Consider the following 144,179-nt stretch of genomic DNA (forward strand, 5'->3'; position numbering starts at 1 on the left):
AAAAATCCAAACATCTACATCACACACACGCAGGAAAATATTCCTCTAACTGCACTTTTCTCACTTTCCACAAGGGGTCATAATTACATTGAAAAGATTCTTCAGCGGGTTTTAACTGTGACCTGCCACCATGTGTGTTTGGTTTACAAGGTGGGCCTACCATTCAGGCAGAGAAGAGGGCAAATTATTTATACACGTTTTACCTGTTGAACTGGATTCAAACAGTCATCAGCAATGCAAAGACGTGACAAATACAGCTGTTAAAGTATAACCAAGAGTTAATGATCAAAATATGCTAGTAATAGCTGCTTCACAATTTATAAAAAAAATGAATAAATAAGTGAGTTATATAATTTTGTGATTTATGATCACTGTGATGACTATTTGGACTATCAGCATTGGTGGAAGACATACTAAGATCTTTTACTTGAGGAAAAGTAGCAACACCACAATGTAGAAAAAATCTGAATCTGAATTCACGACTTTTTAGCAAAAGTCGTGAATTTGGAATTTTACTTGAGTAAATGTACAGATGTAGAATGGCTCTTTGCAGAATAATATATATTTTAATTTTGGAATACAACTATTGATGCATTACTTTACATATCACTTTAATGTTGCAGCTGGTAAAGGTGGGGCTAATTTTAAGTACTTTATATACTGCTGGGTAATTGAATCTATATAATATATAATATAATATAATACATCATACTTTATTTATTGATCATATTTTGTATTAATAATGTGAATCCGAACTGTAACTAAAGCTTTAAAATAAATGTAACGGAGTAAAAAGTACAATATTTGCCTCTGAAATGTAGTGGTAGCATAAATGGCAGAAAATAGAATTACTCAAGTAAAGCACAAGTAGCTCGAAAATTCTACTTAAGTGAAGTACTTTAATTAATGAACTTATGTTACTGTTCATGTTACTTTCCACCACTGGCTACCATAACGGATTGACATCGTAAAGATGAATGTGAGGCTAAGGTAGCTGGTTAGATCTTTTTTCGCTAACTTTAAAAGGTGGCTAAGCTACTCATAGTTGTGTTTAGTTTAGTTTTATCACCTGGTGCTGTATTAAAATTGTTCACCCTGTGGGTAAGGAGGCAATAATAGTGGGTTGTGTGACACTTCAAACGAGTTATTAATCTAAAAAAAAGCAATAATTACTCCAATATCGAACTACGTTTCCCACAATCCACTACCGAGTGCACGTGTCAACACTGCCAGCAAACCGGACTGAACGTCACATTCCTCTTCCCTCAGTCTGGGACGTCGGAGTTACCACCAGATAGCTAATCCTCTTTCCCACTTCTCTTTTTGAGAAACACACCCATGACACGGCGGATTTGATCTCAGGAGGTGATCCCGGGTTCACCAGGAGTCAGAGTCTCACGTCGGGTAAGGATTTATTCCATTTTAAAACCGGGTGAAGGTGTGTGTCGGTTGGAGCGCTATAACCGTGGTAACCAGATAACAGTTTTATAAGATGCGCTGGATTTGCTGCGAGTGGTCGCTGTGAGTGACCTGGTTTTGCTTTGGCTTCAGCTGGCAGACCTGTTGATGTAGCACGGTTGACGGAGGTGGGTTTGAATCTGTAATATGTGCCCTGTTGTTGTTTACCGTTGTACTTAAGAGCTAGCTAACGTTAGCCGGCTGGTTAGCCGCAAAGCTTGCGTCACCATTGTTACCGGTGATACGCGGGCAGGGCACACACACCAGGGCGTGGAGACGCCTCCAGAAGAGGCTTTGTTATTTTGACAGGGACATTGTGCTGCAGTCATTTGGATAACGTTACCATAAACGTCCTGTCAGGATACACCGTTGGCTAACGGACAAATACAGCACCAGCGTCCTAGACAGCATGGGCGTGGTTATAGGAGTGCAAAATAAATATAAAACAACTATATCTAAGGTTATGAGGGAATCGTTATTATCAGCTTTGCATTTAGTTTAGTTTTAGTAACGTTACGTTACACTTTCAGGACAGGAATGGCAGGATTAGCTGTTAAAAATGTTAGATGTCAGTCTGCCCTGTAAAGGAGCTGAGATTGCTGCAGATCAGCAACCTTGTCAGCTGTTGACCCTCACAACAAAGACCGGATCACAGCTGCTCCTAGTCAGGAAAGAGGGAAATCACTGATATACCTTCAGCTCCTACCTAAGGTAGGATCTGTCATCTCAACGAAGCTGTTGAAACGGATACAGCCAGTTTTGTCTTGGGAGTTAGTTTGCATGATGTTTACTGAATTAGCACAGGATGGCACAAATCTAAACCATGTGGAAATGCGTGCTGGAATGAACGTTTCCTTTCAACTTAAAAATCTGTATAATTATATATCATTACTCACACATTTTAAGTTAAGAGAGTCTCAAAACTGGCAGTGGTCTCTCCTATAGGATTCCTGACTGTTGTTTTTATAGGTTATATTTAAGTCCAGTTTGCTCATAACATTCCTGAGATTCCTGCTGTTAGGGAAAGATTGAATCAGAGTTACTTTAGAGAGGTAAAGGAATGTTTGCGTGCTACCACGAGTGACATAACAGAGACCCTCCTGACTTAAATAAAGGATGTCTTTACAGTGTGTGATCCTTGACCAAGTTGGCGGCATTGCTGTGGTGCCGCAACCAGAGGCACATGCAGATTCATTAGTCAGCCGAGTGGTAAGTCTGGTTCAGCCACTGTGTCGTCCTGTACCCAGTATTCATTGTAAAGAGACACTTTACTAAGTGCCTGTCGTCTAAAATCTAGCCAGCCTGATCGAGTCATTTGATAACTTTGTACCCTTCGTGAACATGACAAATTCAAATATATGTTTTTACAGAAATAAGAACATAAGAAACCACTAAACATGTTTCCATCAGGTGACAGAGGTCCATAGCCATCAACTAACTAATCTAGAAACCTAGATAATACATTTACACCTGTGAGATTTGACCATCAACTAACACAGAATAAAGCAAAGATCTGGCATGCTATATATACTATCTGTCACAAAAATAAAAAGCATACACATTAAGGTGTTTTGTGTCTCATGCAGATTAAAAAAATCGAAGATCTTCTGTTGAAATGTTACATTTTAATATATATAGGACTCATCCATGTGTAAATTAATCATTGATTTTTATCCAAATATTTTTATCCAAACACATTTCTGTGTGTTTGTTTACTGCACTGCTTAGTCACCTCATGACAGAAGTGGCACACAAAATTTCAGTTGCATTTTGTTCATGGCCCTGTCCAATGATCTAATCATTGATTTTACAGTGTGAAATGGTTTGGGACTGACCAATAGGCACACCCTTTTAGTCTTTCTTGTAATGTTTAGGGACTTTATATGACTACATTGCAGCAACAGTCCAATTTATTCTTGACAGTTAACTACTGAGCATTGAAATAGAAAAATAACAATGGCCTTGTCACAGTACTAGAAAGGTGAGTTACTGCTGATGTTTAAACTTGGCTTGAAATGCAGCTTTATTTAGACCATCTAAACAGAGTCAGTGCAGTGTCATCATCCCTGTGATCTCCACTCCCCTAACGTTTGAGCACTGCATTGATGTGATGAATGACTGCGGCTGTGAACTCTGCCCTCAGAGGTCAAACAGTGACAGGAAATGAGAGAACAATCCCAGAGTACCAGCAACAAATAGTGATGCCGGGGTTCGTGTGAGTAGCAGCATGTTACTCTTACCTCTGTGCCTCATGTTAAAGTGAATGCTAATAAATGGGGTAGTGTTTAGGGTTGTGACGCACACCCATTTATAAACATGCAGTGTTTTGAAGAATGCGGATGAGGAGCAAACACAGCTGCATGTTATGGAGAGAGGGGGAGTAGCCTGCAAAAAACTGGAACACCCTGAGTCAGGCTGCGTAGCAGGGATCTAGCCTCATTTCATTAGGAGCTGCTGCTCATTACGTTGCCTGTAGTATATGGATGAGTGAGTCGGAAAAGAGAAAAAAAGGGAGAGAGGGAGATCACATGGGTCATGATTGAGGGAAAACATACTGTCGGTTATCAGTTGGTGGTTTAAAGCTGAGAACATAAGGCCTTTAGCGTAGTACAGGAATGCAGAGTAGTTCTCTAGCATATTATAAACCCCGTATTTTTTTTGGAAACAAGCAATTCTAGTCTTTCTATGGTTGACCTTTTGTTCTCAGAGTTACTTGTTTTGTCATTATCCCATTTGTTCAACCCTAACCGTTAATGGACACTGCTCCGTTGCAGACTAACCTTTGTTGTCTCTCCTTTCACATTTTTTGCCATTCAGCTTTGAGGCCTCAGGACTTCTACCTCCACTCCATAGATTTTGGGAAGGCTGTGAGCTGTATTACACACCCTCAGTTGTTTGCCAGTACTCTGTGTTTGTGTGTGTTTGGATCTGGACAGAATGGCATTGTTGGGCTACAGTCCCAACAGTTCCACAGTACTGCACATGCCCAATCCTCTCCCATTAGGTCACTACAGGGGCACTGGGGGACAATGTGGCTATTGTTTTAGGTGTACACACACACATACACACACTCTTGGATCCTCTTGTGTGGCATGTGCAGTGCTATCTTCTGCTGGTCTGTTCCTCTAGATTCAGGTCATCCAGCTCTCACCCTGTATGAGTAAACACATTTACTCACAACAGCCTGTTACAATGAATGGGACGCAGGAATTACAACCTCCTTTGAAATTCGTTTGTAGTTTGAGCGCTACAAATATATTCCTGAAATTTAGTGTAGTGATCAACCTTGTACCTTTTACAACTTTCTGTGCATGTCTTTGTAAATGCCATTTTCTAGGTTATGGCACCTGTTGCTCTCCCAGCTGAGTAGGTTGTGTGTGTCTTGCATCTATTTCAGTGACATCCTGCAATTGTGCTGCCTGTATTTCTACATGCGTCTGAAGTGCACCATTTGGATAACAATTGCATTCTATGAATCCTGAGACATTACACAGGAGCAGTACTGGGGCCAAATAAGGTTTTTTTTTAAAAATTGATTGGTAATGCCAAATACACTCAAGTGTTGCTGAAAATTGCAGGTATTGTGATTATGCTAAAGAAGAAGAGAGGCTACACAAATCTTGTCCAAATTTCATACTGGCACTTTCTACTGATAGTATCAAAAGATAAATACTAAAGGATACCATACAAAACGAGATGCAGGAGTTTTATTTGTTACATGCTTATACAATATGTACAGTGAAATAAAGGGGCAGCATACTCTTGAGGCTTTGCTAAAAAGGCTAGTATTCTAACACCATAGAAAACCATTCACAACAACTAAGTTGTGCATCTGTTGTCACACAATAGCTGAAATTTGAAAAAACTTTGGATAGATTCTTTTCTTGCAGCGCCACTCTTTTGCTGTTTGCAAATTATCACCCTGGATTAGAAAAATCAAGATTTGTGGTTGCTCCATTTGACTTTACACACGTACTCCCATATAGTTACAAATATGTCATATGGATTATTAGACTCAAAGACACTATATTGCTATCTTGCTCTCAGAAATAGACTCCAAATTAGTGTGAGTTTGTTGAGACAGTCAGTCAGTAGTAGACGAGATTAGGTGTATTAGCAGCTCTCACTGCATGGGGTCAGAACATTGACTTGGACACCCACGGGGGAGATTGGGTCTCATGTTCAGCTCTGTTTGGGTTGTAAGGATTATTGTTCTTACTCTTTGGTTGTTGTGTAACCACATCACAGACTGTAAATCACTGATGGCTCAGGGCTTGTTTTACTTTGTTTATGATTTATGTTGTGTTGCTGTACTAAATCAAGATGCAGCCAGTATAAGTTTTTTAGGAGACAGTTTCTACCATAGTGGTATTGTATCTTTGGACCCCAAGGGATTGTGGTTTACATGGTTGTTAAGCTTTATGTTACAGTTTCATACAGAATTTTTTTTTTTTTGGGTATGTACTTGAGAACAGTAAATTCATTTTTTTCAATTTTTCAGACACACATTGTACTTATATTCGCTATAAAATGTCTGATCTTATATAAATCTGTACATTTTGACAATAGAGTTGAGCTGTCTTTAGCAAAACGAAATCCAAAAAGTAAAAAGTAGAGAGAGGTGGAAGCATACCCGCCTTAACAGAGGAAAAAGTAATTCATTAGTAAGTCCAAGAAAAGCACTGGACAATGCTATAACTTTCTCTCACACACATGTACTCAACACTTCTCATTCAGTGGTCCTGGGACTGTGTGAATTCACCACATTATCAGGCTCTCTGAACTACCTGCCAAACAGTATGCCATGTTCTTAGTTTAGTTTCTTCAACAGTTTAAGATACAGAGAGAGATTGCACAAGATTTCATCATCACAATTGTTTCTTTTTGAAAGTAATAAATCTACTCTCTGCTTTTTGGCAATGTATCCTATCATACAGTATACATGGCATTCATCTCTGCCTGTCAAACAAAGGCACAGTGTGCTGTCCAGTGCCATGCTGTGTCTGTCTGGCGAGTTTAGTATCTGTCTGGTTGGTGCTGGGCTTCGGGCAAAGCCTTCAGTTTGGTCATTCTGTAGTACACGCTGCTTTGCATTTTACAGTCTTGATCCATCTCTGTTGGCCTGCAGTGTCACCGTCTGTGTTACGTATCCCATCACCTTACTGTTCATTGGTGGCGCACAATTCAGGCAACTCAGGAACCTACTCTGTGTTTCCTCGGGTCATAGGAAAGGACTCAGTAATAATGAGTCCAGTGGTTGGTTAAAAACTGATTCGTGACCTCTGAGTCACTGCCCATATCTCTGATTTGTTCTTTCTGCGATAATGATATAACAGCCCCTCACTGCTACAGCACAACAGTGCTGCTGAAAGTTTGGCCCAGACAGTGTGGAAGGCAGCTCTTTGTTGGAACAGCTGGTAAACTTGAGGGAAGTAGTGCAAAAGGGTGGAGACAGGAAGGAGCAGGGGAAGAGTCGAATGAATGTGGGATGGGGGACTGAAACGTAATCTATCTCTAATTGATAAATTGTACAAGTAAGAATTCACTGGTTTCAGCTAGTTGTGAATATTTGCTGGTTTTCTCTGTCTTCTCTTATGCTAAACTAAATATTTTTGGGTTTTGGACTGATGGTTGGACAAAACAAGCAATAAGCATGTGTCATTTTGGGCTTTTGGAAATTGTGATGGGCATTTTTTTCTATTACCTTATATTTAATGGGCCAAATAATTAATTGAGTATGCCGCTGATTTAGCCTTGCACTTTTATAACATTGTCAGACACAAAATCGATGCAGCAGAACCAGAGATACCATCTTTTTTACTCCACACATTCTTCTGCCTTGTCAAAATCCGCCATTTACATAATCCACAATGCAACTCAGCCATTCGCAGTTTGGTTGGAGATTCAGGTGTGTTATGCTAGTAGCGGCAAATGTATTTTGAAACAGAGATGAAGAGGGGGCTCCAGAGGTCTGGTTAGCTCAGTCCTTTCTAACTCCATAACCCGAGACTTTGTTAATTTTCAAACTTGTAGTCTTCAGACCCAGCAGTTGCTGACTCACCCAAGATGTGTAAACAGACTTTGATGTGTAAAATTGCTGCACTTACCCTTGAGTCGAGAAACTAATCAACAGATTTATCGATAATGAATATAACCGTAGTTGCAGCTGTAACTAATTTTTCTTTTTGTGTAAGTGTGGAGGGACAAGCTGAGAGATCATTACTACTAAGTTAAAATACAAAAGTTTTTATGAATGCTTTCCCTCATCATTTGCATCAGTATCTTGTAATGTGAGATCCCATATTATTGCATCATCTTAAATTGTATGCACTGCCAAGACAAGACTTGTGTGGGGTAAATGTGAGATGCCTTGCAATGCTATTTGTGCTCCTGACCTTGTGGAGTCAGTGTCTTTGTTTAGCCAAAGATAAGACGGGCCACCAGTCTGCTGTCATTATTTGTGTTTGTTTTTCTCACGTATGCTTAAGACAGTAGCCTTTTCTTTGTTTGGGTCAGATGAATCCTTGCTTTAGTCTCCTCTCAGCCACCACCTCCTTATGTGAGGAAGGCAAGCTTGTTTCTCCTCCACCAAAAGAACATTGACATTATTGTTACTAAACTGAAAGATAAACCTTCTGTGAAATCAAAGTAAATGTAGACACCGGACAGCACATATCTGAACTTCACAGTCTGGATTACTGTGGGTTTGTGGTAATGTTTTATGAAACATAGCAGGATAGAAAGGACTTTGAGTCCCATTTCATACACAACAGACCAATTATATGATAATGCATAACCAGTATTTACTTTGGATACTGAGATTGATGACATTTTGGGTGACTGTAATGCATGCACAGGGCTGGTTATTTTTTCAGTCCTGCACAGTAAGCACATTAAATACTTTGAAAGTATCACACAATGTCTAATATAAATAAACTGATAGATTCCATGGCAAAAAGACAGAGAGCTAGAAAAGAGCTGTATTAATGGATGCATTGATAGCTATTGGCAACTTCCCCTCAGGCAGTAATTCTATACTAAATGTCAAGGACAACAGTAGGACATTAGACTGGAGTCTATCCACCACCAATACGCATCAATTAACCTAGTGTTGCAAACATCCAGACTATTATTACTGAATGCGTCTCTATTCATTTAAACTGTGTTGGAATTAATGCAAATCGGCCTTATTCACTTTGGCACATTTGAAAGGAATAGACTGGAATGGAAATTTAAGTCTTTCCAATGGTGTTTTCCCTTCCTTTTATGTAAATGGGAGTTGAAAAAATATTAACACTTCATTGTTCACTAAGCAGCCTCAAATCATTACTTTACAGATGAATCAAAACCTTACTGACACCATGACAACAAATATCTAATACTATAAGTTAAGGTCTGTTAAAATAATATTTAGTGCAGCGCTGTTGCGTTGAAGTGCAATACATTATATGGGAGCACTTCATAAACTGGTAACTTGGTGTTCATAAAATGTAGTTAAATAAAGTGAGACACTGCACAACAATACAGTGCATGGTCAACTGAAAATAGATACTTGACTTTATAAAGCTGTAAAGTTTCCACTTGTTAATGTTTGGGAATATTTGTTTGTCTGCCAAGCGTACACTGTTGTGTCAGGAGGCTGTTAGTGCTGGTGGAGTCTGGGTTGGCTGAGAAACTGGAGAGTGGCATGACTTGGACGACTGGTTGACATCCGTCTTATTTGAGCTGAGTTAACAGACTTTGGTGTTTCAACATAAATGGTTGTGTTTTGGGGCAACACATGATCTAGATAGAGGGGGGCAAGGAAATGGACACAAAAACGGGGCCAGTAGTTCAATTTTAACTTGTCTTATGCTCCCAAATTACCCTGAACATTCAAATGCAATTTTCCAAGTATTTTTGAGTCTTAATACAAGAGTAGGAAAAAGTAATCCATGAAAAAAGGAGATATATCTCAATTTGCAAACAAACATGAAGTTGGTGTCAGTGTGCACATGTACATATGGGTGTGCAATACATGTATGCATGTACTTGCCTGCTAGCTGCAAATCACCAGGCTAATCAAAGGTCTGGCATCAATGTATGGACGGATTACACTATTGACACCAGGTCAGATTAGGACATACTGACCGTGCTGCATAGTATGAAGGGATTAAAGCATTAGTCCTAAATGTACATAAAGGAAAACAGCAGGGTAGTCATGAGTAGAGAGATTCTGAAGTGCTAAAATGTCCTTTAGCAATAGACTGGTACATGTTCCAGTCTTGCTCAACAGGGGTACTGTCTTGGTGCATTTCCCTCTTGGCATTACTAGCGCAGTATAATAGTTGTAAACCTGGTTTTTCATATTACTGGTATAGAGTATGCTGATTATATTGTTCTTTTTGTTCTATTTAATTAGTGTGGTCCAGTTTCTTTCTTCACTTTGTTATGTTGTTGTTAATAATTTGATAAGTTATAGTGACGCCAGTGCAGCGGTTAGTAAGATCAGACTTGGTGTAAAAAATAGACTGAAGAAAGTCTTCAGGATATAGCACTATGAGTTACCATGGCATTAGATAGCCCTGTAGCCAAAACCAAAACAAAGACTTTAGTCCTTGTGTAGCTGACTTGTCGGCTGCAAATGAACAGGGCTCCCCAGCGAGTCCCCAGTGCTCAGCAGATACCATTCTGCGTGCTCCAGGGCCATAAATCCTCTTTGGATGGCTGGTGATCAAGCCATGATGTAAAGGAGCTTAGTAGCAATAGACAGGCAGGCAGGAAACTGCTTCCCTGTTGGCCAGGATTCAGGTGATCACACACAACACCGACAGCACAGAGAGAGTGATAGCAGGGAAGAGGTGGAAAAACAAAGAGAGAAACGGACTTGGAGAGGTGTGTAAATGGTGACACCAGAGGGAGTTTGGCCAGACAAATTAGCAGAAATTAGTCAGGGGGTTTTCAAAAGATGGATTTGATGTAATATGGGTGAAAACACAACATGGGCCTGCTATAGCACCACACCAGGACACTCTTGCTGTTGGATACTTTGGAAGCACACAGTGCAGATATGGAGGTTTATTGACAGCAGTGAGATTATGTGCCCTCTCTGAATGTTGGGAAGTTGAGAGGGACCAAGGTGAGAGAAATAACTGTTATTATTGCTGGTACTTAGGGTTACAACTAACAATTACTTTTATTATGGATTAATCTGCTGATTATTTTCTCGATTAACTGATTCATCGTTTTGTGTGTTTAAAAAAAACAGACAAAGTATCCCACAGCCCAAGTAGATATAGTATAGTAGAGATATATATAGTCAAGTATTTTGACAGTGACATAATTTTTATGGCCAGCTGTGGTCTGTTTCCTCGTTATTTCATGACAAATTAAGCAGATAAAACATTTGGAATGGATTCCAAGTGTTGAATTTGCATTTGGTAGCTGTTCATGGGAACTCTCACTATGCAGTCCAAAGAGGTGTAGATGTAAGTGAAGAGGGCCATTATTAGGCTGAAAAAACAAAACAAACCTATCAGACAGATGGCAGAAACTTTAGAAGTGGCTAAAATCAACAATTTGGTGCATTCTTAAAAAGACGGAATGCACTGGTGAGCTCAGCAACACCAAAAGGACTGAAAGACTGTTGAATACAACTTAAGTGAATGATTACAGAAATCTTTCCGTGAAGAAAAACCCCTGACAACATCTAGCCAGGTCAAGAACAGTCTTGAGGAGGTAGGCGTATAATTGTCAAAGTCTACAATAAAGAGACACCTTCCTGAATGTAAATACAGAGGGTTTACCACAAGGTGCAAACCACTGGTAAAACTCAAGAATTGAACGGCCAGGTTATTCTTTGCCAGAAACCATCTAAAAAATGCCTGTCCAGTTCTGGGACAAAATTATTTGGACAGATGAAACCAAGATTAAATTGTACTGGAATGATGGGAAGAGAAGAGTATGGAGAAGGAAAGGAACGGCTCATCATCCAAGGCACACCACGTCATTTGTCAAACATGGTGGAGCCAGTGTTAATAGAACAGGGTCACTGGTGTTTATTGATGATATAACTGCTGATAGAGGTACCAGGATGAATTCTGAAGTGTAGGACGGCTATACTATCAGCTTAGATTCAGCCAAATGCTGCAAAACTGACAGGACGCTGCTTCACAGTACAGATGGATAATGACAGAAAACATACTGCAGAAGCAACCCAAGAGCTTCTCAAGGCAAAGAAATGGAATATTCTTCAATGGCCAAGTCAGTCACCTGATCTCAACCCAATTGAGCATGCTTTTCATTTACTGAAGACAAAACTGAAGGCAGAAAGGCCCATGAACAAGCAGCAACTGAGGCTGCTGCAGTAAAAGCCTGACAAAGCATCTCAAGGGAGGAAACTCAGCATTTGGTGACATCAATGGGTTCCAGACTTCAGGCAGTCATTGACTGCAAAGGGTTTACATCTAAGTATTAAAATAATCCTGATATTTATAATTATGTTGGTTGGTTTGTTACTTTTGAGCATCTGAAAATGGAGGGCCTATGTATAAATATGGCTGTAATTCCTAAATGGTTAATGCAATATTTTTGTTAAACCCCTGAATTAAAGCTGAAAGTCTACACTTCAGTCACATTTTGATGGCTTTGTCTTAAATACATTGTGGTGATGTACAGGGGCAAAATTACAGAAAATGTATCACTGTCCAAATACTTATGCACCTAACGTTATATTTTTCGTTTTATTCAGCCAACAGTCCAAAAATCAAAAATATTTAGTTAAAAATCATTTATGACAAACGCATAAAATCATCACATTTGAGGAGCTAGAATTAGAGACTGTTTGGTATTTTTTATGATGAAAAATGATTAAAATAGCTGCTGATTAATTTTTTGTCACTTGACTAATGAAATGTAAACAACCTAATCTATCCAGTCCTCTGGGACTTTGGCTCACATTATACCTGTCTGACAATCACGTTGTTGTTGTCTTGATGTTGGAGGTCTTATTGTAAACAAAGGTCATCGTTGTAGTCAGAGGATATGGACATTCCTAGTCACGTTGAATTTTCAGCTTACTCCTCTCTCTGCACCTTTCCTTTCCTGTCTGCACAGGTCACTTTCCTCCTTCCCTTCCCCTCCTCCCCTTCCACCAAACCCAGCGCTGGTTGCCATGGAGAACTCTTCGGTGGCATCTGCATCATCTGAGGCTGGGAGCACACGCTCACAGGAGATAGAAGAGCTGGAGCGCTTCATTGACAGCTATGTGCTGGAGTACCAGGTGCAGGGGCTGCTGGGAGAAAAGGCAGATGGAGACTTGGATTTGGACAATGGTAGCAAGGTGCCACAGGTCAGAGCCTTATAACTTAAATAGATGACGTGCTTTCATTAGTCCCATATCTGCTAGCAGCAGTGGTTATGCTTAGGTAGAGCCTCTGGTGGTGTCTCTGGTTTGTATCTTCCAAAACACCCTGGAGGGGTACAGCCTACATCAAAACAGCTGCCCTTATTGTTGTAATGTATATGTAAACCTAGACAAAGGTGGATGTGCATCCACCTACACTGCCGCTGGATATGCAGTTGTCCCGTTTTCTGCATGAGAAAGTCAACACACACTCATGCTGCTGTGACGTAGTTTATACACTAAGCATCTATACATACTCAAAATAGCCCAAGATGATAACAAAGACAAAGATACCATTTTGAGTCAGTTATAAGAGAAAAAATATCTTAAAATATGCTGTATTTTTAAGAGTTTTCTGCTCTGTATCTGAGTTTTACTTTTACTTTACCTTTGAGTTTGTTTGCAGTCTTTATTTGTACATAAACAATCCAACTTTCAGAAATGATAGCATCTTCTGCCCCCATTTCTTTCCTCCAGTGGACGGATGACTGCAACGACAAGAAAGATGGCAGCTGGACGTCTTCACGGGGGAGAGGCTCATCCAAGCCAGTAAGTGTGTCTGTGTGTGTGTCAGGGTTCTGCTTATTTCACAGCATTGGATTTCGCCCTATTTAATGGATTGAATAACTGTTCATAGTCTATCTATAGATTTTACTCAGTGCTGTAGTGGCAAAAAAGAAAAACCGTAGCCTACCATCCATCAAACATTACTAATGTAAGCGACCCTTTAACAGCATTAGAAAACAAAGGTTTAAATATGGTTGCTTTGTAGTGGTAGGGCTTGTATTAAATTTTCTGCTAATCATTTTATAGCAGGTTCCAATTTTGGGTTGGATTTAGATTATGGCTTAAAAACAATAAGTCAAGTTTTCTGCCTTCTCAGAATTTGTTCTCTCCATCACCTGGTTCCTGGACCAGTTCTGAATCAGATTCTCTCTCTTTTCTTCCTTTATTTTTGTCTTTAAATCTTAAAACTTAAAAATGACCAGCATTTATGTGCATTTAGTTTCCACTACAGCTCCAATTCTACTGCTGCCTCCATGTAGCACTGTCTTCTTCTGTGCTCACTTAGATTAAAGCATAGGTTTGCTCTGCTCTCAGTTCTGTATGTTCATCTTAGTCTTTCCCTCTCCATAATCTGTTCAAGTATATGGTTAGAAGAGACTGTAACACCAGCTTAAAGCATTTCACAGCTCCTCAACATCCTTGGAGTTGCTGGAGACAGTGTGCTTTTAATGACTAACACGGGATACTGTGAAGCAGCCAGTAACTAAACAATCCTAGATGAATTATCAGTCAGTCAGCTAAATATCTGTGTGTGTCTGTGTGTGTGTGTCTCTGCATCTTTGTGTGTTTCTCTGCTCTGCTCTGACTGTCCAGTCTGTGTCGATGTAGGGTATTATTGTTCCCCAGAGATTCATGGGTATGACTCACCAGGAAGTGAGTAGAGGGAGAAATGGCATGGATGAGAAGTTCAAAGAGAGGAGAGTGCTCAAAAATGAGGGGGTTTAAAGGAGAGACTAGAATTGAAATGTCAGTATTGATACCAATATACCGAATTCCTGTCAATACATCTTCAGTGCAGCAAAAATTGAGTCCAAGAGATCACGAACCTTCCATTTTCAATTTGTTTTGACATTTAGGTTCGGGAAGTATAATATCTGAGACTTGGCAAAGAAACTAGACTTTTGCTCAAACCCTTGTGATGTGTCTTCTCTTGCAGTGTACCGTGAAACTCAGAAACTACTAACAACTGAATCAATTCAGCAATAGTGGAAACAAACATGGTAACAAAAATAGTAGCTGTTATATCGGCTTAACAACCACAGTGCTGCAACAGATTTTGAACACACTGTGTGCTGTACTTACAAGTGTGTTGACTTTAGAGCCTCGTGTTAAGCAATAGATTACAGCACAGGCTGTTGTAATGCTCCTATTATGCACACAAAATAAGTACAAAATCAGGAGAAATGGCACACTGGCCTCAACTAGCAAAAAGGGAAACCAACAAACTCCAACAGAAGGTCGGTTAGCGTACCTAAATTTGGGTTGAAGATAAATATACCATTATTAATATCAGCTAAACATTGTTTGAGACTTAGTTTGTTGTGTTTTTTATTTTGAAGAAGTAGTTGTGTTTCCCTTTGTGTGCCAAGTGCAATTTAACTGTGAAATAAAATTAAACGCATTGAATTTTGAATGAAACAGAATCCTCAGTCCTTTTCTTTGTTGTCCCCACTCAACTCTGCAGGACGAGTGGGAACACAGCAGTAATGGCAGTACAGGTTCCAGACCAAGTTCGGGGTCCAGACCAGGCTCTGGCTCACGCTCCGGCAGCAGAGGCAGAAACAATCAGTTCAAAGGCCCTTCCAAGGTACAGATACATATGTGTGTGTGTTTTATTGTCTCATGTGTCTCTTACTGCTACAACATTCCCTCGGTGTTCCTTCAGTGATCATTTCTGAAAGAAATGAATGGGAAAGACAGAATATCTGTTAGGGGAAACTTTGAGGGACCAATATTTTTGGCTACTTCTGTCACATGACTCTGCTATTCTCTTTGTATTATTCCCTTGGGAGTCTTTACCCATCTTTGATCATGAGCACCTAAACATGTCACCACAAGTCAACTATTCATCACATCAGCTTGTAAAGTATGAAAGACGAGAACATTTCCAAGGCTAATGACAGATGACATTGAGTTGCATTATGGGAAGTATTGGATCCACGGATTTTGGAGCTTGACCCATACTAGGAACTAAAAATCAGGGTATTGCTGCCTCTGCTACATCTGTTCTGACTGTTCTTTTTTTTTTTTTTAATTTGTCTTTTACAAGTCCCCCCACTTCCTGGAAATCCGATGTAAAGTTGGTGAAATACCCCTTTTAATAATCAAAATAAATATACTGAAGGAAAATTGTAGGTGTTGACATACTAGAGGTATGTGATGGTTTGGTAAGAAGCATCTTGTAGTCATACTGAAGATTATCCATCTTTCCTTTTCCTTGTGTGCTGTCTAGAATGGGAACAGAGATGGATCCTTTGACATCCTGGGCACAGACATATGGGCTGCCAACACAATGGACTCACATGGGTAGGTGCCTTGCTGTTTCACAAACCTAATATGTTGTACAGTCAACTGACTCTGAATTCCAACCATAGTTTCTGTGGGTCATATGACAGATTTAGACACACAGTGAATCTCTTAGCTTTCGCCTGCTGCTCTCATAGTTTGTAACAGTTCTTTATTTAATTTGGTTGCTCTTCTCTGTGTTTGACTTTCCCTTCGACTTGATTTTGGTTGTCTTATCAACAGTTCCATTTTTTTAATTTGAGGTCAGCTGTCCATGTTTTCCATTAGATTGGGCCTGGTTAGCTCAATGCAGTACTTCTCAGATTTTTTTCTTCTAGACCCAGATAAGTCCTGGTATTTATTGTGTGGAACCAAAGGAATAAATGTAAACATGAAATGCAACATACTGAAAAAATTAACCTTCAGCTAGTTGGCAAAGCAGGCTCCGTCTCTTCATCCCAAACCCACTTTAATTTAATCAAGATGCTACACTGCTTAACTGTGGTGTCTCTTCTGATGAAAAGTATTTTATTTCAATGTTTATGCCAAAAGCAACATTTATATTATACGTACTCCTGGAGGCCTGACTGCTTTCTCTGAAAACCTCAATGCTTGAAATCTTGCTAGTCTTACACAAGTGAGACCTGATTGTAAATCTTCAAGGAATTTTGTTCAGTGTGACTAAATGATTTTTCAAACAAGAGCTGGAACTGAAACTTAGAGGAGGAAAAAAGGGAAAGAGAGGAAATGAGTGAGACATAAATCAGTTGCACTGGAGGGAGGACTGGTTGCCGTGGTAACAGCTGCACAGCAGCTTCAGATACCTAAGTTCCGGCCACGTTGGCACATCTGAGCACACAGTGAAGGAGTCTGCACAGTACGATGATGTAAGAAACTCTCCCCTCACACAGACAGAGATGCATAGTAGTATAGATTGAACACTGAATGAAAACTGACATTAATAATTAATAAGGAGGCATTTCTACCCTGATAGTCAAAGCTGTATAAAAAACTGGCCTTGCAATTCAAAGTTGTGCTGTAGCTTAGTGTCTCAAAACAAAAAACTATGAAAGGCGTCCATTAAGTGGATGTAATGGTATCCTTTTGAGGAACAATTTATACATATGATAAGAATAATACTACCTTTTATTAAAATACCATAATAAAATGTAATCTACAGTAGTACAGATACATATTTCCAAGCTGTGAAGTTTGATGAATTCTGATTTGATTTCTTGAGTTCTGTTGTCAAAACATTTGTGCGTCTCTTATTTCTTACTTTTTGGAGGGGAAAAACATTTGACATACTAGGCAATGTTAGCTTATTGCAGATATACCCAGTGGTGGAAATTAAAGTACTGCTTACATGTCAATGCATTAATAACGATTCAGTAATGTAATAATACAATTCTGAGAGCAACCATTCTGCATTACGAACACTTTTACTTTTGATCACCTAAATTTGTTGCTAAATATTGAATGCAGAACTTTTACTTGTAATAAGGATCTGAATAGTTCTTCCACCACTGGATATACCAGTATTAGTATATATGGTGAAAATGCAGTACAGAAATAATTTAGAACAACCATTACATACTATTCCACCAGAGAGCCCCGACAAGTTGATTTTTCAACTCTAAAATGTCCCGTTTAGTATGTACCTTGTCACATATCTTAAAAACAAAATACTGTATATACATATATATTTATATAGTGTATATATACACCCTTCACGATCTGTGTATTTTTTTACGCATTTTTATGTAGTTTTTGTTTTATTGCAGTTAATTAAGTGAGTGTCTTGTCAGCCAGCCTCATCTAGTGGTGACACAAGTCTTTTGTAGCATCATGTGGTCAGTGGTTAATAGAGCCTTTTATTAAATGTAGATGCTCCAAACCTCACCTATTCACGCGCTTCTGTATTATTATTTTTTTGCATTATACAGTACTCCATCTCTCCTCCTGCCAGTCTGCTTCTGTGTTTATAAGGCCATCTGCAAAAACAGCATAGGAACTGGGGAACAGACTAAGTCAGGAGAGATCAAATGTCAGATTTTGTACAAATATGTCAAGCTGGAGAAAAGGAGGGTTAAAATAACCTGTTTCTGGAGTATTATTAATAGAAAAAGGCATGTGTTTGATGTAATTGAAGGCCAATGAGTAATGAGAACAAGCGCCATGATTGATAGTTATCTTGCACTACTCAGACATGCCGTTACCTGCACTCTCATGTAATACAAGATAACTGAGATGTTTGGACACTTTTTTTTTTTTAAAGTTTTCCTCTGCAGTGTTCAGATAAAGCCTAGTTTATCCAAACAAAGCAAGAGAAAAAAAAAAGAAACTATGTTTAAAATTAAGAAAGTTGTCTTTCCTCTTCCCTTGTGTGTATGCATGGATACTGGCTGTCTCTAACCTTTGATCTGTCTTTTTGTCTCTGTATTGAAGAGGTGCAGGTTGGGACGTACAGCCAGAGAAACTTGACTTTAGCCATTTCCACAGGAAACACTTCAGAGGAACGCCAAAGCTCCTGCCGCATATTGACAGAGAGGGGTAAGATCTGAGCTTTGGGTCTTTACCTGCAGTACTTTGCCCTGCTGGTGCTCCCCTGGTCTGTCTTGTAATTTGTTGTGATTACTCCATATTGTCTCAGTTATGTCTTTAGAGTTGTCCTCTGTCACTCTTTGATCCAATTTATGACTGATTCATCCCTGAGGGTTACAGTTAATTGATTCTCTCTGTGTCTCTAACTTCCCCTCTGTCAGGATGAACAAAAACAACTTTGAAGAGGACGACAGCATAGACATGAATGACATAGAGAGGTTCCTACCCCATCTGCGCTCAGTAAGTCACAAAATCTTTCTCTTTTTGTGAAGCTAAATGCTCTTATCTAGATTGCTTTCACATTCTAATATGTAAAATTTCTTTATATACATATTTTTACTGCACTAGTGGCATTGCCAATGCGCATTTTGTAAAACAGCTCTTATAGCAACTGCATTGATTTGAAACAGCGGACTATAACTTAGACGGAGACAGAAAGCCTCTGTTGGTTGTTAGAGAGCGACCTCTTGTGGCATATTGAATAAATATAACAGATGCACCGAACAGAGCGGTGGTGCCGTTGTCAGGTTCATATCAAAAACCGAATATGTGACAGAATTGCAATAAACAGACGCAGGGATCAACTTTTCTGCCTTAAATTAAAAACCATGTAGAGTCATGTTTTTCTGTTAAAGAACAATTAATACGCGTAAGATCAGTCTGTATAGAGTAGACTGCAATTAAAAATGAGACTGGTTGATCATAAATGAACCTTTGGTGACACCTACTGGGCAGATGCTGAAGTGAGCTGTCACTGATGTGAGAAGTGGGTAAAAAATGTTAGACTGACCTCTGGTGGTTATGTATATGAATAACAGTCAAAAAGAACAGCCCTGCAATAAATCCTGCATCATGAAGGGTTATAATGTTAGTTTTTATAGAAATAGTTTTAGAGCGGTGTTGATTCAACTTTATGATCATATTGGAGGATGTAGTTTGTGGTGCTGCAGAACTGTATTGCATTATAAAAAGAGGTGTTCATGTTATTTGGTCTATCCTCATTGATATAAATGAGGTAGACAAAATAGTCGAAACACCTATACAATAACGCATACAATTCAGCAGCACCACAAACTACAACCTCCAAAATGACCATAAATTTGAATCAACACCCCTCTAAAACTATTTCAACACAAACTGAACTTTATAGCTGTAATAAAGTTAGGGTTTATTGCAGGACTTTTGTATGAGACTGCATTAGTTTTAGCTAGGTGTACCTAATAAACTGCCAACTGTGGTTGTCTACAGAGAAGTGATGTAGGTTTCCGAGGCAGTGGTTGTTTTTCAGTTTCAAGCCTCAACAGCATTTGAGCTCAATTTAAACAATTAAACACTTCGTACTGTCTCCAAGCGGTATTCACATGTCCATATGTACACTGTAACAGTTATTAGTTGCTGCAATAATTCCTCCCCTCCATCCTTTGTATAGAAAGCTCTTCCTGACATGGCCCCCATCCACAAAATTAAAAATCCACAGTCCTCTTTTTGTGTATAAATGTATTCTTTAGTTCAGCTGAAGCTTATATGAGGCTACCTCAGTCTGAATTAGACAAATCAAGTGGGTGGTTTCCGTTATGGTATTTTCAGTCCTCTTTTTGTCTCCCCAGACAATGTGTCCTTGCTGAGCCTCAGCAGACGATTAGGAAAAGAAAGGGGGGGGGGGGGCAAAGACTGTAACTTTGAAAATACCTACTTCATTTTGTTAGATTTTTAGAGACTGGCAGAAGGATTGGAGGTACAGAATGCTTCTGTTGTGTGGATATATGTCCTTTCTGTACATATGTTTTACAGTGGAAAAGGCATATTACAACAACACCTTCCTAATTTCATTATAATGTATCTCTGAATATGATAACTGCCATCAACAAAGTGAAATTAATTTTGCAGCTGTGTGTGTTGTGTTTTCCAAGGTGATTTTGGATTCATTGGGGCTGCAGAGTTCACTCTAGGTCACCAATATCACCCTTCTCTCTTCCTACCTCGCTTTCTGAGCCAAGATGTCTTCCATCTTTCATAGTGTTTGAGCTACAGTGTCTTCCTCTTTCCTTCCCCTCTTGGCCTCTGAACTGAGCTGCGTTTTCGTCTCTCATAGAGTCTCAGCCAAGATGGGCCAAGTTGTGCTACCAAGATGGCTTCCGCATTAAATAAGTCCTGAGCCAACATTGCCTTTCCGTTCATTCAGTTAGGGCCAAAAGAAAGATGGGATCAACTGCGTCTGTCTGGTGTGCTTGGGATCGGATGTGTGTTGGCACTGGGACACAGTAAGGTCAGATACACAGAGCTGGGGAGTGAGTGCCACATTTTCTCTTTCTTTCTCTCCCTCACATTCCTGAGCTGTTTCTGACTTTTGCCATCCTCACACAGTCTCTCTTTCACATTCTGTCTGTACCGAGTATTATGCCCAGGGTCATGCAGCCATGGTGCAAGGCCACTGATGCCCAGTTGTTTCTCGTTCTAATGACAGGGCTTTCCTTGGTCTTGAATGTTCCCCTAAGACAACTGGGAGGGCACTAAAGTTTCCATTTTCCACTTTGCCAGTAGGTTTTAGAGACACTGTAAAATAAAAAAGTCACATCACAATCATTGTATAATTTAGCTGACCTGAAGTTACAGTGGTTTGCAGTCAAGAGTATGGACCATCTTCAGAAGTTATTTTTATTTTTTTCTTCAAATATCTAGAAATGTCAGAACTAATCATTAACAAATCAGCACCAAATGGATAAAAAAAAATTAATTGCATTTTAAATGATTAATCAGTGTTTCAGCCTTTAAAGGGAGTAGGGCTGAAACAGTTGGTTGATTAATTGATTAGTCGATCCACATAAACATAGTTGCCAACTGTTTTGATGATCTATGAATCGAATTACTAATTTTTCAAGCGAAAATACTAATTATTCATTGGCTCCAACATCTCAAATGTGAACATTTGCTGGTTTTCTTAGTCTTCTATGATATCAAACTTAGTGTCTTTTAGTTTTGGACTATTGGTCAGACAACAAGACGTATGAATATGTCAGCTTGAACTTCGGGAAACTCTGATGGGTATTTTTTATTATTTTCTCTCATTTTATTAAAGAGCAGTTAATTGCTGAATCAAGAAGTTAATTGAAAGCTTAATCAATAATGAAATAATCAATATAATCACAGCCGTAAAGGGGAGTGTATGGTAATGTCTACACAGTTGATTCTTCTTTATTATAGTATGTGCCCTTTGAAGCTGTGTTATATAGGAAAATATCAGTATTGGATTGGAAGATCCTCAATGGTAATTGACTCAGATCACATGCAAATCAAACTTCACACTAAAAAAAGAATATATCATGCTATTTATGATTTTACTAGTTGTCTGTGAGAGAGTGAGAGTATGTTTTGCATTAGAAAATGTTGGTATCATGGTTTTTCTGCTTAGAGTTGATACTGAATGCCCTGGCTGTGTGGCTGCGAAGATCCTTCCTTTCTGCTGGCACTTTCCACGTACACCTCCATCCTCACTACTGTAACAACAATAATATTATGTGGCAAGGGATTTTTATTGGTGGCTGTTAAAACACTTGACTGGCTGTCTAACCTCACTTGTTAGCTCATGACAGTGGTGTAATGTACAAAGTACATTTACACAAGTACTGTACCATTTTGAGGTATTTGTACTTTACTTGAATTTTTCCATTTTATACTACTTTATACTTCTACTCCACTACATTTCAGGGAGCAATATTTAAAATTGTAATAGTTTTCTGACTGTATCAGTTACTGATTACTTTAGGGAATAAGGTTTTATATAAAACACATGACATAAGTTTATAAAATACAGCACATTGTAAAAGATTAAACCGGTGGTTCCCAAACTTTTTGGCTTGTGAGCTCTTACGAAAAAAATGTTTCCCCTCTCAGCTTCTCATTATAATGTAAACCGTTTAAATAAAATTAACTAAAAGAAGATATTTGATGCCTAAAGAGGTCAACTTATCTTATATTTCACAAAAGCATTAGAGGATTAAAACCATTAGAGTAAGGAATATAAATGTGTTTATCAGAACTTTGTTTTTTATGCTTATGTCCCATTAATCACCTCACCACATATCTCAGATTTATCTTGTGACCCTTTGGAAGGGCCTGACCCCTATTTTCCGATCCACTGGACTAAACTACTAACTGTAGATAAAATAGTTAAAACTAGTTTGACCTCAAGTAACTACAACAGTAAAACATTTTTTACTTATTGATCCATTAATATTAACAATCAAATAATGTCATATAAACTAATATATCAGTCGCAGGGGACATTATACTGCAGAACCTGGACATTTTTTTAATACTTTAAGTACATTTTGCTGTTAATACTTCTGTTCTGTATTTGAGTTTGAATGCAGGAATTTGACTTGTAACAGAGGATTTTTAAAATGTTGCAACATACTAACTTTTACTTAAATAAAGGATCTGAATGTTTCTTCCACCAGTAACTCGTGGTCCACGCTTTACTTTTGCATTACGGATGTTTACTGTTTGTAAGAAGATAATATTTGTTTATTATAAAAATTGCTGTCCAGCATTTATATAATCATAATCCATGTAACAAAGCAACATGTCTCTTTTCCCCAGTCATCGACTAAAGCTACTGTATGGCAGGGCTACATCATTCAAGTTCCCATCTAAATCCCACACTTCCTACCCACACTCATTTCCCTTTTCCAGCAGCCAGGATAGATTTACAAATAGCCCTGGGATGTGGAAAACATCTCGTTCGTGTGTGGGGGTGTGAGAGCAACTCGGTGAGAATGGGCTTCTTCCTTTCGCCTTCAGATTCTGCTGCACCTCTACTGGCCCCTCTGGAATGTCAACCTATACATACAATAACCCCCACCCTCAGGTCGTAGCGACAGAAGCATTCAGGGGTCAGACAGCAAGTATTTGATCTGTGGATTCATACCAGGTATAACATGAATCCTGAATAATATGAAACATGAACACCAATAGTTTTACTGAATAATAATCATTTACACAAAATGAAGAATTAAAACAAAGATATGGAAATTAAATAAATTACAAAAAATAAATAAGCCAGAAAACCAATAAAACACATATAATTAAAAATCTACAATAGACATAATGAAATATCAAGGATAAAACAAAAATTAGAGAAGAATATTTGATCGACCAATCGATAAAGTGTTTTCAGAAGCACTTTAAAGTTGTGTTGCCACTGCATCAATAATTGCCAGCTGAAGTCTGATAAACCCACACACCATCAACAATAGGAGTGTTACCTTAATTTTTATTACAAAAAAAAACAGCGTTACAGATATTTAATGATGGCAAGAAAACTCATACACCATAATAAACAGATTTTTGATTAATTCTCTACTGTCCAGTGTAAAACTGCAATGATTATTTGAATAATCAAGAAGTAGATCGACAGAAAATGAATCAGCAACGTTTTTTTTTTTTTTTTTTAATGCCAAAATTTCTCGTTTAACTTTCTCAAATGTGAGTATTTGCTGGGTTCCTTATTCTTTTACAATTGTAAAGTGAGTACCATTGGGTGTCCGGCTGTTGGTCAGACAAAATTTGATATTTGAAAGAAATTTGAGGACATCACCTTGGGCTTTGGGAAGCTGTGATGGCCATGTTCACCATTTTCTGACATTTTATAGACCAAAGGCTTAATCAATTAATCAAGAAACAATCAACAGATTAATCGGTAATGAAAATAATCCTTGGTTGCAGGCCTAGTCTTCTGTTTTAAAGTCAAACTGAAACATATTACTTTTTACCAGTTAAGTGATATACTGTATTCCTGAAAAGTATGAAATAAAAGCCACAAGGTAAAATTCATCTCGAAGAGGGACTCCAGATGATTGTACAAGCTGCTGATTCGTTAATGTTGACTAGAGTTCTAGATTTCTTCAAGAATGGAGGGCACCAGAGAAGGAACAGCGGGGTAGGGTGAGACCAAGGAGAGAGGGAGAAAGCGCCTAGTCACTGAGGAGACATCCGGTCTGGTCTGTGGACAAAGCCGTCCCAACAGGGGAACAAAGCAGGAGTCTGGAGCTGAGATATTACAGACTGGTTGGCCCCTCTATCTGGAAGTGTACGTGCCGCAGAGCAGGACTCCAGTTGAGAAGGGACATTGGGGGTGGAGTGGGCTTTTTTGGTGGTCTGTCTATCAGCTGTCAGTTTGTCTGAGACCTGCAATTCACTCACAGTATTTACTCACACACATTTACTGTTCCTGTACGTCTCTGCTCTCCTCAAACACACTTGTCTGTCCCCTTCACGTCTTTTCTGACATCGTTTTACTTCGTCTCCCTTTGCTTCTTCCTATTTGCTGTTTCCTTTTTCCTATTCTCTTCTGACCACCATCATTATGCTCCGTCCTCCTCCTTCCTCTCCTCATGTCGTCCTTCACTCCTCCCCTCCATCCTTCAAATGTTGGTGGGCAGCAGAACAATATCCAGGGGGTCATGGTGACCGGCAGCCCCCTCCCTGTGGTCTCTTCCTGCTATTGTCCCTGGTCCTACTGCTGCTTGGCTCCTACACTCTATCAACCGCACACATACTGGCTTAATCACCACTGTACACTGTTGTGCTCTGGGCTCAATCACGGGAGAAACACTGGAGACTTGAGTGCATGCAGGAAAGCAGGATACCTTGGGAAATTTGTGACTAATCCCACAGAGGTATTCATTAATCGCTCATGAGTAATTTGACCTGTTAAATATATTGCATCTGAATGACAGCCAGAATATGTTAATATGTACAGAAAGACAAGATTTACCATATTTATTCTATTACAAATGCTTGTATATGCCTCGTAAAACAGGCCAAAAAGGAGGGACACTTACCTAACGCCCTCTTTTCTTTTTTCTCTACTTTAATTATTGAATTGGTGTATGTAATTGGCATATTACCGGTGTTCTAAATCCCAAGAAACAAGGTAACTGCCAACCTGTTCCATAATTAAATTAATTTTCTGTCCCTAGCCTCTGTTTTGTGATAGGTCAGTCACCTGTGACTGCTGCCCATACTGTCAACTTATGCCTGTAATATATTGGTAAAATCCACTTGTTTAACTTTAAGCAGCAGCTAAAAATGTCCTCTCAAGAGTAAAGGTCATTAAACAAATATAATGCAAATCAGATCATACATGCAAACACAAAGCACCACGCCTGATCCTGCAGAGAAGATGAGGTGACTGTCGATGTAACGTAGCATAGAGCACATATGATGGACGTCTTTTTTTTTTTTTTTTAATCGTTGAGAGAGATGGCTAGAACAGTGCTGTGAGCACAGGAAACCTGCTGCTGCAGCAGTGGTTGTTGCATGATTACATTTCTATTGGATACTAAAGTTTCTTTTTTTTTTTTTTTTTCCTCTTTATTTTCTCTGACACTTTGATCCCACAATGGCTCCATCTCCTCCTGTAGCTAGACCCCCGAGTTCTTTGATGTACCTGTCTATCTGTCTGTGCTTTGCTGTGGCCCTGGCTTCAGATCACTTATTAAATGAGACATGGATGTCAGGACCTCACATCTTTGCCTCTTATCACTGATCACCTGCTATACCTGACTGTGGCAGCTCTATATCACTTCTTTCTGTGCTGTTGGCAGGCATCAGCTGCAGCTACATGAAAGGTATGAAAGTATGAAACATGAAGCAAATCCTTTACTACAGGGATTTTACAGAAAAACAATTTGAGAAGTCCTAAATGTTAACTTGATTTCTAACACGAGTGACCTAGATGCATATCTGGGATCATCACAGCAGCATGCCAGTGCCAATTTTCTTAGTATTTCCTGTCACTTAATTCTCAATGCACTTTAAAAAAAACTTTTAAAATATTTTTTTTGATCAATTAATGTTAATTATTATGATCAAATAGTAAAAGATTTTAAAACATATACTGAGAGGTTTAATGACAGCCCCCAGTACTGCTCACAAATCATAAAATGTCACGTTTAGTGATATTACACTCTAGGGTTTCCTATTGGGCACAAAATCAGTGCAGTTTTAAGTTAAATTTCACTTAAGCACACCAAAGTGGAAGTAATTCAAACGGGCAATATTTGCTATTTGGTATTGACCCGTGCTCAAAATTGAAGCTCTGATATAACAAATCCAATTTTAGACAATTGCAACATGATCTGTACAGCTTACAGCGACTATAACCAATATTTTACACTAACAACGCATCAAATGACAATGTAAAAACAATATGTCAATGTGAAATGGGACACTTGTGGCGATGAATCTACAGAGAATTATCAATCAAATTATCACTTTGCAGCTCCAGTCACCTTTACAGAGCTTCGTACCGAGTGTCAACTAATTGTTTAGCTGTCGGTCTGAAAATTTACTGTGTTGGTTCACTCTCAGCACTCTCGTAGAATCATTTTCGGCCGCAGCAGACAGGTGTTTTCAGTGAAAAAGCTCAACAACCTGTTCAGCACCAGACAACAGACAGACACAGTTAGAGACTTGCTGGTGAACATAGTGGAGCAGCTAAATAGCCAGGTATTTCCCTCTTTCCCTCAGGAATTGGTGGAGACCAAATTGGCTAAAAGAGAGACAATATGGAACTTTGATTTGCCAGGTGGACAAACCACAATTCCAAATGAACGATAATGTCGCTTGTAACTGTTGGATGTTTAAATAAGCAACTGCTTGCTTACAAGTTCACCATATCACAGAATGTCAGTGCTGTGTTCACAGCTTGTTTCTGCTGCCACTATATGGCCAAAATGATCACTAATTGCAGTTTTAAGGACATTAAAATGTCTTCCCTTTGGCAGTTTTAAAAAGACAGCGGGTTTAACTTTTTCTCTTGATGCAGATTTAAATTATATATAACAGTTATAGTTAATTATATAGTTATATGTAGCTGTGTATAATAATACATGAAAGACATTTTATCACAGTTACAAACTTCCAACTCACCAACACATAAAACAGAATATCTTTATTTCCATATACACAGGGAGAGACAGTATTCATTCAGGCTTGGTATGTGGGCAAAACGTCTAAATTCTTTCAGTGAATCCATTTGTGCTTCCCTCTCTGTCTTTTACGTGCCTGCTATCTTGTATTTACAGTCTCTCTTGTTGTCACACTTGCTCTCTTTCACCTCTGCTCTCAACAACCTGTCCCGTAATGCCACCCCTGGGGCAGTTTTAAATTTATTGCTTTTGGCTGAAAGCCCTTGCAACATAAATAAGCTGAGAAAAACAATGGACTGACTGAATGAGCATCATACCAGAATTGTTTTACACTAGAGGGGACAGGAAGACATGCACTTCACTTTCCATGCTACTGCAGAGAAAGTTCTATAACCGTTATTCTCAGTTTCTATTCTTCACATTTCCATCCCTGTTCGCTTTTCTCATTTCCTTACTTTCCTTCCTTGTTACTTATACCCCTTTCACACTAAAGCAGTGTCACTGTTATGAATGGATCAACAATGGTATTTGACCCCGGTCCATGACCCTTTGGCAAAACCCGCGGAAAAATTAACACGCTTTTTAGATACTACCAAGGGTAAGTCGGGAAATTTGCTGTTTAGGAGTTTGGTCAACCTTTTCAAAGCAAAATTATTCGTCCCTTTCAGAGAAGGTATTGAAGGTATGGTTTCTTGGGAGCTACGTGGCTATGTGTTGATGCAGAAAGGACACATCCTCTCTGTTAGCCATCCCAGGTAGCCTCTCCCAGTGACCTGTGATTTTCCCTGGAATGCTGCAGGGTATGTCAACTTCCTCTCAAGGCAGATGCGCACACCCAAGCACATAATACAATGCACACACAAACACACACCTCAATCAAGGTTGTAAAATATAAACTTGACAGCAAACTAATTTGATTTTTGGCTGTTGGCACAGTGTGTGACAACTGAGACTCGCTGTGAGTTTGAGCCTGCAAAACTTGAGTTTGATGCTTGTGTTTTACAGTAACTTACTGCCTTGTTTTTTTTCAGTCTTATAAAAGGGACTAAAGCCTTTTACAGTAGGGATGAGAATTTTTAGCCTTTGAAATTCATGTGTAATGCTTGTCCATGTCAAAAAAGCTAGCTCCTTTAGGCTTCGGTTAAAACAAATGATTAATGCTTTAGATCAAAACCCTAACTCCAAATTAGCAAGAAGCGGCTAACAAGCTAGCCAGCATTCGCAACTGTCACTGCCTGATCCGCTATCACCAGTTGCCTCGAGGATATAAAAACCCAGATGAAATGCAATTTTTCTCAAATTAACTGTCATGACTGTGAAGTCATCATCATTGGCCTCAAATCCCTCAACATAACATGCAAAGCTTCTCCTTCTGTGTTGACAGTTCCTGTAATTTTTCTCTTGCATTTTGATTCTGTTCTTTCCTTCAAACCTCGCATCACTCATACTGTCAAACTATATTTTTTTCATTAAAAAAATCTACTGTATATTCCATCTTCTTCCCTTCCTGCTCCTACAGCTTTCATCCACTCAAATTGCTCTTTAAGACTCAAGACTACTGCAATAATCTCCTCTATGGTCTTACCTCCAGACTCCTCCAGGATCCTGCATGGCAGTGGCCAATCAAATATGTGCCAGCACACACAGATGGTAGATAACTTTGTAGTGTGAACGGGGTTATTCTAGTGTTTACCTTGTGATTGTGGCCGTGGGAAATTTCTAGCGTCATAGTATTATTAACCACTTTGCAGGTTTTTGCTGTCTGATGGATACTCCTGGATCTTTTACTCAGACTGGACCCCCTGGATAACACTTTATATTATATATATTTTGTCTGTACCTGTAGCAACACTTTCATGCAGTCACATGCAACCCCCCTTTCAATTTTTGAACACATCTTTCTTCTATGTAATTTATATTTCATTGATTTCGCCGTATAAAGGAACACAAAAATTCTCTTGTACAAAAATTATACAAAGATTAAACATATAGACAGACAAAAAAACAAAACAAAAACACATGCTCATAGATTTAAACATATACACAATGCACATGTACCCACAAAATTGCATACAAATATGTCCTACTTTTCAAAAACCTTTTTCATACATTTTCATACATCTTACATGTCCACATTAGCAAATCATTGCTGCATTTTTCTGACAAACATGCAAGTATAAACAAATACACACACAAAATCCCTTTCTGTTTCTGTCTTCTCAGTCTCTCTTCCACTTGCACAGACACCCACCCACCCCCCACCCACCCACCCACCCAAACCACCACCACCACCACCACCATCCTTGTCACGTCCACAGGGCTCACTCTGCCTGCCTCAAGTCGAGAGGTCTTCTGTCTGGGGACCAGGACAGCACATGCTTCTCTTTGATCTGCCCTGTACTGGCTGCTACCTGGAGATAGCATATTTGCACGCACGCACACACACACAGAAAAACACAAACGCAGCATTCCCCGTCAGCCATAGAGACGATTCTACATCTCTCGCTTCCTGCGTCTATGTTTCTGTCGGATGCATTATAAACTGTGCACAGACGAGTCTAGAGCCTTTCTCTAATGCATTGCTGTTGTCCAAAATAATGCTTTTGTTCTTTGGCTATAGATTTGCATGATTTAAGAGACCCATTTTTTTTAATTTACAGCAAAAATCTGAGATTCTTTTAAAACACAATCTGAACTAGCAATGGAAAAGTACTACTACTAAGTTAAAGGGTTTTGTTAAATATGTGTAGTGTACATCACTTCCTCTTTTGTGTGTGTGTGTGTGTGTGTGTGTGTGTGTGTGTGTGTGTGTGTGTGTGTGTGTGTGTGTGTGTGTATGCGTGCGCTCACTGTCATCTGGTTACCATTTGAAGGCAGAATTACAGCTAATGATATCCTAGAGGAAAACTACAGTAGCTAAACATGTAACAGTTCCTCTATTTCTTTCTCCTCCTACTTTTTCTCCCTGTCAGACTCTTGTAGTGGCAAGAAGTTGAAGTCTGGGGAAAAAAAGCAGAATTTCACAGATACTAATACTTTTGGGTTTTTTATGAAACCTTTTAAATCGCTATGGTCCGAGTAAAGCTTTGTGCTAACAGACAGTTTAAGTGTGTGTTTGTCTGCTTTTTTTTTTTTTGTGTGCCCCCGACACACACACACACACACACACACACACACACACACACACACACACACACACACACACACACACACACTTTCTGCCTCTCACATCTGGATTCAATCAGAATCTGACGATTCCCCAGAAGCCTCTCTAACAGGGAAGTAGGTTAGAGCTGCAGTATCAAATATCAAGCGCTCTTTTAAAACTCATTTGAATATCTACAGAATGTGTTTCTGGATGTCTGAATGTAAAGTATGTTTGTGTGACAGAGAAAATCGAAGAAATCTAAAGACACTTGCTGCAACCAAAAATATTAGAAGAATTTTTAGTTTTGGTGTGTATTTGTGCTCAAGCAAAACTGTGACTACGCAGTGCAGATATGGTGTATGGTCTATATGTGTGCATGAATGCTGTCCTTGTAGATTACTAAAAGATTGCCTTAAGCCATTACAGCACTACAGAACGGTTCAGAAACATTTTCTGTAACTCTCTTATTTTCTTTAAAAAGATTAGAATCATCCAAATATGCATGCTTGCTGCTTCTAGAATTAATATCACGAGAATTAGACATTAATGTCATTACATGGTGGACATTAATTGGTCATGGGACAAGATGTGCTGAGATAAACTCTTTGGTTCCCCTTTTTGTTATTCTTTTATCAAGAAATCACAAAAGGAACAATAACTGAATGATACTGTACGAAGAGCAAACAGAGCTCTATTTCCTTCTTACAGACTGTGGTCACCTTCTTGCACAATGCATTGTTTTGAGTGTTTGATGATATTCAGAGCTTATTGCATCAGCCTTCAGCTGTCTGCTGCACAGCACACACACATGCATCCCTGATCAATGACTGACATTGACACTCATTGATTGTGAATGTAGATGATGCAGGTGTAGGTGCTTTCCTCAGGGTCACAAAAAACTCCAGAGTCCGCCGCTCACATTATGCACAGTTATCTGCTTGTAGCATAATGTCTTGACCCCCTATGTACAACAGTACATTAATGAATGCAACCATCCTACCATTACATCGTCCAACATTGCATACTGTTTGTATTCACAACAGCGCTAGGCCTAGGCCACCTGTAACCATGGTAACAGCCCACACTGATGATGAGAGAAGGGGGAGTTTGCTGTTTGATTGACAGGGCTGATGTTTAATTTATGATGGATGCTTCACACGAAGTGAACTGTACAAGTAAAAGACAATGCCCGACAGGTTGTACATCCCATAGTCACTTCCCAACAAAATGCCATTTGAAATCAAATTAAAAATACCTCTTGTTCATTTACTTCAACTAATATTGATCCCACTTTTTTGTTTCAAAAATTAAATGTAGCTCCTGTACCTAACAATTGCTGTCACTTGAGCTTCTAGGCAATCACTAGATATACAGGAAAGAGTAGGTTTCTCAAGAATATGGCAGGAGTTTGTAAATCCCGTTTATTAAATGTTCATCAGGAGAGAGAGAATAGAGAAAGCGGTGCACCCTGCTACCAGATATTATTGAAACAGCGGTTCTAGCAGTTACAACGTTACGTATCGTCACAGATACAGACATTTTAACTCTCCATCGCTAACTCTCTTCCCCTCTGACATTGTTAAATGTAACTTCTCCACATCTCCTAATTTTCTGTGCAGTTTTGGTCATGTCTTCTCTCTCCTTTCCCCTGCAACTGTCCTTCAGACTCACAGGATACCAGCTACCTGGCTAATTTTAAGCGTCTTCTCTTTCCTTCTCCTACCATTAGTTAGTTTTGGACATCCACGTTCGTGTAAAAATCAAGAGCATTTGATATTAAATTTAAGCGGTTCTCACTAAGAAGCCAATCGTCAATTTTATTTTCCTTGTTACAGAAATAACCTTAGCTCAAAGATCTTTCACGGTATAGCTAAGCTTCATTGTTGCTGCTGCTTACCTACAGGTGCATTAATTTAGAGCAGTGAACCAAGCATGTGCCCGAAATCACTCTCTATTTGGTATATAGTGTATTATATCAACCTGCCGACATTTTATTTGAATGTTCAAATTTTGTGTCTAAATGTATGCACTTATATAGTGCCTTCAAAAATTCCCACAATGGAATGTAAACTACTTTTCTGCTAACAATCCCACAATGCAAAGTCCTGCATTTTTTATACATGTGAAAATTACCTTTGTGCATCTCCACAACTGTCAGTTATGATGCAAAATGAAGATGATTAAAAGGTTTCCAGACCTCAATTTACTGCTCACTATGGAGTAGGTTACTGATTGGGGAGTATATACGTATATACTGCATAGGGAGAGGTGAATGAGTAAATGAGGGAGTGATTGGACGCAGGCAAACACCTTCGTCATAGCTGTCCAGTTGTTCTGTCCTGATATTAAGAGTCAGCCCACAACTAAGGCCATCTCTAGCTGTAGACTATCTGGGTATGAAGCTCTCATCACTGCAGCCTGCCTGTTCAGCAGCATTAGGTTGTAGTAGTAGTGAGGTGGAAAAGCATTCATCCACATCAAGTACACAGCAGCTATCTTTCACTCAATGAAATCCATGGAGATATTCAGTAATTCTACTGCTGGTTTTAGGTTATTAGATGTAGTTTGATTTGCACAAATAATACATGTGAGAAATAAGACTAAATTTTGTATGAACATAAAAATCCTTCAATTTTTGTAAAAGGTCGGGCATTAAAAAATGTCACATGCAACACATTCACTTTTGATGATGATCCAAGATTTCTCAAGAAAATGTAGCTCTGCAGGGTATCCTAAACATCTTTCGAAAGAAAAAGGTTAGAATTTAGTTTCAGCGGTGAGTACAAGTATAGTTCTACTTGTACAGTACTGAAGAATTCTATAGATACTTTCCATAGTGATATGAATTGCTGGTCTTGACAGAAACCGTCTCTCACTCTATGATTTGTCTCTAACAGGTCTTCCCACCCCTTCCTAATGAGGCTGAGATCGCACACACCAAAAAGCTTTTCCGACGCAGGAGGAATGACCGACGGTAATGACGCATGCAAGCCTACACACACACATGCATACGACACACATACCCACCCACACACACACACGCACACACACACACACACCCAAGCCTCGGTGAGAGGTAATGTTTTTTCTGCATTGATGTCAGATGTCAGTGAACAGCCAGTCCCACAGCCTTAACATCTTTCTCCGGCCAAAGCAATGTCAAGACAGGAATGCAGGCTCCACACTTCACTGCTGACAGGAAAAAGAAAAAAACATTGAGAAGAAATTCAAGCTTTTTTTTTTTATTATTATTTTTTTTTACATTTAATAGGTCACTCACTAAAATTTAAGATGGTAATACAGTCACCTTTTTTTTGCCTACAATAGTCAGGCTTTCTTTCCTTTTGTGGATATGCTTTTACTTGTAATGCTTTGCAACATTTAACCTGTTCTCCTGCCCCAAAAGTCCAAACCCTGCCACTCTGGCACTACATTTTGAAGTGGCACATCTGCTCTATTTGTATACACTCTGAAATCTAATTTCACCCAAGTCTGACTTCATTGAAACCAGGTCTTTAAGAGAAAAAAAAATCTCTCTCACTCTTTCTCTCAGTCCCTACCCTGATGTCACTGGAAAACTGTTCTTCAGTTGCTAAGAGACAGGCAAAGAGAAAATATTTGGGTTGTATTTGTAGTTAAAAAGAGGAAATTTTAGCTATACCAAATGGACAAAAACACTTTCATGCTTGTTTTTAAGTACAGAGAATAATTGCTTCTGTCCAGAGCTATTGTGTTTATGTGTGATGGGTGCAGTGAAGGCCTGGCAAAAAGAAAAGAACAAAAATATAAACTTGGACCCACAGCAGTTTGCTTAGGTTTCAGTCTATTTGTTTTGTGAGCTGGAAATATTAACAAGAGACCATCCTGTTTTCATGTACACTCTGCTTCCAAGCACTTTTTGTCAGTACTTTACAGCTTGTATTTAAGGGCTACCTAAATGTCCAGTTTTACATATGTGTTAATGGGAATGTCTGTGGTACACCCAAGTGTCTGTGTGTAGAAATATGAAACTTAGAAACTACCTAGATCTTGAACATATACAGTGGAGCCCAGCAGTCTGAGTCCGCTACCTAGAAGTGTTTTTCATTTGTTACCAACTGAAACTGGGTGATGGAAATACTCATGTGGATCATTCACGTATGTCAGAAGTGGTAACTTGCACAGGGTCAACTACAACTGACCAATGGTTAGGACCACATTTTTCTCCCGAGGCATGGCTTGTATCAAAGCATACCAGGCTAATTTGAAGTCCAAGGAAAAGAAATTTTAAAATCAAGTACTGTCTTGCATGACTGTACTTCCACAATGACCCCAGCCCAACCCTTTTGCATCTCTGGGAACAATTGAAAAGGCAAAAAGTAAAATGTATTGTAGCATAACAATGCAGTGCCTAGAATGCAGTTTAGAGTTTACAGAAAAAATATAAATACTGTACAACCTGTTATTAAGGCATAGCAAGTACTGAGAAATGTTGGGTTTGAGGGGTAATTCTTTTACTTGGAAACAGCAGTTTCTTACCACAAGGTTGAATTACTCATTTAATCCAAAGCTGTCCGCCACAAGAAATGAGAAATACAATATAATTAAACTAAAAATGCATGTTAGTTTCTGCTCAATGACTTTTTAGTGACGGACTCATACATTTTGAAATTTAAAAACTTGAGCTGACAATGCCTCTACTTATCTTTTCCACATCTTAAACTTGTTTCGGCGGTGAGTACATGTAGTTAAAGGTTTTGCTAAAGATGTCCCACCAGGCTATAATGTGAACCCAACATTAGCTTTGTACAGTAGGCAATAATTACAAAGAGAGACAGGGGGATGACAGAAGTGAGGGGTAAAATAAAACTTTATAGTACTTTATTGTTCACAAAAGTGGAAAAATTGCCTTTGGTCTGTCTTGCAGATGATTAAAACATGTACATACACTGTACATACACTCACCAAGCACTTTATTAGGAACACCATACTAATACTGGGTAGGGCCTCCCTTTGCTCTCAAAATAGCCTCAGTTCTTCGTTGCTTGGATTCCACAAGATGTTGGAAACTTTCCTTTGAGATTCTGCTCCATGTTGACATGACTGCATCACATCATTTCTGCAGGTATGTCAGCTGCATATTTAATGCTGCAAATCTCCCATTCTACCACATCTCAAAGGTCCTCTATTGGATTCAGACCAGGTGAATGGGCAGGCCAATGAAGAACACTCAACTCACTGTCATGTTCACCAAACCAATTTGAGACGACTTTTGCTTTGCATTAGAAGATGGACTGTGGCCCCAAAGGGATGCACATTTCACAGCAACGATACTCAAACAGGCATTGGCATTTAGACGATGATTGATTGGTATTAAGAGGCTTAAAGTGTGCCAAGAAAGCATTCCCCACACCATTGCTCCACCACCACCAGCCTGAACTGTTGATACAAGACAGGTTTGGTCCATAGATTCAGGCTGTTCACACCAAATTCTGATGCTACCATCTGCATGCCTCAGCAGAACTCCAGATTAGTCATACCAGACCACGTTTTTCCAGTCATCAAGTGTCCAGTGATAGTGAGCATTTGCCCAGTGCAGCCTCAGATTTCTGTAACTGGCTGACAGGAGACGAACCCGACATGGTCTTCTGCTGTTGTAGCCAGTCCTCCTCGAGGTTGGACGTGTTGTGCTTTCTGAGAAAATGTTGTGCTCAGAGTGGTTATCTGAGTTACCATAGCCTGTTTGACAGCTCCAACCAGTCTCCAACTCCAGATTAGTCATACCAGACCACGTTTTTCCAGTCATCAACTGTCCAGTGATAGTGAGCATTTGCCCAGTGCAGCCTCAGATTTCTGTAACTGGCTGACAGGAGACGAACCCGACATGGTCTTCTGCTGTTGTAGCCAGTCCTCCTCAAGGTTGGACTTGTTGTGCTTTCTGAGAAAATGTTGTGCTCAGAGTGGTTATCTGAGTTACCAAAGCCTGTTTGACAGCTCCAACCATTCTGGCCATTCTCCTCTGACCTCTCTGAACTAGACAGCATTTCTGTCCACAGAACTGCCGCTCACTGGATGTTTTTTGTATTTCGCAAGATTCTGAGTAAACTCTGCAGACTGTTGGGTGTGAAAATCCCAGGAGATCAGCAGTTTCAGAAATATTCATACCAGCCCATCTGGCACCAACAGTCAAGCCACAGTCAAAGTCACTGAAACCCCTTTTTTTTTCCATTCTGATGTTTGATGTGAATATTGACTGAAGCTCCTGACCTGTACCTGCAGGATGTTATGCATTGTACTGCTGCCACATGAGTGGATAATTGCATGAATAAGCAGGTGCACAGGTGTTCCTAATAAAGGGCTTTGTGAATGTATAAACACATGAAAACAACGCTGACAGTATGAATACTCCAAGTAATAAAATGCAATATACACAATTTAAGAAAAACACCTGTAGTAAAAAAGATGAAAACTGAGTATCTAAGAATTGAGCTTCCATTTGCCTGAAGGATAAATTACTTTTTAGTATGTTCTTTGTAGCCAGAGCCATAGTGTAGCAACTCTCAGGGTTTAGCTTTAGAAACAAGCAATCTGGGCTTTAAGAGAGGTTTTATTCATATGTGGAGAGGTTGGAGTAAAGTAAGGCAGAATGTTATTATCGTTAGTAGTTAGGAAGGCTTTCATACAGTTTCAAGGACACAAGAAAAATACAAATGCAATGTGTATGGGTAAACATGACAGCCACCTTGGCCAAGTAACCCTGATCCAGAGCAGAGTATTATCGGTTTTGTATGACAGTGTGGAAACAGGTTATAGTATTAGAGAACTGACACACAAAACGAGCTATTATTACTCCATACTGTCTTTTATGAAGCTCAGCATGTTTGCTCTTCAAACACATTAACTGCATATACTTGTCTATAGGCATGTTAATCCTGTTATGTCGATATTTTCCTGCATTCAGGCTCCCTGAAAGAACACAACCAGTGGCCTGAGGCAATAAATATTCACTGCAATGACAAACCACAGAGATTGTGTTGGATTGTGTTTATGTAGTTTTGTGTTATATTTTGTGTTGGTGAAAAAAAGAAAAAGTTAAAAGTAAACTTGCTGGAAGCAGACGATGAAATATGGTGATAAATATTGATCCTTTGACTATATGTGCAAAGCATGAGGGTTGAGGGTTGTATTGAATAAAGCACAAGAAAGAGAAACACAGTGAGACTGTGAGATTGAGTAAAGGAAAAGTGTAGGCTGGCTGTGGCAGGAAGGAAAAGAAAGGGGAGGTAGTGCATGTGTTTCTACTTTAGCAGGCACGTCAAGCAGGGCTGAAATTAGTTGTGATTTACTGGAATGTGCTGCTTACTGTTTTCTGGTCCATAACAGAAAGGGGGCAAAGAAGGAGCTAATATGCTCTTTATTCACCCCTTTTTTTTCTCTTTCTAAAAAAATCTGTTAATTATTGAGGAGATTTGACACATTTAGGCTTTATTTTGTCTGTTTCACAAGAAGTGCAATTTTTACACAGGATCATTTTCATTGTACTGGTAGTTGAAAGAAGAGGATTTTAACACCAAACACTAAGCCTATCTGTCTGATTTGAACTTCCAGTTTCCAAATATTGTTGTTACAAAGGGATGAGCTGAACAAACAAGTATCATTTCAACTGGTGAGCCTTTCTATTCTATGATCGAGATGATGTCTGCTGTGTGTGCATGCATGCATTTATGCACTCGAGTAAAAGTAAACTGCAGGGGCCAGACGCATAAACTGTGTGTAGACTCATGACTAAGTCTGTGTGCACACACAAAGAAAGAAATATGCATACTCATGCTTTTGTCAGATTTATAAAGCTGTATGTATGCATGGTTCTGTTTTATAAACCTCAATCACTGTGGAACTGCGCACACACGCATAAGCCTTGTTTCCACTCCCACAACTAGCATGAAATGGATGTAAAAATGCACCTAATCACCCGCAAATTAAAACTGCTGTCTTTCCAATACTTATTAGACCTGTCAATGACAAGAACAGCAAAGAAGGGCAGTTTTGCCAGCTGTGTAACATCAGCGACATCCTCCAGCAGCACCAGAACAGCTGTTGCATTAGCATATTACATTTTCAAATTTTCAAAATACATTATCACATGTACCTGTGAACGATCATCAATGGTTATATCTCAGTCATCATTGTTAAACATCATGATCAATGTTTCATTTATAGTGTTCGAATTGAAAAATACTTTACAAAATGCTTCATAATTAAGGATAAAATGAATGGGTGCAATGTGGATAAAAGGAAAGATAAAATTCATCACTCATATATAGTGAGGTGACAATACCAGTAATTTGGGTCAGTACCAATAACACTGAAATTCAAGGTTTCTCAATACCATATTCAATACCACAGCAAAAAATTAATCGAACAAATGAATGTATTTCAACATAAACTCTTTTATTTAAAACTTATAACAATAAGTTAACCAAGAACAATGACATGTAGGCATCAAGTAATACACTTGAATGGCACTCAGTGGAGCGTAAACCCCCACCAACGCCAAGCAGTCCTACACCTTTGTCTACCACTTATAATAGAAAAATAAAAGGAAAAAGGAAGTAGTCTGATAACGTAACTGATTTGTTTGTCATAAAACATAGTAAGAACAAACTCTGTGTAATGCAGATTCAGCATTGTCTTACACCAGATCTGGATTATTATCTGGATCTGAGCCAAATTGTACGAACTCATAAATCTCTCATAGATCTCAACAGCACATTACATCAAGATCCATACATTGTTTCCTGCGAAATTGACAAAAATGTTGAAAAATGCTCTATCTAGCAATGTTAAGGAAAACAAATTCCTGGGTCTGCCCCTTTAACCAGATCAACACCAAAATTTTAATGTGTTCCTCCCTGTTCCAGGCCCCATCCCTCCACCAAGTTTGGTGTAAAACCGGTTCAGTACTTTTTGCGTAATCCTGCTTGACAAATAAACAAACAAACAAACCAACAAACCAACAGACACTAGTGAAAACATAACCTTTTTTGGGGAGGTAAAAAGTAGGCCAGCAACAAGATAACATTAGCCTTTGTGAATGTTTTGCGTGGCGCATTGCTACAACAGATGCCAGCGGTCGCAGTTCGCAAACAAATAATGGTAACATTTCAGGATGTTATTAATATAAAATTAACAACTGAAACTTACCCGTACAGCCCCGGATGTCTGTCTTTGAAATGCTTAGATAAGTTTGAGGTGTTTCCGCCTTTTGTAGGAAATGCTCTTTGTCACTGTTCGCATTCTGGCTTTTGGTGGTCTGTAACTTGTCCATGACATACCTACTCATAATGAATTATTTAAAATTGAAATTGATTAAAATGCACTGCTGTGAAAACTGCAAAACCAATAACACAGTGACTGAAACTGGCAAACAACGTAAACAAACAATGTTTTACTTTTAGATCACATCTCTCACTTTATATTTCATCATTTTCCTTATCATATCAAACGCAGCTGGCTCTAGAAATCTGTGTTTACACCTGAGCTAAAGGATGTGTGAGGTACATGTATTCTCACCGCACATTTTTTTTGTAATAAATACCACTGCATGTGTGAAAAATGGTGTGAGAATGGTTTTTGTGTATACACATTGTTTATACATCTGGCCCCAGAAGCCTGTACTACGAAGCAGAATTTGTGGTTAGCGAGGTAACTTCAGGTTTAACCTTGGGTTTTCAGCAGTAGAATGATGGTTCGCTTCTTACCAGGGTACATCGCCATGATAACTTACGCTGCACGCCTAACCTGCTCTGGGGCAGGTTATGTTTGAGATAACAGATCAATGTGTGTAAAAGCACTGCCTACTGACCAATCAATTCTCTTGGAAAATGGCATCACCATTTGTAGATCCTGTGGAGCTTGGTGCACAGACCGTGAGAGGGTCTCTTAGGAAGGGAAGAGTTTTCAGAGCCCGGCTTTCTCTGATGATTTTTTTATATGCGCGACCCTCATTATTGCACAGGGCCAGCTCCTCAGCAGGAGTGTACTCGTGTGTAGGAGGCCCTCTCTCCTCTCTTTTTCATCTCATTTTTTTTCCTGCTGGCTGCAAGCAATGTCAAAGCCATATCATTGTGCATGCATATACCGATATCATCCTACTACAGAAATGATTGAAGCACTAAAGCCTTGTACTTGTTGTACTCATAAGATATGAAAGTAAGCTTACTTACTGCTTTGAATTATGTTTTTATATTTATTTTTTTATTTGCTTCCAAGTCTGTTTGACACAGCTCGGTTTGCAGCTAAAATTGTCATACATATCATAAGAATACATCTAAGCAACACAATAATTTGATGGAATACACAAATGTAATTATAGTCAGATCTACTCTTGGCCTAATGATGGGGCAGTGACATTATAAGCCTATTAGCCTACACATTCGCACAGTCAGCGATTTTTGCCAGTTGTCCTTCCTGCATTTAGCAGCTGCGACTGTTGCTTTTAGGTGTTTTGGTGTTTAACTTCTTCGTATTTGTCTTATATTCTAGTTTGCTCTTCGTTTGTAGAATATGCAACTCTGCTGCCAGTAGATTTGTCCGTGTTTGCAATTGGTCATATGCTACAAACACCGCCCCTTTTATGTGAACGCACTTGGGAAAACCTGGGTTGACTTACTGAGTTGATAACCACTGTCGTGTGACCGTTTAGCTGACCGATTACGGTTGTTAGGCTTAGTGAAGCCAAGTAACAAAAAGATATCCTGGGTATGTTGAGCTTGCTTCATAGTACAGGCCCATGGTCTGCTTCTTTTTCTGCACCTACTATGAACGGTTTGCTTTTCTGCCTATATCTTCTGGCCATGATAACTCCAAGTTACTGACTGTAATCTCCAATTTTTTTAAGAATGCATGCACACACATTCAGTTTGGTATGTTTGTTCAGTATTATTCAAGTTCTGATCTGTAAATATTAAAACTTGTAAAAAAAAAAAAAAACTGTAAAGAGTGGTGCAAATATTCAGTCAGGCATTCAAAACCTGTCTCCCCACAGTCTGGTAAACCAGCGTGTTGTGGCCTGTATGAAGCTTTGGCTGTTTTATAGACTGCCTGGCCTGCAGGCTTCTCTTCTCCACGGGCTAATCGATTCTCTAGTCTGGGCCAACCAATGGTCGAATGGGTCCATGAATTGTTCATCCACATACACGTACTGCAACAGATACAGCCATGATTGAGCATCAATATCTTACCTCCTCCCATGATCATATCCCCCCATTCATTTCACTTTTTCAGTTCCCATAGCATTCTTCACTTTCTGTAGTACTATGCATGTTGTTTGAATGAAATAGTTTTGAACCTGTAGTTTTTTTTGTTTGCTTTCCTCTTTGCTTCCCTGCCCCCCTCCATCCCCCTCCATATTTTCTATAATCTCCTTTCTCCTGCAATCTACAAAAATCCCCTGCCGTTTTCTACAAATTTTTCTGCCACTTTTCCCCACTCTTCATCTATCCCTCGTCCTCCTCCATCCTTCCAATCACCTGCATTGTGGCATACCCTCTTCTCCTGCTTGTAGAGCGGTTGATCAGTTCACCCGAGACCAGTTAACCATACTTCTGCCTACTGGCCCTGGGGGAAAGCGGCAAGTCTCAGCCAGGTTAGTGAAAACTTAAGCCCAGACCCAGAGCACAAAATGGGACCTGAATACTTTTTCAACATTTGACACACTGTAAATTGCATTTGATTTATTCTCCTCAACAAAGCCACAGCATCTAACGGTCAGCTAATTATTGGTGAAAAAAGAATAAAGAGAACAAATAGCTCCTTTTGTGTTTTTTTTTTTTTTTTTTTCTCCATCGAATAGTTCAAAATAAGAAGTAGGCAGGACGAAAATAAAAAAGAGATCCAACCAGGCACCATCAAACACTAATTTAAATCTGAATAATAAATTCATTTTACCACTCATCATCTCAACCATAAAAAAATTATTTTCTCATTTGATTAGACAGTTGATCATGCCATAGATGATCTGTTTAAGTAAGAAGATATTGTGAGATGAAATTTCATCAGCGGCCCCATCATTTATCCTTAATGCAAACATCTCCCTGGCACTAATGTGACTGATAAATGGTCAATCCGAGCAACACTCAAGCTACTGCAGAGCTCACAGTCATTAAATATGATTAACATTTTATTGCTGTCTCACTTTCACCTCTCCACATCACCAGTAGATCAGGAGAATGTCTTATTAGAGCTGAGCCTAAACTAACAGCTACTGTAGAGATCAAATTAATCATCAGACGAGTGGATGTGTCTGTTTCAGAGAGGGAGAGATTGTATTCCTCAACTCTCAGGGTGTCTCTGAGCCGTCTGCGGCTTTGCAAAAGATTATGAAATTTGATGATTAGATAAAACCTTGATAAGCAGCCATCTAATAATTATGTTCGCTGTAGAAAAGAAAAACAAATACTGGAAGATGCTGATGGAAGTGCCTGACAAGAGGCTTTACTTTAACCATTGTGTGTGCTTCCATCCCCCTGTTTTTATGTACATATTCAACTTGTCCATAAAAAAGAATGGAGTGAAAATGCCAGAAATATCAGAAACAAAATCTCAAAATATGACAAAGTTTTTATGCTTGGCTGAGGTGAAAAAGTTGCTGTTTCAATAAAAGCAAAACTTGACAAAGTGCAACGGAAACAGACTTAACGAATTAATCATGACGTACATGAATCATGACTTAAACATCCATGGAAGAGATGTAAAATAGCGGCTGATGAAAACAGATCTGTGTGGAGCGATGAAGAAATTGGGCCGTTCCTCAAATTAATACATAAACAAACCCAAATGCCACAATTCTATAATTTTTTTCTACATTTTTTTCCCATCATTCGAAGTTTGACTGGTGCTCTTTTAATTATGCCATCTTCTTGCGCCCTTTTCTTCTGCAATGATTTAATAGCATCTGACTGGAAAGTTAGCGCCACCAGCTGTTTATCTCATCAAACAAACTCCTAATATTTGCAGAGTGTAGTGGATGGTAATGTGGATTAATTCACATTTTCTTTTGCCTAATTTCTTGAAATTCAGTTACAATTTGAGGTGCATACAATTGGATAGAAAACCACTTATTGTGTACTATAGTTGAGCTTAGTTTAGCCATGCGATTAAAAAGTTGTGTCAGGCCGATGCAGTTCTGACTTAGAAAGATGCTGAGTACATTCTGCTGGGTACAGGAAAGAGTCACAAGATGAACCGTCTGCCAGGCTCCCCAAGAGGGTGGAGCAGAAAGACCAGGTGGGACATAAACCAAATGAACACACACACAAAAGACTATAAATACACCCTGCTTCTGCCAGCACACACACACACACACACACACACACACACACACACACACACACACACACACGTGTATAGTACAGATGGTTGACAGTTTAAGGAAAAACCAAAAAGGGCTTCAACTCACAACCATTTTCATCACCAATTAATCTGCTGATTATTTTCTCAGTTAATTGATTAATTGTTTGGTCTAAGAAATGTCAAAAAAAATGTGAACTCTTCACAATGTCTCAGAGCCAAATGTGATGTTTTCAGATGTTTTCTTTTGCATGGCCAGCAGTCCAGAATTCAAAGATTTTCAGTTTATAATGATATAAAATAGAGAGAAATGACAAATCCTCACATTTGACCCATCAAATAATTTAAATCAAATCAAAATCGTTTAAGATTAATGTTCCGCTAACCAGCTAATCCTTGCAGCTCCAACATAAAGTCTGTGTAACTGTACTGGAGGGATGGAGCATAACTCTTGCTAAAGACAAGTTATTCCCTCATTTGGTGTTTTGATGATATAGGTGAAGAGTGCTCTTTCACTTCATTAATTCAGCCTGACATTGTCTTAATGTTAGTCAATTTTCTTGTTGGTAGGTGGGGTTATGTTGTTTTGTTTTACCTTAACCATTTCAATAGCAAGTGCCATATGTGACCTACCAACATCATTTTCAGTTGACATGGAGGCTGCAGTAGCATTTGCTACAAGTTGAGCTAAAACAATTAATCAATGTTGTTTGATAATCGATTAATCGTTCTAGCTAATATGACAAATTTCTCTGGTTCCAGTTGCTCAATAGTGAGAATTTGCTGCTTTTGTTTGTCTTGCAACAAAATAAATCAGATATTGGGTTTTTGAGCGGTAGTCGGACAAAAAAAGCAATTATGTGCTTTAAATTAATTATGTACTCGATTAATCAAAAAAATAGTCTGTAGATTAATCTAAAACTGAAATAATCGTAGCCTCTGCTTTAGCTAGAAGTAAAATGTACATTCTATCGACAAAGAAATGAGTAAGGTTTACAATTATTTTCATTATCAATTAATCTGCAGATTATTATATTTGCTATAATGTAAGACAAAAAAAGGCATCAAATTCTTATGTTTGCGAACTTGGAACCTTCAAGTGTTTGGCATTTCTGCTCGAAAAATAAGTTAAGACTAAAGGCCAGTTCATACTTCTGCATAGGATCCACGCAGAGCCTATGCCGTAACCTATGCAAGTGGTGATGCTACCAAGCAGACCAGTCTGGTTGTTGCATTCTGCTTTGCAGCGACATGTAGTTACATTTCTGGGGAGGTGCATGCCATGCTCAGCGCAGGCTACAGTGTAGGGTATGTGGCTCTGCCGTACCTACTGCGTCGATTCTATGCAGAAGTATAAACTGGCCTTAAGCAATTATCAAAATAGATCCCAATTAATTTTCTGTCGATTAACTAAATAGGGCAGTGATTCAGAGGTCTAGGAACAGGCTACTGTCTAACACAGTGGTCCACAGTCTCCCAAAGATGTTATATATAGGTTGCGATTTGATCTCTTATTTACAGTATTTTCACCAGACCTCACACTCAGTGACTGAAATGTTTGTCGAAAAATATTCGTTTTAATTTCTGCAAAAGTCAATTTCCCAAGTACAATAAAATCAATTTTGTAAGCCATGTATCAGTACTGTAGTCTGTCTAAATTTCTGCTTAATTCCTTCATTTGTTTGGCCTGTGCATATAAATATATTTGATTTCTTTTAAGCTCAAAGAAAATGTCCAAGGTAATTTCCAAGGTTTTTTCTGATATTAAACTATTTGGGGTAAAATGAATCAGTTTGCAAACTTAACTTTTGAGGTGGAAGTTCTTTCCACCGTGTGAAAGAGAACCATCACCTTGTTAAAGAATAGTTTATGTGCTTCTGTTCTGCAGCCTCAAAAATGTCCGGCTTGTTCATTAGTTTTTCATGTTTTGGTCTAAAAATCAAGCTATTGAATGTTTGATAAAATAAAAAGTGCAAGGAAAGAATTTTGTGAGGAACGATCTAACCCATATTGCAGTCTTGAAATTGATGAACTCTTGCAACTTGCCTTTCTTATCTTGTCAACCCAGTCTCCCACAAGGCTTACACAGCCCAATGGATGTGATGGATGCGTTTTGAACATTTTAATTAATTGATTTTTTTCTTTGTTCTATTTCTTTGTCAAAGAACCCTTGTCCCTAGTATACGAAGAGCTTGAGTTTGACTGCAAGGAGCTCTGGTGCATTTTGTACTGTTTTAACTTACAAAAGACACTCACTGAATTGTAACTGAAAACAGTACATATGCAAACAGGACAGCCTTTAATTGATTTTCAGGACTAAAAAGCATTGTGTTTTTTGCTGTCCCATCCAAAGTGTCCATTTAAAGACACACCTGATATGATTATGTTTGCTATATGTCATGCTAATATAAAAATGTTACGCTTTTATTGCTTAGTAATGTGCTTCTAGATGTTTTACTCAGTTGTCAAAGTTTGAACGTTTTCTATTAGTCTCATCGTCTGTAGACTTATTAGCGATGCGCAGAACATGTGGCTGGAAACCGTGTGTTTTCATACTGTATGTGTCTATGTGTACATGCGCTACTGTCATGTCTTGAGGTATTGCATATCCAGTTGGAGTGTTCAGGCCTGATTGTTGAAATTTCATCTCTTCAGTCTGGCAAACCATAAAATCAGTATTAAACATAAATATGGATTATAATTACTTGGAATCAGGCTCAAGTACTGTAGTTTTCTATCAATTTCAAACATAAGGGTTGGACTCATTGGCCAGATATTAAATGTTCGAAATTTGGATGGTTCAAATTTGTTGTGGCTTAACCACTTACTGGATCTGTTGGTCATAATGCCCTACTACTTCATGTCAGCATTTATGCTATGAGTTACAGTTGTTTTTAGTTGTTTTAGTTTTTATAAAAGTGGTTTGTCAGGCAATATGTACCAGATTTGGTGGCTAGCTGCTTTACATCTGTATTTGCTGAGCAGGTAAAATGAAGTTGTTTATTGTAAAATGAAGCATATGTAGGTGCTGAAGCCAAAACATTATAACCACTCAAAGATGAAGCAAATAACATTGATTATCTCAAAACAACGGCACATTTCCAGGTCTGGGATATATTAGACAGTAAGTGAACAGTCGGTTCTTGTAGTCAATGTGTTGGATGCAGAAGAAATGGGCAGGCGTAAAGACCTGACTGACTTTGACAAGGGCTAAAACACAATGGACAGACAACCAAGTTGGGGCATCTCAGAAAAAGCAAAGCTTGTAGGCTGTTCCCAGTCAGGAGTGTTGAGTACCTACTGACAGTGGTCCGAGGAGGGACAAACCATGAACGACATATCACTGACGTGCAAGGGAAACTAAGGCTATCCCGTCTGGTCCAAACTGACAAAAGGGTTACTGCAGCAAAAGTTGCACAAAATTTCAATGATGGTTATGGAAGGAATGTGTCACTAAACCCAGTGCATCACACTTGTTTGTTTATTGTTTAAATAGGCCTAGATTTCCTTAATTTTCAGATAATATCAGGCATTTATACACAGTCTGCAAAAATTCCAGGTGCAAAAAGCAGTTATGGGGTCAGTTCTATCTGAGCAAAGGTGTGCTGGCTGCTGCTGCTATTTGAGTTTGTGCTAGTTCACAGGCTGAAGCAGATAATAGGTTGCCTCCTCGGTGCCAGGGTGACTAATCCCCTGGACCATATGTCAGTGGCTTGTCAAGCACATAGCCAGTGCAGCAAAAGGACACAGCTATGCAGGACAGAAAAACACAGGCACACTGTGCATCCACATGTAAGGAGGCATTAGGCTTTTGAATTTTTAGCTACTAAACATTGTATCGGTGATGATAGGTTACTGTTTTTGTGTGGTTGTGAATTGTGCTAGTAATCTTTACAAAAGAGCATTGGTTAGTCATTGTGACTAGATAAACAGCTGAAGATAAACAGAAAATGGACCATTTTTACACAGGTACAACAAGTTATAGTGAGTTTTAGGTGGGACAGAAGAGCTGGGAAGATGTTTTAGGCCATCATGGTGCCAGTGTGACACAGAGACAGTTTAAGGTACAAGCCAGCTGCTGCTACATCACAATGAAGCTAACTGAAATCCACTCTGATTCCAGGAGACAGCAGCGGCCTCAGGGAGGAGGAGGAGGCGGCGGAGGAGGGAAGAACCAGCCTCAGCTGGTACAACAACAGTCACCCCAGCACCAGAGGGATCAAACCCAACAGCAGGCTCAAAACCAACAGCAGCAGAATTTAACAGAACTGGGAGATAATAGAAACAATAGTGCTGACCGGCCACCTCGTCAGTACCAGGGAGGACATGGGCAGCGCCAAGGGGGACCCCCACACCACGGATACAGCCAGAACCGGCGTTGGCACCACAATCAGAAAGGTCACGGGCACGGACAGTCAAACACTACAAGTGATAAAGGAGTACCCCCAAGAACAACCAAAGACAAAGAGACTGAGAATGTAAAACCAGGTGATGAGCAGATCAGACCGTCTCAAGACTGCAGCAGTAAGAGTCCTAATGAATCTCCCAAATCTGAGTCAACACTCATTAAAAATGCTTTCCCAGATCTGACAGTTAATAAGGAATCTCCCAACCCAGCAGGAAGTGGAAAGGCAAGTGAGGGCCAGTCGGAGCAGCCCAAAATCAGCTTGCTGCAGTCGTCAAAGGAGAGGCTGAGGAGGAGACTAAAGGACAAGGTACTGAAAAGCTGCTTAATGCCTGTCAGTCAGTATTAAGACAATCAGGACTAATGTGCATGTGCACACATGCACTACCATTTAGTCTTATAATTACTTTCATTATGTTCATGCACACGCATATGCTGTCAGTAATATACAGACGTGTAGACACACTTTTCCCGCATTGCTTTGCTTTAGTCATTTATCTACTTAGTGTTTTAGTATTCAGATGGACACACACACAGACTGGCAAGGCGGAGAGTACATGTTCTCACTAAGGAGGTGAAGAAACTAAAGCAGCATTAGCGGTTTAACAGTTTTTGATGTTTTCCACTGTTGGTACTAAACTGGCAAATCAGCCTACTGAGTTGCTGCTCTCAGCTTCCTCCTTCTACAGCTAGCTCATTACCACCAGGGGTGGTTTGATTTGGCAGCATGGGACTCCCTAGCACGCAGCAAGGCAGGAATTAATAAACATATCCTCAGTGATGCCAGTGAATCAATGAATCCAATCTAAGAGCAAGCTTTTGCTTGATTAGAAGTGTGCTGATCTCTTAGTATTAAGAACATTATTTGCTCTTTTTATTTTGCAACTTATTTAAAAGCATTTTTCATGGTTTAAAGTTGATGTGCTTTTTCTTTACCATAATTTTTTTTTAGTCTTTATAATGTGGTGAAATTCATAGATAACTAAACCAAAATAACATCTCATGTATTTGTTACATGTCACAAGCCACTTTTAGGGATTCTTGTCACGTTGACTATGCCATGTACTACTGACATGAAAGAAAAGTGAGTGTAATTTGTCATTGAGGGGAATACATTAGTACAGTTATTCACAACCAGGAGTATTTGGCTTGATTGTATAGTAGCTCAATTAATTTAAAAAAACCCATAGAAATAATGATTTAAAAAGAAAAATTGGTACATACAGAGTCAGCTGAAACACTTGGACAGGTGTTGCAATTGGGACTGCATGAAAAATACTTAACAAGTGAGCACAGATGTTGAAACAGATCAAAGAAATGGATAAACAGTTGACATAGTTATCTAAAATAAAAAACTAATCAATGAACAGTTGAAATATTTAGCTAAAGGTCATAATATGGTTTAAACATCCATCTTAATGCTACTTAAAGAGATAGTAGTACGAATACAAACATGACCAACTAAACCTAACTACTCAAAGTTTAATTGTGTAAAAAAAAATTGACGGTAACAATATACACTTTTATATTATTATATCACAATGTTAACTTCCCATTTAAACGGGTGGTGTTGATGAAGGGGTACTTGATAAGGGGTCATTTGTCTTTTTTATTGGGCCTAATTGACTTGTGCCTATTTGAATGTGAAACATTGGCTTACAGCATCCATTTTGTCCTTAGAAACTTCTAGGCGGTGGTCAAACCTATGTCGAAAGTGAATATTGTATCATCACTAGTCACATACCAATAATGTCCAATTTCATCTCTGGCCTCAGGAAGAGGCACGTGTGGAGGCGTCAGGCTCTGGGTCGCAGAACATGGATCGGCTGGTGGATCTTCTCAACAGCATGAGGAGCAACAGCAGCGGGGTGGAGCAGCAGCTTGCCTCTTTCATGAAGGAGGCACAGTGCTCGGCGCGGTCCGAGGAAACCCTGGCTCAGGTGGTCAGCACAATCTACTCCAAGGCTGTGTCAGACAGGAGCTTTGCCGCCACAGCCGCCAAGCTGTGTGACAAGATGGCGCTCTTCATGGTGGAGGGGACCAAGTTCAGATCGCTGCTCCTCAACATGCTGCAGGTGAGAGCACAGGGAGGGGAACTGGTTAGTTGTAGGTGCAGCAGTGGGGAGATCTCTACTGCTTCAAGCTTTAGTCATCTCTTCTTCAGTATTTTCTTCTGTATTCAGAGATTTCAATTTAACAGTCTCATTACTTTCATGTACCTGCTTTACATATTATAAAAATCAACACACAAGTTATTTATTGGCTAGATTTGGTGAATGCATAAGGCAGGTGCCAGGCTACGGTAGTTATCGCTTACAAAGATAGCTTAGATGCAGTACGATAAATATTAGAGCCCAACCTTGATATATCGGTCAATATTAGTTTATCAAAGATATGTCAGTACTGGTTTAATGTAATTAGTAAATAAGAAGACATTGGAGTACAGGAATGCCAAAAATATGTTTAAGGCCATTTACAGTAGAAACAATATCACCATTACATAGTTTTTAACTGTAAAATTTATAGGATTTTTATCAAAAATATTTCTTTTGTTATGTGTTTATGTTCAAAAAACACAATTTTGGTATTCACCTTAAAAATCCAGTATTGTGGGGTTCGATTAAATATATAATCGTTGCCCTGGTGGAAAGAAATTGTGTTCATAAAGCACGTGGACTCTGTCTCACTTTGGATACTTCCATTAGTACACGTCCATGTAGTACACTGTATGTACACTATTGACTTATTTGCGTAGTGCGTGAATTTCAAAACTGTGGTGGTGTTGTCTCAAATCAAGCCATCGTGTACATGTCGGAAATGTAGATTGCCGCTGTTAGCTAGCTAGCTAGCATTCACGTTATCGTTCACGGCACCAACTCATTACATAGTGCTAAGTTAAACCATTAAACATACTGATGGCTTCTATCCAACCACAGTATAGTGGTACTTAGTGAAAAAAACACTTTGTTTCTACATGTATAACTTACAACCGTGGCAACAGCTGCAGCTTCCTCAGCTGCCATTTTTACAAGTTTTAAAATAGGTTGGAGTTCCCTCCCTTTCAGCTAAGTAGCCAAGATGGCGACCATTGCGGGTGAGAAGCGTCCAGTGTTTCACACTCAACTTTTTGATCGTCATGTGTACATCCAGGTACTCAAAGTGCACTGCATGTTGCCATAAATGTCAGCGTGAACGCACTTTTGCACTCAAAATAGCAAGTGTAAGTATGGAAGAACGCAAAATGAGACATACTTGTAGAGTTGTGCAAATCTTCATAAGCTGTTAGGACCAGTCGTATTCCACTAAAGTCATAATTAATACTGAAACGCAAAGTCAACAGTTTTGATATGGATTCCTTTAAGTCATTTATCAAACATTCTCTGGTTTTCTTAAAAGTGAGGATTTGTTGCTTTCTTCTGTTTAATATAATTGAAAATTGAATATCTTTTGGTTTCAGAAAATAATCAATTTAAAGATGTCCCTTTGTGCCCTGGGAGATTGTGAGTGGTTTTTCTATCAGATTAAGTGATAATGACCTAGAATTATTTATTATTATATTCCTTTTTGTACAGTATTTTCCAGCAGCATATAATAATTCCTACTGATATAATTAATTTTATTACTGCAACTTGGACCTGGATAAATTGCAGAAAATGGACGAATGGATTAACCAATTAAAAAGGATTAATTCATTTAAATTCATGGAAGTTTTTGCTATAATCACTTGCCCATTATGAGTCAGTTAGCTTCCTCGCTACTGTAGCTAGCTGTAAGCCTCAATTATACTCCTTTGTAAACACGCACACTGACAGCTGTGGACACCATTGACACAAAGCTGTTCTTATTATACCCCTTTCTAGTCCGCTTGGAGTCCACTTCCTGCAGACCATGTTTAGTTATTGCCCTTGGTCACAAAAAATTGGAGGATACACAGACATCCGCACAGAGCCTCCTCTCCACCCTCTGATGACGAAATTTGTGTCATTCTGACCTTAGTGGGCGCTCGCGTACTCACAGATGCGGAAAGTATAGCACTAGCCATAGCACAGGTGCCGACTGAAATTCAAACAAAAAAGGATTAAACAGACTCCTGCAGCACAATCCATTGTTGTAACATTCTCACTATTTGGCAGGTGTGCAACTTCTTCCCTCCTGACAGCCCGCAAACTGATATACAAACATTTAAAACTAACATTTTTGCCTGCAGCAGTGAAGAGAAAATTGTAAATTATTATATTGTATTACTATTGCAAATTTTTAAGTTCATTATAAGGTAGTAGCGCTTGATAATACGGTAGATGTTTTTGGCAAACCATTAATTGTTTATACTGAAAATTTAAAAAAAATCCTCTCTGTAATTTAGTAGTTTCATTCCACCTTAGTTTTATGAGAAGCACTTTCAGGTGGAAGCCAACTGTGTGTGTCATGTTGTAAATGTCAGTGGTCAAAGTAGCCAATCTACACACCCACCCCCCTTCACCTTCTATTCCTTCACTTTATGGCACTGTTCCGGTCTTGCACCCATGATGAAAACATCCTCTCAGCCGTTATATATTTCACTGCTGCTCTCCCCTTCCCCCTCCGCATCCAGTGCCTCGCCACTTCTCCCGACACACTTCCCATCTCAGCCTCCCACCCCCTCTCTAGTCATGCTCCTCCCAACTGCCCCTCGCTCCATCCTGAGAGCCAAACAACCTCGCCAGAGCAGCAGACAGTCTGGAAGTAGGCAAACAAGACATGCACGCTGTCTTCAGATGACATTCAAACTCTAAATGTTAGCCCACCTGCTGCCTCGACATGTCTCCTCCTTTTCCCCTACTTCAATCGTACTCCTCTTTCCTTCTCCTGCAGATGCTCTTTTCAGCCACACTTTTCTTTTTTTTGGTCTCCTTTGTGCTTTAGTTTTTTTTTTGTTTTTTTTTTTTGTTTTGTTTTTTTTACTTTTAAACACCTCTTTCTTTAGATGTTGAGATTTTTATCCAAGACTCAGCAGTAGTGAATCCTGCTTTAATCCTCTTACCCCCCACTTCTCCACTTATTATTTATTCCCCCTTTATCACAGCTGTATGGTCCTTCCCTTTCTTGTATTTCTCACTTTAATTTCCACTTCCCAGCCAGCATGGACCCCCTCCTTGTCTTTGACATTTTGGCTTTTTTGCTTTAAAACATTTTAAATGTCATAAGTAGGCTCATGAAGGCCATCATTAATGATGTTGCTTCCAGACCCCTGGATCACAATATGGGGGTAATTAGTGTGCGACCGCTCTGCTTATTAAAAAGACAGACACTAGGGTTTGTTGTTGCTTTGATTAAACATAAGCAGACTGTTACCTATGAAAGATACTCTTTACTAGGCACGGCTGAGAAGGGTGGCCTTTTTTTCACTAATGCTGTCAGCTAATACTCCATCATCATCTTTTTTTTTTTTTTTTTTTTTCACCTAAGCTTGTCTTTGCTTGTGCTAATGCTTCAGCTAATGCTTTGCTGGCTTGTTGTTTAAGTGTCAAATACCATGGCAATGTCCTTGGAGATGTATGAGAGGTGTTTGTAGTTGTTTTTGAGTCTGTGTGATATGTTTGTTTTTGATGTTTTGAGTGATTTTTTTTTTTTGTTGGATCCATTCAAGGCTGCATATTATGTCTATGTCTATGTACATGCAGGCCTTCAGCATAGATGTACGAGTCTGTGAGAATATAAGCCGCTCGTGTTTCCAGTTCACTTCAGTCCACAATAACAGGCAGTACACTCTGGAAAAATATGCCAAGCAGAGTGAGTTGCTCTGACTGTTAAATATATAATAAAGCTTTCGTTTAACCTGCTGTATAACATCTTTACAAGTGTGCATTAAGCATTAACCCATATTAACCCCAACACTTTTACAGCACTGACACAGTTCACTACCCTTCACTTTCAAACCAAATTAACATATTCTCCTCTACTTTTGGCAGATAAAAAAAATTCATGAATTTGTTTAATGTGCTTTTCAACTGCTTTTTGGCTTCAAGTACTTTAAGCCAGGAGGTTAATACTGTGCCACCTACAAAAACTCCCCATCAGAGAGATAATAAAGATGTTAATGGTGATTACCTCCATTGCTGATGAATTTATGAAACACTTAAATATCCACCTACCTACCACCTACTTCAAACTTGTATTATGCACTTATAAAAGCTAGTGTTTCGGTGTATTTTCCAAACTAAATCTGCATCTCTCTGTTTATCTTTTCTTTCTACTCGATCTCCACCTCCCCACAGAGGGATTTCTCCCGTCGTGAGGAGCTCCAGCAGTCAGATGTGGAGAGGTGGTTGGGTTTCATCACCTTTTTGTGCGAGGTGTTTGGCACCATGAGGAGCAGCTCTGGGGAGCCTTTCAGGGTGCTGGTGTGTCCCATCTACACCTGTCTACGAGAGGTCTGTATCCAGATCTGCACCTTTTCAATCAACAAGTATGTCAATAACCAATTGATCACCCCCATCCACGTGTCCACTAGTAAGAGGAAAGTGTCCAGCTGTGTCTGTATATCTTGTCTGTTCAGATCGATGCGTGCAGCATGCCGGAGTTCCCTGTTTTTTGGGCAGACCTAGTCTAGACTCGAGACACCACATTGGGGTTTGGTTAGTGGTGAAAACAGTCAGGACACTATCAGTTCCAGGAAAATACGTGACCCCAGGATCAGTTCCCATCAGCTGGTCATGCTCTCTTACACACACCATGGAAACCATACGGGGTAGCTGCAGCAGACACACCACAATACAGAAGTAGTCAACGACAGATGGAATATTGAAAGGGGAAGCACGGGAGGAGGAGGGAGTAGCAGAGACTGTGGTCAGGTTGACAGTTAGTGCATAGGAAGTTTACCCATGGCATGACAGGTAGAATACAAAAGAAAAGGGAGAGATTTTGAATGAGTAGTTTAAGTGTTAGAGAAGAAATTATGGCAGGGTTGAGGCCCATGCCAGGTAGTTTTACCGGTCATGTCCACACCTCTGCTGGTCTGGCACTCGACACACATCCTGCGTCTCAGTAACAAACACAATCACACACGAGTAACGCCATCCACACCCTGTCTGAGCGTATGCCCCCGGGCATTATATCGGCTTGTTAAAAGTCTGGGCAACATGACCAAGGTTGTGAAGTAACCAGTCAGAAATACAAACAAACACACATCCGTAATTCCAGCAACAGCAGTTTCATGTTTAGCCTTATGATGTTTGAGGTCAGAACACACCTGTGAACAATGTCAAAATATTTTTATAATTGTGTGTGCGTGCGTGCGTGCGTGCGTGCGTGCGTGCGTGCGTGCGTGCGTGCGTGCGTGCGTGTGTGTGTGTGTGTGTGGTTGCGGGCCCATATGCTTGTTCAGCAATCTCTATTTCCCAGAGCCGTTGTTCCTGATTTTTATCCATCTGCTGTTTTGATCATCCTGCTGTAATATGTAGTTGTCAGACTCCAGCTACAAGCTATGTGCCTTAATGTGTGCTCACCTGTGTGTGTGTGTGTGTGTGTGTTTCATGTGCAAGCATATGTGCCTGCATGTGTGTGTATGGCAGTACATTTTGCAGAGCGGCTGTCTTCTGTAGCTGTAGGATTAGGTAACAACTGAGGTGTGCCAGGAAGTGTGTTTGAGTATACATGACAGCTGTATGTATAGACAGAGCAAGTTAGTGAGTAGTGATCTCTTCCATTCATGACTGACAGGCTCTTATATTCAGTCTTCTGATGGTGGAACCGTCTCAAACAACCCAATAGTGTTTTTTTAAATGCCACAATCCACATATAAATACAGTAAGTGAGATAATCCTTGACTAGGTCTGCATTGAAGGGCACCCTAAAATGAATTATTACTTATTCCCTTAAACGTCGTGGTCAGTGGCCAGAAATATTAAACTTTCTTTTATTGAATTTTGATTCATTTTTTTTCTATTATCATTATTTATTTATTTACAACAAGCTGTAAAGATGGCCTATTTTCAATTGATAGGGCGAACATGTTAACAAACCATTGCCTATTTACACATCCAGCAGACAGAGCAACATTAACATTCACTTGGAGTCCAGTTTCCGGCCACCTGTTGACCATAAGTCTAATATTCACTCTTGTTTAGCTGGGTTTGTGGTTTTACTCACTCCTGAGGAAAACATTTGGCTCTTTAGCTGTTACATGCTCCATATGTTCACCGGCTAGTTGCTAACTTTGCCACCTATTTTCTGCTGGGCTGGTAGTGTACAGTGGGTTTGTTAAAGTTGTTTCATTAAACACCCAGCTGTCTGCTGCATCTAGAAATGATGCTGATGAGAGTGGTGAGACTGAACCTTAACCACAGGCTGAAGGATTCAGAAATACTCAGCAAGGGGAACTGCAGAGTTGGATGATAATTTTGGGTAGATTCATCAAGCAACTCCTTTCACATTACACGCCATATTTTTATAAAAATATTGATTAGAGAATCTTTAAAGGGTATTTTTCTGCAAATCAAATTGGCAACTTATTTGTTGAGTGTAGTTTCGGTATGCAAAGTCTTTGAAGCAAAAGTTTTCTCTTCTGCCGTTTCAACATGTTGCTGTGGTTACATGGGTTGGTAAGAAAGTTTGTGGTGAGTGCATAAATTTAGAACAGTGATCGAGCCTAACAGCATGTGTCTTAAACAGTTGAACACCTACTCTAGCCAATCAGAAGTAATTTTTTACCCAGACTATGGTATACAAATACGTATAACATAGCCTGTGCTAAGCTGCACAGACATAATGAAAAAACTGGGTTCTTATTAAAATCTTATATTAATACTTACTTTAAAAAAAGACAAAATGAACTAAGACACATATCTTTCTTGAGGAGAAACAGTCCTGCAGAGCCTAATAGTCCTGAAAAATCGAGGAGCAGGTTCCAGAGCACTTATTAACCTTCTGTAACATAAAACCATCTTTTATTGATGCAAATGACCTGTGTGTAGCCCACAGAGGACTTCATCAGGATATTGGTTTGCAGTTGCACACTGCAGAAAGCGTGCAATTACACTGTCTGGTGGTGACATCAGAAGCTATTTATATTGTGCCTTGGTATCGCTCTTTAAAAGACAGCATGGGCCCTCGCAGTCCAAGACAGACGATGATATTCTGAGCATCAAGCAGCTGTAAATGTGTTATATTGTACTTTTTGTTTTGTTTATAGGCTTTTGTATTAAGCAGTTAGTAAAGTACAGCACTGAGCAACCGTAATTGAGTAGTCTTATGTAATGTAACTAAAGGAAGTGCTTGTCCTGATGCTAGACCTGCTGTTGCTATGCAACTATATGAAACCTGGTTAAAGCTGAAGTAGTCATAATCTTGATGAAACATGTTTTCCTCTCAGGGCTATTACATCCTTTCTTTTTTTAGTCAGCAGTCTCATGACAGGTTTTAACATATAAAAATGTAGATGCATTTGAGTAATGAAGTCAAAGTTAAAGACAGATAAAGCTTCAGCAGAAAATTTAAACAAACGAGGAGGTTTTCGAGTTGACTTCACTCTTTGTCATGTCGGGTGCATTTCTTCCATCAGTGCTACTTAGGGATCACAGGTGTCCTAGTTTTTGTTGCTTTTAACGTTCTTGATCAAAATGTCGTTTGAATGAAAATACTGTAAATGGAAATCAAACAGAATCCCAAGGTTTCCCAGTGCAACAAGCTTTGTTTCTTGATGATGTAACTAATCAGAGATCCGGCTGACTGTTTTCAGCTTCAGCAGACAGATTTAGTGTTCAGCAGTCTCGCAGAAACAGTTTTTGCTGCAGATGTTCCTTTACTGCTTACAAAATGAAGGTAATATGGAGCGATGGGATGTCTGTTATGGAGTAGGAACGACAGAGGACAGCTTTTACATTGGAGAACAGTCAGAGAAAACAGCTGTTGCAGTGAATAGGAGAACTGATGATAGATTAAGTATAGATCAGACCATTTTAAAAATACTGAGCAAAACTTCAGCCTCGGCTCCCCAGAGAACTCATTATGAGCTTGTCACACTTCTCTCCTACTCTGTGAACGACGAGACTTGTGTTCCAACATCAAACAGCCACACTGTCACCACACCCGCCTAAGCATACTGAGGAGCTGACGTCTGCGCAACTGCTGGGCCTGAATGATAGGTGGAATACCATTAAGCTTACACTGTGGAAATAAGAGGCCAGCTCGTATTGAATGAGGAGCCTAGCATTTGATGGTGGTGATTTCTGTTTCTTATTCAGTTACAAAGATTCTGACATCGTTTCCATGACAGTGTTTTTCTTAGAGCTCTTTCTTGAAGCATGCATTTAAGCATATTTTATTCTGTGTATGGATTTACACTAAAACTGTTAAAATTAAACCGATTTTGGCTGGGTTATTCGGCTTGTATGCAAATGCAGAGGGGGGCTGCAGAGTTAGGTGATAATTCTCTGTATGTTCATCACTACGAGTGACCCCTTTCACACTGTCTCCACATTATTGTCATTTGATTTATTGTTATTAAAAATAGATTAAAACGATAGAAATTATGGATGATTTAAGTCACATTACAATCACAGATCCTGCTCCTAAACACACTGGTCTCTTGTGTTTTCACTGCATGATCTCACTTACCATTGCCATAACTATGTTCCTGTACCCTGCATTTATACCTTATTTTGCTCATTGTGCAGCAAGGTTACTCTTCCAATGCTTAATCAGACATTACTCCATCTAAACAACCTCCCCCTACCTCCCTGTTATTTCCCTCCCTCCTTCAGGTTAATCCGAGTACCGCTTTGGAAACAGACTTGTGAGAATTGAAACTGGATTGAATTAAAACTAGAACTGGAAAAGGAGTGTTTTTAATCTTTAATCTGACAGCAAATGCCCCTATTTTAACATTGCATGCTCTGTCTCTATAGCTCTACCTCCAGTTGTTGACATCCCTCCCTGCATTGTTTGAAAGTGGCAGTTGTATGCCCATCTGTGCATGGGGCCAGCATGGGGGGAAAAGCCAGCTAACATGTTTACTAGCTATACTGTGTGTGTACTTTACCATATGCGTGCGTGTGTGTGTGTGTGTGTGTGTGTGTGTGTGTGTGTGTGTGTGTGTGTGTGTGTGTGTGTGTGTGTGTGTGTGTGTGTGTGTGTGTGTGTGTGTGTGCGTGTGCGTGTGCGTGTGTGGATACAGAGTGTGCACAAAGCAAGCCTTGATGTGTGATGATCAGCTAGCTTGTCAGCATGAAAACAGGGTCTGTTGTCTTCCAAGATTTAAAATGTTAATGTAGAAAATATTTACAGTCGGGATTAGGTCTTTTTCTTTTTTTTCCTTTTCTTGTAAACTGATTAACACACGCAAACACTTGCATTTGCTTAATCTCCCCGTGTGGCCTATATCCAAATATACAAATACAGTATTTATACATCTGCTAGCCTGGTTAGATTTTGTTCACTATGCTGGACTTATTCTACATTTACTTATACTACATTTTGATTTCTCTTACTTTATTTTATTTTGTGCAGCTCTTTGCTTTCCAGTATATTCACATAGTGTCTGTTCTTGTCCCTTGTAGCTGTTAGAGTCCACAGACGTTAAGGAAGACGCAGTCCTCTGCTGCTCCATGGAGGTATGTAAAATTCTTGTAAGAGCCTGACAAAATTAAACACAGTAAAACATCGGAGCGAATGTATCTAGTTTAACAAATACTCACAATATACCTACTGGAACCAATGAAGCCCATTTTTCATTTTAATGCATAGTTGTAATCTCCACTATAATGTACTGTACTAGCTGTGTTTACAACCATCTCAAAAGACATACAGCATATATACAAATATTTAGACAGTTACAGGTTTTTTGTGCTCCAGGCTCTGAGCTTCAGCACATTCAATTTTAAATAAAATAAGGGATACTACATTAAAGAGCCAATTCCCAGATTTAATTTGAGTAGGTTTAAATCAGTATTGAAAAAACCGGTGTGTGAGCTATAGCAGTCTGGACTGCCTCTTTGATATTCTAAAGTAATTTGTGTTCTGACCATCTCTGCCACTCTACTCAGGGTTATGAATAATAAAGTAATGCATGTGAATTTAAGTATTATTATAGATGAAATCAAATTTTGGTCATCGTGCAAGAGCAGAACGCATTGTAAAAGAACCGAAAGAGCAAAGACAAGTGAGCTCTGGTTAGCAAACAGTTCCCAGATGCTCACAAACACAACCACAACCTTTGCAGCCCTGATTATTTACCAGCAGGCACACACACACACACACACACACACACACACACACACACACACACACACACACACACACACACACACACACACACACACACACACACACACACAGCTGTATGGCCCGAGGGAGTGTGAACCTCTGCTGTCCGACTGTATCCACAGTAACAAGGTGCCAGACGTTGTGTCTTGCTCTCAGTAAGGGACCCACACACTTTCTCTGACCTCCTGCCTGTTTACTTCCTCTCTCCCTCCCTCCATCCCTTCTCTCTCCACCAGTTGCAGAGCACTGGGCGTCTCCTGGAAGAGCAGCTCCCCCAGATGATGACAGAGCTCCTGGCAGCCGTCAGGGACAAGATGCTTTGTCCGGCCGAATCTCAGCTGACCCGCTCTCTCCTCATGGAGGTCATAGAGCTGCATGCACACCGCTGGAGCCCCCTGGAGGCTCTCACCACCCAATACTACAACCGTACCATCCAGAAGCTCACCACCACTGCCTAGGTGCCAGCTCCCCTGGGAGGAGAGGAGACATTTTTCAGTTGCGCAAAAATCTGCTCTTCTAGTTTTACCGTAAAACAGGAAGTTAATAACAACGTCACTCTCTTGCCGAAATAAATTAATTCTTCACGTGGTTACTGAATGTAACTATACAATTCGATACTTTCTTCAAGATAGTTGACCACTGCCACAAACAAACCACACACCAGCTACCAGGCAGGTAGCCTTCAGCCATCCACGCAACACTATATCTGGTGTTCAAACAATAACAAGCCTATCTGACACAGATTTGAGAAAAGACTAGTGAATAGATGGCCAGTAGAGGCGTGCTTGGCCACACAGAGTGTTGGAGCGGCTGCTGAGGGGTAAAGGAGGGAACAGACAAGAGAAGGGTCACACAGAGGAGAGGCAGAGAGGGCAGCAGCCTGTCCTTAGGGAATAGAGAGATCTGTACCCAAAGATGAATGGAGGAAGGAGGGAGGGGGTGGCCAGGGTAGTCCGTGTCAGTCTCTTCATTGTGTTCATTTGCCCCGCCACCCTCCCCTTCCCTCTGTCTCTTTCTCCTTCCCCCACCTCTGTCTCTCCATCAGCCCCTGGGGTCTGTGTGGCTGATAAAAGAGAGGAGGAGGAGGAGGAGGCACGGAGCAGACACGGTGCTGTCTGTCTGGGCCGTCTGCCCCGCCGAGCCAGGGGACCAGGTCAAAGGGCCTCGGTGTGGAGCTCCCCGGCTCCCACAGCCCCTCCCTGCCTTTGTCTCCGCCAACTCCCCATCCACTACACCCCCCAAAGGAAGCCTTTTTGTGGGGATGAGACAGTGGGCCTGCTGGGCTGGGCTGGACTGAGGATAAGGATCAGGCTGGCTAGAGTAGGGTGGCAGATGGCCGTTTGAGCCCTTGTGAGACGACACACTCCTAACACTCCCCTCTGGCACCCGGGCTCCCTGCTCCCCGAGCTCGGGCCAGTCTTACCAATAGCGGGGGGGGTTTCAGAATTAGAACAGCATTAAAACAGATACTGCTGTCTGATAATTCTTTTGTTTTTGTCCTACAGGAGAATGTCTCTTCTCCTCTTTTAAGTCGTGCATGTCCACATCATTGATATTATTATATTATTTTTTTAATCAGCTATTGTTTTTATTATTGTTGTTTCATTTTGAAGTCTTGTTTTTATGATAAAATGTATGTATGAGATATTGTAGTGGTAGGCCTTATTGCACAGGTTTGATTTGTTTTGCACTGTCGTGAGGCGATTTTCTTTCAAAAAAAAAATTCAAAATAAGCAAAAGTTTGAATTTGAATCAGTGCTTGTGGTAATATAATATGAAAAATCTCAAATGAGAGAAATGGGTTGAGCATAGTGAGGGATTTTAGGATGTGTTAATGGACTAGTGGCCTTGTCAATTCTCCATTTTTATAGGAGCTCTCTTGCTTTGGGGCCTGCAGGGCCTGAGGCAGCAGGGATCAGGGTGAGGACTAAACAGTTGGACTTATTCACATCGTTCTGTTGCTTAAAAAAAAAACACATTTGAAGAGGAAAAAAGCGATGTGACAACAAAAAAAGGAGCATGGCGCACAGAGAAACAGAAGCGATGGGTTTCTTCAAAATTTTCTCTTACTCAAGCCATTCTTTGCAGTGGACATTTTGCAAGTGTTTAATATCGACTGTATTTGATCCTGCTTTGTTTTTGACAAAAATGACAACTATTAACCTGTGTATTTGAAGATGACAGTGATGAAAAGCAGAAAATCACATTGTATGACCTCATTAGCTTCTCATATGTGACCCTTATTCCAGCTTACGTGTGTACTATGATATTGACGTACCAAGCCAATCATGTACCATTTGTAAATGGGCTCTATATATAATCTGCATACAGTATATTTACAAGTATTTAAAAACATTGAAATAGAGCGGGATAGTGCATCAGAGATGTTACACAGGGAGACACTGGCTGTTTGGCGCACACACACACACACACACACACACACACACACACACACAGTACGTACATGCACATATGCACATGCATACACATACTCAGTTTCCCATTGAATCTCTGTGGGCAGTTGTAAGTGTTTTTATATTATTTCTCTGTCTTGCATCAAGAATTAAGATCCTGTGTGGTAGAAACACACCCGAGAAGATTAGTTAGATGAGAAGGGTGATATAAAGCTCCGAAATGTTTTTGGAGGTGCAGCCTAATTATCTGTGAGTGTGTCTGCTTAAGATGTGATTTGTTTCACTGTTTCTTTGTCTTTTGTTTATTTTATTTCTAGGTTTCTATTTAAATTATATTTAGCTCATTTATATATATAATTTTTCCGTTCTGGTGGGTTTTCAAGACATCTGAAACTGTTGTGATACCTAGCTTGCTGGCAAGTGTGTAAGTGTGGTATTACCGTGTTTTAGTTTGTGAAAAGAAGAAAGAAAAAAAACCCCATCGGTCAGTTTCCATTATGCAAAGAGTGGCTCACTCTCACAGCAGATGGGTGCAGGTGGGATCGCCCCCCCCCCCTCGTCTGTGGCGCTGGAGCCTCCCCAGCCCGCGTGCCCTTAGACCCCTTTGCCCGGGTCACGTGACTTACTCGATGATTGAATGAAACGCACCTTCATTTGCATATTCTCATGAATATTGAAAAAAAAACGAGGCTCCGGTTGGCACACAGACAAGTAGATTGGAAATAGTGGGTCATCTGTGAGCTCTTGTTTTGTTTTGTTTTTCTAAGCAACTGAAAAATAAACTAACAGGAAAAAAAAAAAAAGATGTGACGGAACAAACTGTGGTGTGTTTTCTGTCTGCTCACTCAGCACAGTCACATGGGAGCCAATGTGGTATCATGAAGATATTCCAACATCAAAAAAGAAACACAATGGCGCACACAGTTTCCTCTGCCATTACCAGAGAGACTGCGTAACTAATCTTGGCACCACAGTAGGTCATTATACTACCAATTCATACATGTGCACACTGGAACTCCTCATTTACATGTCTTCGCCTTTACATCGTCACACATTAAACAGACCGCACTTCAGAATTTTAGCAGCGCTGTGTGTGCGCTGCAGCACGTCCTTGGCCACTGATTTGCCTTTGTTTAGCCCTGACACATGCCTGGGGCTCCCCAACTGTGGGCATCCCAACGGGAGCTCTCAGTGCCGGGGTTGCCTCCCCACCGAGGACCCCGTCCCCAGAACCTATAGGACGTCCTTCAGCACTCGTCCACATTAATCAACATAATCCCATGTGTCTGAAGATTCAAATGCATTTGACAGGGTGAAACACTTTAAATTTGCCATCAACACCCAGAGAAGCTTTGTTTTCTTCTTCTCTGTTGTGTGCATGACAGATGGATTTATGACAATGGTTTCGTATAATTTATAATCACAACACGTGTAATCTCCTCTTTTTAACACAATACAAACGGGGACAATGGGGAAAGTATTACACAGTAATAGACCAACTCGTGCATCAAAAGCAATGTAAGAAAAAAAAAGGAAAGAAAATGTATTCAGCTGCTGTAGTGGAAGAAGAGAGGGAGAGGAAAGAGTAAGTTGGAAGAAATGGTGACAGGCGAAGTGAAATAAATATAAGAGGAGATGAAGTAAGGAAATGTACAGATATATATAGAAGTGACTGAATCTTGGGACAGTACGGGGGAGCCTATTGAGGAATAAATGCAAATGATGGAAGAAAGACAGCCGGCCCTGGCTGACAATTAGCATCACGGTTAATTTAGCTCTGTGCAGTGAAAACAGACAGTTGAACAGGCATGTTAGCCCTGAGGGATAATATCTTGTAGGTTGGCTATGCTGTTGGAGCCTACGCTGGTAAGATACAGTCGCTGTGTCTCTAATTTCGGACCAGATCACATTACAACAATATGGTAATAATTATCAAACACAGTGATACGTAAGGGGAAAAATTAAGAGACTGCAAGAAGAGACTTATAAACTGATGAGTAAAAGAAAGAACTGTAGGCTATATGGATTGATATCGGCTGTTCTAATTGGTAGGTTTCAAACCAAAATCTATGCAAAAGTTAACCATACAGACTAGCACTGAAAGGATTCATGACTTCATCAATTAAACGAAATTATGCTGTATACTATTTTGATAATCGATTAATCATTTTGAGCAAAAAAAATGCCAAATATTTACCAGTTCCCTGCTTCTCAAATAAGAGCATTTGTTGGCTCTTCTTTATTACATATAAGAGTAAATTTATATATTTGGGCTTTGGACTGTAGCATTGCGAAGAGGGAGGATCTGCTTGTTTTGTTCCAATTCTGTATTCCCACATTTTTCTTTAAACAATATCCTTAATTGTACCTAACACAGAAACACGTGACTCCCCTGACTAATGTAACAATCATATAGATTTGCGTTCTAGCCACCGGTTTTAATTATTTCGACTTTCTTTCTAAGAAGTCATGCTTTGTCGATCAGTGAGGCATGGTAAACAGCTGAAAATACTACAATACCCATGAGCCTCAGCCGTCGTTGCTATGGAGAAGAAGTCAGCGGCAAATTCAAAGCATTGGGATGGTTGCTGAATTCATACAAAATTGAGCATGAATCCAAAAGTGAATTGATTTGAGCTGCAGATTGTATTATCTGTTTCTCCAGCACTGTAATCTTTCGTTTCAGCTGGTTACTAGGGGGGCATGTAACAGTATTTTTTTGTGCTTGGTAATTGGATGTGTCTTGCCAAAATGCATCTTGGGGCAGTAGACTAAATATTTTTGGGTATTTAGACTTTTGGTTCAAAAAAAAAAAAAAAGACATCGCATTGGCTCTGAAGTTATGACGGCCTTTTTTGGCTATTTGTTGATGTGTCATAGACTAAACGATTGATAGATTAATCCAAAAAAAAAAGAAAAAACCCAGCAGATTAATGATTAATAAAAATAGCCTTAAGTTGCAACCCTACTTCGGAGTCAAAGTTAATATCTACCCTGAATTTTTTTATGTTCACAGGTTTGTACCTTTTGACTTTTTTTTATCAAAGAACCAGATACTTCCTGAAGCAAGTGCTCATCTTTTTGTGACATTGATATTCCATTGACTAAACAATGAATCACTTCATTGAGAAAATAATCCCCAGATTAATAGATAATGAAAATAAATGTTAGGTGCAGGGAGTAAATACAATCATGCATGCTACAGGGCACCATATCATGACTTGTGGCTTGCCCGCTTTCTCTACTTGCATTGATAGATGAATGGATCTGTTTGTACGTGTGTGCAGAGTGACTCACACCAGCACTGTCCATTGTTTGAGCCAGACAAAAGCAGGCTGCAGCTCAGCTGGCCTTGATGACGAACCAAAGACGAAGAGGGAGGACACTCACATTAAGATAACTGCTTACGCACTCAAACCCACTCTCCCACAAACAAACAACACAAGCACCAGCAGATCCTATGTTCAAGTATCTCCTCGTGGATGTGTCTCGTGTGCTTTAGTTTTCTGATGGCTCACACATTGTGTTTTTAGACCTTTCTTTTTTTTTTCAGCATGCCCTCTCGTCTGCACAGTGTGAGTCTTTCTGTGTTTGATCAGCTTTATCTAGAGGAGAGTACTGCAGATTCTCTTCTGTTTGGTCCGAAGGGTACAGAGGCCAGATATTGTGTAAAACAAAGTGGAGTTAAAACACACAGAAGCATCCCCAGATGTTTTCCTGCAGTACGCTTTGCTGTGGGAGAAATCAATAACTGTGGGCTACGAAGTGGTTTTAGCTCACTCTCCTGACCTTTACATCTCAGCAGTAGCTACTGCACAGTAGTTTATTCTACTCCCCAAAAAACAGATTCTAGCTCAACTATATTTGGCATCAGACATTTTAGTTGGCTATCACATACTGATTTTTGATTCTAATGTAGATCTCTGGACTACATTTATTTATTAATCGTACTTTTATTACCCCTTTTTCTTTGGGGCTGCTTCAAAATTAAATCATTGTGTCCTTTCCATCTATATATTTTTAGTTTCTGCCATGTACTCTGTATTGAATCTTACTCATTTTACCCTTATAAAAAACAAATTGAGCATTATATGTTGTCCTGGCTAAAGTAAGACAGCCTAGATTATTTGCTGTCGTTCACTTTGTGTTGTTTATTGACCCCATACTTGAATAATAAAGTTAAAAGTACAAAAAAAAAAGACCTTTGTCTCTCACAATTGGAGGATGTAACATAATGTAAGTACTGATATTAAAAAAGGCACCGGCTCAATAAAACACCAGAATACAAAGAAAGGGTACAAACTTAATGACTGGCACACACCTAAAAATATTAGTGCTTTGACACAGCAGCCTACATGCTCTCACTTACACAAATGCACAGATAAAAATGGGTTTTTCGAGGAACAGTAAAAAGTGATCTCAACCAGAGCGGAAACTGGAAAGCTGTATTCCTGCTTCCTGGACTGGCAGTGGAGGAAATTCTGTCATGACCTGCTGTTTTCCTGAATGAACTGTTTGAGTGGCCCTTTTCATGGAGGACCTGCTGACTCAGTAAATCAACCAATTATTAGTTTCTTTGTCTGTGAATGGAAGGTATCCCTATTAATTCATTTGGACCATCACACAGTGGATGGATCTATTTAGCCTAAAAAGGATTAATAAGCAAATTCAAGCACCTCTCAGTCTGCACTTCCATTCAACAATATTATATTGCAAATACTTTATAACCAGAGTCTTTATAAAAGACTCAAGGATCCACACATTTCTCAAAAACAACCACCAATATCATTGAGAACAATTCCAGCAAGAATAAGATTCTAAATCAGTTTTGATGTACACTTTAGTGCCAAGGTATGTCTACTACATTGCAAAAAAGTGTTTTTTTCACTTACTGAGACCTAAAAGTCTTATTTTCTTGAAACAAATGAAAAATCAGTATGTATAAAACCAGTAATATGCCAGTATGGTGAGATAGTTTTAACTTCTTTCCTGTACAAGGTAGCTTGATGCCCGAATTTTCCCACAATCACGTGTAATTTTTGTTGATCCTTGCACAGCAATCTGCTTCATTCTGTCGTGATTCAAGACACCAGAAAAGTATTCAGACAATCTCATATGTATCTGACACAGGTTGACTGCACTAGCAATATTTTCATTTGTTATCAAACAACACTAAGAGTCTTCTACAGCCATGTTAGCGGCTCTGTGAGGCTGTGCATAGGCACAGTAGTCCTTTGAGCTAAATGCTCAAGTCAGCACGCTGACATGCTCATAATGACAATGCTAACATGTTGATGTTTAGCAGTTGTAATGTTACCAAGGTCACTGTCTTAGTTTGACATGTTGATCATACTAAATCTCCTTGAAAAGTGACAGGTTCAAGTCCTACTTAGCAAGCAGAACTTTTTCGGTTGTGGTCGGTGATGCCTTTTCCTCAGCGGCCCTGCTGACCTGTGGTGTTCCCCATGGCTCCATTCTTGGCCCCCTCCTGTTCTTTCTATATATGCTGCCACTGGGGAATATCATTCATACACACAATATTAAATGCCATTGTTATGCAGATGACATACAAATCTATGTCCCATTAAAGACCAGTGAAGGGGCCAATTTTCATAATTCACTATGTAGTCTGTCTGAAATAAAATAATGGTTGTCCCAAAACTTTCTCCAGCTAAGTGAAGAAAAAAAAAAATCAGAAACCTGTGAGCCAAGATGTACAAAAACATCTTGGCTCCTTGTCTACATTTGTAAAACCTGCAGCCAGAAACTTGAGTGTAATAACAAAAGTCATTCAGTCAATTTTTTATCAACTGAGAAATATCTCAAAAATCAGGTTTTTTCTCTCTCGACCAGATCTTGACAAGGTCATGCATGCTTTGACATCATCTCACTTTGATTATCATAATTCACTGTATCCAGGGTTGACGCCTCAGCTTGTACAAAATACAGCTGCTCCGCTTTTAACAAATGCTAGAAGACAAGATCACATCACCCCTGTTTTGGCCTTTCCTCACTGGTTACGGGTCAGTTATATTGCTGAGTTATTGCTCCCCTAAAAGCCAGGGTGCAAACTCAGATACTCAGGTGGGACCCTTCTGGCTGTTCCTAAATTCCGGATCAAGACTAAAGGAGAATGAGCTTTTGCAGTTAAGGCCCCTTAGCTCTGTAGGTCCCTGCCTGAAAATCTGAGACTTGTACAGTCAGTGACATCTTTTAAATCACTTTTTAAGACTTATCTATTTAAAAAAGGCCTTTCTTTAATTGGTAGTACACTGTTTTTATTTCCAGTCTTGTTTTATATGTTTTTTGTTTTGTTTTGTTTTTCTACTGTTGTTATTGTTTTTATCTTATACTTAGGAAATTTTACTCAATTCTTTGAGTATTTTTTTATTTTATTTTAAATGTCCTATTTTATTGCCTAAATGCAGTTTCCTAATGATCTAATCCTGTTTTAACCATGTAAAGCACTTTTGTAACTTTGTGCTGTATGAATAGTCATTATTTATTATTAATGTATCATTATTATTATTATTATTACTATAATTGTTATAATTACTAGTATTATTATTATTATTATTATTATTAGTTGCAGTAGTAGTAGTAGTAGCAGCAGCAGTATTTGTATTAGTATTTGTTTTAGTATTATTGTTGTTATTAATTAGTACTGATCACTAAGTACCGCTGAGGCTGATGAGAATGTCTTTAGCAAATTAACCAAAGCATTGGACAAATTAAGAATATGACCTGACCAGATGAAGTGGTGATAAGTCCGGGAATCACCAAAGTTATTAATACATATGAATATATGTACCAAATTTTATGACAATTCATCCAACAGTTATCAAGACATTTTATTAAAAAAGCAAAATGGCTATCTCATGGTGGCGCTAGAGGGAAAGTCAAGGAATCACAAAAGTCAGTGAGATTAATCTTCTGGAGACAATGAATGATTCAATCATAGACAAAAACTACTTGATAAGATGCAGATTTTTCCACAATTATATAGTGCCATCACATCATTCCACAATTTCAATATACAGTAAAGACACAGATAAATACTGCCACACATTAGTTTGCAAAAACTCAGAGACCAAGTGGCTCAAAATGTGTTCTTTTTAAATGCTCTATCATAAAATGAACATACAATATACAGTTAGGTCCATAAGTATTTGGACAGAGACACAGTTTTTGTAATTTTACCTCTTTACACCACCATGATGGATCTGAAGTGAAGCCATCAAGATGTGGTTGAAGTGTAAACTTTCAGCTTTAATTTAAGGGGTTTAAAAAAAAAATTTTTTTTCATTTACCATTTAGGATATACTGCAATTATACCATCAAAAAGTAATCAGACAATTGACTGACAATCGGTTTCATGAACAGGTGTGTTCTGCTCCCTCCCTTTCATGACAAATTAAGCAGAGAAAACATCTCGAGTTGATTCAAAATGTTGAATTTGCATTTGGTAGCTGTTCATGGGAACTCTTAATATCCAGTCCAAAGAGGTATCAGACAGATGGCAGAAACTTTAGGATTAGCCAAATCAACAATTAAGTACATTCTTAAAAAGACGGAATGCACTGATGAGCTCAGCAACACCAAAAGGACCGAAAGACCACGAAGGACAGCTAAAGTGGATGATTACAGAAATCTTTCCTTGATGAAGAAAAACCCTTCACAACATCTTCCCAGGTCAAGAACACTCACGAGGAGGTAGGCGTATCATTGTCGTTCTACAATCAAGAGATGCCTTCATGTATGTAAATACAGAGGGTTTACCACAAGGTGCAAACCACTGGTAAGACTCAAGAACTGAACGGCCGGGTTATACTTTGCCAGAAACCATCTAAAAAAGCCTGCCCAGTTCTGGGACAAGATTCTTTGGAAAGATGAAACCAAGAATAACTTGTACCAGAATGATGGGAAGAGAAGAGTATGGAGAAGGAAAGGAACGGCTCATGGTCCAAAGCACACCACGTCATCTGTCAAACATGGTGGAGGCAGCGTTATGCCATGGGCATGTATGGCTGACAATAGAACTGGGTCACTGGTGTTTATTGATGATGTGACTGCTGATAGAGTTAGCAGGATGATTTATGAAGTGTAGAGGGCCTTACTATCGGCTCAGATTCATTCAAATGCTGCAAAACTGATAGGACGGTGCTTCACAGTACAGATGGATAATGACCGAAAACATACTGAGAAAGCAACCCAAGAGCTCCTCAGGGCAAAGAATTGAAAAATTCTTCAATGGCCAAGTCAGTCATCTGACCGCACGCCAATTGAGCTTGTTTTTCACTCACTGAAGACAAATTTAAGGCAGAAAGACCCACAACCAAGCAGCAACTGAAGGCGGCTGCAGTAAAGGCCTGGCAAAGCATCTCAAGGGAAGAAACTCAGCATTTGGTGACATCAATGGGTTCCAGACTTCAGGCAGTCATTGACTGCAAAGGGTTTACGTCCAAGTATTAAAAATAATCCTTATATTTATAACTGTGCTGGTTTGTACAACTTTTGAGCCCTTTGAAAATGAGGGGCTATGTATAAAATGGTTGTAATTCCTAAACAATTAATGTGATACTTTTGTTAAACCCCTTGAAGTCTACACTTAAGTCACATTTTGATGGCTTTGTTTCAAATCCATTGTGGTGGTGCACAGAGGCAAAATTCAGAATATTGTGTCACTTTCCAAATACTTATGGACCTAACTGTATCATCAATAGTGTATCTGAGTGAAGCACCAGCCATTTCAGCCCAGTAAATGCATAACAACAACATACTTAGTACATTGTTTTTGCCAAAGAAATGTGAATTGCACACTCTCATGTATGCCAGTTACAGGTCTTAAAACAGCTCACTTTTTGGCGAGGAAACATGACGTCTTTGTTGTTCAGGAGCATATGTGCCCTTGCAGTGGCCTGGCTGAGAGGTGTGCTGCAGTCGGCTATTCTCACTTTGCTGCTGCCAGCAGCAACACACACAATGCCAATGTCAACAGACGGACATTCATACAGGGAGAAGAAAGGAGAACGAAGGTGAGGTAGCGGGGAAAATATGGAAAATGAGAAAACTTCCAACACCAAAACTAGACCGAAAAGAAATCAGGATTTCATGTACATAAAAAAAAAAAACAAATAGGAATTGTTAGATCATTCACTCTTCCTTCCTTTTCCACACTGCCTTTATCTCTCTTACAAGGTTCATCTCAGCTAAATGCTGAAATTTATGAGGAATGGCATATGTGTGTGTGTGTGTGTGTGTGTGTGTGTGTGTGTGTGTGTGTGTGTGTGTGTCATTTCTTAGCCTGACCAGACCAGCCACCCAGAAGTGTGTCTTTCTTTGTGGTTGACAAGCTGGCGTGAGCAAAGCTTCCGCTGTGAGCTGCACTCGGTGACCGATCACTCAAGCAGAAATCAACACACAAACACACACACGCGTGCGCACACGCACGCACGCACACACACACACACACACACACAAACACACACACACACACGCACACACGTGCACAGCATAATTAGAGATGGGAAAGGGACATGGGTAGCGTCAGCAGAGCCTCTGCTGCTCACTGGAGCAGACGTAAACACACACATACTGTACACACACACTGCAGCCGTTGGAGGTCGATGGAAGTGTCCGCAGACAAGCAGTGGGAAGTAACACCTGATGTCTTTGTTGCCAGGCTCCCGCCTAGCGACTGTCATTGGGGCAACCTGCTGCGACAAGCTCGACCCTGTTGCTAGGCAACCTAAACTTCTGTGACAGATAGTCGGAAAGTTATGTGATGAGGGTAAAACTGTAAGATAGAGAAAGAGAGAAGTAGAGGGAACTGGGTTCAGACCTTTATGAAAATCCAAAAAAAAAGGGATATACACACTAAGAAGTACATGAGGGTCTGAGGACAGCTTATCAAGGAAAGCACTGAAGCACAACAACAGCAAGAACTGACATTTCACCCCGAGTGTGTCTTCATCAAAACTGCTGCATCTGTCCGCCTTCTCCTATTTTTACAGACCCACCCGCCTGCGTGCCAGCAGTCCTTTGATTCGTAAGGTGGCGTGCTGTGCGAGGCGTGTTCTCAGTACACTGTGTGTGTAAACACACACATAAAAGAGCTCAGCACACAGCCATTGGGTCACATGGACTCTTGTACAAGGTACTGCTTTGTCTGTGGACATGCCGACTCTCCCTCAGCCACTGCTGCCACTGATTACACACAGAAACAAACACTAAACACATTCCCCCCCTCATGCTGAACCCTACGTGTACATGTTGTGTTGAGTGTCGGTGTGCCTCCCTCTTACCCCAGTTTGTACTATTTTATAGCATCATAACTCCCCCACAGTGCCCAACAGGTTGCAGTTCAACTGCAGTTCAGTTTTTTTTTATTCACAGCAACTGTCCCCAATTGCCGTGCATATGCGTCTTAATATCAAGATTTATCTTTAGTTAAGGGCTGCAACTGATAATTTCATTTAGTTTTTCATTCGTCTCTCAAATTTATTGCTTAATTCATTTTCTTATTAATTGACTGTTAATTGACTCTATTAAATATCAAAAAACATGAGAAATATGTATCACGTTACCAAAGCCCAAAGTGATGTCGTCAAATTTTCTCTTTTGTCTGTTTTGTGATGGTATATGTTTTGCTTGATAAATTACTATATGATTAATTGGTTCCTCAGATATCGGAATAATTTTAATTAATTTACGCACCTGACTGATCCATTTATCAATAAATAATTTCCATATATGTGTGAATTACTGTTTTTGTTTTGTGCAGCTGAGACGTTGTTAATGGCCTCAGGTTTCCCAATGCAAGTTCATAATTGCATCACAGTCATGTGCAAACTGCTCCACTGGCAGCGTCATCTATAAAGACTGTGGCCGATACGCCGTTCTTTCATTGCCAAACCTCTACAGACCTGAGCTACGTTGGAAATGTATTCTCTCTGTCACAAGTGGGTGCCGCTCAGCCCCCATGCATCCTCGTCGGCATCAGATCTGAATAAGCTTGATTACGAATGCAGACATGGATCATATGATCAGCGCGATAGCAACCCCTGCTTCTACAGCACCTCCCCTAGCTTACCTCACGGGTACATTCAAAAGCCTTCTCCCAAAGAACATACAGACATATTTAGCCATTAGACCATTGGATATTTCCCTAAAAAGGCTTAGTCGATTTGATACCCCGGTAGCTGAACACACCTGCAATCAGTCCACCTCTGTCAGCCAATGGAAACACAGTTATTTTGGTCCCGATCCCGTTCATAGTCCTTTAAAATTGGGTATCTGCCAATTCAGAGCCTGAGTCGATACTTATATTCACACAGCAGCAGAATGCATGCAATGCTGATTAAATATGTAAGTGGATTTGCATTGATCATTTTACATATAAACATACCCAGAGTCATGTTTGCACTTATATATAATACACACTATGGGTAAGAAAGTAGTCACTGACATTTAAGGAGATAGAAAAAAGTTGTTTAAAAGTCAGTATAACCTGATATGCCTAATAATGGACTAGGATGAGTCAGAGGGTTAGGCGGTGGCAATGCTACATTCCCTAAATATAACTGTTTATGTCCAATCTCTATTAGTATTGGCATTGTGTGAATACTTGTGATGTGTGAGTCAGAGTGATTTTGGCTGGTGAGTGTCATACGCCCACAAGTTCCAAGCATTGCTTAAGACTCTCCATCTAAATTATACTGCGTTTCGGGGGTTTTACGTATAATATATATATATATATATATTTTTTTTTTTTTTTTTGAGAGCGTGATCAACTAGTTGATTCATTGTAGGTGAACATCCTTTAAATCTACCCTCCTTTTCTGCTTGCTGTAATGTCTATTTTGTTGATAGCTATTGTACATAAAAACATCCCACACAGCCACGAAAACACACTGTGCCCCCATCCTGCCATTGTTGGATAGCTGTGAGTGAATATTGGCAACCACCATCTGTAAGGTTGTTATTTGCTTGTTTTTGTGTTTTCACTTAAATGTGACTTTGATTATTATCCTACATACTGTATCACTGCCAGCCTCAGTCTGGATGATTAATGCTAGGAAGAGATTACAGTGAGTCTGTAGGTGGGTTTCGAGCCACCTGTTTTTAATGCACATTCTCAACGTGCGTGTAAAAAAAAGTGGAGTGTAAACGTCAAAATATCCAATTTTTTACGCCGGGCTGAGGTAGAAAAAGCATGGCAAAGTGCAATGGAAACAGAGTGAATAAATCATGACATACATGAAGCATGTGACTTAAACATCCGCTGAAGTGATGAGGAGACTGTAACGTTCCTTAAATTAATACATTAAAGAAAAGTGAATCCCATATTTCTTTCATTTTTCTAGATTGCTTTTCACTGTTTGAGCTTTGGCTGTCGCTCTTTTACTCATGTCATCTTGTTACGTCCTCTTCTTCTACAATGGTTTAAAATTCACACAACTGGAAAAATTGGCTCCACTAACTGTTTATTTAGACAAACTGACTCTTAATGTACTCACAATGTTAGTGGACAGAGATGCGCATTAATTCGTATTTTATTTTCCCAATTTTCTCAAAATTAAAATTAAAATTTGTTAAACATTTGGATGGAAACCTGCCTTGTGTAACTTTTGTTTTGAGAGACCAAAAGTAGGAGACAACTCCTAGGACGGTGTATTATTTCTTGTTTTATTTTAATATCCATGAAATATTTATCAGGGAAATACTAAAATAAAGCATAACAAAGGCATTTTAGTTACACAGCAATATATAGCTTAAGTTAATCTGTCAATAACCCACTAAAAGCTGTAGCGGCACAACCCTTTCATGTATTGAACTGATGGGTGGTTTTTATTGCTTATGAACTCATTTATTTGTATAAGAGCGTGGTAACATCAGAAAGTGGCACAGCATAGTTCATCCATGCATCTTGGTGATATACGGGGGGTGCTAGAAGTTTGGCGACTACCCGCAGGGCTAGTTGGTGAACTACTGTCATTGGTCAATTAACTGCTAACATGCTAGCCAGCTGGGAACCCGCTGGTGCTAGTCAGTCACGATAACTCTCAAAACTAGTGCTGTTATTTAGGAAGCTAGTTAGCTTGGTTGCTAACCGGACAATAGGTTCAGAGTAGAGTTTATTCAAGAAGTGCACTTGTAAAAACAACTCATGTCTCACAACTGTCCATAAGCCACGTTTCTTCTGTGGTGCAGTTTATACTCCGACAGAGGTTAGATAAAAGTGGATGTTTAACCTCCGCAGGGCAACAACCTGGACAGGTAGCGAGTCCATCAAGTGGTAATACAGATAAACATACGACCACTCGCTGCCACTTGAACCTCTGGCAGTAATCCAGAGTCCCCAGTTGGCCCGATTTGTGTGTTTGGACTGTGGGAGGAAACTCGGAGAGCAGATCAGCAGCAGCGCCTCACCTTTCAACCCAGTTCTCTCTTTCAAGATGTGACTGATTTATACCATCAGCCGGAGACTTTGTAAAACATGATAGGTATACCCAGCAGCACAGAAACTGTTAAAGAATGTGCCGTGGCTCAAGGCCAAAAGAAAGAGAACAGGCTCCATAATTACACTGAGCTGAGATCTCAGTTAATTCACCTCATTAAGAGTATTGTTGCAAGCATATCAGTTCAACATACCATTTCTGGTTTACTTGTACTAGCTGAGCTTTGAAGTCTCCTAACAAAAGAAAAGTAAAAAGTGAATTAATAAACACAAAACAACTGGCCAGTGTGTGAATTATTCAGAACATCTTCATTATTTCTGTCTGTTTCCACTCCAGCAGGTTAATTGCTCTGAAGTCTTTTATCTTACAGTAGATCCATCGCTGAAAGAGTTGTTTTCTTCTTGTTTTTTTTCCCCCCTTCATCTTCTCCCCATCCCCTCTTTCTCTTTGCATTTCTGTTTCTTTCTCCTTGTACATAATAATGACATGCCCACTTGGCACCTACAAGCACACACACACACACACACACACACACACACACACACACACACACACACTCAAACACAAAAGGCACACACAGATATTAGATACAGTAGGCGTCTTCTGGTCTCCTAGTAACCGAAGTTGGTGCAGCAGTAGAGCTGCTGTCTGCTGTTTTATTAGCGGTTGTCTGTCTGACTGAGTGAGGCCGTGTCCACACTAGCGTGAGCAAATTTGGAAGTACATCTTTTTTTTAAAAAGTGATAATAAAAAAAGAAGCTGACTTCTGACTGTCATGTGACAAACCTTTCAAAAACATGACTGACATACAGCCTGGTGACAGATTAAAATAAAAAAAACTCCATAAATTACCGGGGACCCACAAAAGGAAATGCAGATGCTTCCACGCCGAAGGGGGCATAGATTGGTTTGATAAGCACCATTATCGAAACACAGAATAAGGTGCTTTCTCAACAAAATAAGGTGAGTCACAATGGCAACAATGGCACTGGTGGGAAACAGAATGAAATATACCAGAATTTAACGGTGTTGACGTTTTTAGACAAGAGAGATCACAACTAAAAGGCTGCAAAAATGACATTTGAGGAGAGCGGTGGTGGATATCAAGGATGTGGAAGAAAAGAAGTCACAATGACCTAAATATGCCCACTGCCTGCCGGTGAAGATTTAAAAGGAGCTGTAGTTTCATTATTTGGGTAACTTCTCTGTTTGCTAACCTCACAAAAGGTTTCCACTTCTTATACAAAGTGCTGTTGTAGAGAGTCATTTATCTTAGAATATGTATAGTAAACTGCAAGAACATGCTGGAAATTTGGTCAGTCTATGCCAAGGAGCATTGAAGCTGTTCTGGTGGCTCAACACCTTAGGACAGTTTATGTTCTGTGAGATTTGTCACCCATCCGTATTTCTAAAAGCTGGCGAGGGGCCGTCTTTTCTGTCATTTCCTATTCTTTATGCCCGAGCTTATTTTGTATTTCAGTGCACTACTCAACCGGTGAGGGGCTTTGTGATGACATGTCTTTGTTTCTGCAGCCTGACAGCTGCACCGAAGTGTTAGAAATGTTGTGAAACTCAATGTGTAGAGGTCAAAAACAGACACCACTGTAAAAAGGGGACATACTGATACGTACTTGTTTTAACATTCAGTGTGGACAGAAAAGTATAGAATATATATATGAATGTGAACCTAGAAACATACAGGTTTTTTTGGATTTCTCACTTGTATACCATCAACTGGCTTCCTGCTGACATTTTGTTTCCCTCCCCTGCATCCCACTGTGAGCTCACTTGACAAAAAAACAGCCCTGATGCCTTTTGTGAAACCCAGACAACACTGGCTGTCCAAAATTTGACTGACTCCATCTGACTGACTCCGTTTCACGTCCTCCCACACGCCCTTCAGAGTGTCCCAGGAGCCCGGCAGGCTGGAGCTCACCTGTCACACTCTCTCTGCAAGGGGGGGGGGGCGCACGGACACCATCTCACACCGAGAATGCGTTTGTCTGATGTCACTGGGTAGTCAGTGGGACCCCCTGTTAGTCATGCGGTTATCCAAACTGCAGCCGGTCCAGCTATCTGGCTATGTCGCTGTCTGACGGTGAATGCGCCATTATGCCAAAAAAAAACAATTTGTGCCTACAGAGCCGAGACGACCTCAGCAGACACACAGAGCTGCTTGTTTTCGCCCTCTCTTTTTCTCCGTGTCACTGTTTATGTTTTCGTTCCTTTCTCTTCCTGACAGAGAGAAACAAAATGTAGCTTTATTTCTGTCTGTCCCGATACTAAGGTGGAGCAGAGGGTTCATTCTAATGTGTCTTTCTTTTTATCGTGTTTTCAGCACAAGGGCACTTGGTGAAGAAAGATTTTTTTCTAATAATATTTAATTTTTCAACTTTTAAGCCAAAGAAAATAACCGTGTTACTTCACTATCAACCTGGCAAAGGGCAGTCCTCTAAACTGATGTTAAAATGAGATTTGCAGTGAAGCGTTGAATTTCCATTACAGCATCTTTATGACTCCCTAAGGTAACAGTGTATATTACTGCTCCTTTATGACAATAATAATATGCTCAATGAGATCAGATATGATACACACTCTCTATGCCCTGGTACTCCTCATCCAAGAGCCACACTTTTCATTAAATATGTGCCTTTTTTGACATTGAGTCATGAGTAAAATGCCAATACAATATATATGATAATTACAATGTGTGGGTTGGAGCATCTCTTAGCTCTTTAAAGTCACTCATTATCCATCTCCCGAGGTCTCGCGTCTGTGCATCTACAAGCTCTATGTGTGTGTGTGTGTGTGTGTGTGTGTGTGTGTGTGTGTGTGTGTTGAGAAGATGTGAGTGTATGCTAATAAATCCTTCACTTAATGTAATTTGAATGAAACATAGCCGTAATGTTTCAGTCTGGCCTCTACCTTACCATGGATGATACATGTGTGTGTCTTTGTGTGTCAGAGCCTCCATGGTTGCACTTCAGACACGAGGCCCTCAGACAAAGGACCATTCATCGTCCCATTCAGGCGATCGCAAGGCCTCTCTTGGAGACACTGGGGCTGACGCCGAGAGTGGTGGCACCAGGCGCTACAATAGTGACATTATTTGGTGTCGGCACAAACTATGCCGTGCTTTTTGGAAGAATGACTCCGAGCTCCAGCTCTGAATGCTCAACATGCGCACAAAAAGGCATGCGCGAATCACTGGTGTGTGTGTGTGTGATACGAACTCACAGAAACAAATTAAGACTTGCCATTTGGAAAGTGCTTGGCAGTCAAAATCGTGATGCTTGCTTCTCTTCCCAGGAGCAGTAGGTGTTTAGAGGCATGTTGTCTTGGTAACAGAAAATTTCTCTTCTCAGTCAAGGTGATGGGCCTGGTTCTCACCTCTCCGCATATTCTCACAAACACTCATTGTTATTTTATAGCGTGCTGGTGAGGAACGCGCGGTGAATGTGCTCAAAAGACGCACAGCCAAGAATAAGTGACCGTGTTGCAGTGGTGCAGACAGAACAAACTAATTTCTTCGAAATCGCTTTGGAAAATTCTCATTGACTGTTGACTTTCTACTGATCTATTTTAAGTGTAAAACCTCACCATAATCAAAAATAGCTCAACTAAAATTCACTGTATTGACAAACCTTTTAGACAATCAGATAAACTTTATTGATTTTTTTTTTTTTAACCAACTTCTGCATTACTGCTATGCTGTGCTCGTTATGGTGATACGTTGTTGGACTTGATTGCTTATCATTATTCGTGCCTCTTCCAGACAGATCGATTAAGTTATTGATTGGCCATTATAGAACAAAATCATTGTGGCTAACATCTCCTCTGGCATGTGTTTTGCATTTCATAATGGCTGATGCTATTGATCTAAATTATTAATAAAGCACACACCGTAAACGTGCATTTTAACACTAAGGTTTAGGTAAGTGGTGTGATCGGGGGGATTATAAAGGAGGCATAAAGACAGGAAATGAGGGATGTCGATGAATGGAGGGGTGAAAAAATGAAACAGGAACAAACAGGTTAGATACGTAAATTGTTTCACTCCTGATTTCTATGAGCCAGAGAAGAAGAACTGGAGAGGGCCAGAAAGTTAGAGGTGCTTACTTTCATCCATGTGGTACTTTAATCCACACTGTATTTACAGCGCAGGCTAACATGTGCGGGGAGTGACTGCCTGGCAAGTCATTAAGCTCTAGTTTGTCTTAACACTCACGTCAGAGCCAAGGAAAACACCAAAGTGTCAGAATTAACATACAGGTGTAGAAACCTGCTCGACCCTCTGTTATTACAGAGCCACAGGTTTGGCTGATAAATTCTTGTCAACACACACATCTTGAACTGCAAGCTAACTAACACAGGCAAAGGTTTATCTGGGTGTGAATTTATAAACCTTTTAAAGTACGCTGACTGAGAGGTGACCTTAAATCAAAATCCATGCACTCAAATACCAGACGCAGAAGCAGGTAAATCTTTTTTTTTTTCTTTGTAAAAGGACCATACTGCCCGGTGGTTTTAGCTCATTAGCTATAAAATGTGTTTACACTGTAGCTGACCGTTTTTGAAAAAGTCTCTCGAGTTTTTAGATTGATTTCCTGCCTTTTAAGCAGCTCTTTTTTGGTTACGTGTATTTCAAAATGAAAGTAAACTTGCAGTTTGTTTGGGAATTTTTAGTTTGTTTGTGTGTTTTAAACCTGCAGTTGCCTTTTCATAAAAAGTGACCAATTTAAAAAAAACCTCCCTCTGGCTGCATTCAAGGATGCGCCAATACTCGAGATTTCAGAGGTAGTTTCCAAACTTAATCCAGTATACTGTAAATCCCCATTCTGGAGAGATGAGATCTGGAGCACACAGTAATAGTAAGACAGAAACTAATGTTTTGACATAAAAAAAATGTCATCAGAGTAAAAATATTTTCTTATTGTTTGTCTTCTGGATTTGAGATTCTGAGAACTCAACTCAGGGATGCAATGCTTTTTGGTATTCGGTAATCAGATGTAAGGCGACCGATTGGTCAGAGTAGTGCTGAAACACCGAAGGTACGTTTTCAAACAAACATGCCAAACATTCTCTGGATGCAGCTTCTCAAATGTGAAGATTTGCTAATTTTCTCTGTTTAATAATCATTGTAAACTGAATATTTTTAGATTTTGGACTGTTGGTCAGACAAAACAAAACATTTTAAGACATCACCTTGCACTCAAAGAAACTGTGATGTACATCTTTCACTGTTTTCTGATATCACATAAACCAAATAATTAACAGATGAATCAAGTAAATACTCACCAGATTAATCATTAGCGGCAGCTGCAGTTCAGAGTGGATATGAATGTATGCAAAGTGATTTTCATTTTGTATTGAAGACAACAGAAACCAGCGGCTGTCTGGAATTAAGGAAGTGAATCTAAAAAAACAATTTTTTACTCAGAAAAAAGGATGGCAGTGATGTAAAATATGCAGAGTTAACGTGCTAAAACTTGTCATACCACAAATATGGTCCAATTAATAAGTCATTAAGAATGTACACTAAAAGTTGAGTTCAAGGATCTTAAATCTGACACACTCCCTTTTTTTTTTTTGCCAAACATCAACTTTTCTTTTGGAATAATTATACTGTAAAACATTTGGTAGAGCTTGTATTAGACACAACCAAATGTAATCGTAACGGGCAAAGATGGAGCTTAAGCATTACCCATCAGATGAGATTTTGGGAGAAAGAAAGTCAGACTAATGGGGGGGGGGGTGTCTGTTTAGGTCGTTCATGATGAGCTTAGAGATGCTGCTTTTTGGAGGTTAGGTTTCAGGTAGTTATGAGGTTAAGAGGAGACCAGACACGGGAGCAGGGCTTGATGGGAGAGAGGATTGAATTTATAACTAGAAATATCTGCAGCCAGTTAGATGACACCACAGTTTTCTCGTCCACACCTCTTAATGTCTCCGTCTATCACCCTCACAAACACGCTAACAAAACCAAGGCACTAGCCATCATGTGTAAAAAGTCATTGACGTTTTCTTTGCAATCTGAGCTTTCAGGCATGTACTGTGTGTGTGTGTGTGTGTGTGTGTGTGTGTGTGTGTGTGTGTGTGTGTGTGTGTGTGTGTGTGTGTGTGTGTGTGTGTGTGTGTGTGTGTGTGTTTGTGTGTTTGTGTGTGTGGGCGCTCATATTTGTGTGTGTGTCTGTCACCTCACATTATCACCCTTATTGAATCTTGCAGCCTTCCTGTTGACGAGCAAAGCAAGAAAAGCAAAAAAAAAAAAAAAAAAAAAACTGTGAAGCAGAATGTGACAGACACACTGAATGAACTGTTAACTTCCTCAACCAACCCCCATCCGTCTCTCTCACACACACACGCACACACAAACTCCTGCACTCTGCTCTTTGTCCCAACTCACTCCCCTATCTATTTCTCTGTTCCAACCCTTTTCTCCTCCCCCATTGCTGCCTCCCTCCATTCAGCCTCTTTCCTCTCAGTCACTGCCTTTGACCTCGGCACCAGTATAAAAGCTAACCTTACACGTCAGAGGAAGGTCACTTGCACACAGGGGGGTCAAGGAGAGGTTGCGTCCGTGCCCCGGGGCGCTGCTTCTGTCCCAAAGGACTGTGGGCAATGTGACAAGGACGAAGCAGGGGGGGGGTTCCCACTTGATCTCAGGGGCTTGTGGATGTTCAGCACCGTACATATACAGCTGCATGCTATATGCTGAGTTTTAAATTTCCATTATTCTGAATACGGAGCTCCATTTACAAGATAATTCAGGTGCTTAATAGAAATCGGAATTTCTGCTCAGTTTAAGGCAAGAATGCAGAAAATAAAGCTTCAAATTGACATCTAGTGTGGATGTGTTCACTGTTTATTGTGATTCACAGCATCTATACCCAAATAAAAATGCTAACAGTCCTTTCATTCCCATAGGGAGGGTATATTTTTTAATGCATCTTCATTCAAAATCAGCCTTACTTTTCTCTATCCCTCATTTTTCTGAATTATTCTCATTTTCTCCTCCTTTTTTCTTTCCTTATGTCTCTGGGGATTGAGTGTGTGTGTGTGTGTGTGTGTGTGTGTGTGTGTGTGTGTGTGTGTGTGTGTGTGTGTGTGTGTGTGTGTGTGTGTGTGTGTGTGTGTGTGTGTGTGTGTTAGTGTGCATGAGTGTGTGTCCAGTGATTGTCTGCCTCCTACAAACTGATCTGTCTTCGTCAGAGCAGGGTGACAGGTCCCTCTGTGTCTCACAATAGACAGACAACCCCCTCTCACACACACACACACACACACACACACACACACACAGACACACACACACACACACGCACACACACACAAGACAGAGTCACACTTACCATACAGCCAGATGGGCTTGTGTCCCCCATCGCCAGACAAATTAAGTTTGGGCCCCCAGATTAATATTCAGGCAAAGCACTGGCTCTATATAATTGAATCATGGTGCCATGAGTGTACAACAGGGGCTACTTTAGATGCAGCCACCATGTGCGCACACACAGACACACACACACACACACACCAACATCAACACTTGGCTGCCAGCTGCACTCAGTATCCTGTCTGCTCGTTGGGGGCAGGTCATGAATACAGAATCGCGGTTCTCTGTGCACCACACACTGTTTTATAGTGGACTTTAACTTTAAGTTTCTATTCAATGGCTGAAAAACTATTCCATTGCCTTCTGAAGAAACAAACAAACATACAAACACACATTATTTCTTAGCCATTTTTTGTGTCATCACTTTGCATGCCAGCCAAAATGAAACCAAAAGAAAAAAAAATGAGCTAGAGGGATAAAGTGGCCAGGCAGATATATCTTCCATAAGCTAAAATTGGCCAATATTAGCTTATTGGAGATATATCTGTATCGGTGTATAGCTCTAAGCAGCTGACAAGTACTGTAACAAGAAGTGACGGTACAGAAATGCCAAAGATACAGTTGTAACTACTTTTTTTCTTTTTTTAAGTTCATAAAATAAAGAGTAACAGTGCATCAACATTTGAAATGAATATTTTTATGTCTATTTTGCCACAGGAGTTGTGTTGACTTTTCACTTCAAAAGTCAACAAAATATGTAATTTGCCCAGGGGTGCCCAAAATTTTGTACATAACTATAGGATTGAGTAATAGAAAACTGTGTCACTATTACATAGTTTCTCCACCTTAAAAAGCGTTGACAAGTTTATTTTTCAACCGCTCAGTACATATCGTGGTCAGAAAACAAATTTAAGGATCAAAAATACAACCTTTTTTATCTATCATTTCTGTACCTGATTGTGAGCTGTCAGGAGACAACATACACCTATTAATTAAAAGTGGGATTGTTGTGATAGTGGATTGTGCTCGTAGGAGACTGTTCAACCCCTTTTTGTGGCCTCTCTGTCAGCACCATATACAGTAGCAAGCACTGTCACTACTGGTAAATACCGTAGCCGGGAAGCCCATTGCCTGAATGGACAAGTGTAAATTTCAGAAAATTTTTTTAATGAACTTAAAAGAATGACTCATTTTTAACTGGGTAATTCATCCATCAATTTTTAGTGCTAATCAAAGGGCCAGGTTCCATTAATTGAATTAATTATATCATTAGGAATAACTATTAGATATTGCTGTAAAGTACTTTAAAGATGTGATATTATAATAAATAATTCTCTCCTGATTTTCCATCATACTTTGGCTGGTATGATCGTAAAACACAGTAGATTGCATTATGAGTGCCTTCAAAAAGGCTCATATCAGATTCTTCCAAATATTAATATCCGAATTGTGCTTGAAAATCCAGTATGGGTTGGACTCTACTACTCTGGTCACTGGGCCACCGGTTACTGCTCATTCAGTCCCACGTCACTGCTGTTGCAGATATTTTAGCAGCAGACACCAGCACTAGCTTAGAGCCAATAATCTTGGCAGGCTCCATTGGGGCCTCCCAGATGCCGTGGAGGGAGGTCTGAGAGCAGAAATTCAGAAACACACAGCCCTCTCCTGTGGTGTATGATTAAATGGTTAAAACGTATTTTCTTTTTGTGCTGTGGCTTCAAAAGTTGTGTTAGCTCAGCCCTGATCGCTGCCGTTAATCTTTATTAGACAAGGAACCAGCTGGCTGGGCGGACTCCAATTACGGGACTCTCAGCCTCAGTTAATGTCCCTGCATCCTCACGCTATCGTACCACCTTACGTCAAAAAACAAAACAAAACATCCAGACTTTGAAAAAAATCCCTTGAAGCTGTGATGTGTTCACATATGCTGTGTATAGTGGTTGTATTCTATTGGTAAAAGGAATCAAATATCTAAGTTTCCTTTTGATAAGGATTTCTTTTTGATTGAGTATACTTTTTGAAATAGAGCCTCACTAGCCCTTGTTTTTTGTCTTGCACTTTTTAACAAAAATGATTTGGTGTAATATTCTCAGTGCTATAAACAAACTCTGACACTAAGTTAAAGTCATCATTGCCACCAGGGCTTTACATGAAAGAATGGGGGTTTGTAATTTGCAGAAACAACAGCGTGGAGACTGAACAGTTGTTCAGTGGCTCACTTCCTTCAAAGGCATATGTTTGGTTTAATATTTAACCGAGATGGTGAAAAGCAATTTGGTACCGTAGGGAAAAACCAGGTGCTTCAGGGAATTGGTATTGAATTTTCAAGTACAACATGTACCTTTCAGCCTATCCGTCTGGTCAGTCATGTCAGCCATGGTTTAAAGGAAAGATGCTCATAAATAGGGCTTTCTTAAGATAAACAAAAAAGATGATCCTTATGTAAACAATATACTCTTGACGATGGAAAATCCCTCTTAAAATTATACTTTTAATGCATAATTTCCTTTTTTTTTTCATTCAAATGCAATAAAGTAATATTTATTTCCTGAGAGGTGACTTCTGGAGATATAAAATATTTATCCTAATAATAGAACAGAGTGCTAGCCTGCACAGCTAGCTGCTAGACTGCCCACTTATCTTTTACCCTCTCACACACACATACACACATACACACACACACACACACACACACACACACACACACACACACACACACACACACACACACACACACAGGCAATATACAGACACAGACATGCACCAACTCACACACACATGCATACTCACACCTCCTCAGTCTCCTCTGTTTCCTGTTCTCTCACAGGCTGTCGCTCTCACAAGTTGTGGTGCAGAGAGGAGAGGCGACGTGGACACACCTGCATGCACACGCGCACAAACAAACACACACAGACACACACACACACACCACTTCATTTCTCACCAGGCTTTTTCTGTCGCTCCCACACCTCCTCCTCCTCCTCCTCCTCCTCGTTTCTCGCACTCTGTCACACAGAGTTCAGTTGTGGGTTAGCTGGCACAGTTGCTACATATTGGATTTCATGTTGACGATCTGTCTGATTTCTACGTTTGTTTTCATCGGTGTTCTCATATTTCATTAGAGTTTCACATTATGTAAGAGGCAAACACCATATCATTTTTCAAAACTCATCAGACAGATAAGGCTATGGAGGAGACAATTGGCATTTATTGCAAACACATCAAGCATACGGACGCTGTACCAGTGAAGTGGTAATGATTCCCTATCTGCACCTTTTTGGTATCCAATCCATTTCATGGTTCCTCTTGACATCTCCTGTCAAAACGAGCGGCGGGGACATTAGGGACAAATATAAGTACCAATCAGTGTCATTTTGGCAAAAACACAGCTTTTGCTCCTCCAACTACTCAAACCCAGTCTCAGCACAGGCCATGCTAACCAAAGCTCTGAAAGCAGCTTTATTTAGCAAAGACACTCCCACGAAGAGCTCTCCAAAATCACATCAGCGCTTCCCTTTGTCAGTTTGATGTAAATTCTTCAACCACTAGACACGACTTCATGCACATCAGTGTGTGATTAATTCCACTGCCAGCGAGGCTGAGTCTGTACTGTGGTAGAGGGTGTATCTGTCATCCACAGATGTTGGTATGCTGTGTGAGACCCATCACTTTGAGTTGATTAAATCCCCACAGTCATCTTATCTGAAGGCAGCAGGACAGGTAAGTGCGCTCCACTGACGACCGTTAATTTGAGGGACGTTCTGCACATTTTCAAAGAGCCAGCCCAATTACATACACCACTTCCTGTGTGGATGCCTTGGTTAGATCTTGCACAATCAGAAACAGACTTAACTTCTCTGCTTCTCTCTACACTAAACTGGTTGCCTTGGTTCTGCACATCTTATAATTTACAGAAACTATTAGGGGTCCACAATGATTTTTCTAGGAACACATAAATCCACGCGGAAGCCACATGGAGTATGGGTCTCTCCCAATACCCATGCAACTAACGTGCACGTTCGCATTGTTCCATGCAGTACACTAAACCCACGTAACACTTCTCCTGCTACTGCATCTAACCAACATTCAGAGCTAGGTGTATCAACTCACCATGATCTACTGTAACACTAGTCTTTTTGGTGGTTGTAATACACCTGTAAGCCGGTTTTAGAATATGTTGAAGCTTCTGACATGCTGGATTTAGCCTTAATATTATCAATCAAGTCCACGCAATCATGGCAGAACCTCCACAGACAGTTTCACTTAATATCAACAGTTTATTCCTCTTAGACCGTACACTATGTAGATCCAGGTATGTCTTTGATTTCTCGCCATCTCAGCCTCTTTCTGTCATTTCTGTGCCAACTCATTTACTTTGGCAGCCGAGGATGAGCCCAATTAATTTCGTTTATCAGAACATTTTCTGCACTGCTTTGTTTGCCTGACATCTGATTAGCGACAATAAAATCGTCCCAGGTCAGACTTTTATTTCATTTCAGCGAAGCTCATCATTACGCTGTTCATCATCATTATCTTTTTTTGGGTTTTGTTTTACTGACATAACTTGAGCAAATGAAAACGCCTGCGCACATGGAAGACAGCAATCAGAAACCTGGTTAAGGTGTTTACATGCCACTGTCTCCGGGTAGCCTGTTTGGTTTTTCAAAACCAGGGTAAGGGCTTCTGAAACCATGATGTTTACATGCACAAACACAAAACAGGGATAATTTAAAAGACCTGTTCATAACTGGGATACTAATGACATGTAAACACACTCAGGGAAGATCTTAAAGAAATACTACATTTAAAATGTATTTTTTGAGCAACCAATTCCCACCCTCACTGTCAGCTTTAAAATTGCTATACTGGATATTTTTATAACAACAATGTGTCAAATAACAATGTGAGAACAATGTGACAATGTGAAATGGGTCAGTGGGTAGTGATGAATCCACAGAGAATTATCACATCAATCTGTAGCTCCCCTCGGCTTCATGGTGCCTTATAGTGAGTTTTAGGTCATTGCGTAAATGACTGCACCGCAACCATACTGCTTTGGCTCCTTCTTATCACTCTCGTAGCGTCGTTTTTCGGCTGTAGCAGGCAGCCGATCTCAGCAGGAAGTTCTAAAAAGAAAAAAGAAAAAAAAAAATACACTGTACGCTATCCGCTCAGCATCAAACAGCAGACAAACAGTTATTCAGTTGAGTCTGGATATAGGCACTGATCTTCCAATTCGATGGTATTTCAATTCACAAAGTCCAGAATCGTTTCGATTCGATTCTTGAGGATTCAGTTACATCATATTTATACCAATGTTGCATTAAGCGCTTCTCAGAATTTATCCCGGGAACTTAAATTTCTTGTACATTCAGCAAGTAAGCAACACTGTTGTTTCCTTGAATATAAAACTGTGCAAAGACACACATTACAAAGCACATTACAGGTTAAGCTGTAAACACATTTCCTGGCTGTAAAACTGTGGACCAAGGATTTATTGTTCTTGGCAAATGCAAAACAACTAAAACATGATAAAGCTATATTTTTTAGGCCTACATGTGGAAAAACTGTTGAACAAGAACACTGAAAAAACCTGCACCACTTACGAGAGCTTCATCATATTTTCATAAATAAATGCTATCCCATATACATGGACTCACAGTAGCAGAAGCCTCAACAAGGTACAGGCATCCACTGTAATTATCACTTTGAGCACAGACAGGACAGAAACTGAGAGTATTCTCACTAAATTATCTGCCCTGTTTGTGTTGACAAGACATTAGGCTGATGTCTGCAGACAGCTGTTAGCTAGTGTTAGCTCCCCGACAGGAACAGAATGAACAAAGTAGAATCCACACACTGGTCAGTTGACTTCCATGACCTCACATCTTGTAGCTGAATAATCTCTCTGTAACAAGCAGAGCTCAGTGTGTGGTCTTTTTTCAATCTATCCCTCTCACAGATGCAATGTCTAAATCCACTACCAGACAGCCAGAGTCAGCTAACCATCCCAAGTCACCACAGTCCTGTAAACTGCCGTGGGACTTAGACTGCAATTGTTCATATCACAGTTTACGGGACTGTCGTGACTCAAGGAGGCTTATGTAGCAGGCTATTACCTACATTGTTTTTTTAATTTAAAACATCCTTTTTGTATAAATCGTAATAACTTGATTTCCAGAAAGTAGACATTTTACACATCATGCAGCTGTAACTGAACCACTTACAATAAATAATCACTGAATACACATAACAATTAGAGAAGATGTGTGTTGTGTGAAAAAGCACAAGTGCAAAGGTCGATCTGGGAATCTAAAAAGTGATGTTGGATGATTCAAATAAAAATCATGATAAACTGGAAAATCTGTTTTTCTATCCTGCCCTAGTCACAATGGATTACAACCGTGACAAGTTTTAACAGATATTTTGGTGCCAGTATGCTGCCATGACGACTTGTCACCATTGGAATCAACTGTAACGAACATTTATTTATATTGGCCACAGTCGCTGTTGCCCTGAGGCGCGTCAGAGCCACAGCACATACAAACAAACACACAAAAAACAACGGCGCCAACCATACTAGTTGCTCCATTTCCCATGATAGATGCTACACACACCCATAAACATAACCCTGTGGTCACAACAACAGTGGCACTAATGACATTCTTCATAATGCCACACCTTTGTTAACCCAAACCACAACATATCTAACCGGAAAAGATAAACAGAAACCTTTAAACTGCAGCTCACTTGTCACCCCAGACTCAACCTGTCCCAAATGCACAGAGGTTTGCCGCTGTAATCTACTGTACTCTCCCTGGCCAGATGAGGGTATTAGCAGCATGAATAATTGGGCCAGATGTCCTGTTCTGGGCCAGCAAGACCCAGCTACTTCCCCCAGTGAGCTCAGTGCAGACACACAGAGGGAGTCCTCATGAGAGACAAGCACAGGATGGTCAAAGGCAAAGCAAAGAGAGGTGCAGATGTGATGTTGTCATGACCACATAAACCACAATTAAATATCATCGGAGAGAAGAGAAGAGAAGACCTAGATATCAGTGCAAGCCCCTGCAGTCATGTTTTTCAACGTCTGAACCACTTAGCAAATGAGAGAGAGAGAGACAGAGACAGAAAGAGAGAGAGAGAGAGTGACACACACCACATCTTTCCTACACTAATGCAGCAGGGACAGCGGCACCTCTGCTGAAAAGCACATGAAGCCCCAAGGCAGCTTTCTGGTCCTTGGTAATCTTCTTCAAATCTCATCCCTAATGCTCACCCACACCCAAACACCCGTCTGAAACGTTCCCAAAAAAAGGCTGACCGGCCGCCTGGATGACTAGATGGCTGGCTGGATGACTGACTGGCCGGCTAATTGACTGGGTGAGTGAAATCAGTGTTGTGTACTGGATGTGCTTTTCAGCTCCGCTAACAGTACACTGGTTCAGTAAGAGTTCAGCATGCCACAGTAAATGGTCTGGGGGATTTGTATGTGGCTCAGCTGGTAGGACACAGAATCGCCGCCGTTACCATGAATCCACTGGAGAGGTTGCTTTACTGACACGTATTGCCAAAAGATGAAAGAGTGCATTATATAAGTTTGCACTGAGGAAAAAGGAGGAGTAAAGGTGGAAATTATGCAACAAATTAAATATGAATTTTCTGATTTTCTATAACTGTTTCGTTCAGTTTAATACGAAGATTTTTTCTTCTCTGAGTATGTAGTTCTGTATTAAAGTTTAGAAAGGTTAAATAATCTCCTTACCAACAAAAGCCCACTAACACTTTACATTATTAACACCTTGCTTCCAATCTTTATGCTAAGCTAAGCTAACATCACCTGGCTGTACCTTTATATTTAACGGACAGAAATGAGAGTGTGATCGATCTTCTCATCTAATTCTCAGCAAGAAAGTGAATAAACGTATTTCAATTAAATAAAATGTCAATTTTTTAAAGTGGAGTTTTTTAGCCAATTCAAACTGTTTAAAGCTGAGTACAACACTAGGCCTATACAGTGTAAGCACTCTTCATAAAGGTAGATACCTAAGCAACCAGCTATCTTTCAGAAAGCTTTTTATGAGAAAGTAACATATATACCATACATTACTCACTGCTGAACTAAAATAGGACACTGTCAGTCACTGTCGGGGAGGTCCAATTCAGTCAGTGACACTAATAACTCAATACACTCAGCCCAGCCTGAGGCTTCGGCAGTAAAGATTTGTTCATTAATGTCTACAAACACCTCTAAGGAGGAAGCAACAGCCCAGTTTGCTCATTACTAATCAGATCTACAACCAAGTGGGTAAAAAGCTCAAACAGTTGAAGAGTCAGCTACGCACAGTCATTCCGTGTCTGTCAAAGTGAGAGGTTCGTTTCAATGAAGGTGTAACAAAAACAAGTCCTTTGTTCTTCATCCAAATCCACGCCAACTGGAAACGACGCCCTAGTCTTTGTACAACTCACACCGGAGTACACAAACGCGCACACTCTTGTACGCACACACAATTATACACAGACTCAATCACATGGCCTCGCTGCATTTGGCCTGTAAGCCCTCACGTTTCAAGGCAGCAGTGGGATTTTCTTTCCCCTCATATACAGCCTACATGCGAACACACACACACACACACACACATACACACAAAAATGGACACACACTCACACAGACGTCTACACATTGACACACACACACATCACTGTTCAGGCAGGCTTCTGCACTTACGTCCAGGGCACGGCTAAAATACGTTGAAATCAGTCCCCAGGAATTCAAGGAAAACTGGATCCTGTCCACTGTTTATATTCCACGGACTTTGAGGCATGCAGTTGCTTAGCAACAGCAGAGCTGTATCCCCCTCTCTGATATCCATTTTGGTTTAGTTTCTGCATATTCCAGCTTTGACTCAGACCCAGTTTAATCTGAAATAATTCTAGTTTATGTAAATCCACTTCAGAAGCATTTTAGAAGATCTAGCAAACAAACAGCTTCAAATTAAACAATTTCTAGTTATGATTTGTCATGTTTTTATTTATACTACAGTTGGAGAACACGGACATTAAATAGTTTCAATTGTAGTTGGAAAGGAACATTATAAACAACCCTACCTCAGAATACCGAGTTATTAAAATATACTGAAAATATCTGACTTCGCAGCATGTCAAGCGTAAACCAACCACAGCATTACAGCGGTGGGAACAGAGAGAAATGTTTAGCTTCCGAATGATATATCTCCAACAGCATGTTTTGACATCTGTTTAACTCATTACTAGGGATACTCAAGTTTTTATGGCCCCGTTCCCGATCCGACTCCCTTACTATTGGGTATCTGCCGATACTGGGTTTGATCCAATACTTAATATATTTACGTTACTAAAATGTTGATTAAATAGCCTGTGTATGTATAGACTACTTAATCTGACACACCTTATGTTTTATGAACTGCTCGATCCAAATGCTGAAGGTCGTGGTTAAAAAATACAAAGTCTGCAATTTTAAATTACGGATATGATATGAATGAATGTTCGGTTGGGAGAATGCCACCCCTGACAGTGTCACGATCTGCTACAAAGTAGATGACTCACTTGGGTGGATTTCTTGGACTTAGGAAACACTCAGTGCACTCGTGGTTGTACAGTGGTGCTATAGAGTGGAGGTTCTGCCCTCAAAAACTATCTTAGACAAGTACCGACTGAGGCGTGCAAAGAGCACACAAACCGTCAAGTTTTAGTTAGCCCTGTCATCAAGTTATTCACAGAATTAACATTTATTAGTTACTGCTGATACGACATACCACCGTTTATCATTCTAACTGGCGAAAAAACGAGACGCTGCAAGCTGAATGTTTTCTACACTGCTTTGCTAAGGATTACTGGCGTTGGAGCTTAGTGAATCTGTATATTTTTCCTCCCTTCTTTTTCTGAACTCAGAGTCAGTCACTGCTGTGCTCAAACAATATTTCACATTCACACATGCTAATTTTCACTGTTCGGGACATCTCTGCTTATTACAAAAACTCATGTAATTGATGAATATTTTTGGTGTTGTGCCATTTGCTTTGCTGAGCATTTATTTCCTTTTTAATGTGCACAATAGCACAGTAAGATGGTGAAAGTGTGTTTTTGCTCTGATGGAAGTCAGTGCGTGTTTTGATTTCATGTTAGCTTAACGAAACTGTGTGTCTGTGTGTGCTTTTTGTGTCTACTACTGTAATCACAATCATAACTTCGGCTAAACATCATGCTCCCCAAGGGACTAGCGTACTTAGGGGGTTGGCGCGGGGCTAAGAACGAAGGGATTGTATGTCTCCTGTTTTTTCTGTTATGTTTTTTCCCCCTGTTTCGATGTCCCTGCATGTTCCTCGACCAATCTACTGTTTTTTTTCCCCCTTTAGCTCTCTATCATGGTAACAGGAATCAAAGAAGCTCTGTCTGGTGTGCTGCCAAATATTTGATAGGGCTTCACCTTGCCCAGATAGACCCTGGACCCCTGGTCAAATACCTCTGCTAACAAAAGGGATTTCATTACATGAAAAGGATTTGATGTGTGTATACAGCCCTAGCTGAAATTATTGGCACCCCAAAATTTTAAGTACAGAATTTAGAATATCTTCAGAAATAAATGCAAATTAACCAATTTTGTATAATCAAAATTTTTAATAAAATGTCCAATGTTAGTTAACAAAAAACATGCTTTCATAAAGTGAAATAAAAAATAAAGAAATAAAATGTACACTTGATACAATTACTTGCACCCTTTTGATTAATTTAAATGAGTTGCTCAAAGAAAATGAAAAACAAATAACACTTACCTGTGCTTATTTTTTAGTGTTCACATGACCTGAATTAACCAATGAATGATGGTTTTAGTGTGTAAAAGGGGGCTGATTGTTTCCATTGTATTTTTCAAAATGGCACACCATTCCAAAGGCTACACGGCAATCGCCAAAGATCTTGAAATACCTGTTTCGCAGTTTCACAGTCATAAAAATTTTAATTTTTGACATGGTGCTAAGAAGAAACTCAATGAGAGAAGTCAGCGAAGGTTGATGCAGTTTGTGGTAAAAAGACCACGCAAGACATCTAAAGAGCTTCAGGCTGACCTGGAGTATCTGGGGTGATGGTTTCAGCCCGTACCATACGCTGCACGCTAAACAAAGTAGGACTCCATGGGCGAAGGCCAAGGAGGACACCACTATCGAAAGAAAGACGCAAAACAGGCAAGACTAATGTTTGCAAAAACATTCATAGATAGCCACAGTCTTTCTGGGATAATGTTCTATGGACAGATGAAACCAAAGTAGAGCTCTTTGGGAACGCAGTGCATCAGTGTGTTTATAGGCGTGAAATGAAGCCCATAAGGAAAAGAACACCCCACCTACAGTAAAACATGGTGGAGGTTCTAGCATGTATTGGAGTCACTGAATGTATCAAGGGAAATTACCAGGTCATTTTGGAGTTGTGTTACCAGAATAATAGGTTTGAGGCAAAGGTCTTGAGTCTTTCAGGAGGACAGCGACTCAAAGCACACATCCAGCAGCACAAAACAATGGCTGAAAATGAAACAATGGACTGTTTTAAACTGGCCAGCAATGAGTCCTGACCTAAATCCCACTAAAAATACCTTTGGCGAGAGCTGAAATCAGCCATTGTAAAAACAACTCCTGAAAACGTAAAAGAGCTTGAATGCATAGCAATGGAAGAGTGGCAGAAACTACCAGCAGACAGACACGAGAAGCCTCTAGTTGCCTACAAGAAACATCATTGTTGCCAAAGGTTCTGCAACCAAATATTAGTGAAGGGTGGCAAAAATATATAAAATTTTATCTTTGGTTTTCATTTTCATGAAACCAAATTTTGATTCTGTCTAGTATTAATATATTTCTATCACATCTAGAAGTTATTTGGTCCTGCATAAAAAACTGAGTGCAACAGATCTTGCTAAATGTAGCTTTGGAGCTGAAAAACCCACTTTTTAAGATCTTTTGACTTTATATTTTCCCAAGAAGGATTATTTTAATTTTAGTCATTGCAAATATATATAAACTTTAAAGATATTATATCACCCCATCATTAAATATGTTTTTAAAAATAGCTCGTTTTTTGTACTTTTCACTGTCTGTAATATTGGATTCAGTGGTTTTATTTCATAGGTAGATACTTGTACTACGTCGACTTCACAGTTTTTTTTATATCTATCGAGCCTAATGCTCTGTGTTTAAGACTGTGCTCTTGCTATTTCAGTGTTTCTGTCGCCGTTACAAATAGTTCTCATTTACAAAGGCATTTCTCTTCTCTGCCTCCATTTTTTCTGTCCACGGCCCACATGTGACTGAGAAAGTGCTTGTATATGATTATAGATAGTTTTAATTATGAAAGCAGTGCCAAGGTTATTTGGATTGTGTATTCATGAGGGGAGTATATCCTATAGCCTGTCTGTCTCTATGGCCATGGCATGACTAGAAGTGTCTGCCGACGACGTGGACCTTTAAGGGAGAGACCCCTAACCCCCAGTCCCTGCATACGGACTGAAATGCTGGTGACTTGACAGTGTGCCACTCATTCTCAACCGAACCTACCATCACTATTCAAATACTCGAAAGTAGTCCCGCAGCACAATGTAGGAAAGTTGACAAAGGTTCAACTTGATGTAAATGTCCTCTGACACCCAGGAGTAACAGCTGATCACTGAACAAAATCAAAAAACGGATCCTCACAGTCAACTGCTTGTCAAACTTCTCTTTTGTGGAACTTTAACAAGATACTGGGACTTGAATGAGAAAACAATAAATGTGAATAAATTATTGGGAATTTCCCCTGAGGGATCCCTAAAGTCTTGTTTTACCCTATCTTCTCAATTAGACGATTAGTCATTTGAACAATAAAACATCTGGTGTAAATGCCAATTCATTTCATTTCGATCGACTTATTTATAAAGCTGTAGTCTGCATGTGTGAACAGGGATCAACAACTACTGTCACATACTTCTTACAACAAAGAGTTGTCATCAGTTTTCATGAAAAACTGCACAGAAATAATTCGGAAATGAGCCCTGTCTCTGAACAGAGATTATCTAATGTGGACACAAATGATGTTGAGATTACATTCTTCCATCACAAATTGCATTGTGTGATGATGATGTTAATGGGAGCCACTATTTTCAGTTGTTTGTCAAGTGAGGAAAAATGTTATTGATTTACGTCAGTAAAACAATTCCTTCCTTGAAGGAATACTCTGACAGCATTGTGCTTGTTTGCCATCTTACTGGGAGTCAGAAGAGTGGATCGATATCAATTTCATCTCTGTGTGTTCAGTTCAGTAAAAGGTCTGAGACATGTTTAGCCTAGTTTAGCTTGAAGAGTGGAAGCAGTCAAAGGTGCTTTTCCAACAACTCCGAAGCTTGGTTTTCATCTCTGTGGCTTTTCTACTTAACACAAGGGATTTACATCAAGTACATGGTAAATGGTAAATGGACTGCACTCATACAGTGCCTTTTTACCTTAGCAGTAAAATGGTTCAATCACCATTCACCCACACACTCATACACTGATGGCGAGGGGGGCTGCCATGCAAGACTTGGATACTAACAGCAACTTGGGGTTCCATGTCTTGCCCAAGGACACATTGACCTATGGACAGGAGAAGCCGGGGATAGAACCGCCATACCCAGAGATTAGTGGACATCAGTGGACCTGCTCTACCACCTGAGCCACAGCTGCTCATTACAGGGACTTACTTGATTGAGATATGAAAAATATTCCTAAATGGAGCCTAGCGATAAGAGGTTTCTATAAAAACAAAAAAGATCCAGCCGGTCCAAGGCTCGATTCCTCTTTACGTCCCTCTTCTAGGATGGAGATATTTCAGTACTTCATTTGCTGTAAAACACAATTTGATTGAGTTTTGCTTTTTACAGTATACATACATATTTATCTTATTTAACCTTCCCATGAAACTCTCTACTTTTCTGTGATGCAAGCGCTTGCAGTAAGTAAAAGTGGCAGGAAGCTGGAATGCAAAATATTTTCTCAGGCCCTTTGCAGACAGAGACCTACACATCATCGCGAGTATAAAGCTTGTCAGCACACTTCTCTCTTCGTCTGCGATTGTTCTCAATAACCCCTGTTGCCCAGATGAATGATGGCAGGTACTGGATGAAAGCCAGCATCTGCTTCGCTTCAGCTAGAAGTCTCTTTCCAATGTTTCATTCAGTTCCATTCAATATCAAGCATCACTGCACAAACCAAAGAGTGATGTGTAACAGAGAGAGAAAACGGTTTGAGAGATGAAAGCGCACCCGGTTGCTCACATATGATTAGCTCCATCAAGCGTGACCAAGGCAATCTAGAGTGAGCTGTTTGTCAATGTGCTGTTCAAAAGCAGAAAGAAAAACTCTGAAAGTGTGAAGTAACTTTTGAAAACAGCAACTTCACAGATTCAGCCACACTTTGATTAATTATCAAAAAGAATAACCATTTTCAAATCTTGATTAAATCCACCAGCAGAAGATTTGCTCCTCCGTCACAGAAAACCAAAGTGAAACACTGGTTGAGGAGCAACTTAAAGCTACAGTACAGTTACACAGAAGAACAACGTTAAAAGAGATTCTCAGGAATGAAGCTGTGGTTATTCTCCTATGATTTAATACATGAAACCTTGGAGGAAAATATCTATTTATTCTGCTGATACCATAGCCTAATAGCTACCACAATATCTCACTCTACAGTCTTTGTAGCATGGTGCATTCAGCACAACTAAATCAGACTGTCTCAGGACATTTTCTTGCTCTGGTATCTCATTTTAACAAACAGTTTTTCCTGCTGGTAATTTTTTTTGTCCCCGTTATCTTGATCTTCTTTCTGCCAGTGTGTCTCTATCAACCTTAGTATGTTTGTTTGGAGAGTACAGCTTGCCCAGTACAACATGGAAGTACGTCAGCATTGCTGGCTCGTGCTTAGAAAAGGGCAACAGGAAGAGACCACTCACAGAGAAAGGAGACAGGAGGGGAGGTCAAGGAGAGAAGGGTGAAGTTGTGTTAGAGAGAAAGAAAAAAAATATGATGACGAGGACGGAGAAGAGAGAAACCGAGAGGTGATGCGAAGTGGAGGACATCGATGACTTACTGGATCTTAAAGATTTTTGTTTTGTACCTATTGAGTGCTCCCTCAGACCCCCTTCATCAGAGTTATTGTTTGGAACTCCTTTATAAAAAACACAAACTTTGGATATGGGTGACTCGATGTCTTAAATGGACAATTCACCTAAATTGCAGAAACACAACACATTAACCAGAATATAGGACGCCTGATTTGGAAAAAGAGTTTCTGAAGATAAAATGAGTTTCTGAAGTTAAAATGAGATAGTTTGAATGATATACTATTGGTCCAAAGAGAAAAAATGTATTCATCACTGAAGCCTTTTCTCTTTTAAAAGTGAAACATAGGCATAGCATAGCATGTGTGTAATTCGTCCCTCAGTACCTTACTCACCCTGCCCTGTCAGAGTCTTATACGCAGGCAGAATCATTTTCTCTGGCTGTTAGCGTTTTTCTTCATTTTTCAGTCCTTTGGTCCTTTTGTCATATATTGACACCAGTCTTTCTTGGCTGTGTGACAGATAATTCGGTCCACGGTCCATTTCTGCAGTAAAGTTGGGAGCTATTTTAGCCTGTCGGGAATTTGTTTCCTCTGTTGTTGCAAAATACGTCACACAAGCCATCAGAGTCTCCTCAAGGTTAAGCAGGGCTTCATAAACGCTTAGTGCTGACTAACTCAAAAAGACGCACTATAAATGACCTTGAAGAAAATTGCTAGCCAAGCAACTTGAAGGCTACAAACAACCCATAATGTAACAGTTTCTGTAGGAGCCGGTGTTACATGGGAACTCCGTTCAAAAAGAGTATCTGATGTTGTGAAGACGTCTGTGTCTAGTCTTATTATAATACGAGCCCTATTTTTTCAACTGTAAATATCCGAAAAAGGTATCATCTATTCAGGCCAATACAGCATTTTATCACTATTATGTAGCCATGCAGGCGCGGATAGTTTTGGTTTTATTCCCCCAGGTTTTGAGAAATATATCTTTGAGCTTTCTGCCTCCAACCCAGTACAAAGGAGTTGAATGAAATGTTTAATTTGTGGCAATCAAAATAATGAAAACTTAAATATTCAACAATTTAAAAATTCAAGAGCAACCTCTTTGTGCAAAAACTGTTTTCGTTACTATGAATAATCTGCAGACATTGCTCACATTTTTCTGTTCTATTCTATTTCTATTTTTTTCGTAAAAAACTAGCTTGAATGAAAACTGTTCACTCAAGGTCTTGTGGATTGTATAGAGTGTCAAGGACGCAGTTTCTGGAAAGAGATGTTGCTTTTGAATTTTGTAAATGCTAAACGTCAATGCTGTGAGTGCACCAAAAGAGAGCTTAACTCCATTCTAGTGGGCTGGAGGCAGAAAGCTAGAAACAAAAGCTGTCTTTAGGCCTAGAAACCGTAAAGGTAAGTCAGTGTTGTCAGTATTACTCCTCGAGTAGATGACAACTGAGTCAGTAGCACAGGAGAAACTGGGGCTTTTCCAAGCTGTCAGTCGAGTGTGTTAAAGATGAATAGAGAGCAGTTTCACTGCTAGTTGTGTTCTTCTGGCATTGAGGAAGGAGATAATTAAAGTAAAAGCAGAAGTTATAGTCGTCTCTGCATTCATCGCAGGATGTTCATTTTTTTTCTCTCTCTTTGTATCGCCTTCTCTTTATCTCTCTCTCCTGCCTGGATCAGCACTATTGCTTTCAACTGGCTCTTCATATAACAAGGCCCCAGGGTCTACAGTACAAAAGAACAGAAAGAGTCCAAACTACAGTGTGTGTGTCTGTGCACGTGGCTATACATATATATATATATGTGTGTGTGTGTGTGTGTGTGTGTGTGTGTGTGTGTGTGTGTGTGTGTGTGTGTGTGTGTGTGTGTGTGCGTGCACGTATATACATACTTTAAGTATGTATTGAAAATCTTCTTGCTTGTATCAGACACTTGCCAAATTTTCCCTCAGGGATTAATTCTTCACGAGTGTTTTTTTTTTTTTTTTCCTGAAATGCTCACTCTACTTTTATTAGAAGATGATATCATAGTCTATTAGTGATGCTGCTTGCTTGATTTTTTTTCCCCCACTTCAGTCCCGCGGATGCTTAATTGCCATGAAAGTGGGATACTGGGAATTACCACTGAAGAAGGTGATAAACTGATTATCATTACATTTCCTTACATTGACTATAGAAAGGTAGCCATGAAATTGGGGCAGAATTGATCATAGAATGTGGTCATTCAATACTGTGGCTAATTTGCTCTGCTTTGTTGTCATGTTCAACACTAACTATTCTCTGTAAAATAAGGAACCGTTTCAGGATTGGGGAAACTTTTAAGGTTAAGGAATGTCGGTTAAACCGTACTTGTTTTTTTATGTCTATTGAGGAAATGCATAGAAAAGGGGAAGGACAGTATGTTCTCCAGCAATTAGAGCCAGTACTGGTATTTTGTCAGATGTTGTGTTTCTCTCTGTTATTAAATAACATTATCTATCTCATCTTCTCTCTCTCTCTCTCTCTCTCTCTCTCTCTCTCTCTCTGGTGAGACAGGATGTTTTGAAGAGGAAGACAGCAGGGTCACGGTCTGATCCAGAAAGTATGATAAAGATCAACCATTTCCTTTGCATCCTATCTGTGTGTGTTTTTGTGTTTGTGTGTGTGTGTATGTGTGTGTGTGTGTGTGGGTGTGTGTGTGTGTTCATGTTTGGCCATACCCTCTAAAATTTTGTAAAATGAGCATTATGTTTTAAATACTTGCTGTGTTTACCATAAGGGAAAGAAATACACTTTTCTTAGGTGAAAGTATCCAAGGAAGGAAAGTTGTCAACAAGTAATCAGGAGTTTATTATTAAAATACATTAGTACTGTGGTTGGGATGGTGGAATGTTGTTACATGTGTACAGAGTTGACCCGTGCAAATGTTAATAAATCATTTATAAATGCTTTATAGATTGTGATAAGCCATTAATGTTTTGGAATAGCCAATCACTTTTCTGGCTTTGCCCTTTTTGTCTTGACTGACAAAGACTTTGTGATGAAAAGTGGCATTAAAGGAACAGTCTGACTTTTCAACAAAGAGATAAGATGATAGATAAGAAGGTTAATACCCCTCTCATTCTCATCTCTCAGTTAAATATAAGGCTACAGCCAGCAGCCATTAGCTCAGCTTACCACGAAGACTGGAAACTGGGCGAAACAGCCATCCTGGCTCTGTCAAATGGTAACAAATCCTGTCTATCGGCACCTCCAAAGTCTTTAATTAACACCTTGTATCATTTACGTTTAATAAAATGAGGTATAAAAAAACACCAGTTCTCTGTTGTATCAGTGATTATCTGCCACTCTTTGTGCTGTGGGGAAAGGCACTGTGAAATGAAAAGCTTGCATTAAACTCCACCTAATTCCATAATAATTAGCTGAGTTTTTAAAATTTTGATTAATTTTACCTCTTCATGTTATATGATTATTTATTTCATAATGTCTTATTTATTCATTTTATTTTGCAAACAGTGTGTTTTCCATACAGTCTATCCTCCTCAATCATAACTCAGATGTTATTTTTGTAAAAGGTTTCTGATCTATAAAAACATGAATTATTGATATATTAAAGATTCATAAAGCAATTAAGACTTATAAAGACATTAAAACGAATGCCCTATTAGAAAGTGGTACTGTCTTGTCTAAAGTTCACTTTTTTTCAGTTAACAAACAAGTAATATACCAGATCCAGCTCATGCCCTTATCACATGATGTAATTTGTAATGTAGGAAAGTGATACACAGTGTTACGAGCAGGCGCGTCTACTTGACATTTTTCTGCCTTGCATATGAGTAGTAAAATGTAGGGTTGCAAATAGCAATTATTTTTAAAAGTGACAAATCCTCAGAACTGGGAGGCTGGAAATAGGGACTGTTTGGCATTTTGCATGAAAAATTACTGAACTGATCAACTTATTTTCAAATTATTTGCCGATTGACTCTCTTTCAGTCAGCTAATCCATTAACTGACCAACTGTCCCAGCTTAAACATAGTATATCAATACATCATCATCTGCATTTTAGGGCCTTTAAACCCTCTGCGTAAGGACAAGTCGACAAAAAGGAGGTTTTCGCAGTGAGGCTGGGAGGCTGGAACCTAAGGGCCAGGTTTGGGTCAAAGGAGGGGGGAGGTTTTTAAGATCCCAGCCAAAGTGTCTCCTGCAGGAGGTGGTGTGTCGGCGTGGAAGGATTCCCACTCCTCTGAAGTCTGGCAGTCGGTATCTGGTTACTCCTGTAGGTCTGCCATGATTACCCTCCTCTCACATTCCACAGCCCTCATTTACTCCAATCCACACAGGAATCTTACAAACTCAGCATTACACACAGAACAAATACACACAGACACACACATAAACACAGGGACCCATAAACCCAACAGATTTCAAGTCAAACATTAAACCAACATTTAACTCAAAACCTTCATTTCAAATGACCACATTTGTCGCCCCCAACTTCTTCAAATTTCCCCTTCCTTTTCTCCCTGTCACAAACTCTTTGACAATCAAAAATTACAACACAACTTTGGCAGACGACTTGGACTGTGGCTGAGGTTTGTGTTGCCGCTGTAGTGCTAACCTGGTTGTAAAATGCCAGAAATGCTGTAATCCACATGGAGGCGTTTGTCACCTCACACCAAACTGTGAGAGGAGCAGTGGTAATGTGGTGGTTTAGCCCTCAACCTCGTCTGTTACCCTCCTGCTGGAAGGAATGCTATTACAGACGGCCGACTAGACGCCCAGCTGCTCATATGGCCACATGTTGCACAGCTCCTCTGTGATACTGCAACAGGACGTTGTGTACTTTCACAGACTATCCACTTTATGACATCAGTGTTTGTACACATATCTGTCTGCTCATATATATGAATGGGAGTGCAGTAACTCTGGCACACGCTACCCTGTGTGCAATGCCGTGCCTTCAGCCCCGTATTTGAGAGTCTTGTCGCCACACGCTGCTTCCTTCCTCTAAAAATGAATTTCCCATTGCTTTATTAAAGTCAGCTCTCTTTCAGTGAGACTGACATCAACATTGTTCCTCTGTGGGGGTTTTTGGCCTCTGGGAGGAAGGCCCAATATGACAGAGGACAGCGCAATTCATAATCAAGAGGCAGGCAAGGAAATGGCTCTTCTTGTGTAACGTAATTGAAAAAGAAAAGGGAGAGGATATTGCAGTCATCTCAAGCTTGTCTCGTGCTGATATTGCACCTATCAATCATATTTCTTAGGGTATCTTCTGTGTGTTCACTGACATTTCTCTTGATTTATCATGGTAATAATAAGCACATTCTGTGTAAATAAATACAAAGAAAGAGAAGGGGGCATCGGAGAGGGGGGATGCATATAATGATTTAATGTGACGTGATGTGTGTGTCGGGGTGTTGAGGGTATAATATATAAAATAAGGGTATCCATGGAAGAATACTGACATCCAAATAATCATCTTTTCATCAAAATGCAGCTAAAGATAAAGCTTCGAGACTGTAAAATCTAGAGGGAGAGTACTTCATACTCAAAAGACAGATTTTGGGTGGAGTATCACTTAACAAAATATTCATTAAAATAAAGATTCATTCTCTTTCATCATTAAAAGAAAACGGCAGCTTCTGATAAAACTTAGATTGCTTAGATAAATCACAAATTATTGAGTAGGATGGGGTTGTTTACCTCCTTGTGCTCTCACACATATGACTTTAGCAGCTCTACACCTCAAAGTCAATATTGTGAGAGACTGAATGCTGTCAGAAAAATGCTGCGGCTACTTAAAACAACAATGAAATTTGGATGTTGTATGAGATCCTAGGGGTTATAACTCAGGATAAACATTTAACATTTGATGACGAAGAAACTGATCTGAATGAAGAGCTGAAAAAGTTAGGTGATCAAGAGAAAAATATTTTGCAACTATTCTGCTAACCCATTACTTGTCTAAGTCATTTTTCAAGCAAAAATACCAAACATTCCCTTGTTCGCCTCTCAGTTTTGAAGATTTGCCATCTTTCTGTTATTTTTAGTGATAATAAAATGAATATTTCTGCTTTTTGTACTGTTGGTTGGAAAAAAGAAGCCATTTAAATGATGTGACCGTAGCCTTGACATGCATTTTTCAGACATTTTAAAGACCAAAAGATTCATTGATTAATTGAGAAAATAATGAGTAGAGTAATTGGTAAAGAATGTAATCATTAGTTGCAGCCTTATCTAAATGTAAATCTGGCGCTATTGTCCTGCTGATAATGACAACCATGTTCATGCTAATCTGGATGTTTTTTTCTTCAGCAAGCTATTGTTAATTGCTCTAAAAGCACAATGTTAAAGAAAGTGGTAAATAAAGAACATCGCCACTTCTTCCTGGACCCAATAATGCATGAAGTTCTACTCACATCAGACTAAAGGTTTAGGTCCATCACCATAACCACTGACAAAGTGGGTGCAGTGGGTGAATTAGTTACTTATTTATTTATTGCAGTATCTCATTTTGCCAAGCATTTGAACATAATACCAAGAGGATACTGTTGTACCACTGATATTCTGTTTAAAAGGTACCAAAATGGAAAGTTACGAATTTAATCTGTTTGCAGGAATAATGTACCAATGCAACAAGAAAAAAGGTGGTCCCCAAGTGTACACAGCTGTAATGAGGTGGTTTCTGCTCTTTCAATTAGCTTACTGCAACCGCTAAATGGTTTTGTTTTTTAAGACAGGCCTTCTTCTTATTAATCAAATTTTGATCTTCTGGCTGCAATAACTCACAAAGATGTTGGAGAGCGGCAAAACTAACTTTACTTTGTAAAACATTCCTTCAGAAAGTTCTTGCAGCATCCATGTTTTTCTGCACTCTACAGACAAACTGTTGGCATGGAGATGAAGAAGTACTGGCATATAAACGGACAAACTCTAATTACAATGTGCACAGAAAAGCAGTGTTGTTTGTGACCGTTCCCAGCAACAGATCAATATTGGCTCGAAATCTATCACGTGGAAAGTGCTGTACTCAAAACATTTTTCTAATAACGATCTGCGAGCTGTATACTTGCCACTGTGAGCTAATTTTGGTTACAGTGGTTGACATAATATCAAATCCTTTAATTATTTTGACTACCTGTGAAATAAGAAGGTCTTTTATTTGTATCAGAGACCAACAACAATCTAACATACCTACTTTGTGCACGTGTCTGCACATATGTTTCAGCCACTGAGTTTGTGTTTGTATGTGATATTTTCTGTGATTCACTGCGATTAGGAACAACATGACTGCAGGCCATTCTGGAGTTAAATAAGCATAAGAATGCCAGAAGTGACTGTCTCCTTCTTTAAACCCCCAACAGACACATCCAGGCTGTAAACACGGCTAGACTGTCCCCACCCCGCCACCTCCATAACCACCCATCCCGGGGCCCCAGCCCCCCTCCTGCTGGGAGCAGGCAGATAGACAGACTGCCTTATCTCTGCCCCTAGGGAAGAGGAAGAGGGGGGTGGGGGGGCTGGCTTTGTGTCTACCGGCACAGATGAGGACTTTGTGTTGCATCCCCACATGTATGCAGGCACGTGTGCAGGAATACATGGACACACACATGAGCAAACACACAAACATGAGAGCAAATAATATATGACACACAGCACACAAATGCAAGGACAAAACATACAGGACGCTTTGATCTATATATAGCACATATGTCTCAAACAATAATGCACTTTAAGATGATTCACATTCCAGACAAATCTACAATACATTATTTAAACAGTTAAGAGGATGTTTAGATCAGATTCAATGTCAGACGAAATTGTAATTAGAAAATAAATAATTCGCGAATAGAAAAGGTCAGGGCACATTCACACAGAAAAAAGAGAACGAAGCAACCCCCACTAACCCCACCTTGACAGGCTTTTAAGGCCCCACCTACAAAACACAACCCTGTTAGTCTTCCCAACCCCCCCAGGTCTGTCTACACACACATGCACACACACGTACATGTACGTAAACACATGTACATAGGCAGTGGCTGATCTGCTACAGACTGCATGGGTGTGTTAACCACAGACCAACCACATGCTGGTTTTGATTCTTAGAAATGAATGTCCAACCTCCAAGCTGAGAGTATTTCATTATATTGTGGAATATAGCCCATTGCATTCAGTTAAGATGGTAGAACAAACATGGCATTTTTGTCAAGATGATTTGGACAAAGTTTCGTACTGAAGGGTATATTCAGGTCTATTTTAATACAGTAGTTGACAGTCAAGAGTTCTTGGTCACTGCAATCATTCTTCTTCTCCAGAGTTAGTCTTTTTAGTACTAAATTACCTCTTCCCCAATATTACCTTGCTAAGCCACAGAGGAGGGATAGCAACACAAAGAGTAAGAGGGAGACTGAATGGCAAAAAAAAGAAAAAAAAAAGATGGCATTGTAGTACTTCTATATATACACATATATACACAGGTATATATATATATATATATATGTACACACACACACACACATACATACATAAATACATATATATATAAACATACATGCTCTTCTTGACAGAGACCTCAGATGTTGTACCTGGAATCTGCTGGAGCCATTCTCCCAGTTTGTGTGTCACAGCCCCCGTGCTCCAGTTTCCACTGGCACCACTGTTGCCTTTACTCCCCACATCTTTTCTAGCTCCTCTTGTAGCCCTTGGTATTTTTCGATCTTCTCGTGCTCCTTCTTCTAGATGTTGCTGTCGCTTGGGATCGCTACGTCTATCACTACTGCCTTCTTCTGTTGTTTGTCGATCAACACGATGTCCGGTTGGTTAGCCATCACCAGTTTGTCAGTCTGGATCTGGAAGTCCCACAGGATCTTGGCTTGGTCATTCTCAACCACCTTAGGAGGTGTCCTCCATTGTGACCTTGGGACCTCCAACCCATACTCAGTGTTCCTGTACACTATGCCAGCCACTTGGTTATGAAGTTCCATGTACGCTGTTCCTGCCTGCATCTTACACCCTGCTACTATGTGCTGAACTGTTTGAGGAGCATCTTTGCACAGCCTGCACCTGGGGTCCTGTCTGGTATGGTAGATCCCCACCTCTATTGATCTTGTACTGAGTGCCTGTTCTTGTGCTGCCATGATTAGTGCTTCTGTGCTGTCCTTCAGTCCAGCCTTTTCCAGCCACTGGTAGGTTTTCTTGATATCAGCCGCTTCTTCTATCTGTCGGTGGTACATGCCGACATTCTTTGGCCAGCTTATTAGACCAACGCCCTCGTACACGTGTTGATGGCCCGTATCTTGTTCTTACCATTCAGCCGAATTTTCAGGACCTGCCTTACTCTGTGTAGGTATTTGGCTGTGGCTGACTTGCCTGCGGCCTCCTCAAGGTTCCCATTTGCCTTCGGGATCCCAAGGTATTTGTAGCTGTCGTGTAGCATTCCGCAATGCTGCCTTCCAACCCCCTCCGTTCTGACCATCTTCCCTCCCTTCCCTCAGCTATGAAGTTGGGCCTCGAAGCATCCATATATCCCACAATCTCTGCATGTAGCCCCTCTCATCGGGGTTACTTGTATAGTAGCATTCCAACAGATTCCAATTCTCTGCCCTGCTGCATCTATGTCTTGTTCCAGTAGCCCATTTCTCATCAGGCTGCGGTTCCCCAACACCTGTTTACCCGGGCAACGCCCAAGCCAGTGTGACTCTCGAGTTTGCAGTTTCACTCATACGGAGGTAGGCCTTGCCTAAGGGTCCACACTGGATATGTGTTACGCCGAACCCCTGACCTCCTGCACCAAAGTCAGCATTGTGAACCACTGAGCTATCCAGCTGTATATATACATATATACATATATATATATATATATATATATATATATATATATATATATATATATATATATATATATATATATATATATATACACATACATATATACGTATATATATATTTTTTGCCGTTGATGGTATGTCTCCTCTCCCTTTTCTGTCGCAGCTGCTTAATTTACAAAAACACAGTATCTGAGATAACTAACAACCCTGGAAAACTGACTGACTACCAAGCTAACTCTCCCAGTTGGCTAAAAATGACATTTGAAGGATTTTTGTTAGTGACTTGCATCAGTTGATTTCAGTTTCTCCACAGTTTCACAGTGACATGACAGTGACTAAATCTAACTCACTTGACTGATAGTTAACACTTATATTTTTAATTAAAGGATGCGAACTTCACCTGGCTTCACTTCGGCACACCTGAATATTGCCTGGACCGTGGAAGTGTAATACCCCTTTTTTTCACCAGGCAGCTGACTGACATGTACCAGCCGTCAGAATCCAGAGGGGCGCTGTTTCACCAACTTGAAGAAACTCAATTTAAATAGATGGACACCGGAACATAATACAGTAAATGCTTTTCATGTGAAGTGCTGGAAGAAGTACTCAGATTTTTTACATGGGTAAAAGTAGTTATACCACACTTTGAAAGATACTCCATTATGAGTAGAATCCTACTTGAGTAAAAGTACTGTGTGCCTAATGTGCCTAAAATATCGAAAAGTAAATGCTCATCTGATGGTGTTGTATTAAATATACAATTATACATATATTCAGTTATAGGACTATTATAACTTCTGTAGTTAGCTGTTTTATTGAGCAAATTTGAACTATTCTCTGTACTGTTTGTCAGTTTAATCTGACAGGTCGCAGAGGCAGGTTGCTGCACAAGAATTATGAAAATCGGTACATTTCTAGAAAATACTTGAAACTGCATTGAAAATGCGTGGATAGAAAACAATGACTGCACTGTCTGATTTTTTTTCCCACTTTTATTGAAGGAATGTAAGACTTTAATGACTCAGATAAAAACTAAAAAGACTTAACATTTTGTGCTCTGAACAATGTAGATGCACATCATATGTTTTGTATGAAAATTCTTATGCTGCAAAGCAACTAGTAACTATAGCTGCCAAGTAAAAGCAGTGTGGTAAAAAGTACAGTATTTGCCGTTGAAATGTAGTGAAGTAGAAGTGTAAAGTTACATGAAATGGAAATACTTGAGTCAGTTACAAATACCTCAAATCTGTACTTAACTACAGTACTTGATTACATTTACTGCGTTAATTTCCACCACTGATTATGGGACAAAGAGTATTATTACATTATAGACTGAAATTCCAGTGACAGATATTTTGAATAATTGGGGAGCCTTAGTTCCTGAGAAAATGCTACTGCATTTTGGAGGTGGCACAATAAGGACTGTAGCCAAGATTTCAGAAATAATTCACCAGCCTGAAAGGTCTTTAATTTTTTTTCCCATTACTTCGATTTTTTCACATTGGACTTATTCAGTTAACTGTTCCGTAATATTTCATGCAAATTTTATTTCCCAGCATGATGGTCTTAACAGTGTTTCAGCGTCTTCTTCCCACTGCCAGAGATGCTAGAGCCTTTATTTTTTCATTTATTTAGTCAAATTTAAACATTCTGAGTCTAATAACATTGGAACCAGCTTATCAATAACTTGAGTTTTTTTTCTTTAGAAGCTCCTCACACAAACAGCATACACGTGTAATATACTGAACGTCTACATGCTGTCTAGAGATGCTGCTGATATCTGTAATAGTTTTAATGGAATTATTGCTGGGCAGAATCAGGGTCACCCTGTCTGAGGGAAGACATGGATATGAGGCCATTCCTCTCTCTCACACACATACACACAGACACACAGACACACACACACACACACAAAGCTTAGAGCCGCTTTAGTTGTATTAGCAGGGTTAGGGATTACTGTTCGGAGTGCAGAGAGATGGCCTAGAGTTTTAAGTGCATGTTGTCAAGGAACAGGGTCCCACCATGTGGTCCCACCCCCCTGGTGGGCTGTATTCAAATAGTTTTTGTTATAATTTATCTTCATTGTCGATGAAGTTTTCTTACTAGTGTTTTTTTAGTAAATACAGAGATACATTACAGACAGTTATTTATGTTCTGGGCACAGTCATTAATAAAACAGGAGGGAAAGATTACAAATTTGTACGTTTGGACAAGTGTGTACTTAAGGAAACTTTTATCTGTCAACCCTAAATATTGGCTGCTGTATTTGTCTGTGCAGATTCATGTTTAATATTCTTAGTCTGAATTATAATATGTGTCTATGGGTATTTCCATACAAATATTTCAGTGTTAAATGGTTCCTTTTTTCAGTAATGATATGGCAATTATTGATAAACAATAAAAAAAAATCTGAATTGTGTTGGGCAATATCTATTTTCATACCTATATCATCTCTATATCTATTTCTTCATTTGCTACCCAGCTCTTTTATATGCAGGCTAAAGAGACATCAAAAAGGCATATACATGCTCTTTTTCAGTCCTGCTTCCACCATTAAAAATATGTTGTTCTTTCTCTTGTATTCTGAATAAAATTCCAGGTTTTTCAAAGTGTTGTTGAACATAGTAGAGGATGGCGGTTGGATGGTGTGGAAAGTGGGTCTTGTGAATGTAGGTCTGTGAGACAGTGTGTGTGGGTAAAGCAGGCTTACAGTAGTAATCCTCTTCACAGACACCCATCTGACTAGCAACAGGACGAGGCCCAGACAGACACACACATGCACGCACGCACACATACACTCAAATGTTCTGTTTTGTCTTGTTTTCAGAAATACAATGCGTCATAAATAGGCCTTTGTCTCTAATTGCATACTCAGTCCAGTCCTCTGACATCTAAGATGTCTAAGTGAAGTTGTAATCTTCCAGTGCACGTACATTCCCTCAGGTGTGGCACCGCATTCTTTGTGTGATTGTTTGAAACATTACATGCCTTTGTTTTATAAACCATTAAAATGAGGAGGCCCCTCCAGGAAGCTGAGTCCTCTGACGACTTTATTGGTTTCTGAAATTTGTCATTCCTGCTTCCTGGCTGTAATGTCATCAGTCGATTAATGACAGGGAGGAAGAGGGACATAGATCCCAAAATAAGTCACGAAAAACAGACAAAAAGGCACAATGAGCCTATAAAAGCAGGGACAGTAACCTGTGACTCTGTCACAGTCTGACTCATGTTGTCTCACAGGGAAATGCTTTTATGATCCACGACATGACATCTAAGTCCTTCAGTGACAAAACGTTGAGCCAGTGTTGACTTTTGTTATAATGAAGAGACATTGTTCTTCACCATAACTACATTAACAGCATTTTAGAGAATAGGGATGTGGAGCCGTTTAAATAATCCAATCTGGATTATGCACAAAACAAACAAACAGAAAAAACCCTGAAAAAAACTGAATGAAACCACCAGAAACCCAAAGGTAAAGCATAGATTGAACAAAAAATTGTTATTTGTACTTTTTTTTTATTTTGGCATTTCTTTGTTTTGCATTTATATTAAGCAAAGTGCATCTTATTTTCTTTTTCTCATCAACACATTGCACAATACATAAATAATGATGCATATAAAACGTCTTCATATTTACAATTAATAATATATTTATATATAACATAAAATACATTTTTCGCTTCTTATTTTATTTAATTAAATCTTCGTCATTTATTAAACAAAGTCCGTCAGAATTTTATACTTTCTTCTTCTTTTAAAACTTTTTTCTCTCTTTGAACCTCTGGGACAAAAAAGGAAAGTGGGTGTAGTCTGTTTGTGAAGGGGCAGAAGAGGCGAGGAGGGTGAAGAAGAGGAAGGCTGCTGCTATCGGGTGTTGAAGATGACTTCCAACCAGCACGGGCAGCTACTGATGAATTGTCTTGTGTAGCACTGTCCCCAGCCTTTCACAAAGCTTATCTGCACCGTGAAGCCGGTGCGAGGCTGCTGAGTGAACTCGTGGTCGTTTGGCCTCTGCAGGCTGCCGGCCTTATCATAGTCAAAAGCTTTGATGGAGAAACCGGGGAACACCTTATGCACCAGCAACGTGCGTGAGTCCGGGTTGTCCAGTGTGGCCGACTTAATGAAGATGGGGTAGCAGCTGCGGTTGTAGACCCACACCCCGTCTGGCTCACGCGTCAGCTGGATGCCATAGCCAATCTTGGCCCGCACCATCTGCACCAGCTGGGACTTGTTGTCGGAGCAGAGCTGGCCCAGGCAGAAGCCGTTCCCCTGAGGTAGATCATAGAAGATGTCCAGAGAGGGCTCCTGGACTGAGTAGAGGCGCCCGACGCGTGTCTTCTCCTCCCAGTATGCCACCACACACCAATGGGCCCGCTCGCCAGACTCCTGCATTGCCAGGGAATCTGAAGAAGGGAAAAAAGAAAGTAGGAGATGGTTAGACCTGTGGGAAGGTGACATGATGACACTGAAACATCAGACCATTAAGTTCACAGACCGAGAAGTAAAGGAAACGAGAGGAGAGGGGGGGGGACAGTGCAGGAGGTTGTGATGAGGGACATCTGATCAGAAATATCTTTCTAAACTACTACGAAACTAGTCAAACATTGCTATTTCTCCACAGTATCTTCCTTATCCCTGTTTTGGGAAATCGAGAATGTGCTTTAGTCGAGAGCCAGAGCTAAATTGTCATCCTCAACTTCTGCCATACAGGAAAACCATGTTGGAATTCCTGGACTTCAGACAAGAGAAGCAGCTCAGAGACACTGGCAGGCAAGTGTCCACATGCAGTACAATATTTGTATAGGCATTAAATGCTTATCTTCTGTCTGGCTCGCTGTATTTTTGTAGCAGCGTGGCCAACAATGCACTGACGTCAACCGACTGTCCTGATCATCTCTCTACAGCAACATGCTTCAACCCTGCTGGAGGAAATTAGAGACTGTCTTTGAATTTGTGTTTTACAAAGACGAGGCCACGGTAACTGGGCAACAGCGACAAGAGGATGGACTTTCACATAAACACATAAACCATCCGGTCTACAGTGGAGCACATAGTGTTTAGTCGCCGAGCGCGGCAGGCCGTTAACTCTGAAACCCTGGTGTTTGAATCGTTGACAAGCTAGGCCTCTCCAGTCTAAGTTTCCCCTGAGCGTGAAAGAAGTGTAGCATTGGCCATGCTCCAGTTTCCAACCCCCCCCCCCCTCGTCTCCCTTTAGTGTGCCTCCTGCACTGTCCCTCTCCCCCTTCATATCTCTATTCCACAGCTCCCAGCTACTCCCTGCTAGAAAAAGTGGGAGCCAGTCAGGCGCAAGGGAAATAGACGGAGACAGAGAGAGCGCAAGAGGAAAGAAAGAGGGGGCGGGGTGGGGAAGAGAAGGAATGCTTTTCACATATTTTGACTGTTACTTTTGCAACTTTGCTTCCTCTCCTGATTTTTAAGCGTCTCTTGTGCTTTTAAGGTCATCACCTAATTGCTGCAACCTCTATCAACTGCTCAGCAATCTTTTATACTTCCTCTCTTCTCTCTTTCTCTCTCTCAACACATACACACGCTCAGACACAGCCTTGATGAAAGACACATTCAAGGGTTAACAAAGCTTGAAGAAGGGAAGTATATGTGAGGGGGGAAAAAAAATGAACAGAGCCCCCTCTCAGAGCCATTTTGGTTGCCCCCATCCTTCCCATCCGACCCCCCCCCCCCTCGTTTCATCCTGCGGTAGCTGTGGATATAACCGGTAATTTGGAAGGTCCCGTCTGAGACAAACTGCAGTGTTAATGTGGCAGGATCTCTGCTGGCCCAAGCGAACTCACCACGGCCTGTCATTAGCCTTCATTAGATGCAGGGAGACGGAGGAAAAAAGGGAAGAAAAAGACAAGACTGGGAGAAGAGAGACAGAAACAGAGAGGAGGGGAGGGAAGGGGGGGAAGAAAAACTGAAAGCATGCCTTCCGTAAAAACAAGAGGGGCTGTGTTCTTTGAAGTTGGTCAAAGCTGAGCCTCAGGGAGTTTATCGTAAATCTATCCTCATGGGGTGCCGGGGGAAACTAAGTACCCAACTATGTACCTTAAACTAAATGGAGGGGAAATAAAGCATTTATCTTTGAGATAAGAGACAGAAAGTGTCTTTGGTGTCTCAGGCTGATGTCAAACAGAGTCTCCAATTCTGGCCGAGGCTTTGCTCTCACGTCTGTTTTACATGTACGTACAGGAACAGCCAGGGTTGATAAGAAGAAGGACGCGTTGGACTTTCTTAACAGCTGACAGAGGGCCTGCTGGTGGAGCTCACCTATGAGGCCCTGTGTGTGTGTGTGTGTGTGTTTGTTATTGCTGAGAGAGACAGGGCCTGGCGTCAGAGGTCATTAGAGCGGCTGCCTGTCTGAGCCTGTCATTGCAGCCTGAAAACACCCTGCTATTCAGGACTACACTAACTGCCCCACTTCCCCTCCCCCGTTGCCTCTCCTCTCAGAAACTCTGACTGGTGGTAAGTGAGAACCACAGAGGAGAGGAAAGAGAGGGAAGGAGAAGAGCAAAGGGTTGCGGAGAGACAGAAAAACAACAGAGGGAAATATGATGGGCAGCAGAAAGGGTTAATTAGTAAAGCAGTGGTGGTATAAGTATTCCGATCTTATACCACAGCGTAGTAATACTACTTTGCAAGCCCTGTCTTGCCAGAGACAAATGAAAAAGGATGGTGAAAGATGATAATCGGCCGAGATAATCTGACTTCTAGTGCCTAGTATGGGTCAAGCTCCAGAAAACACTGGATCCTGCACTTACTCTCTTTTATTAGACTCTCCCTGACTCGCAAATGCCCACAGCTTCCAAAATCCATGCCCCCGTTTTTTTGTTTTTTTTAATATAAATTCGAAGGCTCCAAGAGCAATTATCTGATCACATCACTATGACATCATCGGGGCTTATTTTCTGAGACTCCCTCCAGAGCCGCAGAGCACGTTATACAACTGTTTCCACAGGACAAGTGGTGCTCCTCATGAGGGATGGAGTGCCCCTTTAACGGCTAAGCAGCCTTTTAACACAAACTGTTTGAGGTGAGGCTAATTTTAACTACCTTATATGCTGTTGGGAAGTTCAATCTAAACTTTTTTGCATGTAAAAATATGAATCTATAACATAACTAAATAAATATAGCTGCAAACGAACTATATAAGAGTAACAATAGTAAAATATTTCCCTCTGAAATGTAATGGAGTAGAAGTATGAAGTGCCATAAAATGAAAACACTCCTAGTATCCTGATGAATTGAATTGAGTACAGTACTTGTGTACTCTTTAATTTCTAGCACTGCTTTTAAGGGATATGGGGCTTTTTTGGTCAGTGGCGTGACAGCAGCTACCCTGAATTCTTCCTCCGCAGTTGGATAAAAAACCGACTGAAAACTAAACTGAGAGGGAGCCCATCGAGGCAATGACCAAAATGTATATAGCTGCGGCATTTTGTCCAACTATCCTCACAGGTGAACAAAAGCAACCCTTTCTGTTCAGTACATCAGCAGAGAGAAAGCAAGACAGGCAGACTCCTCCATCTACGGGACGCAGCCTTGTGAAGAGTATGTTCACAGCTTGTCCTGACAGCAGATGAGCTTACACCTCATGAGTAATGCCGCTGAACACAGAACCACACACACACACACATATACTGTATAAGCGCACACTAATGTGAGTGGCCCCCGTACCAACATGCCTTGTTCCAAGTGCAAGGCTCACTTAACTGAATTTTAATTTTTAACACGTTGTGTGTTCGTGTGTGTGCTTGCGTGCGAGGTGTCTGCTGGTTGAGCTCCTCACGTTACGGTCTGACACTATTTCCGATGCCTCTCGCATAGGTGTGCGCGTCTGTGTCAGACGGTGTCGTCAGATTGTCTGCGCCGAGTCTGTCTGTCCTTGGAGCGGTGTGTTTCCATCAGCTCCGGCCCCTGAACACTTAGAGAGCTGTCTGCAGTCTCTGTCTGTACATCTGTCTATGTGTATGTCTGCTTTCTGGATGTCTGACTATTGAGGCATTAGTCCGTCTATCTGTCTGCTGCCCCACCTGCTCGTCTGCTCTGCGGCCTTTCAGCCCATGTGTCACAGGCTTCTCCTCACTGGAGATAAGCTGGCTATCTGGCAGCCCGCGGCCATCTGTCAACCCGGCCCTTCCGCTCTGCTCTGCCTCCGTCAGTTGACTGCTGCTGGTCTGTCCCATTCTGGTTTGTCCCATGGGGCCAAACACCCTGGTGTGGAGTGCATCATGTAATCGTGGATGATAATAATGATAACAGGCCTTGTTAAAAGTGTTTTTTGTAATGTAAGAAACTGCAAGAAGCAGCTGGCGAGAGCTACTGTGGATGTTAGCCATTAGCAACACTGTGCAAACAAAGACAGCATATTGCTCCCATGTTTTTTTTTAACGTATTTAATGGATGATCAGCTTATGGCCTGCGAAGGGGGGGGGGGCTGCTGCAACAAACCAGGATGCTCTCCAAAGAAGTATGTAAATGTAAATATTAAAAAAATGTGTGCAAACTATTTAAACCATAGCACAATGAGGGAATATTTGGCAAAGAGACACATACACTGGTAGCTCCCCTGTGGATTTTAATGGTCTTATGGTCTTTAAGAGTGGACGCCACGCTAGCTGAGACAATTGGACTTGGTCAAAGGGAGGAGGGACGGCTGAAAGGGGGGGATGGGCGATGACAGACTGGGTGCTTCTCTCAGGGCCAGAAACACAGTCTGGAAAGGTTAATCATTACCTCTGTCTGACTCCACACACACACACACACACACACACACACACACACACACACACCAGGTCGCTACTATTCTTAGAAGTCAACACAGTCGCTGAGTAACACAACTACACCCTCATGCAGACAAGCACACATACTCGCGCACACACACACACACACACACACACACACACACACACACACACACACACAGTTTTCAACCTTTTGGTCTTGACACATCACTATCAACATCAGTAAATAGTGAGGAGGCTCCTGAGAACTGTCTCATATCGATCCCTGAGAGCCCTATGTGTGCATGTGTGTATTTGTGCCTCTCTCGGCTCAGACGGGTAATGACCCTGTCGTCACCACACACACACAAAGCGGCTGAAGAGAGGAATGAGGAAGACATGAAGGAAACAGCTCAAGGGGGAAGGAAGGACTCTTCACAGTGCCTTATTTTCTGAGTCAACACCCTCTCTCAAGCCGGGGAAAGTCTATTCCAAAGGTCAAGGATCACCCTGGAGGCATTCCTTTTGTTCTCTCTGCCATGCCATATATGTTCAACCTTGTGAGTATGTGTGTGTTTCTGTCTGTGATGAAAGCCTTTGCATTTCTCTCTCAGTGTTCACAAAAATATTTGGTTTTCATTGATTTTTGGAGTAAACAGAAGTAAGAGTCCTCAACAGCGGGTTTACGGCCTGTCGTGTTCGCTTCACTTTCTTCTTCACCAAGAAATTCAATGACAGGCGACCCCTCCAGAAAGAGAAAGGTTAGCCAATCTGTGCAGTGAAGATGGAGGAACTGTCCCCGTCTCACATTAATTCAACACCACCGCATTGTAAGTCTAAGCCATAGATTGTACACTGTCTGGTTTGTTTATTTTTTCACTGTTGAAAGGTAAATGACGTAGTTTACTCTTAGAGTGACTGTGATTGGTTACTTTCTGTGCAGCAGAGCATGCAACCTGTATCCAAAATGTTATTAAGTCAAGCAAGTGATCTTGTTCATCCTCTGCATTGTACTGTTTGTCTTAAAAGAACACTCAGCCAATTCCGCATTATACTCCTTTAACATGACTCATGATGGTGAGTTTAAAAAAAATAAAAGTTAATGCAGCAGAACCAAATATATTCCTCATATTCTTCTTCCTTGTCAAAACCAGTTGCCTACATTACCCACAGTGCAACTCAACTGCTGGCACTTCAGTCAGATTAGGTTGCGTTATGGTAGTACCAGCTAGTGTAGCCTCGAATCAGTAGCCTCAAGCAGAGATGAGGAGCAGGCTACAGAGGTCTGGTAAACTCATTCTTCTCCTTTCTAACTCCACTGCCCTGTTTTTTTTTTTTTTTTTTTTTATCATTTTCAAACTTACTGTCTTCAGCCCCAACTGACATTGCCTCAAGTAACGATCTGGCAGCTCCCTCTGGGGCCACAAAAGCTTTTATTCCACCTTTTTCACATATGCAGTAGTATGTGTACCTGTGCACAGATTTTGATGTGTAAAATCGGGGCAGTTTCCCTTTAAGATTAGTCACAAACCAGCAAACCTTGACAGTTTTCAGTGTCTATAAAGCAGTAAAATTATTAAACAAGTGTGCTAGTTGTCCCTAATGTTCCTCATGAATGCGTATCTTTAGCAAAGTGACTACTTTGAAGCAGAACTTAAGTACTGTTCAGCCCTAGTAGATAGGCAGATAAATGGACGGACAGGTCAATGGTAGGTGGTTCAGTAGGTGACAGAGCAAGTGCCTCTTTAGGGTTTAACTTTAGGGTTACATAAGAAGACGTGAAGTCCTTCCCCTATTCACGAAGGCTAAATAAGCTCTGACGGCAGGAAAACCACATAGGGGAGTGGCACAGTTTCGCTATCTACAGATCTGGCTCCTTGCAGAAAAACAGATAGACAGAATGAGTTTCAGACACGCCATCTCCAACATGAACCATCCGGCCACGACAAGGGAGGAGATAAGGAGAAGAAATGGCGCATGTTTTCCTAATGCCTTCATCTACAGTATAATTTACTCTGAGTGGAAGCTTCTGCTATAATTACATGATCCACATGTCTTGATATCACTCAGGAATGGTGTTTTTCTCACTACACAAGGAGGTTTCATAATTAATTGGGGAGGATCTTCCATCTGAATCCACATTATCACAAAACTACTACTCTTTCACTGAAGGACATTTTGTACCGCTGTAACACCTCCTTCCTGCTCCTGCTGAGTTATTATTCAAACACTTCATCATGCTGACCCTCACACACACTATCCCCTGCAGCCCAGATTTCCCAGGGTGACAGGACAAATAAACACTGGCTAGTTGGATACAGGGTGCCAGGCAGGCCGTAATGATGTCATCAGCTCACTTTTGCAAACATACAAGTCGGAAGATCACCCACAGGCTCTGTATCTCAAAGCCATTTACACACACACACACACACACACACACACACACACACACACACACACACACACACACACACACACACACACACACACACACACACACACACACACACACACACACACACACAAAAACAGCACTACGAGCGGATGGACAGACAAGTTGAACAATCACCCACATTGTTGTGGCGCTGAAACTCCGTGGGAACTAAATAATACAGGCACCGCAAACAGAGATGGAGACAACAAGCAGAGCCAGTCTTGTGCAGTCTGAGACTTTTGTTGTGTTAATACTCTGTTATTAATAGTTATTTACCTCTGTATGGCTGTGAATATGTGGGTGTGTGTGTGTGTGGTTATGCCAGCGCAGTGGTCTGTGATAGAGATGTGGCTACTGGCAGGGCTGAAGTCTGTCGCTGAGATGAAAAGACACACACAGACACACACACCCCTCCAGTCTGAGTACACAAAAGACAAAGTGACTACATGAATGAGCAGGCAGGAGGGTGGAGACAGCAGCCATGTGTGTCACACAAGAAAACTGACTGAGACACACACACGCACACATGCACACACACACATACACACAGGTTTACAGGAATGTGTCTCCACTTATTTCCATTTCCAACTTTATCCTGCTGAAGGGAGGGGGGGTTCTCCCTCCCTTCCTCTCTCTCCTTCCAACACACTCTCTTTCTCTCTTTCATATCTTCATGCACTGTGAGGTAATGTCAAAATCCACTTCCACAGAGTGACTGCAAACCAAAACAATGTTCATCTTGTTCTGGGCTTCCCTCCAGCTCTGGCTTGGTGCCAAATCTGCATAGCCCACCTTTCAATCAACGGGCTATGTTAAGGTAGGCAAATGTTTTAAACTGTAAATGTTATCTCGATGCTGCGCTAAGAACAAGACGGCATAAAGCATCTGTATCGGAGAAAAATCTTCAGAAAAACCAAAACACATACAAGCTAGGCACGCTTTCCTCTATCCTCTCCTCTCTCCATCCTCCGATGTCTCCGTGTGCTGTTTTTTCGATTTGTGCAGCATAATGACACAGGGTGGGGAACAGAGGACAGCCAAAAACCAAAATTAAGTCCCTTGCCAAGAGGTGGCTTGGCTGCCGCGCAAGGAGAGGAAGTGGGGAGTAATGAGAGATCCTGGCCCGGCACGGAGCGGCCCGGCTCTGCTCTGCTCAACTTGCTGGCTAACACACAGCCTCCAAATTACAGAGAACAGAGCAGAGCTGCTGGCCATCCCTCCCTCCACCCAAAGCCGCCATCTTCTCTCCCTCTTCATTCCTTCCTCTTACTGTTCAGGCAAGGGGAAAAATAACAAAAAGAAAATCAAGATTCAACCAAAACAGAAACAGTTGGAGGGTGAAGAAAGTGTTCACTTTCTCTTAAAAATGTCTCTGTAGCAAGTCACCTGGCTATAATAGTACATATACATTTCTATCTTTGTAGAAGTAAAAACAAAGGTTTAGTTTTTTTTCTCTCTTTCTTGTTTTACTCCCTCCCTTCTTTCTGGTTGGTGCACTCCAGTGTTTGTTTTCCGTCAAGATGAGGCCTCGGCTGCCTCCCTGTCCGCTCGCCTTTTCCTCAAAGACATGAGGTCATATCCTGCGCAGCCCTTTCCTTTCCCTGCTAACCCAAACAAGGCAGGAATGCCGAGAGAGAGCGAGGAGGGAGACTGAGGGTACTCTGTTTTTGAATTGAGCTGTTGACTGCTGGAAGTTGGTTTACAAAAAAAAAAAATCTAAGATAGTGTCTTAGGTATTACATTGGTGATAAACAAATTCAAAACACGCAGGCCTTTTCTCTCTCACTGGGCTTGGACCAAAAATGGACCATTTCTTTGGGGCCTTCCATACCACAGCAGAACTAGTGTGATATAATGAACCTAAGTGCCAAGACTAAATTTAATCTCAGTCAGAGCCCCTGATGAAGGTTATACCTCCAGTCGATTCACTGGATGACTAATTGACTGACTGATGGGCTGGCTGACCGTCTGTCAGGCGAGGTGACTGGCTAGTGGTATAAGAATACAACTCAGCCTAAATTTAACCTGCAGTGGGAGGAAGCGCCTGTGTGACAGTCGGCCGTGCGCCAGGGCTTGCACCAGGTCACTCTATCTGCCTGTCTGTGTGTCTGTATTGGAGTGTGTGTTAAAATGTGTGTGTGTGTATGTGTGTGTGTGTGTACATGTCACCGCAGCCCAACTGGATCCTCTTACACACAGGCACTCCGGGTCAGTCCCCAATGGCACCAGCAGGCATGCCACCGACACACACACACACACACACACACACACACACACACACACACACACACACACACACACACACACACACACACACACACACACACATCAATGCTGCACATCCAACAAGCTTGGCACAAACAGATGTGTATAACTCACCTCAGAGGCAGAGTTAATGTATATATGTAAACACTAAAACTGGGTATTGATCCTCAATGGTTCAGTGGCCCGAATGTCCAAATAACAAAACTGTCGAGTGCAGAAAACTGAGACTGAATGGTCAGGTTCATAATCCTGTTCACTTACCCTTTGACCAAATGGGTCCAGTGCCCATTCAAAATTTGGCCAGTTTTAGACAATGGAAAGCGCTTGTACATCTGCTTATGTTTAGACAACATTCAACATTTGAGATCATTTTGATTTTCTATGAAAACAAAGGTAAAAACATGTCTAAATCTGTCAAACTATTGTTTCCGTATCAGGACCAAAACTAAGGTATCACTGCTGAAGTAGCTTGGAAAAATTTTAAATGATACCCAGCCTGAGTACACACACATCCACACATTGTCCCACTGCCCAGACCTGTCTTGCCATGCTCACAGAGGTCTTTTATTTAAAAGAAAAACTCAAAAAACATGTCCAAGACTTCTTAAGCTTTACAAAATCTAGCTATGTGGGAGTTACCTGAGCTGCTCACATACTTAAAGATACAGTTTCTAACAAGTTTAAATATTACTTAACACTCCACAGATTCAGAACCAACAATCCAGTGCCCTCTTCACCCCGGCCTGAGCTCCCATTTCCAAATATCTCTCTTAATCTCTCTCTTCATTTCCTGGGTGAACCTAAACCCCTGAGCTAAGCCCTCAACCAGGCTCAAACCGAGATCAGCACCCTGACACCCAGCTCCAGGCCTCCAGCCATCAACCACCCCCCTCCTCGTCTTTTCCCTCCTCTCCTCTCCACCGCTCTCTGCTCTGTTCCAAGCTGATGACGTGAGCCAGTGAGAGGAGCTTTGGAGCTGGTAGCCTGGCAGGCAGCCTAGTTTGCATTTGCGCTTGTCGCTGTCGCAGCTCACTTAACTCCTTCCAGCCTGGATGGTCTTGCCTTTCTGAGATGGAGAGAAGGATGTTTTCTCTAACCTCATCTCATCGGCTCTGTCTGAACTATGTTCTGTAGATGAAAAAGGATTTCTTTTGGGTACTTTTTTCCGTCTCCTAACTCCGAAGCAGGGCTGCTCTACCAATCCACTTTTTCTAAAAGTCGACATGCACTTAATTATTCTGCTACAATGCAAAAACATAACAGTACAACTCTTGCTGACTTGAAGTCTTTGCCACCCTCCTTCCCTCAAAGCCACCCTCCTCTCTCTTCCTTCTTCCTCTCTGTAAATATGTCTGGAGAAGAACATAAAAAGGGCAGAGTGAGTGAATTAGAAGGTCAGCAGCAGGCCTCTGGGAGAGCCATGTTTCTTTTGTCAGAGCCCCAGAGGGAGGGAGCAAAGGAGGAAAGCAGGGAGGGAGGGAAAAGGAGGAATGAAGCTGCCTTTTTTTTTTTTTTTTTTTGGCTTGCCAGGGAAATCATGAGGGCAGAGCGCTTCGGCCATCCCGCCCCAGCCTTTCTACCTCTACTCCTTTTACCGAGGGGGCCCATTCACTGGAAGGCTGGCCGTCACTGCCATGTCATCCTCGCCAGGAAGGAAAACAGAGGAGGAGGAGGGGTAGCGTTTACGCCTTACTGAGGGAGGGAAGGAGTAAGGGATGGAGCATGGGGGCGCCTGTTAAGACACCAGTTCTTGGGTTTCACAGTTTCAACTGGGTCTAAAATGTGTCTTTACTTAATGCACACAGGGAGGATGTTAGTGTCCATCTGGGGGGGCTAGAGGAGGAGGAGAGAACGAGAGGAGGAGGAGAAGGAGGACGAAGAGAGGAGAGGAGAGGACATGAGGAGGGGAGAGGAGAGGTTGATTTTTGGTGCCTCTGCTCTTTTAAGCACTGCTCCAATCTCTTCTCCCATCTAAGGACACACACACACACACACACACACACACACACACACACACACACACACACACACACACACACACACACACACACACACACACGCATGCAGGCAGGCAGGCTAACCCCTCCATCCCCCTACTACCAAACAAAAGAGGGGGGGAATGGGCAGTGAACACCAACTGACATAAAACAGGCTTTAAAGGCCCAGTAATGAGAACCATCTGAGGCAAAGGAAAGCGGGGAACAGCACAGAGCAATCTCAGGCAATGGAGAGCAAACTCTTTCTCTCGCGGACACCATCTTATTCTGTAGCCTGCGGACAGGGTGCTGGGTAAGGAAGGCAACGCTGCCAAAGGGGATTATGGGAGAAAAGCTGAGGAAGCCCGAAACACGTCCTGCATGAGAGATGGAAGAAATAAAGGAGCCTGTGTCTTGCTCTTATCCACACAGAGAGCCCAGAGGAGAGTTAACTGTCGACAAAGACATCCCCTGTACGCACAAACACACCCAAACAAACACTAGCATGTCAGTTTAAACTGCTTTTTTCCCCCACAATGCCGCACGCACAGAACATATTCTTCTCCAAACAACGGTTGAGGGTGTTTGTCTTCCATTACAACATAACACGGAAAGGGATGAGAGGGAATGAGAGAGGAAGAGGAGAAGAGAAGAGTGTTGTTCAAAGAGCCAAGAGGGAGGAATTTATGTGGATGTGGGAGAAATACACCACCCTCCTTCACTGGCTTGTTTTATTACAGAGGGGAAGCAGGGGCCCCCACAATCACTGCCTCATCATCACAAAGTATGGAGGGGAGAGATGAGTGTGTGTGTTGGGAGGAATGCACAGGAGAAAGAAAACAAAAGAAGAAAATAACATGACTGGCAAGGGTCGAACAGTAGAAAATGGGTCTTTTTGGAGGAATATTTACCTGAAAGCCCCACAGGGGCCGAGTTTGTCGTTCCCCCAGTATCACTGGATGAAGGTCCAGAGTCTGGAGAATCTGATGGAGAGACAGACTTTGAATTAGTAATGTGTGCGTGTGTGTGTGTGTGTGTGTGTGTGTGTGTGTGTGTGTGTGTGTGTGTGTGTGTGAGGAGAGAAGGCAAAGCAGCAGCTGTGAGGCCGTCAATCACTCCAGTGAAATCAATGCCTAATGAAGACACTGACGACGAAGCTCACACTCTCACACACACAGAAACGATTTACAGCGGAGAGTTTCTTACACCCCTGATAATCCCCCATAATCCACTGCTTCAGGAGGAACGTTAGCCCTGCATCTCTGCATAGACGAGCTGCTGATCTGGAAAGAGCTGTATTCTCTCTACTAATGACTGAGGTGAGAGTTTGGGCTGGAGACTCTGATCCCTGCTCAATAACCAAACACAGATCAAATACTAGAAGACTGAGGGAGCCACTTTGTGCTCTGCGTCTCCTTCGCTAATAGCCCTCCAAATTGGTCTGATAACTGTCTCTTAATATTCTTCCTCTTCCTGTTTTTCTCCCTAAGGACAGAGAAAGCGCCGAAAAAATATTTGTAAATTTGATGCTTTTAAGCTAAATCGGAGATCTGAGCCTGCACACACGCAGCAAAGGTGTATCGGAAATGTTTGTACCCCCAAAATGAGCTAAATGTGTGTGTGTGGCTGCGTTGGAATTCAGAACTTTAGCAGGACACACTCCATCTTAGCAGAAACAATGAGGCACAGAGAGCTTCGAAAGACCTTGAAAGCAGTTCACCATAGATTTTCCCAACGGCGCACTAGCAGGCAGACAAGAGAAAAAACTAGTCATTCACTCTCAACCTCTCTCTGCATTTGAATACTTCACTCCCACTAAGACTCGTAATGTCGACTAGTTTCAACATGACACCTGAATGGAGCTTTAACAAAACCGCTGTGTGTGCCAAGCAGAGCAGCACACCGCTTGGAGAGGCTAGCTCTGCTGAGGAGCCGCCGCTGGTAGCTTGGAATTCCCTAATGATACATTCCTTTTGCTGCACGTCAACGCTGTTTTACACCTACCATACATTGAACTACAGTGTGCGGTGGTGGTGGTCCCCTCCACTCTGACTGGATTATGACTCTAAAGTGCGGTTTTTCTGATGGTTATACTGTAAAGTATATGCACATGATTGTTGCATTTCAACTCGATCGCATAGAAGTTGCCAAAAAAAAAAAGCTAAAAATGACAAAACCCAAACTGAAGAAAAAAAAGAGACGATTCTCGCCATACAGTGTGTGGGGTTTCAGTAAGCATTTAACCCACATATGGCGAAGAGGAGGAGGAGGAGGAGGAGGGTGTTCCTGTTGAGTGCTTCCACTCTCTAGCTAACAGATCAACTCAATGCCTCCTGTTTGACCGAGCAGAGCTGCAGTAACTACGAAGTAATTAAGAAATAGCGACCAGAGCGCTCACTGGGAGCCATACTCCCCGCCACCCTGCCCCCATCCGGACGCCGCCCGTGCTGCTGCGGTCGCAGTAACGAGATGCACGGGCATAGCCCAGCCTGCCCTGCTTTCATTGGCTGCCAGCAGCCTTGCCCTGGTCTCCCGGGCAACAATTCACAGCTGACCACAGGGCTGAGGGGGCATCAGAGAGAAAGAGCTAAACAGTGTGTGATTTATATTCCCAAGAACTGAAACAAGGTAGCGTTTTACATCTGGGCTGCTTTCATAATGACCGCTGCTGCTGGAGCGGACAGGCACTCTTACACATATAACCCTACTTCCTGCTCACTGGAATCATAAAACCATCATCATAAAATACATCGCTCTTCCGCTTCATGCAGATTGTACAACATTTAATTGCCTTCTAAAAGTTAACTATGCAGATTTTCTGAATGTCACCATGATTTAAAACAGCCTTATACAAAGCAAATGCAAAGAGTGGTCCAGAAAACTGTGATAGCCTGCGGTAATGGGAAGGAGTTGATGACTGACAGCTCCCCGAGGCACTGGGGAAAAACCCCTGTCTTTCTGCATGATAAGCTCATCTGTCCTCTATGCGTGCGTGTGTTTGTACCCTCCGGTCTGCTCCATTGTCCTATTAATATATGTTGTCTTTCACCCTCCTTCGCCAACACAGACAGAGGCACAGACAGAGTCCCCTTTGATTAACCGCAACTGCAGCTGCACAAACTGAATGCAACCAAACAAGGAAATAGCTTGACAGGTGAGCTACAGAACGTTGTAACTTTTCCACTTAAATTATGAAAAGTATGAATTTAAAAGAAAGAAAATATTTGTAAAAAAAAAAGTATAAAACTTTTACTTGGAGACAGACATGCGACCTGATGATATTTTCCTTCTCTTGTTCTGTTCTTGTTGGCAACGTTTAATTCCCACACAGTCACACCAATTCAAGTTTTTTTCAGTTTGCTCTGAAAGGGGAAACAGGGTGGTAACATAAGTTGTATAACCATTTCCTATTTACCCTCTAGTTTCCTTTCATCCCAGGAAAGTCTCCAATTGAAGTCATACAAAGATGCAACGCTGGCTCTACCCTGAGACTGACATCACATCAGCAGAGGGTCGAGTATAGAGAAGATTTTGCTCAACATTTTGGATCAATTTCTGCTCGTGTTTAAGGCTTTGGAACTGCCTTTCAGGTGAAACAATATTGCAAAAGCCTGGTAAATAAAGATGACAAAGACGGGGGGGTGGGGGGGGCTTTGAAAACCACAGCTGCAGCTGCAATGACTTCCTATTGTTTCCACTCACTGAAAGCCACTTTCTCCTTCTCCTGACTGACTGGATGGCTGGTCGGCCGACTGGTCATTGTTTAACTCTGAGCTTTTCCTGCACTGCCAGACAGCCAGACAGAGGTAAAAGAGCAAAGGAGTGAGGAAGAGATTCAGAAAAAATTAAAATCCGAGGTCTTAACAATCGCACACTCAGTCTAAGACCTTATATCTTGGTCACAATTTCATGAAGAGAAACTGTTACTGCCCAGAGTAAAAAGGATCTCATCTCCTTTCCTTCCTCCGCAGTCTCGCACTATTCTGGTTATAGCCTGAAATTTAACACACTTCAAAACCAACTTAATAGGCGATGACATAACCTGATGCCACTTTCCGGCACCAGGGAACAGGATGACTACCACAGCAGCATGTGGAGTCTGGCACAGATGGAGGGAGAAAACAATTAAACAAGACCGAAGCTTTTTAAGGGGAAAAAAAAAAACAGTGGGAAGATCATACACAAATGCTCTCCCCTAGTCTTTAAAACAAACACAACCAAACAGAGATGTGGGACTGTGACACACACACACACACACACACACACACACACACACACAAGCCCTCAACCTTAATCTGTTGATTAATTCAGCTGATAAAGGCTGGCTGGCTCCAGAGACGCCGCTGTCTGTCTGTTTCTCTCTCCGCGATTCACAATAGATAGATGGACACACAAACAAACACCCATACGGCCCCCTCTCAGACACACAAACACACACACACACACAAACACACGTATGCACGCAGGCACACACACACAGACACACACTGGCTGGTGATGTGCCAGTCAGTCTATAGCTGGTATCTCAACTTTGTGCTGCTTTGCCCTGGCTGCCAGCCATGCTAGAACTGCCCAGCCAGCCAGGCGTGCCACTCCACTGCTATCATAAATCACAACATAACATGGAGTCATTTCCTACACACACACACACACACACACACACACACACACACACACAGATATACTGCAGGGGTAGTGTGTAAGACTATATACAATGTGTGATGTCAGACAAATCAGACCAACATTCATGAATACACGAAGGCTTTTTAAATGTGTATGTTTTGCAAAAGAAATGCGGTTCAGACAAAAAAAAAATACATAGGCAGCTCACCTGGTGGTTTAAGATAGTCCATGGGATAGCGCGAATATGGAGGAGGAGGAGACTCTGCATGTGGGGGGGGAAAAAGAAGCAGAACATAAGAAAAAAGAAGGGAGCGATCTCAACTTCATGATAAGAGTTGTCATTCTTCAGGGAAAAAGGGGGTTTGTGTCTGTCAGCTCAGCCTGGAGAGGCAAGCAGGGAGCTGGGCGGCTATTGCCTTTCATTGGCAGGCAGATAAACAGGGGGCCGCCTGGCGCCAGGAGGGCCACTATCAGCGTCTAGGACAAACTGAGATACGGGCCTCTTTTGGCCCGGGACGCCAGGCAAGCGCGCAGACACACACAGGCCCCGGACACTTCAGCGTGGAAAAGACTGTAAAGCCCTGGCCGAGTTGCTTTGCACTCTGGAAATGCCAATTGTGAAACGTTGAAATGAATGATAGGCTGTTTGTTTGAAAAGCACCTTTAAAGTGCCAAATAAACGCGTCGTTGAGGTTGGGTCGCGGCCCAATTAACGGATCTCTCATTAAAAATAAATGAATAAATAAATGAAAAAATCAACACATTTAACGTTTTATAAGAATCGGAGGAGGTGTAACCTGCCAAATCCATAGTGCCGATAAGATGAAGATGACCACTTGGCACCCTTTCCACATCGGTCAAGTTTGACCTTATGGAAACTCAAGACAACTGTGCCAAGAGAGGTGATGTCATTTGAATTAGGCTAATTAGCCCTTTAAGAGCCTGGCAATTCTTTGACATAATGTCACGGTGTCTGAATCTGGGCTCGATTCAAAATTAGGCCCGACCACCAGAGAATCGAAGGCAATTTCAGAACTTTTTGTTGTGGGGATGAGGTTATTAAAATAATCCAGCTCACCGAGTTCACAAAGCCTGCTCATGTGGTGCGGGTTGCAGCAAACGAGCTCTGGGTTGATTTTCCCGTAGGATTCACAGCACGACAGCCTCTTCAGCTCCGAGGAATGCCTGAGGTCCGGCCACCTGAACACTTTGTAGAGCAGCATGGGGAGAGAGTAAGACTGTTGACCCACTTTGGCGTCCACTTTGCTGGGCAGGAGCAAGCAGGGGCTTCGGGCACCCCCCTTGGACTCCACCGCCTGCAAAAGCACCTCTAATTGTTTCTCTTTGATCTTTTTCAGTATCGAGTGGGTCAACGCCTTCAATTCAGCCTCCGACCCGGCGTTGGACTTGGCCACCTTTGCCGTTTTGCCCATGCAGCAGCCCCCGGAGCCATGCGTCCCTCTATCCGCCTCCCCGTCGCCCTCCACGGGCGCACGGCTCCTCCAGAGTCGCCGGACGAGCCCCGATCGTTTGGTCCTAAACATGCGGGACGAAAAGAGGGTTCCCCGGCTAAAAAACGAGCATGGTGTCCGCAAATCATGAAGATTCCGGGATCCGAGTCCAGGCGATGACAAGCAGCCTGAGAAAATACGCTGGAAAAACCGGGAGCTGGATAAGCAGAGGAAATCTGTAGCATACGCCAGTCTCTGTTGCCTTCTCCTGCAGACTAGATCACCGAAAAACAGCCGAGGTTCACGGGACAGTCAGCTCTTCCTCTGGGGATAAATAACCATCACCCTCGGGCGTCTAGGACTAGGCTGTACGGATGAACCTAGCAGCCCGTGCACCTCTACAGCGGCGGGGGGAATCTGCTCCGGCACAGAAGCGTGTAGCCCCACTCTGTTACAGTTACTCACTTGGAGATGGGCAGCCGAGCGCCGTGGACTGACCCCTTCAACACGCACTCCGTGTCGATTTTTTTCTTTTTTCAGCATGCAAACTCTGTCAGAAACATCTTCCCGTGCACATGGGCCGTAGTGGGGGGGGGAATCGGACAACACTCGGGGCCTGACTGAGCCGACGCGCTTTCGCAATTATCCCATGAAAACCGAGGCTCGCCGCCGTGTCTTCAAGAGCATTAATCCACAAAATCCTTGATCCGACGACTGCACAGAGTAGAGCTCTCTTCTTCTTTTTTTCAAATATCTGTTATCGTCCGAAAATGCCACTCGTCTGCATGGGATGCGGTCTGCCTGCAGGGAACGAGTCTCGTCCGAAGAGCCAGGGATCGAATCCAAGACTGGATCTCCAGCCCGAGCTGAGTTGCGTTTGGAAAAGCCAGAAGGGAGAGCGAGAGAGAGAGAGAGAGAGAGAGAGAGACCCGCGGGTTACGTCCACGCACCGAGCCTTGTAACCTATCGCCGTTTCGCCGAATCCCTTATAATAAAATAAAATCCAGCCTCGTATCTCGCACGAAGTTTCCGTGCCTGAGTGTGGGAGGGAAGCGAGCCGACGAGTGATTTCGAGGGGGGCAAGAGGCTCTCTGTCTGCAAATGAGGCGGATGGTTTGGGTGCCCTTGCTCCGTCTCCAGTCTCCAGTGCGCATTGACGCGCCCGGTCACGTGTGTGTCTAGACACCCTGTCGCTTAAAAGAAATGTGATTGTGTTGCGCAAACAACAGATCAAGTAGAGCCCACAGCGCGCGCGCGCGCGCGCACTGACGCACGCGCTCGCTCGCTCGCGCGCGCGCACTCATACACAAACGCACGGACACGAAAAGGAGTAGAAAAGTTGAAAACTTTCCCAGAAAAAGTTGACAAAGTGTAAAAGTTGAGAATGGGAGCACGGGGTTGTGAAACTATAGCGGTGAGGCCAAAAGATACGAACTCTCGATTGAAGTTATTTCTGTTAAACTTTTGAATGTTAAATCGATGGTAAATGTGAGGAAAATAAATCTAGTTTAAGCATTTTGTGTCTTATTAAAGCGCCTTTTCCGCTCATAGGTTTTATTCGACGAGCTTTTTGATGGCGTGAAAATGTAAAAAAAAAAAAAAGAGAGAGACCAAAAACCCAGATATTTGCAGCTTCTGACCATTTTAACGCCATTCAGGTCTTTTCCGTCGGTTGCCCGGTGTGTTTGCGTCGTGTTTTATTAGCAGGCTATTCATATGATTAAGCAGACGCGTATGTCGAAATAAAAACCTTGAAATTGATATATGTTGTGCATATAGGCCATAGAATCCAGGCTTTTCCCTTCTCTGCTCAAAATTAAACATGCGTGCTGCTGTCATGTTAATCGCTCAGGACGGCTTTGCTTGTTTTAACCCGGGAGGCTTTTATGCCCCATGTCAGGCCTTTCAGGCAGTGCTTGCCCCCCCCCACACACACACTAACCAACTGTACTTGTATAAAGTTAGGGTTTTATGACTGTATATAAGGCAACAAGCGAAGGAGAGCGGAGAGAGAAGTTGCACCTGCCAGGCTAAACTTAGGGCTTAGAAAACCAAACAACAAACACAGACAGGAGCGCGCTGCTGCCGCCCTCTGGACATCTAGCTTTCAGGTGTGAGACACACACACACACACACACACGTTTTCTTAGAGTTTTTCTGTCTTAATTATCAACACGACACATTCCCCCAACTTTATTTATCCAGTAGAACTTTACATCGGCCGAGGATCAATTTCCTTTGTTGCCCGACATTAGATCCGTGGCAGCAACTGTCCACTTTATTATTGTCTTTGTTGGCGAAATCCATCTTTATTATGACAGACACAAAGGTTTGATTTGATCTATTTACAGTATCATATGCAGTTTAAGAGACAAAGGCATAAAAAAAACATTCGAGTGAGGCAGTTTAGTCTGTTATTTCTTTTTTGTATTTATAAATAGCCTAAAACAATAATTTAAAAAAATTAATTGAAATGTTTAACAATACTGGCTAGACTGCTCTCGGGTTCAATTTATTAGCAGTGCTGTATGTTGAATTGTAAGAACCAAAACAGAACCGTGTTACCTACCTATAAAAGACACCAAACTCTGCTGAAATACTACAACTACTTCTTAAGGTAGTCTAGAGGCAATCAGTCAGTAGAAGTGACTGCAGAAGCACACTGTGCCCTCCCCTCTCTCTACATCTCCCTGCCCTTCCCTTTGTGTGTGTTAGTGTGTGTGTGTGTGTGTGTGAGACTGTTCTCCAGACTCCAGGAAGTAGCCAAATTTATCTAACCGTTTTCCATTTCAGTCCAGCTGGAAGAGTGTCTGCATTTCAGCCTGCACAAACGTGCAAGACTGTTTGTCAATGTACTATACCATACTATACCCATATCAAAATTACATACCGTACACCATGATAGAATTTTTTCTATATCACCCTGTCCTGATGTTTATCTGTAATTACTATATATATGTTATTAATTTATTTATTCTCATAGACCTCAAAACGTGCCTCTCCCCAGCGCTGGTATCTGCTTGTACTGTGTTACCAGGTCTTTAATTTCCCCACATTTTTTCCTGTTAAAAATAAATAATCTCACAAGATTCAATACGTGAGACGATATACTCAAGTCTTTTATATCTGAGAGAGAAATCCTTGCTTCAGTCTGTCATGTGGCCCACACAGCTGATTCAAAAGAGGGCGTGCAACGGGGTAAAACAGCATTATAGATAAAGACGGATGATTAATCTTCTAGATTGTAGTCCCGGCCTTTACTGTAATTTATTGACACAGTGACTGCTTCCAGACAAGGGGTCATGCATATGCAATTAAAACAGCTTATTCCATCTGAACCGCGGTGCTCAGAACGGGGTGAAGATGGCACACTGGGAGCTCGTCATTGCTAAGATAAGAAAGATAAAAATAAGACAACTTTAATTAAAAAGATGGAGGAAACTTTTTTTTTTTTTTTTCACCACTTCCACATCCAATATCTTGTCAGGAAAGAGCAAAAACACCCACATTGGTAAATGTCACTGCATAATTAAAAAAATAAAAATTTCACGGGCGAAAAGTAAGAAGCGTTAAAATATTGGTTGTAGATTTACCTGTCTTGCACTCATTTTGCCGGCTGGCCTTTCAGCGAATCCTTAGAGGTCAATGGTTAGTACACATTTTTCTCTATTCTTTCTAGAAGGAAGTTAATGAGTTTAATTTCTAAGTCAGAATATTTAAAAGATTTCCCTCAGTGTACAGTTTCCCCTGCAAATGAGAATGAGTATAATGTAATCTGACCTCACAGTAATGAGCTACACACTATCGGCTGGAGATGAAGCCTGTGAATTGGTATTTTTGATTGAAAAATTACTTATTAATTACTATTAATCAATTATCCAATTATCAGCCAATTACTTTTCTGTCCATCAACTAATTGGCCATTCAACTAATTGGAAAAAAAAGCAATATAATTTAGTATGAAAATGAAATATATATACCAGTATCCCCAGACTATAAAAAACTGGATGCATATAAAACACATTTTCAGTTAAAAGCTGAGCCACATCTTGTTTGATCACAGTGATTGTGACATGCTAAACTTAAAATATAGACTTGCTGAGCAGCTAATACCAGTTATTAATTATTAATCAATAGAGCAAAACACACTATCAAAAAGCAATTCTAAGCAAGTGCTGGACGAAAAAATAAACCCCAAACATACAATACAAATAAGTCTACATGCCAGCAGCTCCTATTTCAAAGTGTTAGGCTATTAAAGTGCTGACAGGCTCAAAAACGTATACAGTCATATACGGTCACATGTGCCCTTACCTTCCTACGTGACTAGAAACATGAGATAACTTCGCAACATACTATAAAACACAGTAAAATCAAGTGAAGGAATGCAAAGGTTTGTGCCCTGAGGCAGTGCCCTCCCAAAGGTTTGCAAAAATGGATCGGAGAGGTTGTGAGATGATTAATAATGCAAGGAAGAAAAATATTTCTGCTATGCAGATTACGCCTTTCTCCAGTCTCCCTTTCTCCGTTGTAGATTTGTGGATAGTTTTCCCCTCTGCAGGCCTTGAAAAACTTTTCAGGCGAAACAACAGGAGAGGGCAACGTCCCTCCCGCTGAGCTGCTCGCAACCCACCGACAGCCTGTGACAAGGGGCTCACACGGAGGCACTGCTTGGCTTGAAAGCCAGTCTCTGCCATATTTGAAAGAAGTAATAACGCATTCGTCCTCTCGCAAGTGAAAATTGTAATTCATAAGAAATGAAACACACCGTTGCTCAGTTCAATACGGGGTTTTGCTGCTACAGCCTCTGGTATGACCAGTAGCTTCTGCCTAACGTTGCATACTGTAGATGGATATCGCTGTTGAGCTGATGTTACAAAGTAACTTTTGTGACTTTACGACTCTTGTTTCATAAGGTCACTCATAAGCATTTCATTGTTTCTCATCACAAAGAAAAGCAAGAAGCAAACGCGGCACACTTCACCAGCAGACATGTTTGTTGTTTCCTTTTTGAGAAATACACTAAAGGTGAGACGATTTAATCCAACAGCAATCTTCATTATTTTTGATTCTTTCACCAGTTCAGCGTCTTTCTACCAATTCCTTATGATTTATTAATTTTTAGTACTTCAAAAATGTATTTTAGCTTTACGGATGTATACTTTAAAGAGTGACTAATAAATAACTGAATAAATCAATAAAATGAAACATATTTAAACCTTACAGGGACCGGATCAAAACTTCAGCATCAACCGACAGCAACTCATTATGTAGTTCTGTTATATCAGAGATAGAAACTGGAACAGAATCATGTCTCCGCCTGCAGACAGTTGTCAGTCAATAAAAAGAAACACATTAAGACAGTATTAATTATTTTCAATCTATCCAAGCTTTTCAGATGGATCATAGTCAGACTGATGCATTATGAGCCATCAATGTTTTTTTTTTTTTAAACACCTCTACATACCCCAATCATACATTTATGTACTTGTTAAAAATAAATCTGTCGCCAACCATCACAAGCAATTATAAAGAGCTGTTGAATTGCTGGGTGACACAGGTGTGAATATACCAAAATTTAAGATTTTAATTCATGTCTTCCTCTCTAGAAATGTCTTTACCCGGGCACGTTTTGAGCGTAGGATTATTTACGGGGTTTTGTTAAAACATCTTTTCAGTGTGGGATTCATGTCTAAAAGCTTTTGTTTGATAAAACTTTTCCCAGTCGAGGACACTTAATAGAGAACATTACATTACATTAACATTCCTTTAGTCTGGTTTTGTTCAGGGATTAAATGTGTGACATTTTCATCAAAGTAGCAGGAGAACTCAGGGACCCGGTTCTCTTTACAGGCCATTAGGGTGAAAAACCTTTGAAGATCTGCACGCGTGCATCTGGCCTACGAGAGTGCCGAGCCGAACCGTCATAGCAATGTCGGTCGGTCCCTTCGTCCGTCCAACAGTTTGGATCAGAACAAGATACACGTGTCAAACCTAACGTTGAGATTGCGGTGAAATGTGGTCTGGATATTCATGGATCCCATGGGAATGATACCAGTGTTCTTTGGTGACCTCTTGAAAATGTCCCTGGCTTCACCATCATGCAAAATTATTTACTTGTACACAAAAAGCATCACAACATATTAAGCCATTCTTTCCATTTTCGACAACCTGGGAACTTTCTTCTTCTTACATCACCTTCTGAAAAAAACGTTAACAATGAACAAAAGACATATACTTATAATATAGTCCCATCACGGTTTAAGCTTTGTAAATAATATGATTAGTGAGTTGATTGCGCAGGCCGACACTTTTGTACTGTGGGGTGTTAACGAACGGGATTGTCCACTTCCTTTGATCTGTGTCTACTAAACAGGGGTTAGCTGGTATCTTACAGACATCAAGATCATGATACAGTCTGTCTGTCTCTTCTTTTATATCTGTCATTGTGATATTTGGGTTTGTTTTTCCATTGACGGCCCAGCCCATTGAAACACTTTTCATTCCAGTGGAGATTTGTAGGGAGGAATGACAGTGAGACTGAGCGTTATCTGTTTTGTGTCTGACTGTTTATTTTTATATTTTTTATCTGACTCTCAGTGCTGCTTTCATACTGTGACCTAATCCTAAAACCACTGAGCCTAATGACCTTTCATCGTTACCGTGGTGATCTGTCATACTAATGAGTTTGGTGTCACTAGGGGCAACCAGTACTCAGTACAGAGCCACTCCAGCAAACTGGCTTCTCCAGCGACCTACTTTCAAACGACGCTCAGTAGACAATGATCAGGGTGTGACCTCTACCTCTGGAGCCACACTGCAATGCAATCTCACCTAGACCTTGAGGAAAACGTACCCGCCTCTAAAAGCAAAACAAAACAAAAAAAAAAAAAAAACTACCCGTCCCAGAATCCCCTGCTCCATCCATCTTCCTGCTGTCACCTGAAACGGGAGCCGATGGTAAGGTTATCCTGCACCATGGAGGAACAAGGAGGGCCATGTCACTTTGTAAAAACCTCTGATCAACCATCTGGCGCTGCGATAATAGAGCTGAAAGCAGGTGAGAGTCAGTGCAGCGAGGGAGAGAGTACGCCTCAGTCTCCTCAAGCGTGCGGTCTCACTGTAACCTACCAATGACCCTGTGTTGAAAATGGGCCATTCTTTACATCAAATTGCATCCATTATATTGTCCTTGAGAATAAGAGAATTTCAGGCATGAAAATCAATACAATAGAGACGAAAAGCATGAAATTCTCCAGGGAAGTGGGAGCTCCAGTGATACAGTGGGTACCATTGTGCTGTAAACTTTTCCCCCCTAAGTGGTTTCATGCCTCTGTTTCTGCTGCCTCTGCAGCTATGACCACAACAGGCAACAATAAGACGAGAGACACATTCAGTGTTAGGGTTTATTACTATTCTGTGATGCAGATATTAACAGTGTGCGACAGTTGGGGCTTTGGGCTGATTTTTCTTTTGTGTTGTTTGCTGTACAGAGGTACAAAAGCATTGTTGAAAGCACTGATGACGTCTAAAAAGAAAAGAAAAGACAAAAAAAAAAATCAGCTTTACTGTATGTACAAACTCTGTTGTAGTTTCTGTGTCTCAATCAAGTAACAGATCCGTCTCTGCCAATAGAAATCAATTTAAAATTCCCAATTACCAGCATACATTCAGTAATGAATACACATTATATCATGTTTGTTTAGAGGTAATGTGGAGTTTGTGACCTCTAGCAGTGCTACGAAGTAGTTTTTTTTTGGTTTTTTTTTATGTGTGGGTTCCTGTTCTGTTCGAAGTGCATGCATGAACAGACGCATGCGGATAACGCGATACACATTCCGGCAAGTTTCACACTATTCCACGAATCTACAGGTGGCGGTAACTTCGAAAAGAAACACAGCAATGCACCAACAGAGGCGCTGAAGAAAAAACGTCTGTAAACTAGTATACATGGATGTAAAGACTACAGGATTTAAGAGGTTAAAAAAAACATAAGCTTTGCAAAAGGTTTTGAGAGGATGGAAATGCACTCAGCGCATTTGTAAGACCTGAAGAGTGCGCATGATACATTTTGGTGAGTATTGTATTTTGTTTGTTTAAAAGAAAACTCCACAGGGCATGTTTAATCTGTACAAGAAACAAGTGTAAAAACTGTTTGTCGTTTAATAGTGTGTTATGTGCTGGGCTATTTCTTGTCCATTTGCTGTGAACCCACTATGAAAACCACAAATTGTTGTTTTTTTTAAACTTCAATTTTTGTACGGATTAAACAAGTGAGATATAAAGTGTTAAAGTATGATATAATAGCTGTTTTTCCTGTTTCCCAACTGTATTCTGAGCTAAGATAACTGTCTCCCGGCCGTAGCTTCATATTTACCGTACAGATATTAGAGTGGTATCAAGTAGAGATTGACACCGGTTGGCAGAGGACAAATATTATTTGAAATAAAACAAGCTACCTTAAGCTGCAAAGAAGGAGATATCAATATATTTAACATAATCAGGGATGGCAACTCACGTTCGGTACTGTAATATTAAGTCTGCCTTCACCAACATCTCTTGTGTTGTCTGCCGGACATCATCCATGTTGATGCAACAATTTGTATAATCTTAAAAAGATAATGATACACGTAATATACTCCACTTTTAAGTCTACATTCTCCTCGAATGGTACAGTGATTCCCTTTGTTTAATAACCATGTGACACTTTGGTTGCTTCGATTTCATATTTTTATTTAAACTCCTATTTTCAAAGTAATATTTGCCACAAAATGACAGCTGCTGTCATATTATATGTTATAGTATAAAGCCAGTTTCCCACCTGGGAAGAACCAAAGTATAGTACCACTGTTTTTCTTTCATTAGTAGTAGTCATTGCAGTACTACCTCTGTTTACATTTTGGGGGGCTGAATGTATATATATAAAAAACACATTATACATGAAAATAAATAATTTTATACAAAGTCTCTAGTTAAACATGCAAATAAAGCAACAAATTAAAGAAATAACTGTAATTATGCACAACAGGACAGGGGGTTTAATGACTTGCCCCAGTTTAAGCACTTGCCTCGGGTTACCATCAGGAAAAAAAATGGAAACGACATAGGGTAAAGTCTGGTAAATGGGCTGGAAGCAACGTTGAAATCACACGTATAAGAATGATGTGGACTGCTAATATTATCCAGGGACTGAAATTAAGCATTAATTATGTGGGGTATTGGAGGTGGCCACTAAGCAACAGTGGTGGGCTCAAATCTGAAAACCCTGCACTTCCGACTTTCTGACCTGTTCTGAACTTAATTTCACAAACACAAATCTTTTATACAAACCCCCTGTATTCAGAGAACTGCTCGTGGTCAAAATAAAACACTAATTTATGAGATAGTCATACTTAAAATTTTGTCTTACAGAGGATATGTAATAAAATGTGGGCGGTGTCTTCCAAGACAAAAATGGCCTGTTTTGAATATTAAGTTGGTACTATTTCTTAATATTCAGTGCAGCGGTAAATGAACGCTCACCAGAGCAAGGTAACACTTAGGTGCATGTGTTTTAATTGACATTTTCTTTTTAAGCAAGAAATATTGTTGGATTATCCATTGCCAGTGTCCTGAGCTCCTCACAACAACGGAGAGTTTTACAGAAGAGATGTAACTCGGTATGTGCTGTGGAACCAGGTGAAGCTGCTCAATTGTTAAATAGGTATTCACTACAGGACTGACTGTACATGAGTGAGCGCTAATGTGTGAACCGTTAACCACTGCAGGTGAAGCTTCATAGTGTAGAAGCAGAGGAATTATTACGATATGAGGGGGAAAAAGAGGTGGTGCTGCATAAAAAGAAAAAAGAAACACCATTCTGTACAAGGTCGAGGCACTTCCAAAGCAGCGTGCACATAGTCTATAAAGGGTAATGCGCACACACCCATCCAAACACACACAGACCCACAGAGACACACACACCCACCCACCCAGAGTCAGTCTTTTTTTTCTATACTGAACGGGGATGGAGACACACGCAGTCTGCTGCAGCAGGTGTTTCAGCCAGAGTCCATGCTAAAGAGCTCGATGCCATGCGGGCTCCAGTGGAGGCCAACTCCAGAGTTAAATACCAGGGACCAGACATAGGGGATGAAGAAATCCTCAGGCTGGTCTTCCTCCACATACTTAAACTTGAGCTCAGGAAACTTCTGTTCGGACAAAGAGAGAGAGAGAAAGGAGGAGAAAGAGAGAAAATTGTTAGGATACGCAAGGAATGAAAAAGGAAAAATGTAGGCAGATTCAGACAATTTAAAGATGAAGCTATCGCAATGTCAATCCTGCATGCTGATATTTGCTATGTTTGTTTGATGCTGAAACACAATGACCTTTTTCACAGCAGACAATTTGATTTGTCACAGTAAGAAAAGCATAGGTTTTAACAACATTAACAATGGCTCCTTTCTGTTCTGGTGTCCCAGCAAGCCATGAAAGTAGTCAGGTTTCTATGCAAATGTGGCACATATTTTTGAAAAAGGCCTATGGCAGACCAAAAGTAATTGACTCCCATTTAGAAAAAAAGAAATAACAAAACAGGCTTAGTGAGATGAATTACATTGCAACACTTGCGCTGCTGCTTGCAACTAAAAAATCGAGCCATGTCCTTTTTTGGCTGGCCCGTAACAGCAGGGACAGCCCTGTAAACGCGAATGTCCATCACTGAGTGAGTGAGTGAGTGAGTGAGTGATGAGGTTACACCATTGGTCTGCCGGATGCCACGTGACTGAGTGTTGACGTTACACCATTGGTCGGCCTGGCTGAGTGTTGGAGTTTCCCCATTGGCTGTTGCTCTTTCAAAATGAATTGACACAAACAGTTTCCATTGTGTCATCACTGGGTCGTTTACAGGCAGTTTTGCCGATTTAGCGCTTTTGTCGCGAGATCTACCGTCTTTTCACACCCATTTAGCGTGTTTTTTTAAAAAATGTTCCTTTTTTTGTACAAAAGCACCTAGAGGCAAATCTAGTATACTTGAGCACAGAGAGAAGAGTTGAAGCAAACAGATATAGGACGGTCCTGCCACATACTAGGTTTTGACCTTGCCTTGTGTCTTCTGTGTTTCATTTCAGTGATGCGGATAGCCCATCACAACCCAGCCTGAAATATAGTGGAGTGTAGTTTTAGAAACTTAAATGAAAGCTGTGATGGTTGATGGTGCATTTTAGCCACAAATGTCTACATGAAAGTTAGATGCGAAGAAAAATGGGACTGTGTTAACCAAAGCTGGGTGTGTGGGTAGGTGTTGCCTCATATACTGTCCATCTGTGAGTTTGAGGGTTTTTCAGACAACTAAACACCTCACTAGTTTCTAATACAATGAGAGGATTTTACATTTAATTTTATCAACTGCTGCAATGATTACCAGGTAAACAGTAAAGTTAGCCCATTCAAGTATTTGCAACACAGTATAATGCCTGATGACGCTGGATGGCATTGTGGCAAAAGGCACTAAAGTCACGTGCTATTGTTGGTCCTAAAATGGCCTACAACACCAAAACCACCAAGAATTTGCCTCCAACTACATTCGATATTTGTAAAGTGCTGTGACCGGTGGAGTTACATATCTTTCAGATAGATGGAGGTTCTGCTAAACTGGTAGGTTAACTTGCTCAGGCCTCTCAGGAATCATTCTTCGTCAGGTACAGTAGTTTGCTGGCAGGTAATTCCATCTGTCTGTGAGGTTAATTTGTTTACAGCTGCCTGCAGGACAAATATCACTCTGTGGTCCCACCACTGACATTTAAAGGGCTAGCTAATGTGCTAATGTCACCTCCTAACCCCAGCAGGCGACTGGATATCGACAACTACTGTTGTGCTGTTGTGTGCGAATAAAGCAGGCTCACTGAAATCACTCACAGCATTTTCAGAAACTGCCCAGAGATAAATGAGAAAATGGCTATAGGAGAGAGATGATTTACCTGACCTCAATACAAAACATTAAATACATAAATAACAAAATATTCTTCAATAACCTGAAACCAAACGTACTTGGTAATAGCCACTAGAATATCTAGTTATCAAGTTTATACTGTAGGACCTCATTGTTAATTGGTCCACAGAGAAAAAAGAGAGGACAAACATATGTAATACTGTGGATGTGGACTGTGCAATCTTTTGCATTTTTATTACATTGTACGTAGGAATTTTAAAGCTGCAACGACTTGTCGATAAAGCAATCCGTTGATCGCCAGAAAATTGACCAGCAACTACTTTGGTTATCGATTAACCATTTTCATTTTTCAAGCACAAATGTCAAAAAATTGACTGGTTCCAGCTTCTCATATGTAAAGACTTGAGTGTTTTCTATGTCCCATGACATTAAATTAAATATCTTTTAGTTGGTTTTTTTTTACTATTTTCTGGCATTTTGTGGACTCAATTAACAATTAACTGTAAAATAAAAATAAAAAAAACAGCAAATGAATCAATAAAGTAAATACTTGCATCCCTAATAAATTAAATAAGATATGTTGTTTTATTCTATTTTTAGGGTGTTTTTTAATATCTTGCCAGGACAACAAATGAATATTAGTCTTCTAGGCTAACTCTGGCTCATTTATAGTAGTTTTTTCGGTGGATCAATAAACATTATCCCCGTAAAATAAACTGGAACTAAATAAAACAAAGGAGGAACTTGAAAAAAAAAAAAAAAGTAGAATCCAAGATTATGAAATGCCTGCACATAAAATGATTAATTTTAAAAGCTTAAAACTAACTCTGTTACATTTATACAGAGGGAAACAGCTACAAGCAAGTGCATTGTTCAACACTAGGGCTTCAACTAACGATATCTTCCCGATCATTTAATTTTCATTATTATTTTCTTGATTAATTGAATAATTATTTGTCAATAAAATGTCAGAATGTAGTAGAAAATGTCTTGGAATTTCAGCTAGCCAAAAGTTACTTGTCTGGTTTTGTTCTACCAATAACCCAAAACCAAAGATTTTCAATTTACAATGATATAAAACAGAAAAAAGCATTTTGAGAAGCCAGATTCCGAGAATGTTGGACATTTTTGTTTGAAAAGTGGCTTACACAGTTAATGATTATCAGAATTGTTGTCGGTTCATTTTCTGTGACCAACTAACTGATTAATCAACTGATTGTTGCAGTTCCATCCGACATAATCTCCTCCAGGAATAGTGGATGTTCAAGTCTTTTTCAAACCCGCTAGAAGAAAACATAAGCCCACCAAGTAGACAATACCAAGCTTCCGCCAGCCCACCAAACAGCAGGTAGGTAGCAAAAGAAGAGCATCAATAATACAACAGTACCTCATTATATCCTCCTGTCTACACATGCATGCATACGCACACACGCAGCCAGTAATCAGTCTGTGGTGAAAGACAGACGCGGAGGGCCTTTATGTGATGGTCCCAGTCCGATCTATTGAGTCCTAGTTGGCTCTATTCACAGCCACACTATCAGTATCACAATGAGACAGACAGAGGGGCTACGGGGTCACAGGCCATACGCCAGGCTACTGAGGCTAGCCACACACACCGCCGCCATTGTGATAGCTAGACACAATGCAGGAGCTGTATTATCTGGCTGGTATTTGTGTGTAGGGGACTGTCTCGTGGACAAGCTCACCAACTCATCAAATGTTCATATGACACTGATGGTGACAGTTACTCAAGCCAGGCTCACTTTTACTTGTTAGCAAAGAGGATGTTATATAATTTAGCATTATTTTTAGTCTTTCATTTTAAGCTGGAAATTAATTTACTAGCACAAACAAAACAAAACAGAAGGCAGTTGAGCTGATTAATGTCCTGCTATAATCACCATGATATATGAAACATAAGCAGTTATTCTAATTAGGCAATTAAGATAATTAAAGCATTAATCAGCAAATACTGTAATGTCAACATACTTTGAAGCAACACGTGTGGTATTAATATCACCATCTTAAAGCATTAACGAATCAAATTTCTTCCTCATCAATGTGCGAATACATGTATCACTGC

At 40.7% G+C, this 144,179-nt stretch overlaps 3 protein-coding genes across 12 annotated transcripts in view; 1 reads left to right on the forward strand and 2 right to left on the reverse strand.

Moving 5' to 3' along the window:
- Positions 1-1,219: 1,219 nt before the first annotated feature.
- On the forward strand, positions 1,220-76,968 carry ctif (CBP80/20-dependent translation initiation factor). 8 transcript variants are annotated; one of them, XR_005709706.1, is made up of 15 exons: positions 1,220-1,404; positions 12,553-12,787; positions 13,319-13,390; positions 15,093-15,215; positions 15,861-15,934; positions 18,362-18,466; positions 18,679-18,757; positions 33,496-33,572; positions 42,144-42,224; positions 48,051-48,642; positions 50,108-50,407; positions 54,587-54,742; positions 59,867-59,920; positions 60,809-63,028; positions 76,955-76,968. XR_005709706.1 is itself a non-coding variant. In XM_040157700.1 (15 exons), exons 2-15 carry the CDS (start codon positions 12,611-12,613, stop codon positions 61,028-61,030), a joined length of 2,019 nt encoding a protein of 672 aa, XP_040013634.1. In that variant the 5' UTR covers positions 1,220-1,404; positions 12,553-12,610; the 3' UTR covers positions 61,031-63,789. The 8 variants fall into 8 exon arrangements, 7 of the variants coding, with proteins under 7 accessions (XP_040013634.1, XP_040013635.1, XP_040013636.1 ...); XM_040157700.1 differs by lacking the exon at positions 76,955-76,968 and having other exon boundaries at positions 48,051-48,451; positions 48,545-48,642; positions 60,809-63,789; XM_040157701.1 differs by lacking the exon at positions 76,955-76,968 and having other exon boundaries at positions 48,051-48,451; positions 48,548-48,642; positions 60,809-63,789.
- A 35,241-nt stretch (positions 76,969-112,209) lies between these two features.
- Positions 112,210-131,322, reverse strand: smad7 (SMAD family member 7). Of its 2 annotated transcripts, XM_040157505.1 has the most exons (4): positions 129,795-131,322; positions 128,925-128,978; positions 125,005-125,076; positions 112,210-113,083 (listed from the first exon to the last, which is right to left on the reverse strand). In XM_040157505.1, exons 1-4 carry the CDS (start codon positions 130,258-130,260, stop codon positions 112,545-112,547), a joined length of 1,131 nt encoding a protein of 376 aa, XP_040013439.1. In that variant the 5' UTR covers positions 130,261-131,322; the 3' UTR covers positions 112,210-112,544. The 2 variants fall into 2 exon arrangements, with proteins under 2 accessions (XP_040013439.1, XP_040013440.1); XM_040157506.1 differs by lacking the exon at positions 128,925-128,978.
- A 6,259-nt stretch (positions 131,323-137,581) lies between these two features.
- Positions 137,582-144,179, reverse strand: part of dym (dymeclin) — a 55,771-nt gene continuing 49,173 nt past the window's right edge. For both annotated transcript variants that reach the window (XM_040157729.1, XM_040157730.1), the window contains exons 17-18: positions 140,139-140,357; positions 137,582-137,695 (exon numbers count right to left, since the gene is read on the reverse strand). In XM_040157729.1, coding sequence (XP_040013663.1) covers positions 140,208-140,357 — 150 coding nt within the window. In that variant the 3' untranslated portion in view covers positions 137,582-137,695; positions 140,139-140,207. The remainder of the gene's footprint in view (positions 137,696-140,138; positions 140,358-144,179) is intronic.

Source organism: Xiphias gladius, chromosome 20 (genome assembly GCF_016859285.1).
Source record: "Xiphias gladius isolate SHS-SW01 ecotype Sanya breed wild chromosome 20, ASM1685928v1, whole genome shotgun sequence".
NCBI lineage: Eukaryota > Metazoa > Chordata > Actinopteri > Istiophoriformes > Xiphiidae > Xiphias > Xiphias gladius.

Coding starts and splice junctions, on each gene's coding strand:
- ctif (XM_040157697.1), top strand. CDS start 12,611: ATGGAGAACTCTTCGGTGGCATCTGCATCATCTGAGGCTGGGAGCACA. Junction 15,935..18,361: donor AACACAATGGACTCACATGG/GTAGGTGCCTTG, acceptor TCTGTATTGAAG/AGGTGCAGGTTGGGACGTAC. Junction 33,573..42,143: donor CGCAGGAGGAATGACCGACG/GTAATGACGCAT, acceptor TCCTGCTTGTAG/AGCGGTTGATCAGTTCACCC.
- smad7 (XM_040157505.1), bottom strand. CDS start 130,260: ATGTTTAGGACCAAACGATCGGGGCTCGTCCGGCGACTCTGGAGGAGC. Junction 128,979..129,794: donor GAGCAGGCTTTGTGAACTCG/GTGAGCTGGATT, acceptor CCCCACATGCAG/AGTCTCCTCCTCCTCCATAT. Junction 125,077..128,924: donor GGACTATCTTAAACCACCAG/GTGAGCTGCCTA, acceptor TCTCTCCATCAG/ATTCTCCAGACTCTGGACCT.